The sequence below is a fragment of the Hermetia illucens genome, chromosome 2, assembly GCF_905115235.1.
Source record: "Hermetia illucens chromosome 2, iHerIll2.2.curated.20191125, whole genome shotgun sequence".
Lineage (NCBI taxonomy): Eukaryota > Metazoa > Arthropoda > Insecta > Diptera > Stratiomyidae > Hermetia > Hermetia illucens.
In genome coordinates, this window is record NC_051850.1 from 27,579,646 (window position 1) to 27,723,824 (window position 144,179).

A 144,179-nucleotide genomic window follows, 5' to 3' on the forward strand; every position below is an offset into this window, starting at 1 on the left:
AAATGGGCATATTGGAGCGATGGGTTGAGTACTTTGATGAGCTACTGAACAACCAGAACATCGGCGAGTTGGAGGTCCCGCCAACTGAAGACGACATACAAATACTGCCACCACCAAGTTTAGGAAAAACAGTCCGTGCAATTCATCGGCTAAAAAAACATAAGTCGCCAGGAGCCAATGGAATTACAGACGAATTGGTTAAATATGGAGGCGACCAGTTACACCAAGTGGTTCATCAACTTGTGCTCAAGGTATGGGACAGCGAATCAATACTTGACGATTGGCAACGAGGCATTATCTGTGCCATACATAAAAAGGGAGCTATCACACAGTGCAGCAATTATAGAGGTATCACGTTGCTGAGTACCATCTATAAGATATTTGCCGCTATCTTGCTAGGCCGGATAGCCCCATACGCGCAGAACATCATTGGCCCATACCAAAGAGGCTCCACTCCAGACAAATCAGCAACAGATCAGATTTTCTCTCTGCGGCAAACGATGGAAAAACTGTTGGAATATGGACAATAGTTGCACCATCTATTCATCGAATTTAAAGCCACCTATGATAGCATAGCTAGGGTAAAACTGTACACGGCCATGAGAGAATTCGGTATCCCGACAAAACTAATAAGACTGACTAGGCTGACCCTGACCAATGTGCGAGGCCAGATAAAAGCAGCAGGATCACTGTCAAGACCATTCAACATCAACAACGGTCTACGTCAAGGGGATGCCCTATCATGTGTCCTCTTTAACCTAGCCCTCGAGAAAGTGATTAGTGATGCTGATGTAAATGCAAGAAGTACGATCCTCTTTAAGTCCACCCAACTACTGGCCTATCGACATCATAGGAAGAACCACCCGAGACGTACAAACTGCCTTCATCCAGATCGAGCAGGCGATGATTGGCGCGAGATCTTGGGCTGCACATCAATGAAGGCAAGACAAAATATATGGTGGCAACGTCAACGCCGAAGACGAACCAACCAACAACATCAAACCGCACTGGTCAAACAGGAAGAATGAGGGTAGGAGAATACAACTTTGAGACCGTTGATAATTTCTCCAATCTAGGGTCGAAAATCACAACCGATAACAGGTGCGATGATGAAATCCGCGCACGGTTGTTGTCAGCCAACAGAGCCTATTTCAGCTTACAAAAACTGTTCCGCTCGAAACGTCTCACCATAGGGGCAAAGCTCTTACTGTACAAGACTATGATCTTACTAGTCCTCATGTATTCCTCGGAAACTTGGGTTCTTAGCAAGAAAAATTGCGAACTCTTGGCCGCGTTCGAGAGAAGAATCCTCCGAAGAATTTTTGGTCTCCTACATGAGGATGGACGATACCGTAGCCTACACAATAACGAAATCTATGAGCGATACCATGACCGTCCGGTTGTGGATAAAATCCGGTTCAATAGGTTACGGTGGGTGGGTCACTTAATCCGTATGGATGAGGATGATCCCGCCCGGAAAGTCTATAAGGGCAATATCTATGGTAGAAAAAGAAGGCGAGGCAGACCCTGCCTAAGATGGAGCGATGGCGTAGACCAGGACGCCAGACAGCTTTTAGGGATATCGAATTGGTGGACCTCGGTGCAAAACCGAGATGTTTGGAGTCCTTATTAAGGCAAGCCTAGACCGGATACCGGTTGTTGCGCCGTTGATGATGATGAATGGCGAATGTGGAGAGGGCGGGGGCTATATCTACTAGGAGACGTCTACTTATGGGAGCGGTTTGGCTCTATGGCACGGAGGTATGGACTGATGCCCTCGACCAGAAGGTGCATCGTAAGCGCCTTACTCAAGTGCAGAGACGGGGAGCTTTGCGAGTGGCGTCTGCTTATCACACCGTCTCCGAACCGGCGGGAGTGATCCCCGTTGCCCTCCTTGGCAAGGAGCGCAAAGCTATCTATCCGCCATAAGGGCGGAAATTTAAGAGAGGTGGTTGCCCGTGAAGAACTTCAACGCACTCTAATCGAGTGACAACTTTCTTGGCAAAATGAGCCAAGGAGCAGATGGACTGCGCGGCTCATCGGCAAATTAGATCCGTGGTAGAACCGAACGCACGGTCAGATTGATTACCTCCTTACCCAGGTGCTCAGAGGTGGCGGGGAGGAAGATGGGGCGGCAACCCTGTCGGCTGAACCAAAACCAAGTGGCCGAGGAGAACCCTGTATCGCATTGGCTTGCCGGCCGTGATGTAGTAGGCGAATGCTTCAAGACTTAATTAGGGCGATCAGACCCGAGTCTGCACGGGGACTCATCTGAAGTGGCTTCGCCCACGAAACCTTACCAGGGGTATACTGGTACCATGGGAACCGGGGTCGTATATGAGTACAGCTCGGTTGATTGCGGGAGTGGGAGTTTCATGGGGGCTGTGGTTATGCTCAAGCGAGAAGAGACCTTCGGGCCTCGGCGTGGTGTTGCCTTTTAACACGGGTGCCGTACTCCTTAGTTCGGTAGAGATTTAGGTATGTCTTGCATCGACCAGTATGAATGCTAAGCCATGTACTTGGTATAGACTGGTACCGTTGTTGCTTGTCACAGCGGGGCTCTGATTGTGGTCCCAAAATCAATCCGTGCCTTAAGAAGACCGTAGGATTAAGTCTCCACGACAGGTACCCACGTAAAACACTCAAGGTATTAACTTCCTTACCCAACTTCTAAGCGGGCATGGAGGTTTTCAGTCTTACCTGTACAGGATTGGGAAGGGGTGATCACCTGATTGTGTGTTTTGCAATGGAGTGGCGGACGACGCTGAACACACCTTTTTCTCTTGCGAGAGGTGGGACCGTCAGCAGCTATATGCAGACACAGAGGAGCTTTCTCCAGACAACATTGTCAGAGAGATGCTGAAGAGCGCTAGCAGCTGGAATCGTGTTGCACATTATGTTCGGGCTTTACTTATTGCAAGGACGATTAAACTAGACCGCGGAGGGATCGGATGGTAAAGGATTCCATGAATTAACAACTCCCTTCCTCCCCTCTCCTTCCGTTGGTGAAAGGCATTCCCTGACTTGAAGGCAACCAAAGCCGAGAGAACGGGAGGGCTAGCCCGAAGTAATGTGTCAAACGGTTCCAGGCTAGTTTTCTGATGACCGGGAGGTGTTTAGTTGGTATTCCGACAGCGGGTTGTTGCGGGAGTCCAACACTCTGTGCATAAAACCATTCGCCTACCCTACTCCCAGAAAAAAAGTCGAATTTGATTATTCTGTGGTCCGGCATAGAGGGCTCATCCGACGTCCTCCAATTCTTGACCATGTCGCTCAAATAATGTTAATAATTGGTCTTAGAAGTAATAAAACAGCAACTTTTTGCTTCGAAGAAAAACGGCTTCCTGGGATGCAAGTAGTCTTCAACGTGTTGGTCTTCCTAAGTAAATCTCTTTATTTAAATCATAATACGTGAAGCCTATTTTCGCAGCACCTAACGATCCTAACACAAAATCAACAAAATCGCAATTCGATATTAAAAACGTGTCCCCATGGATGCCAGCAAGCGAGAGTGGGTTACATCTAATCCTTGAGCAGACGTTCTTGTGTCGGTACTCAGGACGAGACGTCACATTTCACTCGTTTTACGTAAATCTTTTGTTTTGATTTTACATGAATGAAAGCCATCAAGCCGAGGCGGTTCTGTTATCGCCCGTCCATTGCCTCCTTTGCCTTTGCCCTGCGTTCGCTCAGTTGTTGACCTTTTACGTCACACCAACATTTACAAACACATCGACAGAGACCTGGCAATGCCTTCCAGGAATCACAACGCGCAATGCAGCATTTTCGTCCGCCTTTTTCTAAGAAACTGATGTACCCAGCCCCCGATCAAAAGCTTCCATTTCGACATACCTTGATTAATTGCGGCTCAGAAGTCCGCTCTCGGACGCTCAGCACAGTTCGGCGGCCACACAAGCACAGAACACGCACCGATTCGGCCTCCAATTGGCAAAATACACACAAACTTACAATCACTTTTTCGCAACACTGTTGGGGCCAACTGCACTGTTTCGAGTCGATCGGGGATTCGGCGAATTCGGTTTTACAGTTTAGCGAACGCGACCTGGTTGGCAGGGTACGCGGATTAGTTCGGTCAAGCGGAAATCCTCGGTTCCGGTCAGATTTTCCTCGGGAAATGGAAAATGCAAATTTTCCCAGAATGCACTGACACTACACTTGTCCTGTTTGTTATTGTTGTTTTGGCATTCAGTCGGTAGGTGGCTGCGTGGCTGTAGAGAGAAAACAATAAACTTAATGGAACTCAGGAAGTGATGTCATCTCTTTCTTTCTTATTGGATTGTTTCGATGTTGCAGAACTGGATAGAAACTAGTTCCAACCAGAGATTGAGCGTCAGAGATGTACTAGAAGCGTTTTCCGATCTGAACGACATCTCTCCGCCGACTTAACAAATGATAAGGTCGAGACCTTTGATAACGGTTAGTGGGAGCGGTTAATAGACTATTGGAATCCATTTAAGGGGATTCCCCGAGAGTTCCAAATTGATTTGAAAATCAGTTTCGATATTATCGGCTTTTTTGAGTGTAATAGGGATCACTATGAGCATCCGTTAAACTGTTACAATAAAACACGTTGCATTATAACAACAATTTTATTTCCTTAACATGATCCCCAGTTCGCTCTGTGTTCTCGAAGCGGGCACGCACCATTAGCAGAAACATCTCGAGGACTGCCAAGCAACTTCACAAGGAAGTATCTTTTCTGGACCGTGGCGCCAATAATAATTGGACACGTCCAACAAGGTTCATTTAAAAAAAAAAAGGAACAATTAAAGTAAACAATTTTCTTTCCATTTCAGAGATGCGTGCAACACGAGATACGGGCTTGGGGACAGAATGTCCGGCAAGAGGTGCAAAATGATACTCCCGGAGGAGTTATCATCAGAAGAGGGAAGAAGCTCTTCAGAACTGCAAGTCGTAAATGCGATCCTCCTCGAAAAGATCGAGGAGTTAAAGCAAGAGAAGGCTGCTATGGCCCAGCGACTGGACTGCCGGCAGAGCATTATAAAGCAGTTGGAGGAGCGCTTGGCATTTCTCGATGGGAGAATGCCGATTGCAACGTCGGAGCACCAGCAACAGCAACAACAGCGTGATCAACAACGAGAACATGAACGTGAGCAGTAACAAGACCAACAACATCAAAATGGAGGAAAGATGTGCCTCGAAGTGATCATCGAAGAAGAGGAAGGTGACGAATTCATTTTCGTGCAGCGGAAAATGAAAAAAAAAATATAAGGTTTGTGTTAATAGAGTAAATGCCCCTCCGGCAAACCCACAGGCACCCTATACCCCCGCTCCCCCTCACCAACCGGCCCAAAAAAGAATAAGATTCGGCCCATCACTGGGTATAACATCAATGTACCTCAATTCTTTAGAATTCTCAAAGCAAAAGGGTTGAAAGCAACTTTAAAGAATACGAGGGCCGACAGGACCCTCATTTTCGCACAAAGCGCACAAAGGTATTCAGAGCCAGCTCGTACCGTTCACCCAGCCTGTAGGATATCGCCACTAAGTAAAAAGCATTAATGGTGGATTGACCTTTAGCTAAAATGACTGTGGTACATCTGAGGCGCAAATCATGCCCCAGAAAACGACAGAACTCCAGTATGGGCAATACCACTACACATTACACGGTGCATATTCGAGAATACTCCCGCCCCGACTCCGCACGGCATTCCTGATCCACCATCAGTGAGGAGTGAACCGCGACGTCCCCTTGCGACAGCCTAATGCTCTAGGACATCCTGATTGACACCGAAAAATTCTTCACTCGACAGCAATGCTTAATTTAAGTAGACGAGGATCTGCTTAACCTCTCCAGCGACGAAGTAGAGGTGGTCACATAAAGTAGATGTCGCACTTTCAAGTCTAAATCATCATCATCAACGGCGCAACAACCGGTATCCTGCCTTAATAAGGAACTGCAGACATCCCGGTTTTGCGCCGAAGTCCACCAATTCGATATCCCTAAAAGCTGACCTACACCATCGCTCCATCCCAGGCAGGGTCTGCCTCGTCTTCTTTTTCTACCATAGATATTGCCCTTATATACTTTCCAGGCTGGAAGTGACCGCAACCGCTTGAGCCGGATTTTATCCACGACCAGACGGTCGTGGTATCGCTCATAGATTTCGTCGTTATGTAAGCTACGGAATCGTCCATCCTGATGTAGGGGCCCAACAATTCTCTCGAACGCGGCCAAGAGTTCACAATTTTCCTTAGTAAAACCCAAGTCTTCGAGGAATACATAAGGACTGGCAAGGTCACTGGTATTGTACAGTAAGGGCTTTAACCCTATGGTGAGACGTTTCGTACGGAACAGTTTTTGTAAGCTGAAATAGGTTCTGTTGGCTGCCAACAACCGTGCGCGGATTTCATCATCGTAACTGTTATCGATTGTGATTTTCGACCCTAGATAGGAGAAATTATTAACGGTCTGAAAGTTGTAGTCTCCTATCCTTATTCTTCCCGTTTGACCAGTGCGGTTTGATGTTGGTTGGTTGGTTTTTGGCGCTGACGTTGCCTCCATGTACTTTGTCTTGCTTTCGTTGAGTTGCAACCCAAGTTCTCGCACCGCCTGCTCGATCTGAATGAAGTTTGTACGTCTCGGGTCGTTCTTCCCATGATGTCGGTATTGTCAGTGTAGGCCAGTAATTGGGTGGACTTAAAGAGGATCGTATCTCATGCATTTACCTCAGCATCACGGATCACTTTCTCCAGGGCCTGGTTAAAGAGGACGCATGATAGGGCATCCCCTTGTTGTAGACCGTTGTTGATGTCGAATGGTTTTGAGAGTGATCCTGCTGCTTTTATCTGGCCTCGCACATTGGTGAGGGTCAGCCTAGTCATCCTTATCAATTTCTTCGGGTTACCGATTTCTCTCATGGCCGTGTACAGCTTTAAAGTCGATGAATAGATCGTGCAACTGGTGTCTATATTCCAACAGTTTTTCCATTGCTTGCCGCAGAGAGAAAATTTGATCTGTTGCTGATTTGCCTGTAGTGAAGCCTCTTTGGTATGGGCCAATGATATTCTGGGCCTATGGGGTTATCCAGCCTAGCAAGATAGCGGAGAATATCTTATAGATGGTACTCAGCAACGTGATACCTCTATAATTGCTGCACTGTGTGATATCTCCCTTTTTATGTATGAGACAGATAATGCCTCGTTGCCAATCGTCAGGCATTGATTCGCTGTCCCATACCTTAAGCACAAGTTGATGAACCACTTGGTGTAACTGGTCGCCTCCATATTTAACCAATTCGGCTGTAATTCCATTGGCTCCTGGCGACTTATGATTTTTTAGCCGATGAATTGCACGGACTGTTTCTCCTAAACTTGGTGATGGCTGTATTTGTCCGTCGTCTTCGGTTGGCGGGACCTCCAATTCGCCGATGTTCTGGTTGTTCAGTAGCTCATCAAAGTACTCAACCCATCGCTCCAATATGCCCATTCTGACGGAAATCAGATTTCCCTCTTTGTCTCGGCAGGATGAGCATGGAGGTGTATAAGGGTTCATCCTGCTGACTTGTTGGTAAAACACCAGGCGCGGAGCCTAGTGTAGTTGCTTCCTATACTTTTCTCCCAGGCTTCCTTTTTCCGTCTGTGAAGTCGCTTCTATGCTCGACGGAGTTGGTGATAAGTCTCTGCGCGTGCCCGTGTTCTTTGTGAATGCAATATTACTCGGTATGCGGCATTCTTCCGTTCCGTTGCCAGCTTACATTCATCATCAAACCAGCCGTTCCAACTTATTTTGTGGCTGGGCCCAAGTATATTTGTGGCTGTATCAATGATAACGTTCTTCAAGTGGTTATGAAGATCATTTATTGATGCTTCATCTCCCGGACATCTGTTAGCTGCTGTTATTGCGGTATTCATTTCGCCGTTATAGGTGTTACGGAGGGCTGTGTTGTGAATGGCTTCAGTATTCACTCTCACGTGATTGTCAGAGGGGATTGTAGGTGTAGGTGGTGTTGTAATTCGATCTCGGAACACTTTGCCAACGAGATAGTGGTCCGAATCTATATTGGCCCCCTATATGTTCTGACATCCATCAAGGCTGAGAGATGGTGGCGTCAAATCAATACGTTGTCAATTTGGTCGAAAGTGGTACTGTCTGGAAAGGCCCACGTATGTTTGTGGACCGTTTTCCGCGCAAACCAGATACTTCTAACAACTATTTCGTGCGATACTGCTAACTGAATAATCCGCAGTACGTTATCATTGGTATCCCTATGTAAGCTATGGGAGCCGACGTATCACCTGAATACGGGCTCCATCCCTACTTGACTGTTGAAATTTCCAAGTATGATGTTGATATCATACTTGAGGCAGGCTTCGAGGGTCCCCTAAAACGCTTCGTAGATGGTATCCGTTGTCGGGTTCGTCGTTGTAAAATCCATCCTGTCCGAGGCTCCTGCCGTGGCTTCGTAACTTTGCTTTTCGGTGTAGGGTTGCCAGCCCTACCCAACCCCCAACCTAGGGGACCAATTGGTACATTTTTCTCCCATTTTTAGGCGCGGGAGACTCGCCTTCATCCTTCTCTGTCTGCAGTTTTTCGTGAAGAAAGAACTACCAGCGATTACCACGTGGAAACTTAGGGTTTGGTAGAAGAGCTGTTGGTGTTGGTTCAGCAGGCGTTTCCCAGGTTTTATGCTCCATCGTGGGTATCAATCCACGTTTCGCCCTGGAGCCTATACTACCCTTTGACTGCGCCTAAGTCTAAAAGAAGACATTAATATAAGAGAGAGGGTGTGGCAGGATGGAGACGGTGAACTTGCTGTCGACTAGCAACCATACGCCGGAAAATCAATCGCAGACTTGAAGTCGATTTTGCGTTCATTTTTTAACAATCAAATAGCAATGTTGAAGATTATCAATATATCGTGCACGTTGCATTGTAGCAAAGGAAGCTGTTTAATCTTCAGACTGTCATCCGAGTTGAAATCTTCCATCTGAGGCAGTATCTGCTCCGCCTTCTCTACCTTAGATATTGCTCCGATAGACTTTCAGGGCTGGATCATCTTCACCAGGATCACTTGATCCGGCCAGTACCTCTTGAGTCGGATTTTATCCACAACCATCCAACGGTCGTGGCATCTCATAAGCTCATCATGCTCATCTTATATAGGAAAAGCTTTGATTCTATGGTGAGAAATTTTGAGCGGAACAGTCTTTGTGAGATAAAATATGCTCCGTTTGTTATCGACAATCGTGCGCGGATTTCATCATCGTAGAAAGAATTATGTTTACCAATAATTATCTTTATGAACCGCCATATCGACGTCCAAGTGTTTTTTTAATTCATTTCAATATAATTTCCCTTCCACCCCCTGGAAAACCCGTTGAAGTTCGTTTATTTTCAAACTGCATCCATTTCACTTTCACTTTTATCGCCAGCGCACAGTCACGCTCCGCCCCTACGTCATCAAAACACTCGCTCGACTCACCCCAACAGATTTTTCTTGAATGGTCGAGCGCAACTGTCACTGGCCGAGTGTCAGTTACGCAGTCACCCGATTCGGACGGTTTCGTAGTGGAGTTGGTTCGTGGAATTCGGCAAGCAAAGGCAGGAAAACGCGATTTCCGGGGGATCCTGTTGCTCTGACGACTTCCCGCATTAGCGTCTGTTGACCCGCGAGCCTCGGATGTTGTTTACATTCCCGGTTTCAGGCAAATTTCCCGTTTTAGTGGCGGTTTAACCGCGAGTCGTTTCGTGGGAGTGTTTATGGTGGGTGCGCGATGGATTCGATAAAATTCTGGATTCAGCAAATACAGACGAACGCCCAGCGAGTGCCCGAGGCCATTCGAAATGCTGAAGTTCAGAAAGTGAAGAATTTGGTCCGCAGCCTTGGCCTAGTCACGGCGTGAGTAGAGAAAGTTTTGTTTTTAGTTTTCAGTTTTCCCTCGTTTCCTTGGGTTCTGGCTAGCCATTGCGGTCAATGGCTTGTTAATGGGGCCACGCGCGTGAGCCAGTATTTGGGTCAACGGCAAATCATTCTGCCCTCGCTTGCGTTTGTTATTATTTTCGCACAACGGATGACGCTTTGTTTGGCTGTGGCTTGAAGGCCCGATAACATATGACTTTCGGAGATGGCACGATATGCTATCTCATTTCTGTGTGTTAGGTTTGAATATTGAGTTAGTGGAAGACGCTTCCTGTTGATTGAAGCGCCATCGGTGAATGGGAATTTTGCATTGTGAGAACGCAGAGGTGGCGTTTGAAAACAAATGTTTTCAAGATGGATAAAATTTATCATTTTCATTGCCTAATTTGTTAATAATTCTATTAGTAGTTAGGCTAACTGACATTCGCAAACGTAGTTACAGTGGTGCTAACAATGATAAGAGAACCCCATGTGTTTCAAGATATCTTGAAATAATAAAACAATTTACGGTTTCTTACCAGGTCAGACGCTGCCTCACCTCTCTCCTGGGAGCAGCGTGACTGAAGCGCCTCGTAGATGTTAAGTGCTCCTCTATATAATTCGCAGAATACAACATGACTACGAATTATATTGAGCGCAAATCCACCTTATTGATCAGAGCTTGGTCAGAGCTGAAAAAGTTTTTTTTTTTTTGAGAATTGAGTGGTCCTTAAGTCCGCATCAACTTAATGCCGGACCGGACCACATGGGGAGCAACTTACTCCTTTTTTTTTTGGTGGAGGTGAGGCAGCGTCTGACGATTTGCCTCTGTTCTGGTAAGAAACCGTAAAGCCGTCATCGCCTGACATTTTTAAAGTTTGGGTGCTACGCCCTAAACGAGTGGTCCGTGGATAAAAAAAAAAGAGGGAGTTAGTTGCTCCCCATTTGGTCCGGTCCGGCATTAATTCTCAGAAAAAAAAATTCCAAGAAGCTGTGCGTGCATCCCAGATAACTGCGCGTAATTGCATTCTCCTGAGTAATTACCTGGGGTTTCCCTGCATAACACATCCAGTAATTAAAGAAAGTTGAATTTCAAGTAGGTAAAAAAGACACCTTATATTTAGGCATTTTAGATTGGAATTCAAGAAATAAAACCCAGTTGTTTTTATGATATTTTAATATTTTATTGAGCCTCCTTTCTTTTTTATAATTTCTACCATTCTTTTAGGAAAACTGTTAAACAATTTTCTTGTATATTTCCTGAAAATTTGGCCCCATGCAGAAATAATAGCGTTTTTTAATTCGTTTACGTCTTCAAATTGCTTTGATTCAGCATAAACGGTTCGGGTCAGCTGCCTTCAACAAGTCTCGACCTCGCTGGAAAATCGGGGACATCAGTGTGTTGCTGCTGGAAATACTGCTTAACGACCTTTGCGTTATGAATCGCAGCATTATCTTGCTGGAAAATGAACGGCTGATCCGCAATTGCTCCCAAATTTTCGCTAAATTCCTCACGTAGCATTTGCACATACCGGGAGTTGACCGCCCATTGTATCCAATAGTAGCCCAAACCATTACGCTTCTGCCACCAAACTATCTTTTGCTCAACACTCTCTCTTCTTTCCTTAAATCATGGAAATAATAGCTAAAACCCTCGGGTCCGTCGAGGTTAAATTTTTTCTTGTCTGTAAAAATTACACGTCGTCATTTTTTCTTCCATCGCAAGTGATTTTCTGCAAAAGCCATTCTGCTTGTGCTTTTCTGTGAGAGGCGGTTTTCTCTGTAATTTGCGGCGCTTAAGATACTTTGCTGCTCGTGCGATAATATTTCGGACATTTCTAATGGCAGTGTCAACGCCTGACTTGCCCGCTATTCGCCGTGCGGTTAGCGTAGAATTTAATGCTAATCTAATAATCCTGTGCTTCGTAATCCGAGCAATTTCTGCTATAGGCTTACCTTCCTCATGTAATGTTTGTATAATCTTTGATTCCGCCGTAGTCAACCGCTTTCCTCTACCCATTATCACGTATTCACTAAACAAAAATTACTAAAAATCACCTTCAAATGTGATAAGCCAATTCTGTTAATACCTTACGTCTTCTTTACTGGTCAAATGTTCACACTCGAATGACTAGAGAATCATTTTTCCTTGGTGTCTTATCTTTTTTATCTACCCGAAATTCGAATTTCTTCAATCATTCAATATGTTTTCGGAGAATCCCCCAGAAGAATGTAATTCAGTACCGTTATCTCGGATGTATACACACCTTCTTGGAATTGTTTTATTATTTTAATATTTCATGGAAAGCATCATCGTCTGCCTGTGCTCTAGCGACTTCCTAGGGATGATTATTGACAGCATGGCGACGGCGCAAGTGCGTGAAAGAGCGTTAGCGACGATGTCCTCCCTCTTGATGAAAAATTGTGTGACTTGGTGTCGCAAAATGAAGTCCAACTGGCGAGCTTGGCGCGGCGAAGCCTTGTCTGAGCGTTGTTGTGCTGCGTATATGAGAGGGCGATGGTCCGTGTACACTGTGAAAGGGCAGCCTTCGATGAAACGGTAAAAATGTTTAATTACAGCGTAAACTGCGTAGCTCGCGGTCGTACGCGCTGCATCGCATCTCGGTGTCTGATAACTTCCTGGAAAAGAAACCTAATGGTTTCCAGGTGCCCGGAGGAAACTCCGTGTTGAAATCCTCTGTCTTCAAAGTCAACGGAGCATCTGGTACGAGGATTGGTAGTGGCGGCTATAGCGAGCGCTGTTTTGCTTCTATGGAATGTTGTTTCTGCCTTCATTGTCCACCTTAAACGAGTCTTTTTATTTCTAACAGCGCGCGTGATCTTTGGTGGTCGAACTCAGACTTGTCCGTGCTGCGTCGGTTTAGCTGGGAGTGCTACGGCGACGTAATGTTGTTCCGTTGCAAGGCGGCAACGTCACTCTAGAAAATTCCACGCGGCGAAAGTGGCGTATGTCATATCCAGTTTGGAGCGTGGCTTAAGTAGTTGCTTGCGCCGCGAGGTGTCGCGTCCGGTTTAGTGCGTGGCTTCAGTAGTTGCTGGCGCCACGACAGTGGCGCGTGTGTCGCATCCACAGAATTACTTTAGTTTGAAAGTTTGTCATGAGCAGTTAAATTTTCAAAATAAAGATGTCGAACTACCCGAAAGAAACTCGTAGTAATATAGCTCGAAAATATGAAAAAAATAAACGATTTCAGGGAAATCAATTCACGAAGGCGAGCGTGGAAGGTTTGGGGCTAAGTACAAGTGGCGGTCAAAGCGCAAGTGGTAAAAAAACCCAAGTATCAATCTACAGAGGATATTCGTACAAATCCTTTGCATGCATATAGAATACTTGAGTTTTTAACAGTTTTTACCCGTGTTTTCAGACCATAAAAACATAGGTAGGTGGCTGCTCCGAGGAGTTCAATTAGCGTTGTGGAGTGCCGTTTTGATGCCACAAACTCCTTAGACCATGACTGCTATTATGAGAGCAGTGAGGTAGAGTCTAACTGGCTCAGATCTTCAGAGCCAATCCGTAGCATTCACAAAGGAAAGTAGCTCTTCCACCCTGCACCTACAAATCTCTCTGAAGTCCCCAAAGACTGGCTTACTCAGTATCCATAGTCTGACTCTAGCTAGAGCTGGGTAATCGCAGAGGAAGTGACTGAGGGTTTCTCTTTTTTCGCCGTAGCTTCGGCCATGCGAATTGTAGGGTATGCCGAGCCTGGCGGCATGGTCCTCCTTGGGCTAGTGCCCCGTGCAGACCATCGTAATCCTGTATGCATTTGCACGCATCTGACACAGGAGTTCACGTGATCAGGCTACACCGGGCCATTGCCACTGCACTGCCTCACCAACCTGAAGGCCTTAATGGCCGCTTGACTGTCGGTCAGAATGGTTGTTACGCTTAGGGTTCGGATTATGCCCCAACCACCGAGAGGCTTCCAGTATCGCCAGTAGTTTTGCTTGGAATACACTGCCGAAACCTGGGAGACCATACGACTCAGATACACAGATTTCCCGAGGTACTTCGTCTAGGATGTTACTATGACCGTGAGGCTTCGCTGTACAGCATCCGGACGCACGCTACAACGTATTTAATGTAGGGGGTTCTCTCTCAGTTCTATGTTCCATCTCCAATTTAGCTTTGGATCCAGGATTACATTCAGACACTTTACATTGGAGGAAATAACCAATCTTTTTTCATTCAGCCTCCGTAGGTGGACTTCAGGTACCCTTGTATTGGTGGTGAATAGCATCAGTTCCGTTTTGGTTGGGTTTATCGTGCTGTTCTTCAATATTGGCAAAATTTCGTCTATCACTATTAACTAGAGCACCGGAGAGATGGCACCATCCTGGGGTGTGCCTATGTTCACAGCTCTGGTCAAGTGGTTGCCTCGCAGATCCGACTGGATTATCTTGGTTCTTACCATGGCTGTAATCTAATGCATAATATACCCCTCTTATTGGTCAAGGCTTCCTTGATGGCGTTGGTACACTGCACGGTTTGGATGGCATCCCCAATCGAGCTTTGAAACTGGCAGTGAAGACTAGGCCCGACCTTTTCGCCAACACCTTCGAGGCGTGCCTAAAAGAAGGAATATTCCCTGCCCAGTGAAAAAAGCAAAAGTTGGTGTTGCTTCCGAAGCCTGGCAAGCAACCTGGAAACCCAGCGTCGTATCGTCCTATCTGCCTGTTGGATACAATGGGGAAGATGATGGAGAGAGTCATCTACAACAGACTCCTGCCCATCGTCGAAGCCAACAATGGTTTGTCGGAACGCCAGTTTGGTTTCCGACGCGCCCACTCTACGGTGGACGCAATTGGCATGGTGGTAAACCTGGCAAAAGGTGCACTGATTTCTGGCGGCTGCTGTGCCGTGGTGGCATTGGATGTCAAAAACGCATTCAACTCGGCCAACTGGAATAGAATTAAAGGGGCGTTGGCTGACATAGGTGTCCCCGGATACTTAGCGAATTTGGTGGAAAACTACCTCTCAGAGAGGACTCTCTGGTACGGGACGGATGAGGGCCCCAAATTATACATTGTCACAGCCGGGGTACCACAGGGATCGGTACTTGGTCCCCTGTTGTGGAATATCATGTATAATGGGGTGCTTGCTCTTCCCGTCCCAGAGGGGACTACGATTGTCGGCTTTGCTGATGACCTAGCTGTGGTTGCTGCAGCAAAACACCCAGAAGATGTGGAGGTTTACGCAACGGAAACAGTGAGAGCGGTAAAGTCCTGGCTAGAAAAGGCCGGGCTGACCTTGGCGGACGCGAAAACGGAAGCGGTCTTGATAACGAAACGCAGGAAAAATAATACTGTAAAAGTGGAGGTCGGTGGACATACGGTCGTATCAAAGCCGGCTATCAAATACCTGGGGGTAATAATTGACACCAAATTGAGTTTTAGGGAGCACCTAGAGTATGCATGCCAAAAGGCAGCCAGTGCCACCACGGCACTTGCAAAAATGTTGCCAAATATTGGTGGGCCGAAACATTGCCGGAGGTTGGTGCTAGCCGGAGTGGTGCGCTCCATCCTGCTCTACTCGTCGCCTGTGTGGGCGGAGGCGCTTGCAAACTCTCAGAGACGGAAGCAGGTGAACTCGGTTTACCGGCGGATGGCTTTGAGGGTTTGCAGTGCTTTTAGAACCACATCAGATGAGGCAGTATTGGTGGTGGCAGGCATGATCCCGGTTGACATTCTGGCCAAAGAAATGAGTGTCCTGTACAATGCAAGACATATGGAGGGGCATGCACAGCGTAGAAATGCGGCAAGGTCAGAGTCGCTTGATCTCTGGCAACGCAGATGGGACGAGTCTGCGAAAGGTCGGTGGACGCACAGGCTGATTCCCAACATTAGGGTGTGGCTTGAGCGAAAACATGGGGATACCAACTACCACATTACCCAGTTCCTCACGGGACACGGTGGTTGCTACAGGGAGTATCTGCACCGCTTTGGGTTGGATGATTCTCCGAACTGTCCCAGATGCGATGGCATACCGGAGGATCCAGAGCATGTGATGTTTCACTGCCCACGATTTGCGATGGAGAGAAGGAGCTTAAACCGGGTGCCGGGCAGGAGCGGGACCCCGGAGAGCTTGGTTACTGAGATGCTGGAGTCCGAGGAGAAGTGGCTTGCGGTTAGCTCCGCAATCATCCAAATGCAGGAGGAGTTGCTGAAAGAACAAAGAAGGGGGAAAGCTGCAAATAGGAGAAGGATGAGTGCCTAAGAGCAAACCTACCTCGCGAAGTAATACCTGAATGGTGGTCCCGCGGGGCTGGGGCTGGAGAGACCGGGGGTGGTTTTTAGTGGGTGTGAATCCTACACGCGCCCGCTGTTGTTCCGCCGTTCGGGCGGCGGAGCTGCGGCGGACGTGTCTTTCTAAGATTTTCCACCTCCGTGTACGCACAAAAAAAAAAAAAAAAAAAAAAACCACTGCACGGTGGCAGTGCCTTCTAGCCTTATTTAGCAGGTCACGAGACTTTAAAGGCAGTATCGAATGGCTTTTCCAGAGCCCTGACCTTTGACTCCAGTTCGTCTGCCGTGCCAATCTTGCTAATTTGCGCACCGGAGAGTTTGTTCTTGATTACTTGACCAAACTTCCTCCAGTCGATCCTGTTGGGGTCTCTGCGCCGAGAGCAAGACTGAAAAGTATCCAACTATGATCTGAGAAGGATCTCTGGTCAGGTACTGTTCAGTTTTCTACCCTAAGAATCCTATTGTCGGTTAATAGAATGATATGAAAGACTTCCTCCCTACCGTCACAGTTCTCCGAGCTGGGGAAATGGAAGCCTACCAACCGGTTGACCTTCTTTGTTGTTATGGAGCTTGTCAAATGTTGTAGTTCTTCTGGCGGAGCGGATTTACCATGAGCAGTGTAAGCCGAGGAAATGTACACGTTCTCTACCCCCGCCTGCTCCAGTTTGGCCACGACTAAGTCGCTGGGACTCAGGTCGGCGCAGACTCTTCCTCGTGAAGTTACATGATCTGACTCTGTCCTGATCACCGTGGAGCTTAATTTGTGATCATAGTAGTGGGAGAGGGTCTGAGCTTCAAATTGGTATATAGGTTGGGGGGGGTCTGCGTGCCTGGAAAGTTGCTGATTTTTGGAGGGATCTTGGGAAGAGCTTTAAACCCTTATATCTTCGTTAATATTGAGAATTTCGCAAAAAGGAAGGAAAAGGCTGTGGAATAAATTATAATATTTGCTTTGGAACCTTTCGATGGTTCGGATTCGTTAACGTATCGCAGGATTTCCGTTAGTGGATGTGATGGATGTGATGTGAGAACATCGGCACCAAAGATCTGATGCCTGATGTGTCCATAAGCGGGGCATTCACATAGGAAATGCTCCGTGGATTCCGCTTCCTCATTACAGGAGGGACACGTGTCATCTTGAGTAATTCCCATATGTTCAGCTAGTGAATTATGGCCTGTCAGAATGCTTTTTGACAGGATAAACTTTGTGGTACGCATGTTCGGTTCTGGCAGGAAAAGTTTGGTGTGTCGAGCAGCATTTAGGCTCTGCCACCTGCCATTGTGGGAAGCTTGTTTCCAGTTTTTGAAAACAGACTTAGCCAATGATACTCCAATTGCTGGTTCCGGTCCCGGCATAGGGCAGATTTCATTTCCCTCTACGCCACAGAGACAAGGTACCCAGAGTAGTTCCACCGTATTGAATCTAGAGATAGAGTTCAAACGGTTTCTGCATTCCTGAACGATTTTCGAGGTGATCAAAGAACTACTCAATGCTCTCACTGCAGATTGCGATGCGCCTGCCCTTCAACCGCTCGTCAATCATCCAGTTTGCCGCCCTTAGGATCGCATAAACTTCGGCTTGAAAAGCCGTTGCATATTGTCCCAAACGAAAAGCCCATTCTCGTTTTTATTCGAGAGGTAGACTCCGGCTCCAGAACCCTCTTCTGTTTTTGAGCTATCGGTGTAGAAGATTCCGTATATCCCGCCACGCATTCCTCTGGCTCTTCCCAGTCCTCCCTACGCTTCAGGGTAACTTCATATCTTCTACCAAACAGATGTATGGGGACACGAGAATCGGAAGGCATTGTAAGAACTGGATTCAGTCCTCCCAATAACTCCAGTCTCCAGGCACTTTCCGTTTATATGGAGCAGAAAAGGTTGGCTGTTTGTCTGGGGTTCATCCTCCTTGATAAGTACCCAGTCGTCCATGGGAATCCTGGGGCTTTGAAGGCGCAGGGATTAGACGAGCTTGCCTTTATCCATGCGGAGCTTTACGCCCTCCCAGGTGTCGATGATCTTAGCGATGCACGAACCGAGAAAGTTCCTGGAGAATCGGTCCTCGCAAGCTATGGCGTGGAATCCACGGACCACCTGAGAGGAATCAAAGCAGGGGATGAATCTCGTGTGTCCGCCTTTAGCGTTCAGGAGATGCTCAATGACCATCTCCGACAGTCTGGCCTCAACATTGGTCCACACCTCGCAGTTCGTGGCTCGTCGGCTGGCTGTTGCTGCTGATTTTTCTGCAGAGGTTACTTAGCTTTTGCCCACTCTGCTCCGCTTGTGTTTTTCTGCGACCTCGTCTTGAGAGCAATTGCGTTTGAGAGCGGTGGGCTTCGCCTTCTGCTTGTTTGCCAGGTGTTTGCTGTTATATTCCTCAACAATCGCCATCATTTCCGCGACGGCACACACTGTCACAGCCGATACTGTTCTATATGCACTTTACGTCCTCAGCGTGATTGGCGGTTCGCCGCGTTGTCTAGCGCTTCCTCCTAGACAGGAGCCGAGTGGATTTCACCAAGCCTGCTATAAGGAGGCAACGACTATTTGGGCCCTCCGACATTAGAAATCATCCTTGTTAGAGATGAACTAGCAAATCTCTTGATTCATACATGTCCATGTCCATAACGCATCCGCCGAGCGTTTTCTTTTCCGCACGAAGGGATGCGCCTGACGGAAGACTTGACCAGCTTTTCTTTGTAAAATATGTTATTTTGTAATCTAGAAGGATAATGATCTTCACATACTTTTTAAGCGCTTTAGTTGGAATTAAAGTTTGCATGTGTTTTTCAGGTGTGGTCTTCTGATGTACGAAAAATATAAAATTAATCAGTTTCTTGGAAGCGTGATTGACACTCGGGTTTTGGAAGTGGATAAAAAACGACCCGACTATATTTACATTAAGTACCACATTTATCGTGAATCGATTAAAAGGCAGCGGGAAAAGGAGCAAGGCACGGTAAGGAATTCAATCTGTTTAAAGGCAAACTCATTTACAAAATAACCTTCACAACGTTTCCTTCTAGTATTGGATTAACATCATCATCCACCCCATTGGAAAGTGGTGGAAGACCTTCAAACATTCAGTAGCCTGGCGTCTTCTCAACATCGCCCAAACAGGCGATAAACACGATCGTTTGAAAGCTGTTCGACAATTGGCACAGATTCGTCATTTGAAAGACTGGGACTTCCAACATTTGGCACAGATTTGTGACGCCAGGACAGCCGTATCATTGGCCCGGTCAAAATGTGATCGACGATGGTTTTTGCCACAATATATGCATGGAGTTATTCGGGATTCGAAATTACTTTTGAATGACTTACAAAAGTTACTGGAAAAACTAAAACCGAATAGCTGTGTGGAAGCGTTTTTGAAAAAGTATTTTAACGCTAAAGTTGGGGTAAGAGGGTTACGGTCTTGAGGGTATGAGAAGAGAGTTAATGTTTTTGTTTTATTTGGGCCGCTTTAGACCTTGGACGTCTCAAATATTAAGGAACACTATCACAAGGGCCATCAATTTGCGAAACAAGACTTGGATTTATTGAAGGAATGTGTTTTGATTTTGAATCATATCACAACCAACCTGCAAGTTTGTGAAAAGGTAAGAAAGTTTTGTTAAAGAGTTCCAGGGTAGCGCTTTTTATGTATATCTTCTATAATCCCTCGATAAGAATTTCCAGTCTCTATAATTTTCCTATTTTATTTCAATGGTTAGATCCTTCAAGATGGTGATTTACTGGTAATAAAAGAATTAGCAAAACATTTCGAGAGAGACAATGAAACTTTAGCAGCTTTGTGTAAAGTAATTGCAAACATATCACTTGTGGAAAAATCTGCAGAACATTTCTATGCTACTGGTAATATGATTGCGAATCCTCTTGGAAGTTTTATTTCTATCTAAAATAACTATTTCCAATAGGATGGCTGGGGATTCTCTCGAATTGGACGCATCATCCAGACTTGCGGCTCCAAGTGATAGCAGCTAAAGCTCTTGAGAATATGGATGAGGATGACCCGTACGCCTTCAAGTATCCGCCCAACGTATACGCGCTTTATCCACGTTGTAGGCAACAACGTAAACCTAAGTTAGATGTAGTATTCATACATGGATTGTTAGGTGAGTGTTGAATGTCCTCTTTTGGTATGAACTATATTTTGATACGAAGTCAATGGTTATTAGGTGGTGTTTTTATCACTTGGCGCCAGAAAGACAGGAAACCAAGCGAATTGGGATTATATGGTAAGAATGCATTTTATACGAGCGAAACAGACGATGTGTTTTTGGTTGGTGAGGCGAAACGTATGAGCAACGGTAATAATAACACAAATGGCAAAGTACAAAAAGGTATGTTGAAGGAAATATCAGAATCATCAGTCCCAATTCGTCATACCTTCTGAAGAAAAAAACCCATTTACGAATCCCAGCAAACCACTTTTCGCCGTTCTCATTGAAACTTTGAAGGAATTCCTTGCAGGTCTCATGAAAATGTCCCGAAGTTCCTAAATCCATTTCCTTTATCCAACCAAAATCCAACTACTACCATTTGATCCTTAGTAACACTCAATTTTTTATATTTTCCCCCGGTTTTAATATTTGGTCGCTACTTTTTCCGCAGAAAGTCTCATCGTACCTGAAGTTCCTATTATAAAGAAACGACGGAAAAATCAGAGTAAATCAAGCGGCATTAGTGATATTGCAACAAAGGTTCGCCGAACAAATATTTTATGGTATCAATTCTCCAATTGATTGTGTTTGCTATTCTAGGAACTTGTTGAAACCTTGGAAACTGCCGGCGAATTGAGCGATGATTGGGAAGTGGTTTTCCCGGACTGTCCTTTGAAGTCAAACGTGGAATGGCGCGGAGAGTTCAGTGTGACTGGGTAAGTTTCTTGGAAATTGTTTAATGTTTTTTATTGTGCAGTTTGTAAATTGGTTCTCAAAAGATATGTTCGTCGTCAAAGCCTTCGGTAAAATGAATCACTTCTGTGTGAAAACTTCGCCTTTTGTTTGTTAACAAGGTTCTTCTTCCAAAGTTTTGTTTGACTCAAACATCATAATTTATGTCGTAGACAGGAATTAGCGAAGCTGTGGAGCTATTCACCAATATGGGTGTTAGCTTTCTAAGTGGCTTAGTTGTATAGTAGCACTTAGGGAGAATTGTAGTGAAAAATTATCAGTTTACAAGATTAAAGATACTGTTGATGCGAATGGCTTTATATTCGATACATTTGCCGGCTGGCAGCATCTTCGGTGTTCTGTATGTTTGATTCGGTTTCTATTTTCAGTTTAACATGGCTGAGCAATGCTTGACACTGGCTTCACAGCTTTGACAATGTCTAGCAATGAGCGCGCCCGTAGGGCATCTGCTGTGAAGCATACACGAGGTGGACGCGTGCCCCATCATCGCGAAAGTTTCGTCCGAGATCGCCGAGAGGGCGGAGAAAACACGTTCGACATCCACGTCAAGAAAAGGGCGGCGCGACGGCATCCACCTCGAATTCCAGTTGGTACCATCGTACGTTTGTAAATAGGGCCACTAAATATACCAGCGCATGTACGTTTCTCCTGACATAAAAAAATAAAGTTCGTTGGGGGACGCGACGATGTTCACCCGCGGCAACATGTCGCCTAACAGGGCACGATCTCCTTGGTAGGCACAATTTTCTGGTGGACACAGATGCGGAAGTCTTGGTCCTCCCCGCCGGCATTAACACTTACGGCTACAGGCAAGTAGACGTGAGTCTTGTCTTACGTAGGACTTTTCCGTGGCGTTTTATTTTAGTTGACATCAGTGTTAGTGGCTCAGATTTTCTATATCATTATGGGGTGCTGGTGGATATATGACATAGTCCATGATAGACCGTACAACCTCTCTTAGGTCATCAGTGGAACATTTCAAACTGTCTAAACAGCAAAACTTTTTGCATTATTATCCGATCCGAGCATTCGCGCACTCATTGACAAATACCGCAACATTACTATCGAATATAGTATCTCTTAACAAGTTAAGCATTGTGTTCACCACCACTACTGGCTCTCCAATCTTTTCGCTGCTGCGCAGAAAGGCTTTAATGAATTAATTGAGTAGGGTATAGACCTTCGAACAGCTGCTGGTCATCACTCCATTCCCCGAATGATGATCTTGCGGAAATTATAGACGCCTGAATGCTCAGAAGATTTCGGACGAGTACCCGATTCCATTCGCCCAAGACGTTACGCATTACTTAGCAAACTGTCGTGTTTTCTCAACTTTGGATCTCGCCAAGGCTTACTATCAAATCCCTGTAGCTCTTGAAGATATTCCAACGACAGCAATTCGCACACTTTTCGGACTCTTCGAGTTCTTCGGATGACTTTTGACCCTTGTAATGCGACGTAAAACTTTCAAAGATTCATTCACTTTGTACTATGGAATTTGGACTTCTGTTTTGTCTATTTGGATGATGTTCTGATCGCTTTTTCCACCAAGTCTGAGCACTTGGCACACCTCGAATACATTTTTCAACTCCTCCTTGGTCGTGTGGCCTTCCGAAACCGTCCAAGCGTTTGAAATCACCAAACAAGATCATCAGATGATGAATCAAAGTTGGTAGCCTTTGAGTTTCTCCTCAGAATAGTTGAATCCCACTCAACGGAGTTAGAGTGCCTACGATCATCAATTACTAGCCGGGCGTCTGGGCATCAAATACCTTCGTTTTTCCCTTGATGGTAGGCCGTCTACCTTGTTCTTTGTCGCTGACGATTTGTCCTTGATTCTGTCCTGCAGTTGAACTTGGAATACAAGCTCAAGGAGTTCACCACCTCTATCTGTTGCGAGGTTTCCGAAAGGCGAATTAGGGTATTTATTATGACGACTTTTCGTAAGGAAGTGTATCGCTCGGTGGATGTCAGGAATGTAAGGTCATTAGGCATGCTAGGCAGGAGGAAGGAGCATTCCCTAAGTTGACAAAGCTCTTCGTTACCATAATCTCGACATCGTAGGTCCTTCGGGAGAAACGCATGGCTATAAGTATTGCCTCACGATCGATGATCGGTTTACACAATATGTCCAAAAGACATTACAGCCCCTCCGTATAGAGTGGGTTCCGCGCTTTGGTGTTCCCGCCATAGTAATCACAGAGTAGAGAGTGCGATTCAAATATGTTCTCTTCTTGAAACTTGGAAAGACCCTAGGGTTTAAACGCCAGCAGACAACTGCCTACTATTCGTAGTCCAATGGGATGTTGGAACGTTGGCATCGGACGCTGAAGGCATGCTGCCGCCCGCGAAGAGCACTCGGCACCAGTTTCACAGCCTTGAGCCCGCCGGCAACTAAGACGATGTGCGGCGTGCCCATCAGACATTTCGACGGAAATAGTGCGCGGGTGGCCACGAGGCCGGTGCAGTCGAGTAGAGTCCCGCAAAGGAGACAGATCAAAAGAAAGTGATCAAACATAAAAAGCAATTGTGAACGAATTTTGAGAAACATTGAACTGTTTCTCCTATACTTGATGGTGGCTGTATTCGTCCGTCGTCTTCAGTTGGCGGGACCTCCAAATCGCCGATATTTTGGTTGTTGAGCAGTTCATCAAAATACTCAACGTATTGCTCCAATATCCCCATTCTATCGGAAATCAGATTTCCCTCTTTATCTCGGCAGGATGAGCATCGAGATGTGTAAGGCTTCATCCTGCTGAGTTGTTGGTTCTCCCAGGCTTCCTTTTTCCGTCTGTGAAGTCGCTTCTCCGCTCGACGGAGTTCGTGATAAATCTCTGCGCGTGCTCGCGTTCTATGAGAATGCAACATTACTCGATGTGCGGCATTCTTTCGTTCCGTAGCTAGCTTACATTCATCGTTACACCAGCCGTTCCGACTTTTCTGGTAGCAGGGGCGAAGTATCTTTGTGGCCGTATCAATGATAACGTTCTTCAGGTGGTTGTGAGAATCATTTGTTGATGCTTCATCTCCAGGATCTCTGTTGACTGAGGTTATTGCGGCATCCATTTTGCACTTATAGGTGTTGTGGAGGGCTGTGTTGTGAATGGCTTCGGTATTTACTCTCACCTGATTGTCGGAGGGGATTGTAGGTGGTGTCGTAATTCGAGCTTGGAGCACTATGCCAACGAGATAGTGGTCCGAGTCTACTCGCTGACTAAGTAGGCCACTCTGAGAACACCGTTCTCTCCTCTTCCTTTTCTGTACAAGGAGCGCACGTTCCATTCCGTGTTTGTCGTTCTAAAATCCATCCAGTTCGAGGCTCATTTCGTGGCTGCCTAACTTCGATTTTCCCCAAGCTTGGAGGACTAGTTCGTACAATTTGGGATTTCTCAATGTGTGGTCGCACGTTCCCGTCGGCTTAGAAGTTATTTCAATCTCATTGGGATTGTCGTCACCTGCCACATGAGGTGCTCGGCATCAAACACTCTATTATATGGCGATGACGCGCTTTTGTACTGTGGGGCACGACTTCGTTCCAAATCATCGGTTGAATCAGTCTTAATTATCTCTAATTGGTAGTTTAAGACTAAATTGACACAATCATAAAAAACCTTTCTTCCTTTTCTAGCTCCAATTGGATAAATGATGACGGCTCAGAGGAATACACAAATTGCTGGCCAATGGAATGGCTCCCAGAGGACTTTTCCAATATAAGGTATACACATCCTTCCTAAATGGTAATTGGAATGCATAACTCCACACGTCTTTTATGCAGAATCCTTGGTATCGACTATATGTCTGCTGTGTCCGAATGGTCTTCGAATTACGCAAAATATTGTCCATGTGAGAAAGGTCATGGGTATTTAGATCTTCGAGCAGGTGTATTACTTGATCGTGTGGTAGCCTCAAGGGTTGGAGAAAACCGTCCAGTTGTATGGATTGGTCATTCAATGGGCGGAATATTGTGTAAACATATGCTGCTTAAGGCTCTGGATAACCCAAATTCGATTGTTCGACGATTAGCGAAAAACACAAAAGGCATCATATTTTTAGGGACTCCACATCGAGGCAGTTCGATAGCTAGATGGAAGCAGCATATGCAGGTCATACTGTCGCCATCGATAGAGGTATGTATGCCGATCAATTCCCAGAGAAAAAAAGGATTTAGTTCGTATTTAACTTCGTTTGTTTCCTGGATTTTTGTAATTACACTAACTCAACATGCATTTATCATTGCAGGTGAAAGAACTCGAAGAGAATTCACCCAAACTCCTCGACTTACACTCCCGCTTCATGACCGCAATCAGAACTTTCTTCAGTGACCTGAAAGTTGTCAGTATTGCCGAGGGTGTGCCAACGATGTTAACAACATTTAAATTTCCTTTGCGCATAGTCACAGAGGAATCGGCACATATCGACTACGGAGATTTCTATGTATTAAAAGACGATCACTTAAGCTTAAGCAAACCAATATTTCGGCAATCGTTCCTTTACCAGCGAATCCTGAAAGTGATCGAGGATTCCATCAACGCCCATATTGAACCGGACGACGCAAATATAGAGGAGTTGAGACTAAAACAAACGAAACGAGTGAATTTCTTCGAATCGATTCTCACAAGATTATCGAGATTTTTAATGCCAGTAGAGACGTGATTTATGTTTATAGATGTTTACAGAAGTTTGCTATGTTTACAGTATTTGAGATTGATTTCTGGTACTGAGTTAAGATAGGATTGTAACCTGAAGACTTTTAGTTTTGTGATGCTGTTAATATTATTATTATTATCGCGGAGGTGAAGGTGTTAGATGTTCCGATACCCATCCGTTATTTTTATTACAAAATGTAATATTGACAAGATTTATCAAAATGTGTTCACACAAACTTGTACAGACATAAAATGCGAATCCATAGGACAAGATATGCACAAATCATCAGTTACCGAAAGTCATCTAAAGACACCAACATCTCATTCCTTGATTTCATGACAAAGATGCTTTGTTAATTTTGGAACAATAAGAATTTATTTATTAAAATGTTGACTCGAAAATAAATATTCTAATATTTTCTTTATTTATATTTGTCTTTCTCGTAATTATTGCTAAAGTTCTAGTAGAGAGGATAAATTCATATAAAAGAATATGTAAGGTAGGGGGCAAGAACAGTAGTAATTTGCTGAGATTTTCTTTAAAGATCTTACAGATCCCCATCTCTTCACTAAAATTTCACTATCCTTGTATTCGTTACGTGAAGTTCTTTGAAAGAAAAGAATCCAGGTCGACTTGGGAATCATGACAATTACAGATTGACTGCAGTTCCATTAAGGCTGGGTTTTTAATGCTTCGGCGGGGGCATCGTGCTTCAAAATAGCGATGCCGCTTAACTCAAACTTGTCCCGATTCGCACAATGCTACGTGCGCACGCAACAAAATCCAACACTTGTGCTTTGCTCTAAGCCGACACGGTGAGCACCATTGTCAGCAGCAAAGGCAAGTCCAAGTGCCGAGAAAGTGTTGCATTAGCTCGAATAGATCACTACTTCGGGCTAGTCCCCGGACTCTCCCGCCTTGCGGAGCCTTTAAATCAGGGAAATCAGGGAGGGGAGAGGAGGAAGGGTACTGTCAGTTCAAGCAACCCCCTGCCAACCCTGTCGAGCTCTATCTTCTTAGCAACGAGAAGGACCCGAACGAAATGGGCAACACGGCTCCACCTTTCAGCACTCCTCAGCATTTCTTCGACAATGTTGTCTGGAGAGAGATCCCCTGTGTTTAAGTAGAGCTGCTTAGGAACTCCATCCCACCTTCCACAAAAAAAGTGTAATGGGCGTCGTCCACAATTCCATTGCAAAACACACAATCCGGAAATCGTGCCTTTCCAATCTTGTGCAGGTAACACTGAAAGCCTCCATGCCCACTTTAAAACTGTATAAGGAAATATTCAGTCTCGTCATGCTTCCGATTCAGCCACGCACCTAAGTTCCCGATGAGCCGCGCAGTCCATCTGCCTCTAGTTTCATTTTGCCAAAAGAGCTGCCATTCGTCTAGAGTGTGTTGCCGTTCTTCACGAGCAAGAATCTCCCTTGTGCTTGTATATGGGCTGACGCTAATTAGCAAGAATGGCAACGGGGATCACTCTCGCGATCACCATCACGACCGATTCAGAGACAGTGCGGTACGCAGACCCTATCCACAAAACTCCTCGTCTCTGTACTTGTGAGACGTTTACGATATACCTGTGCCGTAGAGCAGAACAGACTGCGTTGAACTCATCAGGAGACGTCGCCTGCTAGACGTAGGACCCTCAATGTTTGCCATTAGCCTACTTAATGCCGAAACTCCAGTTGCAGTCTTGTTCGCTGCTGCTTCAATTTGCTCAAAAAAGCTCATCTTTGAGTCAAGTCAGCCCGAGGTACTTTACTGCTGGTTTTGACTCGATTATGGCCGAAAGATATTGGTCGCAGCGTCGGAATTTTCTGTTTAGTCAGGCTCACTACTTCGGTTTTTTCCAGTGCAAGGTTGAAACCATGAGAAGTCATCAATCCGCTTACCTGCCGCATCAATATGCTGAGTCTGCTTTGCGCCTGTTCCGACAGTGCGTCCAGCAACAAGCGCCGCGACCTAGTTCGACTAGGACTCCACCACCCTTCGTTTTACGAATGGTCTAATCCTCCTTCGTCTCCCGACCTTTGCTTTTGGTGCTCCGTCCTTCGTGTCCGCCTTAATTTTAGGCAGATGTTTTTCTGATGGCGCGACGTGTTGTCTCCTGTTCCTCTTCGCCTTCTTCTTTTGAGCTCTGGAGAGTTCCGGAGTGAAACCTCCTTCAGATGTCCCTTCCTCCTTTCGTTTTTTCCCCAGTCCGCTTTGCAATGGGTTGTATGCGATCCGTTTGGTAGTGTTCTCGTCGGGAGGCGCGGTTGTTTCTGCTTCCTGCGGATTTTCTCTTACTCTTCATGCCCGCCTATAATATGCAATCTTGTCCAGGAGCTCCTCCAGTTCCATTAGCCCGTATTTCACCACTTTGCTGACGTTTTTCTGGAGGAACTTCGCAAATCGCATCCGCTCCACAACTGCCGCGCATTTCTTAATAAGCCTTTTCTCTTCAGCTTCCGCTAGAGTAGTCGGCAGCCCTCCCACTCGGCTTATATTCGAAACCGTTTAGTTGGTGTCGGCAGTTTCCACTGTGCCTCTTTCTGCAACTATAGCACTGCGTGGTATGGTCTGGGTTCCTGTCTCCGTTGCAGGTGCCGCATCACTTTGCGAGTCCTTCTTTCCGTCTGCGCATCCCAATGGCTCGTCGGGTATTTCAGCCTTGGTTGCGTCCTTCGCTGGGCGCTGGGGTGAGCGGCGCATTTTCGTGCTGCGAATAAACTCAGTCAGCTCACTTTCTACTTCCACTATCTCCTCGTTTGATTTGTTTTTGTTCGCCATTTAAATTGTTTACTAACGCATCGTGTGCAAGGGAGCGGGTCGCAATAGACAGAAACGGATATACCCTCGGGGAAAAAGCCCCTACCCCAGTTACCTGAGGCCTAAGCTACGATTAACTGATCCTGGAACTCACGGATGGATCAGCGAGAGGTAGGCTCATATCACCCCATCGACGTCGACAAGTAGTTTTCGACGGCTCCGGGAACTCCCAGCGTCTCCCGGCGTGTATCGGTCATTAGCAGTTCGCTCTTCATCGAGAAACTTTCTCGAGGCTACTACCTAGGATGCAGGAATTATGCCAGCTAGGGGGTCAAAACTACTCGCTGGGGCACCTCGGGGACGCCACTCCAATTATCGTAAGCGACTCGTCAAGGATCGTTGAGGGCGGATATCACCGTTGGCATTGATAATGGCGACTAGCAGTCGGGTGATAATGCGGGAGGCCAGTAAACAAACGTCGAGGTTACGCTACACTATTAGTTTCCACCTTTCTGGAAGCTCCTCCTATGGCTTTTGAATGTAGAATTGGAGTGCAGCATACGCCGTGTTATGTTCTTATGACCTGGGCGTACCTTACTCCTAACAACGATATCGTCCAGAAGGTTTTTGTCAATTTGGTGAACCTATCAGCTACTGAGAGTTATACGCAAAAAATTCTCCACCGCCTCATGGACTCATTCGAAAGAAAGCATCCACAATTTATTTACGGAATAAGGGCTTGGCGAAAAGAAATAACCGAAGTTGCACGCGCTTGAAGGGACTGGAATCATCGAAGAGGCGTTATGCTTATAGTGGTTGGATTTGTTTGTCTCAAGCGTAAGTAGATTACTCAAAGTTTTCAAGGCCTACAATCTCGAGGAATAGGCGACTCGTGTAGACCGACTCGCCTTCACGAATCCTTCCGTCTCCTTTCTCGGTGCATGCCAGCCGCTCTACAACCACGTCGTAACGGATGTCTCGCTGACCTTATCGATCAAGTAGCCGATAGAGATCCCGGCCAACGAACATGATTAACAAGGGTGGCCCAAGCCAAGGAGATATAGTCAAAGAAGAAGCCTCTCATCGATGACCAATCTAGACTGGTGTTGGTACCATGAGAATCATGGCTTGTATGCACAGAAGTGTAGAGTGTCATGCCCCTTCAACGACACCCGGGGAACCGGTAAAGCCGCTCAAGTCAAGGTTGCGCAGATCGACCCTAGCGCAGCTTTCAAAGGTTATCATTAAAAAGAAGTAACTCCAGAGCCGGCGTCTCACTCCATCTTGCTAACGCCTCAACAATTTCTTCGTTCAGAATACGTAATGGTGTTAAAATTGGTCTTTCGACGTTTGTAATTCTGGCAGTTCATCTCCCCCAATGTCCCATTAACCATCATCAGTGCAGGCTTCTTATTTAGCTAGCGACCCTTGTCTCATACGGCATTGTCAAAGCTCCACTGGACTGTAGCGTCTCCATCATCTCGGAAGATATCACACACAGAACATCGCTGTCCGGGTTTGCTACAAGAATTAGCAGATATCTGCTCTGCTCACAGTACAGCCGTTTCGCTACTATAATTCAATGTCAATGAATCGAGAGATTCACACACCTTCCACATAGACTTGCCTCAAGGTCGTCAAGGGGTAAATTTAAGACCTACGAAAGTAAGGTATCATTGTCCAGTTAGTGACCCAAACTGTTTGGCTTTGTCTCGAAAGCAGATGGCCATGGCAAATCACTGACCACTGGAATCTGAATATCTGGAAAACTTCGGATATTTACCGGCTGTCCATCAGTTGTCTCAGAAGGTAGAGGAAGGTACTTTCTACAATAGATCTACGGTAAGGCTTTCTACCTCTTTCTTCTGCCGATAGGGGGACAAAAACAACTCGAATATAGTCATTATACACCATTTGGCTTCTTTGCATTCATTCACTTGTTCATAGGTCTCTTCAACGCTTCCCAGTCGCTCCAAAGCACTATGAACTATCGCCAGATGACATTTTCGTGGCATTGGGCAGGAACAAACAACTTCTAATATCTACGGCAGTTTCTCAAGGTTCTGCTTGAGGCAAAGCCGAGCACGAATAAATGTATCTTCGGCAGGAGCGAGGTAGAAAACCTCGGTTACATGGGGAACTTTCCCAAGCTTGTGACGCCTGTCGACTTCCACCGATGGGAATACTCAACTCTTAAAGGGCTGCTGATATATTGCCTGGACTTTTCAATGATCTGCTTGCCAAGGTCTAAAAGTTTCCATGGCCCCGCCATTTGAAGACTGTAACTTCGTTCCTGAAGCCATACGCCACGTTAACCTTGAGAACAGACGCCTTTAACATCACTGTTCGTTAGCGGGAATTACCCTGACTTGCCTGTCATCTCCACATTGGGATTCTTTTCTAAATAATTCTTGGAAAGGGAAAAAAGTTGCAGTCCTTGCAATTTGCTGTTTTTGTTTAGCTATGGTTCTGTCTGGAAGGTTGTTCTTTCATGATTTTTACCAAATTTCGACACCTCGTCTATACAGACAAAGCTATTTGACGTAGTCCTTGTATGTAGAGGGATTGGATTATGGGGTAGGAACAGATAACGGGACGGAAAACTCTCCCTTCTCTGATTTTCATTATCAATCAGTCACTGAAGTTGAGACAAGCATTTGCTTGAAACCTCAAAGGTGATGCTTGATCGGATAGATTTTAACGACTACTCTATTCTACGAGATGCATGCGGACTCTAGGGCCAGCAACATTACACAAGACAGCTCCCGAGGCACTTCATAACTTGGTTTATTCTAGCATTAAATCCTGAGTGCGGTTGCTAATTTAGGAGTATGTATATCTGGTCGGACATGGGGAAAGACGTCGCGTCACAGGCACAGTATCCAAACAGTTTTCCAAGAAACAACTTTACAACCGCAGTGTTTCCGATGCTCTATTTGACTACCTGTGTACACATGGACCTGACAGAACTGCCATCAACCGGTTTTCCCGTTGGTCACTAACTGCCTGATCACCTAGATTCGACTGTCGCCAATGTGGACAACTTTTAAAGAAAACCTCTATGCCCCTCCGACTGAGGGTCCCAGGCGATTCCTTTAATCTATCGGACGTCAAAGGCTATAATCCTTTATGGAAACATTATGTCAAGCATGCCATTAGATAGAATCCATGTATTCAACCGTTTTGAATTAATTCCCACAAGATTATTCGCTTTTTTAAAGTTTTCACTTTTGCCATGGACGCCAATGGTCATCCAAAAACATCTTCTACCAACGCCTTGAAACTGAGGTACCTTGACAAAACAGACCTTCCAAAGTCGATTTCTAGCAGAGAATCCGCCATGGGTTTCGCCACCATTGAACTCCCTACGAAAGGGTCTACAATTCATAAAATAAACATTTCATCCATCAATTAACACTTCATCATTTTGGACTCCATCCTCATATCTCGACCTCGCTAGGGTTACATCTTGTTACCGATATTATTTCTTTTTGTTATCGGTGACATTCTGCATGCTGTCTTGCCCGGAAGACCTGGAGGTGTTTAATGAATTATTATAGTTTTCCTCAAATACCTCGATTAAGTTGATGACATCTTCTTGCTCTCTCATCGGGTCATGGATCTTGGGCGAATAGCTCTGGATTTGGAAAGAGAGGCGGAAACTAGAGTTGGACTGAAGATAATCATCAACAAAATTAAGGTTCTTTGTGTGACGGCTCATCGCAGTCTCTTCATGTGTATTGATTTGCGAAACGTCGATCATAGGAAGCGTGATATCTGCCGATAGTGGCCTCAAACTGAATGTCCCATTAGCAGCGCTATATTCGCTTCCGCTGTCTTGTCCAAAATGGAAATGCAGTTATCCTAGTACCAAGATCAAGTTGAGACTGTTCTGCGCTAGTGTTCTTTCTGTGCTATACCACCATTGTCGTTAGTTCGTGGTTGAGTCATATAATCGGAGTACGCTGTTCTGATACTATTTGAAAAAAAATTAATCGGCGCACAGGTCTGTCCCTTATAGGACGGCGGAATTGGCAGTGGAATCCACTTTTTCAAGATGGCCGATGAGTGGGCCGCCCCAGGAGCAATTGGCGTAGAACAATAGAGGAGGAGGGGGGATCTCGGGAAGTCCTGAAGCGCATTTCAAGTAAGCGCGTAGGTGTGGTTGACGCGTTATACCCCACCTAGAGGTGAATGGCAATTATATATCACTTCGGATCATTTTGTGCGGAATTTAGACCACCGTTCCACGACTTATCGATTTCGCGGAAAATTTCGACAGAAGAAGGTGGCGGAGAAACTAATAGCTATTATCAGAGCTTATATGAAAAAATCACAAACTGATTCCGCATCAACTCAAACTAGCGGCGGCAAATTCTTCAACCGTATATACTTACAGCTACAGGCAAGTGGACGTAAGTGTGGGACTTCGACGAACGTTCTCATGGCGTTTCATAGTAGTGGGCATCAGTAGTTCCATATTAGGCGCAGACTTTTTAAGCTACTATGGGCTGCTAGTGGATCTGCAGAATAGATAGATAGATCCTGTAACTTCGCTCAGGTCTGCAGGAAAACTTACCACCTGCTCTACTGTCAGTCTTTCGATCACTTTTGAAGAGGTAGCCGACCCTCGCATTTGTGTACTTCTTCAAAAATACAGCGACATAACTACCGAAAGTAGTTTCTCGCATGATGTACAGCACCACATCCGCACTACTGGCTCTCATATTTTCTCGAAGGTATGTCCATTGCCACCCCAGAAACTCGCTGTTGCTAAGAAAGAATTTGACAGACTTTTAAAGCAGGGTATTTACAGACCATCAAATAGCTGCTGGTCTTCTCCACTACACATGGTTCCAAAGTCCAACGGTGATTGGAGACCATGTGGCGAGTACAGACGTCTGAACGCTCAGACCATTCCAGACCGCTATCCTATACCACTAATCCTCGACTTTGCGCATAACCTCGCTAACTGCTGTGTTTTCACAACCTTGGACTTAGCCAAGTGGTATCATCAAATCCCTGTAGTTCCAGAAGATATTCTGAAAATGGCAATATACACACCCTTCGGACTGTTCGAGTTCACACGGGTGCCTTTTGGTCTGCGCAATGCGACGCAAACTTTTCTAAGGTTCATCCTTCTGTCCTTAGAAATCTTAACTTTTGTTTCGTGTACTTAGATGATGCTTTGGTCACCTCTTATTCTGAGTCTGAGCATTTGTAACATCTCGAATGCATTTTTCAATGTCTCCTAGAGGTCCGTCTTGTACTTAAGGTTGAAAAGTGCAAATTCATTTTCCTTGAGGGAATCCACTAGGATCCAAATAAGGTTCAGACCATTATAGATTTCTCACAACCTAAGATGGTTAAGGATCTGTGAAGGTTTTTGGGCATGTTAAACTTCTATCGTCGTTTCTTGCCCAAAGCCGCACAATATCATGCGATCCTCAGTGCCTACTTGTCTAGGCCTCACGCGTGATTGCGTGGTTTACAGAGGCCGTCTAGGTTTTTGAGCTAGCCAAATCATAGCTGGCTGACGCTACACTGCTGTCATTTCCTCAAACAGATGCACCCCTAGCCGTATTCGTCGATGCCTTAGACACCGCAGTAGCCCTTCGCCAAAACATGATCCAAATCTGGCAACCGTTGGGCTTGTTTTCTAAAAAAAATCAATACAACTCAACAGAACTTTACCAGCTATAATCGTGAGCTATTAGCCGCGTACATGGCAATAAAGTAATTCCGATACTTCCTAGAAGGCAGGCCGTTCACAGTGTTCACGGACCACAAGCCTCTTACTTTCGCGTTTAAGCAGAAGTCTGACAATACGTCCCCTCGCCACCTCCGGCACCTGAGTTTCATAAGCCAGTTTACTTTGAACATCCAAATACAAATTCGAGAGTTTCCCCTTTTCGGCTCAACCTCCGAAATAGTCTGAGTGCTCTGAAAAGGTATCTAGGCTATATATTCCGGCCGCTTTGCGCAAGGAAGTATTCCATGCAATACACGATCTTGCGCATCCAGTTATTCGGACAATGTATCGGCTTGTCACTAGTGGATATTTCTATGATAGCTATTAATGAATAACGATGTTTACTCCTAGGCCAGAGAGTGCATCGCGTGCCAGAAGTGTCACCAAGTAAACACACGATCCACTTCGATATTATTGGCCCCTTGCGAGATTTGCATGGCTCACAATCATCGACAGGTTCACGCGGTGGCGTATAGCAATACCACTGGCCGACATTTCCGCACAGTCGTACGCCGAGGCCCTCTGTCGTGAATGGATCCCACGCTTTAGAGTTCCGGCCGAAGTCATTACTGACCAGTTTAGAGTCTACCCTGTTCTCGGAGTTGGGCAAACTCCTGGGTTTCAAACGCCACGGGGCGACTATGTTCCACCCGTAATTCAATGGGATGCTGGAACGCTGGCATAGGACACTGAAGGTCGCTATAATGGCACACGATGACTCCTTGCGGTCACAAGTTCAGTCTTTCGTTTTATTTGGCGTACATACAGCCCATCGGCGAGTTTGCCGCCAGTCCCGCCGAGTTGGCACACGTGTTTGATGCTAGGTCGGTCCTTTCTACCACTGGGTTTATGCGTTTGCTCCGGGGCACCGTTGTAAGATGACACCCCCAGAGACCTGGATGTCTGTACACATGGCTTGGTTCGCGTGGATGCTTCCCGGAAGCCCATGAGGGCCCATATGAAGTGCTGAACAGAGGGGAGCACTTCTTTAGGCTTGACGTCGGCGGCAGGCCCAAGAACGTCTCCTTGTCCAGGTTAAAGCCTTTTGTTTCCGGAGCTGAGGTTTCGGGGAGAAGGGGTGCACGGCGCGTGAGATTTGATCTGCGCCCTTAAATTTGCCGGACCTGGAGTCGGGTTTGTCGTTGAAGCACGGTATCAGCTGGGGGTGGGGTAGTGTGGAAGCGCAGGCTAATTAACACGGATTTGTTCGGACTCCGCACGGGAACGATGTAATTCACCACAAAGTGAAACTCACCGGCTTGAGTGACTCGCCTACCTGTGGGTAGCAAGGTGAGAGTCACGAGGCTGGCGGAGCAATCGGGAAGTAAAAAGTCAGTGAGAAGTAATGCAGTCAATTTTTTTCTCTTCTGTACTTGCTAACCTATCCGCAGTTTATATATTAATTAGAGATCTATATAATCAAAATGTCATTGTTTTATAATTATGTTTTATAAATAATAAATGATTTTAATTACTGGACAAAAGTAGCCAAAAATTATTTGTGACATTGACATGTGACATTCAAATAAAGGCATAATAAGGGGGTCCACATAATTCTCTTTTCGGGCCGGTATTTTGTTTGTCTGGCCCTGGCGGTCAGTTTGTTTTCTGCACAAGGGGTGATCAGTTTTCCCCAAATGGTGGTTGGTTTTCTCCTATAATAGCAAACTCAAGTGACTTTTTCATTTGGCATTTTGTTAATGCCCTGTTGCATGCCGAAATGTGGATATGCAATGCCTTGGTAACCGTAAGGCTTTTTCGTCCCGTTTTAATGGAAAAAAAATTTTAATTTAAATTTAATGACAATTTTATTACTTAGGAACCAAAAAGCAGAAATGAAATGCTAAATGGAATTTTGCTTTCGAGGTGCGTCGTTTTCTCGGGAGTTGTGGTGTCTGATGGAATTTGTAGAGAGATTTTCGCGAGTACTTCGGAAGTGAGTAAAAAAAGGATAAGTACATACTCGTATGCAAACCTTGCGTTAACTTTTATATATATATACAAATATGGATTATGTCGTCTTATCTCTTAAATTAAATGAATCCTACGGGGATGTGTATTGAAATTTTTAGAACAAGATGGGATAAATCAGAAAGATGGATTTACTTTACATGACGACGGGTTATCGACGACCTGGAGATTTAACGTGAGTACCTGCTGTGTAGGCATAAACCCATGGCCTTGATTGATTTGGGGATTACAATTAGAGTTCCTGGTTTATACTGAGTGCAGACTTAACATTCATACAAGCGGATGCAGATGCCCACCATAAAATTTATGATACATTCTTGAAACTTACACAAACCGGTGATTTCCATTGACGTTTCGATTGATCTACAAATGTTGCTGCAACAAGTATCTAATAATGGTGAATTGTCACCTTACGCAGAATATAAACACCAGCTGTTCACATTCATATTCAAACAAATATGGTTGCTAAGGCATTTTCAAATAATATCGCCCCCATTCGAAAACTCACCCCAATTGTATTGACACTATTTTTACGTGCTTATTCCGGAAAGTTCTACCCCCTTTCGAGTAAACACTAAACACCCAAAAGCTTGAAGCTTCTGTTAAATTTTCATGGAAAATGGCAAAGCTTGCTTGGTTCATACCATTTTCTAGTATTGACGGAATATTGAAGCTTTTCACCGACCCCGAAGCGAAGCAATCCCCCCAGCTTGATTTATATATTCACTGAGTGAATTTGGGGGGCAGCATTCAGTGTGGCGCTGCTACAGACTGTGGCCTATGTAGACGCGCGCAAATTTCCGAACAAAGACATCTCCCTCGAAAAGTATCTTTAAGCAAGCTGTTGTCATCTAGGGCTTGTGCGTGTGAACGGAATTTGCCATCCCACGGAATTTTGTAGTTATTGCAGAAAGTGAGTTGATATCTTGCATTTTCTAGAAGTGAAGTTGTTGATCGGGCATTCGAAGGTGGCCAGATGGATAATTTTGGAAAAGACAACCAACTTGTTTTGCGCTAATCGCCAAAAGATACTTTCAGTAGATTGTCACTATCAACGGCAATCTTTAGGCTAACTATTTGCGGTTGTCTATATGTGTCGCGGGCGATAGTTGCTAGCCCAGTTCCCTGTTGATTCGGAATCCGACTCACTTAGAACTAGCGTGCGGGACGCGGTTTTTGTGATCAATTTCGTTGTTTTCCCGCGTTAGAGTGCATAGTGTCGCTGAGTGGTGGTATCTAGCCTAGCGGAAAGTGGTAAACGATACTGAGATCAACTTGAATTCTATGCTGGGCGCGAATTGCTGTAAGTATCGACCTTGCTAGCTAGCGTAACTGGTTGTTGCGTAACTCTCTTCAAGCGGCTTTTAGTATTCCAATATCGATAACTACCTGTCTGGGAACTCGAAAGCGTCCAAGAAAGCTATCAACCGATTTCAGAGGTTTCGTAACGCATTTTGTGTATTAATTTTGTCTTAAATGGAAACGAATTTGAGTGACTCTGGGCCTGCTCAATATTTATAGATTGAAGCCGTTGGAAGCTAGTCGGCCTTTTGATTACGATTGTTTGCACAATTGCTTACATATTCTGTAGGTCACTTCCGTTGCTCCCTGCTAGATCGACCACTTGTAGGTGAATTAACGTTTGTATCCCTGCAAGGTCAAGGTACTGTCCCTCCTGTGTGCCCGGCCATTTCACCTGTAATTAGGCATATATACTGCGATTAGTCATAATTGTGGTCAAAACAATGACTTTCCACTATTGTTGCTGGGGGTGGGAGACTATAATTTAATATAGAACGAGCAAGTGCGTTCATTGGATTGAGAGACGGAACCTTTGTTGGGATTCATGGCGAAATTTGTTCTAGTCATTGCCTGTATCGTCCGAATTTGCATGTTATTATAGTAATTATCAATCTTTGTATGTTCGAATTATCGCAGCCACGCCATGTTGTCGTGGTTTTGAAGCCTTCAGTATATTTGACACGATATCTGTTAAATTCAGACAAAATGAATAGTTATTATCCTGTCTAGATTGGCGGTGTGACATATTAATTGTGGCAACTTTTGCTATAACTTATTTTCCTTTGAGTACCCTATTTGCTGGGATATCTATTAATAACTACGGGGAAAAGCTGTTGGGCCGCGTATCCACTACCTGAATGGGGAGGTGAGAGTCACTCTTCTTCAACCCCAATGGGAACTCATGGCGGTTATTATTATTATTCTGTTAAGGGAAAGTCCCGCCGCGTCCTTAAAGAACTATTGTGGTCCTTTTGCTGGTTATAGTGTACCTATTGATCATAGTATCTCAAGCAGGACTATAACCGTCAGGAACTTTAGTATGTTCCCTACTTCCAGATCTTTCAGCTGGTGGTTACCGTCTTGGAAAGTGTTTTGAAGGTTTTGTGTGAAACAAAACCTTATTAGAATCGAGACGGTATCTGTCTGTCCGTCTGTCTGTCTGTGAGTCTTTTTTTATACGTTGGAAGGTGGAAAGGTTCAAAACCTACTGCTGGCTCCTGCCATACCGTTATGTGAGACTTTTACTTACTAAAACCACTTCCTTCTCCTTCGCTTACCCCGCGGGATTGCCAGTTCGGTATTACATCGCGGGGCAGGATCAGTTATGAACTGCGGCTTCTGTCGTTATTTGTAACTTTCCTCCGAAGCTCCTCCCTCTTCAGCAGATTGGGGGTCGCCTTCATTAATTTTTCCACTGCCCTCCAAGATGTTTCAGAGGCTAGCATGTGGTCCACGATATTTTTGGGTGTAAACCGTGCCTCGGCGTCAATTTTCGCCTCCGCTCTGTGTGCGGCGAACCGCGGGCAGTTAAAAACAACATGCTCTGCATCTTCCGGAATCATCACGTATGTGGGGCAATACGGGGAGTCGTCACGCCTGAAGTGATAAAGGTATGCACGGTACCCTCCGTGCCCGCTTAGGAATTGAGTTAGCTGGTAACTAACCTCAAACTAACCTCACCGTGCCTTCGCTTGCTCCATTTAGAGACATCTGGAATAATCCCGTGTGTCCAGCGTCCTTTAGGTGAATCATCCCATCTTTTTTGCCATTCCAAGATAGATTCACTTCACACAATATACTCTCCCGAAGAAATTCCATGACTATGTGCACCAGATATTTAGGAGCACCCAATTTGGCTCAAGACGCAATTATTTTGCTCCATTTTGTCATATTAAAGGCATTCAACACGTCGAGAGTAACTACCGCGCAAGATTTATTGGCCTCCATTGCTTTTTCCGCAATTTCCATCACCGTGCTGATGGCATTGACAGTAGATCTTGCCTTTCGGAATCCGAACTGCCTGTCTGAGAGACCACCATTCTTTGCTGTGACTGGTACAAGCCAATTGAAGATAATCTGTTTGAAAAGTTTTTCGATGCGGTTTAGCAGGCATATAGGTCTATAAGACGACGGATCACCCAAAGGTTTATTTGGCTTCGGGATTAGCACAAGCTTCTGTTTCCTCCACTCTTCCGGGAAAACCCCATCTATGACGCACGTCGTAAATGTGTCAGTGAACTTCCTTGGAACTGTTTCGACGGCCACTGTCAGTGCTTTATTCAGAATGCTGTCTAAACCTTGGGCTTTATTTTCGGCAATCTTCTTCGCGATTTCCACGACTTCTTCGTGGTTACCTGGGAATTTCTCCAGGATCTAGCTGGACAGTGGGTAGGTTCGACTCACTTGAAACTTGTGGGAAGAGAGTTCTAATGATTTCCCGCAGTAAATCAGGGTTGGTAATCGGCGGTGAGCGCTTTCCCTTGATTGTTGCCATAACTACCTTGTATGCACCTCCCCATGGGTCGAAGTCCGCTTCCTTGCATAACCTCTTGAAGCGTTCAGTTTTACTTCTAGAGATGCTGCTTGCAATTCTTTCCTCGCCTTCTTATATTGATTGTGCAACTCTTCAGACTCAGACAGGTTTCTGCTACGTTTCTGCTACGTCTGTCTGTCGGTCTGTCTGTCACACCTGATTTATTCGGAAACGGCTTGACCGATTGTCATGAAAATTGGTAAGAATGTGTCACCTGCTGTTCCCTTTACATGCAGTGACGCCATTTTGTGTTGAGTTTAAGGTAGGAGGAGTAGGGTGGATTTGTAGCTATATACGGATAGAAAAATGTGCGTTGAAGTTTCTTACATAAGACGAACACAAAACCTTTATACCCGAAGCGCGATCTTCCGGTATTCCGACTTGTTTTATATCATCATGGTAAATCTACAGCTATCCACTCCGGCGAGGGGAGTAGGATCGGCAAATTAAAATTTACCTTGATACTATTAAAATGATCGTCCATATTTTAGGCGCCATACGTTTTCAACGGGAGGGCTATTTGGGATTTTGAATGAACCTCGACACAAAGTATTGTCCGCTCCTCCCCTCATACTCTCGCCATTTCTTCTGGGGTTGATCTATTATTTGCAGGGAAAGAAGGATGCATGAAAGTATCTTTATTACCACTGTTCTTTGAGAATTGACATTTCTACATTCTATGGTTGGGAGATTTCAAGTTAAAGTAGGCATTTCCCGCACGACTGAGACGCTATTTTCCCTCTTGAGCTGAAAGTTACTCGGTGAGTCATTTTTTTCGATTATATATGTATTTGTACAATGGGGTTCATTTCGCCAAACGTACGTCCTTTTGACATATCCTGTGTATATTTTTTCTGCTTCAGCCTCCCTTTTCTGCACGCAGATTTCCTTCCTTTCCCAACACCTTCTTTCACCCTTCCTTTTCTTATACACTTCCATGAACACTGGTGCCGTCCCATAGTTCACCATTTAAATTGCGTTCTTATTTATCTCCTCTCCAACTTCCCGTACGTTGCTCCTAACGCATACCATTTTTCTCCCGTAGATCACCCGACTCTACTCCCTTGTCGTGCAAGCCTGCCATGTTAAACTTTCGTAAGGCGAATTTGGATACCCCCTGGACCTCCTTTTCTCTTCATTAATTTGAAGATCATATCAGATTGCCTTCCTTGTTACGCCGCCTCCTCGCACCATTACCCAGTCTGGTTTACCATTGAAGTCCGAAAAAAGTTTGTCAAAAACTTGTTGCTCGGAAAAAATTCCTGTCTTCTGAAAACTATGTTGACTTAGTTTCTTTCAATATTCTACGTTCCTCGGTCAAATCTCCAATATTTAACTTAAGAAAGGAATATATGCTCAGTGTTGAAATCTTACTGAAGTGCGGAAACCTCGAACCATTCGGGTTTCACATTTTCAACTCCCGCAATCTCCTCCATCTATCTTCATTTTTCATTAAATTCTCTGCTAGCTCCCCTATCTTGTAGTTGACTCTACCGCTATTTTCCGCCAGTCCATCTTCCTTCTCCTCCCTCTTGTTTTCTCCTATGAGTGAATGCAGCCGGCCCCGTATCTTCTGCCATTCTCCTCTGTATCCTTTTCCTTGTTGAGTACCTAATTGGCAACCTTGACACCAATGTTGCCCTGGTTATGACGTCCTCTTTTTGATTAAAACTGGTTAGCCCATTTCTTTTCTCTCTACATTATTTACAACAAGAGCCTCGAAGCGATCCATTTCCCTTCTTTGTGGAAAGAGGCCATAAAAGTGGTGATCGCGCTGTTGCTGAGAATTATCGTTCTATAATACTTCGTTCCTCTTCTACTACCAAAATGTTGAAAAGATATGTCAGCGACAGTTATCCGCTCACTTTGGTCACCTCTTAGTGAAAGTACAATATGGCTTTGTTAAATGTAGGTTCCCTGTCTCTAACCTGCTTGATCTCACAACTTTGTTGCCAGTTGTTTAGATTCACGACAGGAAGTGCATACTTTTTTTTATGGGTTGATGTGGAAATCTTAAAAGACGCTGCTGCGCCACGTTGTAGCAAAGTATGGGATTCTCACCCACTAAAACTACCCTCACTTCTCTGTCCATATCCTCGTGGGACGACCGTGAAATATTACTTCGCGAGGGGTCTCTGGTTTCAGCATTTTCTCTACGAAATTATGGGGTCCGATAACTGCGTTGAGGGCATCGTTTAACCTGTTTCTTTCATTCGCGAATCCCGGACAGTGAAACATAACATTGTGGCGCAGCGGGGTTAACAACATTCGAAATTTATTCCTCCCCGCCAGATTCCCGCGATGATACACACTGCCTCACCTGATACCATTCTTTATGCACTGCATACCCTCAGCGCGATTTGCCACTTGCCCTTCTCTGGTTCGCTGTGTTATCCAGTGCGCACGTCCAGACAGGAGCCTCGTATAGCAGGATGGATTTCACCACACCTGTGATAAGCAGCCAGCGACTAGATTTTGGCCCTTCAATATTTGGCATCAATTTTGCCTCTAGCAATGAACTAGCCTTTGCTGCCTTTTCGCGAGCATGGTCCTAGTGGTTAGAGCGCTGGGATGTCGTAGTGGAAAGTCGCGGTTCAAATCTCACTGGTATCAGAGGGATTTGTTAACTGTGAATGAGTACCTGAGTCAAGTCAAGGTAATAATCTCAGGCGAGCGCAATGCTGACCACATTGCCTCCTACAGTGCACTGTAATGTACCGTTACGGTCTTAAATGAAGTGCTCTCACATACTTCAAGGCCCTGATCCAATATGGATTGTTGTGCCATCGATTATTATTATAATCCAGGTACTCCTTGAAGGTCAACTTGGTATCGATCATTACCCCCAGGTATCTTGAAACGACCTCGTGATTACCAACGCGGATTTTAACAGTGTTGTTTTTCCTGCGATTAGTAATAAGTACCGTTTCCGTCTTATCTTCCGCGAGGTCCAATTTCACCATTTGGAGTCAGCATGATTGATAGCATGAATGGTTTCACTTGCATACAGTTCCACTTCCTGGTGGTCTTTCGCAACTACAACCACTGCCAGGTCGTCTGCAAAACCAATCAATGTTGCCTCCTCTCGCACGCGAAGGCCGAGCACTTCGTCATACATTATGTTCCACAGCAGGGACTCCAGTATGGAGCCTTTGGGAACACCTGCTGGTACAATATATTCCTTCGGTCCATCGTCTGTCTCATACCAAAGAAGGTAACTCTCGATTATCCGAGCTAAGTAACCAGGGACACCCAGTTTAGCCAGGGTGCCCTTAATCCAACCTCACCAAGCTTTTACCAGGTGATACGGCCAAGCTAAATGCATCCGGATAGCTGGTTAGAGCCCAAGGCTATCATACGAAGGTCGCGGTTGACATCTCACTCGTGGCAGTGGGATTTCTATCATGATTTGACGTCGGATACTAGTCGATTTAGCTGTGAATGAGTACCTGAGTCAAATCAGGGTAATAATCTTGGGCGAGCCTAATGCTGACCACATGGCCTCCTATAGGGTACTATAATCTTGTAGTGTATCGTTATGGTTTTGAATGAAGTGCTCTAATACACTTCAAGGCCCCCCAACGATCCAAGGCGATCATTTTTTGAAATAAAGCAGTTGAGTGGCGACAAAGTCCCCGTCGAGTTGCTACAGTCTTTGTGGCTGCAGAAACTTCCGGAGTGCAGAGTCCAAGACAGAAATCTTGGACTGTGCAGATTCGGAGTCTTTGGACACGTTGATCAGCACTGTTGACAAAATTTACGAGGTTCACGATGTGAAACAACAACCCGGGTGGCCAAGCTACAATAGGGGTCGGCAGCGATCACTACTTGCTGATATAGACGATAAAGCATCAGTTCTTCCTGCATCTCGGATTCATCGCCTTACACGTTAATACGCACATATGGCAACAGACAGGTAGACATCAGTCTAGGACTTCGATGGACATTTTTTTGATGCGTCCTTATAAAAGATATCAACACTTCGATCTTAGATGTAGACTTCCTGTGCCACTATGGATTACTAGTTGATCTCTACAACAGATCTCTTATTAAAACCACAATCTCCCTTAGGTCATCACGTCGAATCTCAACCTACACGGGCAACACTCTTTTCAACGTTTTTAAAGAGGTTACCAATCTACGTATTTGCGCAGTTCCTCATAAATACCCCAAAATTACTACTGAGCGTAGTCTCTCTGAACTTGTTAAGCATGATATTAACTACCATATCCACATTACTGGCTGTCTATTTTTTCTAAGGTGCGTCCTTCACCATTGCAAAGACTTGCTGTTGCGCGGAAGTATATATATATTTGTATATGTGGTTGCCATTCATCCTTTTGAGGGTATAGCGCGAGCATCACACCTACGCGGAATAGTTCGCGGTAACTTGAAATGTGCTTCAGCTCTCCTCAGGACGTCTGGTGACTACAGACGTCTAAATGCCTAGATGATTTCAGACCGATATCCAATTCCACTCATTCACGACTACCCGCACTCTTTCGTAGACTTTTTTTCTCGATTTCGGACTTAGCCAAGGCATATCACCGAATCTCAAAAACATCTCGAAAACGGCAAAGGGCTTACTTTTTGGCTCTGCACTAGGGAGCAAACCTTTCAGATATTCATCCATTCTGTACTATGCAACCTCTACTTTGTTTGTTTCGTTTATTTGGTTAAGTAAGTTCTGGTCGCGTCTTCCTCCTTGAGGCCCTTCCAATACCTAGCCTGAGAAGTGTAAATTCTTACAACCGCAGGTGGGGTTTCTTCTTTGAGGGTAGGGGCGTGAATAATTGCACCTCGTCAGAGCTAATACTGGCCGATCGGTGTTCGGATTTTTGACATTTGTTGTCAAGTGCCATGAATGGTGTTTGTCATTTCACCATAAACAGATTTCCGATCTGAGTGTAATTACGTGGTATTTCTACCGATTAATTGTTTGAAGTTTCTACCGATTAATTTTTTGAAATAATAAATGTTTAATGTCCGTTCTATATGCTTGGACAGATTTGAGAAGGTGACACTTGGTCTTTTTATTGTGGTAGAAGTCGATTGTTGAGTGTACAGTGTAGTGAGATTACTACGTTCTATCCTTCGTGCGTGTCTCCTGATCATCGTATCTATGGTGGTGCTGGTGTACCCGTTCTTCCTTGCAGTGTCCATAATGTAGAGTTTTTCGCTATGGTAGTTTTCCTCTGTGAGTGGGATTGTTAGAAGACGGTGAATCGTACCATAAGCTGCCACTTTATGGTGGTAACTATGAAACGGAGTGACCGGGAATGTCCGCTGGGTACCGGTGGGCTTCCTGTAAATAGAAAAAGAAAATTATCCGTTTTGACGTTTGATTAATATATCTAAGAAAGGCAATTGGTTATTAACTTCAATCTCATAAGTGAAGGTTATTTTAGGGTGTAGCGTGTTGATGTTATCCAACATATTGTTGATACTTGTTTCCGGGATCACTGCCAAAATGTCATCCACGTACCTCAGCCATATATTTGGCAATAATCCACCCTGCTCCATTTTCTCTTCCAGTGATGCCATAAAGATTTCACTTAGGAGTGGGGAGAGAGGATTCCCCATTGCTACACCTGAATTTGACTTGAAGTATTTTTTTCCCTGAATATGAAAATTATTTTCATTCATGCAGAAAATTATTTTCATTCAAGCCTTGCATATTGTTTTGCCTTTCTCCTCCATTCTGGTGTCGAACTAAACCGTAATAGCCACTTTTGCAGGTGTGTATGTGTGTGTGTGTATGGTGGGGGAGAAGCTACTGCTTCTGAGCACTCAGGCCGTGTTGGCCCATTGTACTCGCCTCCCCCGTCTAACGGAATATTCCGGATTCGTTAACGTATCGCAGGATTTCCGTTAGTGGATGCGATGCTACCCGTCGCAATTGGAGAACATCGGCACTAAAGATCTGATGAGTGATGCGTCCATAGGCGGGGCATTCACGTAGGAAATGCTCCGTGGATTCCGCTTCCTCATTATAGGAGGGACACGTATCATCTTCGGTAATTCCTATTCTGAACATATGCCCAGCTAGTGAATTATGGCCTGTCAGAATGCCCACAATACACCTGCAAGTCCTCCTGCTTTTCGACAGGATAAACTTTGCGGTACGTATGTTTAGTTCTGGCAGGAAAAGTTTGGTGTGTCGAGTAGCATTTAGGCTCTGTCACCTGTCATTATGGGAAACTTGTTCCCAGTTTTTGAAAACAGATTTAGCCAATGCTACTGATACTCCAATTGCTGGCTCCGGGCCCGGCATAGGGGAGATTGACTCCTCTTTCGCTAAAGCGTCCGAGATTTCATTTCCCTCTATGCCACAGTGACCAGGTACCCAGAGTAGTTCCACCGTATTGAATCTAGACATAGAGTTCAAACTGTTTCTGCATTCCTGAACGATTTTCGAGGTGATCAAAGGACTGCTCAATGCCCTCAGCGCAACAGGTGTACTGGGAAATAAAGCTTTGACATCAAATGACACCAGGCGTTCATTATTCCCCAAAGTCCCCACTACATTCAATCTTTCAATCAATTCTTTCGAATTTTTGACAGATTGTTTTCCGTCGGTAGACCCCAATTTTTGGTATTCCTCAACCAACCACTTCGCAATGTTGTAAGAAGGGGAGTTAGAATCGGCAGTAATCTCCCTCGTCTCATTGCCTGACTTGTGTATTTTTGGTTGGCATCGGATTCTGGGTAAAGAGGGGTTTGGCATCCGGAGTCGGGCTGGGTTATCAACCACTCCTTTAGGGTCTTCTCTACTCGTTTTATGGATTCTGGTAGCGGATCATTCTTTAATTTAAAGTAGTTTCCTCCTGTCCACTTTTCAATTACTAGGTTTTCGTAATGTTGTTTATCCATAATTACAATCGTATTACCTTTGTCTGCTTTTAGGTAGTATACCGGCTTCTTCTGCAGCTCTGGAACGATATTGGTTTCCCGCCGGTTGGTAGACTTTTCAATCTTAGTTTTTTAAGCGATGGCTTTGGATAGTTCGTGCCGGACTTCCTCCTTCGCTTCGTTGCCCATGAATTTTATGGCTCTTTCCACATCTGTGTTCAACTAACAGGTCGGTCAAGGGCTGGAACTACGCCGTAAAGAAGTTTTATTGTAACTTAAATTTAACTTTCTCTGTAGAATATGCTCGTCACGATGTTTTTCCTGGGTTCGCTATTTGGCATGTTGTCGATAAATTGGAAAGTGATCTTACTTTCCGCGACAGCCATGATGATGGATACCTGGCGTATTTTCTGTTTGGTTATTGGCCAGCACTTATATAAGATGGAATTGGCTCTGAAACTCTAGCTGGAATTGATTGAGCTCTTGAAGAGACGGGAGTTGACCTCGATTTTCATTGCGAAATAATTTTTAGGACGAGGTTCAGTTTTGGGTGAATTAAACCGTAAAGTGGTTCATCAGTACTATTCTATCCATACAAAGTATCTGGTTGGTGCGGTTTATAGGACGGTGAGATCATCGGCCTGTCGTATGGGTAACGACGAGTGCTATCATGATGTGGTGACTGAGTTTCGCTTTTTCTCAGATCGATGACCCACGTATTAAGTTTGGTAGAGAATACTGCTTTATTTCAATATGGAGTCTTATTGCTTGGGAAACCTCATACGTGGACTGCATTTTCAACCCGGTTAGTTCTTGATTTTGAATGATATCGAGGATTCCTTTACCTTTAGAACACGCTGGAAAGATGTCCCTGAAGAACGAACACTTTCTGTTAAGAGTATACAAGTTTGGAGTTGGCATGGGCTATGCCACGTCTTCCTTCTACATGCTTTACCGAAGTTGATAAGGGTCATGTATTTTCTTTTACTTGGAAAAGCAGAAGCTTGTGTTATTAAACGAGTTAATGGAGAAATCCTTGATTATATGTACATACTTCCCTCCGTCTCAAAAGCTTAAATATTGATTTTCATTCAAGTACAAGTTGTGGGAGCTATAATTGTTTGCTTATATTTTTTCTTATTGCTACACATGTGTGGCATGCGTTGATAAGAAACTCATTATTCTGGTCAGGTCTTGAGTAAGAATTTGCTGATAACCCAGAGTGGATCTGTCCTGCGTAATTACAACCACCCAATCTGAGACAAAAGTTCTGCTTCGCTGACTTGTGACCGTTTCCTCAAAGAATGTTCCAATTAACAATCAACTTAGGAATGTGACAAGACAATCCCAATCGCAAATTGGAATAGTAATTGGCCTTGATCAAGGTGTTCTCATATTCACGGGGGTATCGTTTTACTGACCCCGGGCGTAATGAATCGCAAACTTGAAACCACAGTCGAGTCTATTCAAAACTCAGTTTTATGGTCATCTCCACTCGTTTATCGTGAAGCTACTTTGTCTCGTGGTTTCAGGGTACGAGTAATTACATGTTTTCATTACAAACTTGCATAGGAGCCGTCGAGATGTAAAACCAAGTAATCCCACACCCCCCGACCATATGGAAATCTAGTCGCGAAATGGGAGATAAGAAAACCAGATTTCGAGGGGATTAGTTGCACTAGAACTTACATATCTTCTGAATACTCCGGGCTCGTTAGCATGCAAATGTTTACGAATGGATAAATGTTACTGAAAAATGGAGGCACGAGTGATATTACAATATTATCACATATCACTTCTGGCAAGTAGACATGTTGGGCTTCTGACAAAGCATTTCAAGTGGGACAATGACTTCAGCTGGTTTTTATCTAAGTTCTATACGCGATAAGTCGCTATCAGCCTAACAACAGCTGGGTAGCTCTATATTGTGTACAAAAGATTTTCCTCGTGTTACGCCAGACATCTAGCCGAACTAATGAGAGCTTGAGATTTGATTAAATTTGTAAGATTTGAGCTTGTTGAATACAAATTTAGACCAGATCCATGTGACTGTTCCATGCTCTTCACGACAGCTCACTTTAAAAATTCATCAAACTGCATTTCCTGGTATTGTTCGATTTCTCGAGTGACTGACAGTATCTCGAGCATAAATGCACTTTGCAATATTTACATTTCTGGGCAATCTTATCACCAACTCAAGATAGATTTGCGCATTTTCATTTGGCTTGGATTGCGAATGTTTTCTGCAAATAGTGAGTGCATTATGGAAATGAAAAGAGCTTTTTCAGCTATCGAAAGTGAGGGCAAGGTTCATTTTGCTGATTAATAAATTTTATTCAGTTTTTATTGTTGAGAATTGAATTCATGAGACTCATTAAAATTGCGAAGCTTTTTTAATAAATTGGCTTACATTTAGCAATGTGGCGGAGAATCTTTTATCTGTCATGGGTGACCTTTTATATTCCATTTTGGTTCTTGAATTTTATGAGTATTGTGTGGGCAAGAATTATGTACAACATCAACATTTTTTGTTGATTTTAACATTATTGGGCTGGTTTATCCGGTCGCTTGATCCTCAGATATTTTCAAAAAGAGGCCTATCACGAGAAATCTGTTGTTATATTTAGTTTCAAATATTATCTTGAATATCCAGAATTGGTGATAATGAACCGCGATCGTAAGGAAGAGCGGTTTGCTTAATACAGACAAGTTTTGGAACATAAAATATATATTAATGTTATTATGGGGCTCTATCAAATGTAAACGGGGCTAGTTTTTCCAGTAGTTTCATTTTTATTAAGGTTTTGTTTGCAAAACCCTATTAAAATCGGTTCAATGTCTGTCTGTCAGTCCGTCTGTCTGTCACACGCACTTTGCTCAGAAGCGGCTATGTCGATTGACACGAAATTTGGTGAAAAGAGAGAACTGTGAACGCTCAGACATCCATTGAGCTACATCTTTCAGCGTTACTATTAAGGGGGGGGGGGGGGGAGAGGGTTCACTTACAAGCAAAAGGGGGTGTGAAACTTTTCCTCACCGGATACAGTCATGTTGGATATCAAATGAAACGTCTTGATTAGTGCTTTTCGATGTCGGTCTTAGTTTTGACACTTGTTAGAAAGGCGGGGGGAGGGGGGGTGGGAGTAGTCGAAAGTGATGATTTCTATAAGGAAACCATTCTCAGAAATTGCAGAACCAAAAAATCGAAAAAAAAAAATAATGAAGTTGCCTCTGTACGGTGTCCAGGCCCACTCCCCATATCGATATCTATTCAAACTAAGTTAATAATATTATACTACCATATTTGTGGGGAAATTGAGTAGAAACCCCCCTTAAGTTTATCCTATAGTTATAAAAATTATAGTAATATAGATTATATATATATTTTTTTTTACACACGGAGGTGTTAAAAAATCTTAGAAAAACACATCCATTTCAGCTCTGTGAGCGTCAAAGTTGGCATGGATTTAGTGTGGGATTCGCACTCACTAAAAACGCACCCTCACCTCTCTCATACCCTTGCCCCACGGGACCACCATTTGGGCATTACTTCGCGGGGCGGGCTTGCCTTCCGTATTCCTTCAAGTTTCCAACTCTGCAGTCTTCCGCTTCTTTGCTTCCTTCACCAGGTCCATTCTGTCTTTAGGGTACTGCCTCTCCATTTCTTTGGGCTCTTCTTGCGCGTGCTTCTCCCAGGAGCTGGGTTTGTATCCACACAGTTTGCCTCCGACTTTAGCATTTCTCGGTTTGAGTTCGGGGTCTCACGCCGACTCCCAGGGCCTCGCTCAGGCTTCTTCTCCCGGAATCTCGGGCACTCAAACAGCATATGCTCCAGGTCCTCTGGGATCCCGCGACATCTGTAACAGTTCGGGGAATCATCACACCGATACGATGCAGATACATTCGGTAGCAACTACCGTGTCCACTGAGAAACTGCGTGAGGGGATAGTTCACCTCTCCGTGTCGTCGGTCAAGCCACTCCCTAATATCATAAATAAGCTTGTATGTCCATCGACGCTTTGACGACTCATCCCATCGTCGTTGCCAGAGTCTATGCGACTCCTCCCTTACCATTCGCTGGTGATCTGCTTCCATTCCTGATGGACCCGCCTGCCTCCGTCCATACAGGCATCGCATCTCTCTCGCTAATAGGTCAATCGGGACCATCCCTGCGATCATAAACACCACATCATCCGAACTAGTTCGAAATGCACTGCATACCCTCAGTGGAATAAGACGATAGGCAGAATTTAGTAGTAGTTCGGTACGTTATCCAAAGCCTCCGCCCACACAGGCGACGCGTACAACAATAGTAGTTATATAGAGCGAGCTTTCCGGAACCCATATTGTTCATCCGCAAGACCATTCCCGCCTTCTACGATAGGGAACAATCTATTATTGATGATGCGCTCGAACATCTTCCCCATAGTGTCCAACAAACAGATAGGTCGATAAGATGCAGGGTCCCTCGGTGGCTTGCCGGGTTTGGGCAACAACACCAGTTTTTGCCTTTTCCATTGTGGAGGAAATACGCCTTCCGCCATGTACGCCTCGAAGGTATTTATGAACCAATCAGGTGTGATCCCCACCGCCAGCTTCAGTGCTTTATTAGGGATGCTATCCAAACCCGGAGCTTTGCCATAGCCGATCCTTCCGTAGACTTCCGGAAGTTCTTCCTCTGTAACGCGAGGTATTACCTCCACCTCGAATTGGGCCTCCGTATGATACCTGCTCGCCGTATGGTGAGGAAAGAGCGTGGTTACAATTTTTTGAAGAAGCCGTGGACAGGTCACCTAAGGCGACCTTTGCCGATGCAACTTCTTCATAACCAGCTTGTAGGCCATGCGCCAGGGGTTTATGTTCGCATCCACATACAGTCGCCTAAAGCAATCTTTTTTGCTCCTATGGATGTCCTCTTTTATTCTGCCACGCAACGTCCTATGATCCCGTTCGCGTTCCTTGTGATCGGGTCTTCCCCTGGATCGCTGGAACTGTCTTCTTGCTCGATGGCATGCCGATTTTAGTTCCGCGATTTCGCTATTCCACCAATAGTTTGGTTGTTTGCTTGCAAACTCTCGCCTTCGGGGCATAGCAGCCTCGTATGCCTCGGTTACCGATCGCATGGTTCTCGATGCAATTTCGGTCGTTCAGGTCGTTATAACCCGCCAGAGCTTCAAAGAACGTAGCTTGCTCGAACGCCCTCGTCGTTCAGCCCGGCATCCTTACTCGCTTTCTACGAGCATTCAACCCGCCACTTGGCCTAACAGCGACTTTAATAAAGATGTGGGTGTAATGCTCACTGACATACCACATAGTTCTCCTTGCCAATGCGGTGCTCATGTACGTGAGGTCGATGATAGAGCTCAGGCCTCGCCCTCTGAACGTAAATGAGTTCGAAACATTGGCAAATAGAACATTCTACTCGGCAAATGCCTCGAGCAGGATACGTCCTCTCTCGTTTGTCATCGGCTATCCCACTCACAGGCCCAGGCATTGAAGTTACCCTCTATGATTTTCGGGGTATGACTCCTTGCGTCCAGCACCAAATGGTGCAGCATTTTCTCGTACTGCGCACGTGTTGCCCTAGGAGGAGCGTAGCAGCTGTAAACATGAATCCCGTTCTTCTGTACTCTTACGAAACCAGTTTCCGGACGTTCCATAACTTCCTGAATGGCCTGGCCGCCGCACGTCCATATCGCTGCTTTACCGGTCTGGTCCCTGGTTCAGACACCATCAGCGTAGTTGCGATAGGGTTCACAAATAATGGCAACGTCGCTCCTCTTCTCTCGGATGGTCTGTGAGAGGAGGTCTTGGGCCACCTCACAGTTGTTGAGATTTATTTAAATCAATCTCATTTGGGCCTTGTATTTAGCGCTCTCCTAAACACTGAACTTCGGTTACTGCCAGTAATATGTCATTTGTCGATGTCCTCCTTTCCTTCGCACAGCATGTATTTTGGGGTCAGCTGTGCACTCCTTGCCGGTATGTCCATCTCCTCCGCACTTTCTGCACCGCTTTGATCTAGTAGCCTATTCCTATCCGTTATTATGATCCTAGTTGGAAATTTCGTGTTTCTGGCTTTTGTAAATCTCCATACTTTTGGCCAGTTCTAATTTTCTCGTATCCTTTATGTGCTTGATTAATCCTACTTCCTCCTTAGAAATGGTATGGTTCGGTAGGACAATGTGCTCCGCTTCTTTCGAACTGAAGTCGGTCCAACCGTTTTTTAGGCTGGTCGTATCCAAAATATGTTTGGCTTCATCCAACACGGCCTTCGCGAATATGAGGAGAGTTACCATACGATGGATCATGTGATTAAAAGAGTCGATTTTTTGTTAATGACCGTGGGCCGAATTGTTGGGGATGACTCGTTAGGTATCCGTCGGTTTTGCTGTTTCCTCTTCAATAACTGATTTTCCTTTCTTCTCCATCTTCAGGGTGAATTTGACATGTGCACTGCATATTGAGAGACTTAAATATAATTTCGCTTTAGTCTTTTCCAATCTATTTTAAGAGGTGGACATTTTTAAAAGACACAGAATTCAAGTGACCTGAGAGTATGGGATTGTTCCCACTAAAACCACCTCTCACCAAGCTAGGAATGAGATTTCCCTTCGAGCAGTTTCCTTTGCATATTTGAGTTTCGCATTTGTAGGGGTGAGACGCTGCGGTCCATTTCAACACCTTCTTTGGCTACGATGTGGAAGTGGGAGTTTTGCACAAGCGGTTGTAGGTTAGTCATTCGGTTCCATTCTTTTTAATTGTCTCGTCATTCTTGCGATATCTGACAATTTCTGAATTTCGTTATTCTCATTATAATCAACGGCGCAACACCTGGTCTATTCCCGCCTTAGTAAGGAACTTCAGACACCCCGGTTTTACGCCGAAGTCCACCAATTCTATAACTCCAAAAAGGTGTCTGGCGTCCTGATCTATGCCTCATCTTCTTTTTTTTACCATAGATATTGCCCTTATTGACTTTCCGGGCTGGATCATCCTCACCTATACGAATTAGGTGACTCGTCGACCGCAATCTGTTGCGCCGAATTTGATCCCCAACCAGACAGTCGTGGTATCGCTCTAAGATTTCATCGTTATAGGGGCTACGGAATCGTTCATCCTCAAGTCGGGGGTAAAAAATTCTCCGTAGGATTCTTCTCGCGAACGTGGCCAAGAGTTCCCAATTTTTCTTGCTAAGAACCCAGGTGTCCGAGGAGTATATAAGGACTGTGAAGATCATAGTTTTGTACAGTAAGAGCTTTGACTAGTTAGCTATGGTGAGACGTTTAGAGCGAAACAGTTTTTGTAAGCTGAAATAGGCTCTGTTGGCAGCCAAGAACCTTGCGAGGATTTGATCGTCATAGCTGTTATCGGTTGTGATTTCCGACCCTAGATAGGAGAAATTTCCAGCGTGGTTGGATGGATTTGAATGGTACCTTTTGCATTCACATCTGCATCGCGGATCATTTTCTCCAGGGCCAGGTTAAAGAGGACGCATGATTGGGCATCCTCTTGTTTTAGACCGTTGTTGATGTTGAATGCTCTCGAGAGTGGTCCTACTGCTCTATCTGGCCTCGCAAATTGGTCAGGGTTAGCCGAGTTAGTTTTATCAATTTCTCTGAATATGGGCTTTGTTCCTATTTGACTGTTGGGTACCAATCTATGTCTCGCCCTGGGACCTTTACTACCCTTCGGCCGCCGACAGGTTGTACTCATCTGAAGATAAAACCGCGCTATATCCTGTAATTGACGCAGAGGTACTATTAACTGATGTGAATGCTAAGTCCGCCTTCAATCCAGATCAGTGCTGCTAGGGCTATTATTGTGTGGGGTATGTCATTATGCTTATCTGTCACTTATTTACGTACGTACGTAATGAGTCTGACTTGATTTGTAGCGAACATAGCTACAACTTAGAAAAACTACAAAGTCGGATTCGGTTAAAAAAATTATAGAAATCTAGAAACCTGGCTCAGGCTTAATTAATTGTTGTATTAATTGAAGGTTCTAAAGTTCAGATTCTCGATTAGAGGTTGAAGGTCGTGATTAGATCAAATTGTATAAGTTCAGATTGGGGTCACCACTTTAGAACTGAAATATTCATTCAAGGTTGAATGGTCTTCTTAAATGCAGTGTCCTGGGGTGTCCATCTAGGACTATTGAGCAAAAAACAACTCCAAGTGCTGGGGGATCATTTTTTTAAGAGAAACTAAGGGGAATGACCTGAATGAAAACTTTTAAGTCACTAAGTGAGTTCAATACTTCATTGACCTACTTTCGAATTTTCCATTATAGTATCAATGAGCATAGATATGCAATTCAAACTACGCTGACCCAACGAAGAAAATACCGCTTATGAAGCATTTTCACATTGATTACTGGATTCAATCAGGGCGACCTTCACGTAATCACGATTTGAATTGAGAATAAAATTTTATGCATACATAATGAAGTATTTAGTTTTCTTTTGTCTAAATGATAATTAGTTGATAGATTCTGATTTTAATTAGAGATTTTTATGTAACTGAATGTTGCCACTGAGTCCATTGATTGCCGTAGACCTTGCTCTGTTAATGAGTTGTAATGAGGTATCAAGATTGGTGTGATTCTTGCTAGTAGAAGGAGATCTCATTTGAATACGTATAACTGCTTGTTTCAGTGATTAATTGAAAAAAGGTTCCATAGTTCATTCCAGGATGGATGTTTGCAGTTTTGGAAGGAGATAACGACTTTCCAATATGTGTAGGATTTTTTAAGGGAGTTTAATGTTTATTGTTTATTGTTGTTTTTTATTTCCAAATTTATTGTTCAGAACACTACGCTCCGGTTTCAATATCATTACACTCAACGCTGTACAGGTAATAAGCCTACAGTAGTTGGATTGACTTAACCATAAACACAGACATCCATGACTCAATCGGGATTTGAACCTGGGGTTCGAGACCGACAAAGAAGTCTATAATATCGTCATTAAATGCAGGGATAAACTTTAAGTTCTGAATGCACCCTTGCGGTATTGCACTTGTCTTGCTGGTTAGATAATGAATTGAAAACTAGTCGGGAAACCGGAAGCTTTTCGGGTAGGTAGTTTCTGAGAATGGGTCCGTTAAAGAAATCATCACTTTCCACCCCTCCCACTCCTCGCCTTTTTAACAAATCTCAAAACAAAGACTGGCTTCGAAAAGTACTAATCGATACTTTTCATTTAATGTCCCACATGACTACATTCGGCGAAAAAAAATTTTACACCCCGCTTTTACATGTATGGGGACCCCCCCTAAATCTCAACGTAGAAGGATACCACTCACTGCATTTCTGGGCATTCACAGTTCCCACCTTCTCATCAAATTTTATGTCAATCGGTAAAGCCGTTTCTGAGAAAAGTGCGTGTGGCAGACAGACAGACAGACATACAAATAGACAGGCAGAGGTGCTCCAGGAATAAGAACGGGATCCATTCAAAAGAAGCTCGTCAACTTTGAGATCTCCACCAATGCCAAAGACGATGAAGGATAACGTACACACAAGGTCAATAAACGCGAAAAGTGACGGACCGTATAAAAGGTGTAACCCTGCCGGGGCTTATAGGGAGCAGAGTCCCGATGCGGAGGAATTACCCTTCACCCAGCTTGGGGCAAAAATAGCTGAGGTCTCTGAGTTTATCAAGAACAAGCACAACGTGCACCAACCCATAAAGAATATGGTTAGGGCTATTAGAATCCACTATAATAGATCGCAGATGGAGGAGAAAAATAATAAGGATACGCCGAATTCCGCTGTGCCAACAGTATCACAAGCGACTCAAGTGACGCCTAACCGTACTACCATTGAATCCCGGCGAAATAAACGAGTATGTGAAAAAGAGGGGGATGCTCTAAACAATCAGCAGGCGCCTAAGAGAAAAAAAGGCGGACAGGACATTCTGAAAATCAGCACCAACAGTTCAGAAGAATGAAAGCCTACAGCGAATGTAGGGAACTCGATCAGCGTTGCGAAGTCCAAGACGATCGAAAAGGATGGATGGATTAAAGTCACCAACAACAAAGCGAAACGAAAAGCAAAAGTGCGAACTCGTCCAGATGCGATTGTTATCTCCAGTAAGGGCAATCTGTCCTACGCGGAGATACTCAAAAAGCCAAAGCTGTTCCCGACCTAAAAGATCTGAGCAGAAATGTGAACAGAATCCGAAGAACCCAGAAAGGATGGCAGGGGAGTTGAAAAGATCCAGCGTGGGTAAAACTGATGACTTTCACATTCAAGTCAAAAAATCACTTCGGGAGAATGCCGCAATGCGTGCCGAAAAGCATCTATAGATATATATACAATGTAAGGATCTCGATGAAGTGATATCGAAAGGAGACATTTGTACTGCCCTGAAGGAGCAATTCAAGTTGAAAGAACTTACCGAGGACTCTGTTGTGGGTTTACGAAATGCCTATGGTGGAACTCAAACGGACACAATACGAGTACCAGCGGAGGCAGCGCAGATGTTGTTAGCTGCCGGAAGGGTTCGGATTTGATTAGTTGTCAGCCGTTGAAGGGAACAAACTTCACTAAAGGGGTGCTTTAAATGGCTCATGTTTGACCACTTCGCGAAGGCATGCACCAGCAGCATTGATCGATCCGATCGATGCAGAAGGTAGGGACCCCAAATACCTATTGTGCGAAGTAAAAGAGGGACAGGACAGGACAGGAATTTAGGAAGGCCGCTCACTGTAATGAGAAAATGAGGTTTATTCAAATAAACCTGAATCATTGCAGGGTCGCTCAGGATTTACTTGAGCAGACCACGTTCGAATCTGAGATGAAAGTCGCCATCATAAGTGAACTGTATAGAAACCGTCACGGTGGCATATGGGTCACATATTCGACTGATGGAGCGGCGATATGGGCTTGCGGTCCACAGGCCATACAATGTACTGCAAGTCAGCAGCCAGTGGCTTTGTGTGGGCGAAAATAAGTGGTGTATATGTATACAGCTGCTACGCCCCGCTAAGTTTGACACTGTCTAACTCCGAGCAAATGCTTGATAATCTTGTTCTCCAAAGTCCAAAGGTGATTGCTGGTGATTTCAACGCTTGGGCCTTAGAGTGGGGTAGCAGAGAATCAAATGCAAGGGGGCGCAGTTTATTAGAAGCTTTTGCCCAGATGGACATAGTTTTGGCTGATAAAGCAGGCGCCTCTACGGAAAGAGCCGTCCATCTGGCTCAATGCATCGCCAAAGCATGTGATGCGTCCATGCCTAGGAGGTGCTCATTACCCAGTAGAAGACCAAAGTACTGGAGGAATGATGAACTTACCGGTCTTCGATCAGTCTGTCACCGAGCCAGAAGAGCGGCTCAGAGGGCGGTTGGTAGAGTCGATCAGGGGCGGAAAGAGTGCCCTATAAGGCAGCCCGCAAAACCTTCAAGCTTGCCATCCAGCGAAGCAAGAGGAAATGCTTTAAGGAGCTCTGCTCAGAAGCGGACGTAAGCCCGTGGGAGAGTGTTTATAGAATCGTGATGGGACGATTCAGAGGCCGTTCAGCTCCGCACATCACGTGTCCCACCCTCTTGCTGAAAATTATTCAGGGGTTATTTCCCCAGCAAGAGGAGGTAACCGACACATTCCAACCACCTCTGAATGTGACGGCAATTCCACGAGTCACCAGAGACGAGCTGCTGGAGATCTGCAGTACCGAATAAGGTCTTTAAGCTTGCCGTGAAATCCAGGCCGGACATGTTCGCTGAGTTGTTCGAAGCGTGCATGCCCGAAGGAATATTTCCAGCGGCATGGAAGCGGCAGAAGTTGGTACTTCTGCCTAAGCCTGGTAAACCTCCAGGTGAACCATCCTCATACCGACACATATGTCTTTTGGACACTGTGGGGAAAATGTTATAATAGGTTACTCCCGGTTGTTGAGAGCTAAGGCGGCCTTTCAGATCGGCAGTATGGGTTCCGGAAAGCCAGATCAACCATTGATGTCATCAAATTGGTTACTGGCTTGGCCGAAGATGTAATCCACGGAAATATTGCGTGGCAGTAACCCTGGACGTGAAAAATGCATTCAATTCGGCCGATTGGAATCTAATACGCAAATCCCTAGCGAAGGTTGATATTCCCGCCTATCACGCTGCTATCGTCGATAGTTATTTAACTGAAAGGAGGCTCTGGTATGATACTGATGACGGACCTTAGGAGAACGTTGTTTCGGCGTGTGTCCCGCATGACTCCGTATTGGGCCCCCTTAATCTCCCCCTTCCGGAGGAAGCCACAGTGGTGGGTTACGCTGATGACATAGCGCTGGTTGTTATCGCAAAGCATCTCAAAGATGCTGAGTTATACTCATGCGAGGCAATCAGTGCTGTTAAAAGTTGGTTAGAGAGATCTGGTCTGACACTTGCGGGGAAAAAAGCAGAAGCAGTCCTCATCACTAAGCACCGGAAAAATTATTATGGAGATCTCACCCGACTGTCCAAATTGCGATGGAGTCCCAGAGGACCCAGAGCAGGTGCTGGTAACAGAAAATCTGGTGTCGAAAAGGGTAGCACATCAAGAAAATTGGAATGCGGTCAACTCCATGATTGGGTCTATCCAAACCAAACTGCGAAAGGCAGAGGAGAGGAGAAAAGCGCGGTCACATGCGCCGCGTATAGAAGACAGGTGTCTAAGCTATAATAGAATTCGCTGGCTCCACCACGTGATGTAATACCTCTTGGTGGTTTCGCGGGACAGGGAGGGAGTCGGAGGTAGTTTTAGTGGGTAAAAATCCCATATGCTGGTGTGTCCAGACCAGTGTGTTTTGAAGATTTCGACCTCCTGAAAAAAAAGACAGACAGACAGGCAGACGGGCAGACAGACAGACAGACATTGAACCGATTTTAATAAGGTTTCGTTTTGCAAATAAATCCTTAAAAAACCATGGTCTCTTCTGATCAATCGTATCTCTGGAGAACGTGAGAATCAGATGTAACCACATTCTAACATCTTCCCATCACATGAATCCATTATTTATATACCCAATCAATGTATCAATTCATCTTTTAATTGAAGCCATACTTTCCCCTGTTCCCTGGCGAAATTGAATTGATCTTAAAAAAGAAATTGGTAGCCGGGTCTGTACAGAGTTGCTATTTTTTCTCTCCTTAGTCCGTGATTGTCTCGATTAGCACTTGTTAAGTCCAATGAATAAACAATTGACTTATTTACTCCAGTACGTGACTGAATTGAGTCTGACTGGCTCGGCCCAGGCTCTAAGGCTGACCACATTCATTCAGTGCCCACAAGAATATCTGAGATGGGAAAGCTTCACATGTTCCTAAGTGTGCTCCATGCAGAATTGAAATTGAGCTCGATTATGCTCTCTGCCATTCTGTATCATGCACATGTTGCTGTTCTTAATTGATCTAAGAAGAAAAGGCGAACCAACACTGTTCGCCTCCTTCAAAGTGCACTCGCTATTATTTGCCCGTCTTTCATCTATCTAAATTGTTCTGCTCTAATTGGACTAGGTTGAACTTTTGATTATATAAAAGAGCGATTTACGTAAAAAATGAATAGTTGGAACGGGTTGGGGTAGTTCGCACGAGTTTCAAAACTATTTCGAAATTGCTGCAAAGTGTTCTATCAGCATAATTTGTAGATGCACGAGCACTCATTAAAATTCATGACTTTGCAGCTGGTTAAGCTAATTAGGGACTTAGTGCTTTCTTGCTTTCTTGAATTTTTCCTTAAGGTGATATCTTTCTGCAAATAACCAGAAATGTTGCAGTCAATATGTACATGTTGGTCACAAATTAAAGATGAATGCAAATGCAAGGATTGGCAGGTATGTGACCGTACATAATTGGATCTAGAAACGACGCTGTTACCCAAGACAAACCTTCATTTGCATATGCCGTAATAGGTTTAGTGACAACGCAAGAAACTTCTTACGAAGGTGGAAAAAATGATATAATATCTGCTAATCGATTGGGATTCTTACGAGTACTAGTGCTAATGCATTCCACACCCTTTTTCACTATAAATGCGGCGTAAATGTTATTCATAAAATATTTATATCTAGAACGTATGATGGATGTTGATAGTGTCAATTGCTTTGAATTCCGTGCTCATAGTGGAATATACTTATCTCAGACGAATATCTACAATGTATTGCTTGAATCGTATTTGGAAGGAGTACGGTTGATAGAATTGCGATGCATGAAAAGGTGCATGAATTAGAGATTGCTAATGCTTGCTAAAGAGTATTCCGGCATTCCCATCATATAGGAAGTTACTTTTCGCTTTATAGAGCTAACTCAAAGAAAATCTGACAGCGTACTTGTAATACGTTTTCCTAAAACACACCTCTAATCATTGTATCTTACATGTCTTGCCGCCCAAGTCTCAACTTTTTATGGTTTCGTGTAAAACAAAACCTTATTAAAATCGGTTCACTGTCTGTCCGTCTGTCTTTTTTTATGCGTTGGAAGGTGGAAAGGTTCAAAACCTACCGCTGGCTCCTGCCATACGGTTATGTGAGATTTTTACTCACTAAAACCACCTCCTTCTCCTTCGTTATTACGTCGCGGGGCAGGATCAGTTACGAATTGCGGCTCGTGTCGTTATTTGCAACTTTCCTCCGAAGCTCTCTTTTCCTCAGCAGATTGTGAATTGGCTTCAATAATTTTCCCACCGCCCTCCAAGATGTTTCAGAGACTAGAATGTGTTCCACGATATTCTCGGGTGTTAACCGTGCCTCGGCGTCAATTTCCGCATCCACTCTGAGTGCAACATGAACCGCATCCTCCAGAATCATCCTGAATGTCGGATAATACGGGGAGATGTTACGCCCGGAGCGAACCCGCTGTATCCGCTTAGCAATGAGTTACGTGGTAACTAGCCTAATCCTGTGTGTCCAGCCTCCCCTTTAGGTGAATCATCTCTCTTTTTGCCATTCCAAACCATGACTCCTAGGTAGGAGGCTGCGACTGTATGATGTGTTTACCAGTCCTGACCTTTATCGACGTTTGCTTCCTTCGGTTGGTGAACAAAACTACCTCGGTTTTATACTCTGCGAGCGTTAGACCAGCTTCTCTAGCCAAGACCTGATATCAAAAATTGCCTCATTTGTGAGTACCTCGATCTCATCAATATCTTGTGTCACGATAGTTACTCTGATGTCGTCTGCGAAACCAATGATTGTCACTCCTTCGGGCAGTTGCAACTTTAAAATTCCGTCATACATTCCCCGCTGTACAAGGTTATAGGAACTAAAGAAAACTTTATTCAAAATGCTAGCCCTTGCGAGGGAGTGGCCCATCGATGAAAACAGATGATAGTCAGTTGGGGCCAGATCTGGTGAATAAGCGGGGTGGGGTAGTATCTCCCACTTGAGCGTTTCTAAGTAGTTTCGAACTTTTCTCGATGTGTGCGACGGAGCATTCTCATGGAGGAAAATCACCTTTTCATGTCTTTGCTGATATTCCGGCCGTTTTTCATTCAGAGCACGATGTAATTTGATGATTTGTTGGTGATAACGGTGGGCATCGACATTTTCACCAGGTTTCAACAGTTCATAGTAGACAATACGCCGCTGATCTCACCAAACGCACAGCATCGTCTTCCGTCCGAAGCGATTTGGTCCTGCACAAGATGTCGCTAGTTGGTCGGCATGAGCCCACGATTTTTTTCGTTTAGGATTCTAAAATAAATCCATTTTTTGTCACCAGTTACAATCCGATGCAAAAACATCTTTTTTTTTGCGGCTTCATCTTTTAATGTTCAATTCATGCAGCACCCATTTTCCGATCTTTTGAACCTCACCCATTGCACGTAGACGCATGGAAACAGCTTGTTGAGAGACACCTAATTGCTTGACGAGCATTTTCTGCGTTTGAGTATCGTCCTCATCCAAAAGAGCCTTCAATTCGTGGTCCTTAACTTTCCCGGGGGCGATTTTTACGCTCTTTGTCGCTCAGATCGAAATCGCTATTTTTGAACTGACGGAACTAGTCTCGGCACGTTGTTTCCAATAGAGCAGTGTCGCCGTAGGTCTCCACAAGCAGTCGATGCAATTCAGCGGCCGATTTCTACAAATTTAAGAAAAAAGCAGAGCCTCCCGCAAACGCTTCTTTCTGGGAACAAAACTGGACATGATTATTGAAGAGAAAAAAAATGTTTTTGTATGAAATTGCTGATGATATGCACTGACAATTGTTGACATAAGTATGTCGAACTAAAAAAAATATGGCGTGTTCATAGCAGCTTAACACGGTCACTGACTCATCTGTGAGCAAACAGCGAATTTAAGCTTGTGCACCTGGTATTATCCAGACGAGAGGACCGAGGACTGATTCTTGTGGAACCCTGCAAGTTGTTCTATACGTCTTAGGCCTATCGTCTGAATCGTAACATAATATCATCTCCCGGAGAAATTCCATGACTATGTGCACTAGGTATTTGGGAGCACCCAATTTGGCTGAAGCCGCATTTATTTTGCTCCATTATGCCGTGTTAAAGGCATTCTTCACGTCGAGAGTAACTACCGCGCAAGATTTGTTGGCTTCTATTCCATGGTTGTAGCGATTTATACCAAATTTGGTGGAAAGTTCGGAACTTTGAACGCTCACGCATACAGTGAGTGACATAATTCTACATCGAATTTAATGGGGGGGGGGATGGGGTTCCCTATATATACAAAAGAGGTGTGTAAATTTTTTTTTATCAAATATATTCATGTGGGGAATTAAATCAAAGGTCTTGATTAGTTCTTTCCGAAGCCAGTATTAGTTTTGACATTTATTGGAAAGGTGGAAAATGCGGTGGGTCGAAAGTGATTATTTCTTTAACGGGCCCATTCTTAGAAACTGCCCAACCCAAAAATCTGAAAAAAAAATCAAAAGGCTGCCACTATATGGTGTCTAGGCTCCGAAATACCCTCCATACCAGTATCTGTCCGAATAAACTTAATAATATAATAGTATATTACTATAATTTTTGGTAATTGGCTGCAGAACCCCCCTAAAGTTCTTTCTAGAACCAGCAATGCAACAATGTACGGTATAACATAGAGAATGATCCTACTAAGTTTGGTAGAAATCGTGCCATTACTAACAAAGTTATAATACGTCAAAGTTGTTGCTTCCTTGCAAATTTAAGACTGAAAGTGGATATTTTCACAAAATATATGCATATAAGCAGCGGTGCTTCTTTATAAAAGAAATACACAAAACCTTTCATACCTGAAGCGTCCAGCTTCCGGTTTCCCGAATTGTTTTCTATGCTTGCCTCTCCCAATTTTTGAAGAATTATTCGATAATTTGTCTGAACTTTGATCGTGGAATTAAACTACCACACCTGCCAATGTTCCTAGCTTTCCAATCTCTCTCATTCTTCTCTACGACTCTCTTCTTTCATGAATCCTTGTTTTGCCCTCCAATTCAACTCCGCGAAAAATTCTTTGGACCACACTCTCGACCTCTTCTTTTGCAACCTTCCTCATTGTTACCTTTTGATATTTACGTGTACCTCCCCTCGTTAAAGTAAACGCTTGGTATCTAGCTCTTGAATTCGAAGTTGAGCTCTGTTGGCCCGAATTTAACGCTGCGCGAACATCAGGTAAGTTCAAATTTCATAAACCCAGCTGGGATCGCAATTATCTAACTTAATTTACGATAGAGCTCTTACCGTCCTTTACAACATCCTTTCTGATATTTTGTACTGTTTTTCCATATAGCTATGCTCTTATTCAATTTCATTTATCATCGGGGCACCCAAAAAATTCATTTGAAACACGTACAAAGGAGAAGGCTTCCAAATATGCTACGGAGCACTTCCTTATTTCGAGGCTGTGCTTCTCCGTGAAATCACTGATTAAAACACAGCATAAGCGACGCTTGATGGACGTTGACATCGTCATAGCACACTGCGATTTCGAGCTCGTTTTAATCCCACACTCGCAACCCCCGTAACCTTACTAATTTTCTGTCCACTTTCATCAATTTTGCGGAGTCTGTTGTTAATCATATGATTTACTCTGTTCTTACTGCTCCTGCGTGTTTATCTCCTCTTTCATCCACGCCTCTTATAAATAGTTTAAAGTCACTTGCTGTTTTGCTTCCTTAACCCCGGCCTTGATTGGATTTCTAATTGATAAACTTGGCAAAAATATCGGACCTAGTTCTAACGGGTTTCCCAACTTCATCTTAGTTGACAATAAACAATAATTACCTTCCCCCATAATTTTCAATAAAACTTTCGAAGGACATGACTTTTCTCACCTTTGGGAAGGGAGCTTTATTACCCTTATTCCGGAAATTGATAACTCTACTCTAGTTATGAACTACCGCTCTAACTCACTCTTCTCCTCTTGTTCTATCATAAAATGTTCGTAAGGTACGTCAAGCACTGGTTTACTGTGCATTTCGGCTACCTCATAGCGAAAGGCTTTATGACGCATTGATTTGCAGCTTCTCACCTTCATTCACGGCATTTATACCCATCTCTCTAAACCCTTTGGTTCCGCCAACAACAAAGTACTGCACCCGAGAAAAGAACATTTTTTATGACAGCTCAATGTTCATCGATATTCTTAGGCAGTTTACTCGTCCGATCAGGAGATAGCTTTCTCACTGTCGAGCGACAGCTAGGTCGTAAAAGTGGTCTGTCAGAAATCGACTCCCAGATCAAGAGTGCGCGCATGACGGTCGCCTTCAGATACAACTCGACAACGGATCTGTGTCTGCTACTACTCGGCTTTCCACAGTATAAATCACTGGAATTCTCTCTCGTTACCATTATCGAAGAGCGTACGCACATCTCAGAAACCAATTATAATCCGTTTTCGATTGCCAAAGATCTTCGTGTGAGATCAGTCCTTATCCGAGGTGTTGCTGAGTTTTCGGTAACAATAAAATTTCAACAATTTGTTACTAGCTCACAAATTTCTATCCTTTTTAGTCACCTCTGACAAAGGGAAGATTTTGACTGTATTTTTACGCTCCAAAGGCAATTTCCATAGATCTCGAGAAATACTCAGTCTTTCCGTTTAGAGTTGAAAATGTTTATCCCAATGCCATTTGGGGCGTATAGGCCAATGCAGCTCGAACTTTCCAGGGATTAATCGACATGTGACATATTACTCACTCCATTGTCAGTCTAGGAGCACGCCTACCAGTTCAACCAGTCGATTCCAACGATTGAAACAATATGGAGTAGCTGCGAATTCGAATAAGTGCATTTTTGGCCAGCAAGAGATCAGGTTCTGAAGATGCCTGGTCTCAAGGGAGGGAGTGTATCCCTCGCCAGCTAATGTCAAAGTGATCTATTTGCACCCGCAGCCAATCAACACGAAACAGCTGAGAGAATTCTCAGGTTTCTTATTTTTTTATAGGACAACACCAGGAGTACAGGCACTACTCAATTAACTAGATCTACGAAAACCGGTACAACTTTTGAACCTCCAAAAGGTACGTACCTTTGGTCGCCCTCTGCGATGAATCTGACTTTACGATTGGAATAGCCCTCCGATAATGATTCACTTATAGGTGGGGTCATTAGGTTTCTGGTCGAGGAGGCTCGGCCAAGCGCAAACATTTTTGTCTAAGGGTTGAAGCAAAAGAGTTCACCATTTTTATAGATCACACGCCACCAGCTTTCGCTTTCCCTATAGGGAACGAATGCTCACCACGTCAACTTCGTCATTGAGATTTTATCGCGCAACTCCAAATTCCGGACGCCAGTTGCCAGGTGTGGGATAATGTATCTACTAGTACAACCTAGCTTTATAACATATCATTCATCCATTCGAAAAAAACCGTTTCCAACAGCCTCTGAAGGCCTAATGATAAAAAGCCATATTTTCGTCCAAAACGATAGTTTATAGAAGCCGCGCTAACTGGCGTACCAGGGTCCATATGACTGAGCAGTAGAACATACAAGTTTTTTAAAGTTGCAGTCGCCAGACGTGACATCACAGTATCCATTGATCAACACAAATTTATTTATACAATGGCCGATGCCGTCGAACCCGCAACAGGACATCATGGTGATGTCGGTCGCTTTCGGGAAGGACATCCCAGAAATTGTTTAGACACCCATTTAATGACCTGTAGTGCCAAACTAGATAGGTAGGTGGGTTAGATTTCCTCGCTTATCACCAGTTTAAAAGCAAAAACCACCAAAAATCTATAGATAGCGTCACGACGAGGTCACGTGGATCATCATTATTTCCAGGAGGCATGTCTTGCATGGCTTGCGTGCATATTTATCTGAAATAGGAAAATCACGAGCTGCCTTGATTACTTTAATTACCTTTCTTTCCTGCAGAATCCCTTTAATAGTTACTCAATTGTTAGAAGGACGGTCCTAGGAAAGAAAAACCGGTCCCGGGGTGAAAATTAGCTTCTACGAGCTGGTACTACTTTTCCAGGGTTCAAAGGTTGGCTATTCGCTATAATAAATAAATCGTAGTTATTTGACGATTTATTTATCACACTTTCATCTATTATCAACAGTAAGAGTTTTTTGGGGAATTATTGTAGATTAACAGATAAAATCTACGCTGAGTCATGCTCGTTGATCGTGACGGTGAAAATAGAAGGAGCATATATTTCTGTCATTATTGTTATCAAGAAAATGGTATGCCACCTTTTATTACTTGCCCCGACAAATTATTTTCTTGAAATATAGTTCTCCCATTGTAATGTCAATTCGTTAGTTCATAGTGGAGTCCTAATCTGACGGCTATATGACGTTTCCAGATTTCGAATAAGGCTCACCCTCAAGTGATAGGACAAAAGAGAGCTTGGTACCAAATGCAAATTTTTTGTATGCAGTACAGTGAATGAAAATCCCTAAAGCTTCAGTGTTTATCTGGGCAGTCTACCGTGACGATAAGATTAATTTATCAACCATTTGACCGCAGCGTGGTCTACCACCACTTTGAAAGTTATATCTCTAATGTATGCTCGGAATCCCCGGACTGCCTCCATGGCTTATAAATATTCTTGTTCGATGACAGTGTAGTTTTCCTGAGTCTGCGTTTGTTTCTTCCCCGTGTATGTTCTGGTAACATGATCCCTCTTCTCTGTCTTTTTCAAACCGCCACCTCGGAGGAAACTTACTTTCGATTCCCGGTAGAGTAGGTATTTCGATGGTCCAGTCAAGGACCCAAGACAAGGTGGCTCTAACCTTACCTCAGTGGTCTCTCCTTCCTTAGTCGACACATAATAGGTGCGTTTCACTCTCACTCTGTCACCACCTGCTTTAGTACCATTTTCGCCGATGCGCTAATAGTTGCTGTATGTGTCCCGCCGTAAGTTTTACGTGATGTTTTTATCGCTTAACTCTCCTCTCTGGTCAACCCGAATACCATTTACAGGACTTGATGAACTTTTCGATTCATAATGATAGACGGCCTTGCATCCGATGATTACCTCCTAGGTGTTATGTCCTCCCTTTGCCTTATGGACTTTTCTCTTTGGCTTTAGAAATTGTCAGCGGTTATATTCTTGAATTTCTTAAGTTTTACTAAGACATTATTTTTCTGAGAACTTATGGACACCGTTACACGGGATATCCCTATACACTGCTTTATGCAGATGATGTTTTCCTAGCATCTGATAGCAAAAATGATCTTGACCAACTTCTTCAAAAATGGAATGATCGCCTCATGCAACACGGTCTCAAAACTGAATTTTTGACGACCGATCCCCATGAAACAGGCACAATCATTGTCAGTGGCAGTGATCTGCCCAGAACTGAGCGATTTAAATACCTCGGGTCAACGCTATCAGCCAATGGAGAACTGCGTTATGAAATTGCTTCACGCATCAACGCAACCTGGATGAAGTGGCGTTCCACAACTGATGTTCTTTGTGATCGACGTATCAACGAACGTCTCAAATCTAAAATTTACCGGAATGTCGTCCGTCCAGTCGCTCTCTATAGTTCTGAGTAGTCGGCCAGACTATAAAAGACAATGAACGGCGTCTTGCGGTAATGGAGACGAATATGTTACGTTGGACTAGTGGCGTCACACGTTTAGATCACATCCGAAATGAGGATATCCGCGATCGTTATGGGGTTGCACCGATCGTGGAAAAGTTGCGAGAGAGGCGTCTTCGATGGTATGGTCACGCAATTCGTGCCAACGAGAATTCACTTGCCAAGATTGGTCTGAACATCGAAGTCGATGGTAAACGAGCAAAAGGCAGACCTAAACAACGGCGGCTTGATACGTTGGATGGGGATTTGAAAGTCTCAAGATTGCACCCAGATCAGGCATTCGATAGAGCCAAATGGCGAAGCCGATCACGACGAGCCGACCCCGCTTATGAACGGGACAAAGGCTGAAGAAAAAGAAGACTATTTTTCTGAGAACTATGAATAACCTCCTTTTCATGGCCGCCTTAATCTTTTGGAAAATGTCCGTATATGTTATCATATCTATGCTGGATAACGTTCACTTGCGGTCTCCCTTCAGGAGCTATTTTTCTCATGACTTTCATGTCCTCTCTTAGATGTTCACGTCTTTTTACAGGCTTTTCGTCTCTGCGAAAAACTTCAGGCGCTTTTTAACTTTCCTATTTTCTTCTCTGCTCTTTTTGGGAGTTTGTTGCCTGCTGCTTTGTTTCACAGTTTCTGAAGTTTTTCAAGGTTCCTCTGGTCACATGACAACACTTAAAGATGTCTTAGTTTTCGGTCATCAAATGATGTTTTTCATAGGTTTCCTTGCAGCCCACGTTTGAGATGAATTTTGCATTTATGAGACGACTGAAACTCTCAAAAATAAGTGATAACGTTGGTCCTTTTAGAGCAAGATAACATGAGAACATTTTCCTAGATTTTCCCACTGAGGACACCATTGAAGACCAGATGCTTTATGCTATTTCAATAACTCCGGGTCAGCAATTTATCAATTTTGGTATAGGGGGAGGGGAGAAACATTGCAAAGTATGTGTGCCTATAGGACCGGCAGGTGTACTGAGGCTTGTGCATCTAAGCCGTCAGCTTTAAAAGATGGGAACTGTTCAGTAACATCTGGTTTTTTTCTCTGATATGTCGCCGACTGGTGTTGATTCTTGATTTTTATTAAGAACCATCGAATAGAAGTGTCAAAAGATTTTACCCAAAATGAGATTCTCGTCCAAAGCTAGGACCGATGCGGACTTGTTTTTATATTCTTGTCTGTTATAGCCTTTTCTTGCGGTCAAATATCCAGAATTCTTATGGAAGTGCCCCAATGGTATTGAAGAATTTGAGAGTAGCTCCCGTTTTTTTAAGGTCCTTGCCAAGATTATCTCTTATTTCAGCATTTTTCCGTAGTTATTAAAGCGGATTTATATGTTCGTAAATAAGGTATAATGGTTTGCAAAATGATCTCAAACTAAATACATAGTGTCACATGATGATGCTAGGATTATGTAGACGAGAATTTTCAGAGAGATAACAAGCAGTTGACCCTAACCGCACGATTCTCAGTGTAAATGTACTTGGCGGAGCCAGGTGTTAACGAACATTTGAAGTTTTTGACAGTCGTGGTCAAGTTCCATGTGCTGCTTCCATATAACAGCCCAGGTAGAACATTGATGTGGAAAAATCTCGTCAAGATTTTGGTGTTAAGTTAAGGATTGAGCATTGGTAATGGGTCGGACATCGAGTTTGGTGCTACTGTCGTCAGAAACAACGCTACTAACCTAGACAAATTATCGTCACCCCCGATTTCCTACCTGTTAATGCAGATTGGAAACATGCGGTGTCCAGTCAGATTGACAACCTTCGTTTTTTGAGTTGAGGAGTGCCGTTCCCATGTACTAGAGGAGGGCGGTCAGACACAAGTCTCCAAAGAACTCATCTAAAGTGGTTGTTGCCACAAAGTCTCACCGGGGGTTATCTGGTACCATTTAAATCGGGATGGCTTTCTGAAAGTATATGCTTTAGGAGAATTCCTGGGGGATGCGCTCTCGGCCTGATTATTTGCGTCTGGCTCCCTTATGGGAGTTTCATGCTCGTTTTGGCAGATATTCACGTTAAACCATCAGGACCTTTAGTTCAACTCTGTTTCTCTCTGTTTCCAAATCCAGAACCCTTTTCATAACTCTGCGAGCAAACAAAATCAGCGTGCCCAGGTACAGAAAATGGGATTTCACTAGATGTTATAAGATTGAGAAACGTGATGAAATGTTCTCTTCATCCTTAAGCCGTCCGTCTTCGTAGAGGCGATCGTTAACGTCCCCCATAGGGCTATCAAAACATTGACAATCACTAGTAAGTTTTTTCGTCATGGGGTATATGGTATTGGAATGGTTATTATTTCTGTCAGTTTCTGCTCCCCTAACTAGCGCAATAACAAATTCCCCTTTGCCACGGCAAACACTCCACTGCACTGCTTCAGATTCGCCGCAGTTGCGGAAAGTCGCGAATCTTTCGGCATTGTCTTTGCGTGTTTCCCTGATACTTGTGCGAGTAAAGTTCCTAGGACCTAGCGGATGTGGTAAGCATTAATCTCATCGTCAGATAACTTCCGTAAGGCTTACGAGAATATAATAGCAGTGCCACAAGTGGGAGGGGAGTGTTCTCAGAGTCCTATCATCTTACCTACTTTAATTCAGTCTGCATCACGGATAGTTACGTTTAACTTCGACCAAGTGAGCCCCGATACCGTCGTCGATAAGTGTTCGCCAATGTTAGGCTCCAATCATAAACAGTTGACGTAACTGAAAGATTAATCGGATTCCGAGTCGTGGTAATAGTTTCCGACGCATAAAGAGGTCGAGAATTTCTGGTCTCCAGGCCTCTACCTCTTTTAGTCGTCTTGTGAGTGAAGTAGGGATAGTTTGAGTGAATTTCAAACCCCCCCAGTACAAACAGGGGTGTCGACTTCTCATATTAATAATAAATCCCATTAGCGAGGATGAAGTTTATTCCACCCCTCCTCTTTCGATAGGGCTTGAGACTACCTATGGCCTGGGACTATGAGTCTGTGAATCTGGAGCGTCAGTCTGTAACAGTTTCGTTGATGTAACTGCTATTTAAAGTCGCATGGAATGTGAAGGCACCACTATGTTTAGTGGAATGCGTAATTCTATAGTGGCTTGTTTCCCTGGTAGGTTTAACATCACAAGGAGATACTCTTTCGGCAACTTAAGTTTTGGGATGCCTCTTTGTCATCCCTGTTTGGAGACAAACAAGTGAACACAGAGCCTAGTCTGGGATGAAATGTTGAAAGACTAATATCATATTTATCCTGTAGTCCAAAGAGGTTTGGTTCCGTCCATGCTTTCCGGATTCCATATTAGTCCCCATTTTTAGTGAGTCTAATAATGCATAGATTCTGTCAAGGGAAGCTACACTGGATTCTAAAAGAGTTATTGTGCCCTTACATCTGTTTTCGGCGGCATGGCCTTGACCAAATAGCATAGCTAACGAGTGATTTCCTTGCCCTTAGCTTTTTCCCTAATCTACTTGGGATTTCATCCTTCTTGAGCTCGGGTTTTGGGGCAGTCTCCCCCTCCCCCTCCGCTTTTTTGGCTCCGATGTCGAAGGCTGAGGTCTGCCTTGAGCTCTTTTAAGGGTTTCTTCTGGTTTCAGTCCTTCCTTCAGACAGCGCAGATACGACTTAGCACTGTTAGTGACCCCTGACTGAAGCTATCCAATGAGCACCGTTTGCATGACAACCTGAATTGGGGAGGGTGTTTTTCGACTCCTTAGTTTGGATCTGCAGCGTTTTGTTGATAGTAGGATCACCTCGTACAGGGTGTGGCTATTACCAATCACTAACGTTCCAACGTGCAGAACTATTTCTTACGGATATTGAGGGACTATCTGAGGAACCGCTCCCTGCTCTATGAAATACTAGAGGGTCAAAGAAGGATGGAGGTCACGTCGGGGGTAGCACAGGGATCCATCCTAGGGCCGGACCTCTGGAACCTATGACAGTCTACTTAAACTCGACATGCCAGAAGAGTCGCCCCTGGTCCCGCCCCTGATGTCGGAGCGCTTGTTGCTGGACATACTGTCGAACAGGCGCAAAGCAAACTCGGCATATTGATGCGACGTGTAAGCGGATGGATGACTACTCGTGGTTTCAATCTTGCGCTGGAAAAAAACCGAAGTAATCATCCTGACTAAAAAAAAAGAATTCCGACCCTGCGTCCCATATCGTTCGGCGAGTCGATAACCGAGACAAAATCAGCGGTAAAGTACCTCGGGTTGACTCTTGACTCGAAAGATGGGTTTTTTTGAGCAAATCAAAGCAGCAGCGAACAAGGCTGCAGTTGGAGTTTCGGCGTTAAGTAGACTAATGGCAAATATTGGGGGGGAGGGTCCTACGTCTAGCAGGCGACGTCTTCTGGTGAGTTCGACGCAGTCTGTCCTGCTCTACGGCGCAGAGGTATGGGCTGACGCTCTTAGCAAGGAGGTATATCGTAAACGTCTCGCGCAAGTACAAAGACGAGGAGCTATGCGGGTGGCGTCTGCGTATCGCACTGTTTCTGAACCGGCCGTGATGGTGATCGCGGGAATGATCTCTGTTGCCCTTCTTGCTAAGGAGCGTCAAACGCAAGGGAGATGAGCCAAGGGAGGTGGTTGCTCGCGAAGAACGGCAACGCACTCTAGACGAGTGGCAGCTCTCGTGGCAAAATGAAACTAGATGCAGATGGACTGCGCGGTTTACCGGCAACTTAGGTGCGTGGCTGAATAGAAAGCATGGTGAGACTGACTATTTCCTTGCTCAATTTTTTAGTCTGACCTGCACAAGGTTGGAAAGCCGCGATCTCCGGACTGTGGGACGATGCCCATCACACTTTTTTTTTCTTGTAAAAGGTGAGATGGGGTTCGTCAGCAGCTCTTTTTAAACACAGGGGATCTCTCTCCAAACAAGGTACCCTAAAAAAAGGCAAAAGGAACTATGCGGGGTATCAATGAAGCAAAAAGGTTGTTTTTTATTAGGGGAAACTTTTTTGTATTTATTTGCAGGTATCGATGTTTCGGCAGCCAGTTGCACTCTTCCTCAATGCATACAATCAACACCAACTGGCTCGACGCTATAAACGATATAGATGGGGTAGTTATGCAAATCTTTTGGTGGGTAGCGATGAGAGGAGATATTAAAATGCTTCATCTGGTTCGAAAATATCTTTAAATAACGCTTTTAAGCAGGATATTTAATTCGGGTTTGGATTTGGAGAAGACACAGACTGCTTGCCTGATTATATGCTAATTTTCTAATGAAATGAAAGTTGGCTGACTGCCGAGTCAATGCACCATCCCTATTAGTGGATAGATTGCTGAAGATATTTACGGTACGTTATCGATCGCCCTAGAACTATGTGATACCAAAAAATTGCATCTTGAAAAGTTTTAAAGAGAGCTAGATGGAGCGCAGACGTATCCGATGCGCTATACATCAACTAGGGAGCAATATATTGCGAAATAAGCTTTTGGCATGCATCTATGTTAGTATAACAAATTCTAAAGTGTAGGATATATAATGGGATCCGGTTTTGGGGTTTGGGGGATGTATCTTCCCAAAGTAGGTCACTAATGATTGTAGCTGATGCATTTTGGTACTCTCGGCAGGTTATCCGATATTGTGAACTGGGCATTGATGGGGTGAATTTTACATGCAATAAGGAAGATACAAAGGTTACCAATGGAGGCAGTAGCAGTACATGTATATGTGTGGAAGTAATTAGGCCAATTAAGCAATTCAATGGAAGAATTTCAGTTAACTTGAATAGGAGCGAGCATCATATAGAACTTGCCTCTTACAGCTGGTAGCACTTCGATGAAGGAATATCATAATTCCGCTATTGCAATCGATAACATACGAGTATTCCCTGTAACTTTCTAGAAACGAAATGTTTGGTCTTCTCCCTCCCATTCTCAGCTGATTAGGTAAATATATACTCGTAATATATGCAATTGCGACGCATTGCATTGCATTTATTCAAGTTTAACTTTGCTCATTAGAAATGTGAGAATTCTAGTGGAAGACATATAGCGCCAATGCGAACATATGCTCGTTTGTTATCAAATATAAATAGACTCTCATGTGTAGATAACTACATACTATACGAGTATGTAAGTTATCAATAAACTCGTACTTAGTCACTGCATGCGCATAATAAGGTTTCCTCTTCTTAAAGAACTGAATGCAAACATGCAGTATCTCATGTTTGCAAATTCTTAGCAACTTGCAGCGAGTGCATATGCATATTGCAACTGCAATTCATCACGAAAGCTCCACCGAGTTAATTGGGAAAACATCGCTGAGAAAAATACGGGCAGCTTGTGATTTCCATTTTATTTATTTATTTTCTCAACTATTTGTTTTTCTCTGTGATGTCAATTTGTTGGATATTATTTTATCGAGTTTTTGCGTCTTTCTGAGCTTGAGTTCAAACCGAGTCCATTGATCGTTTTGAGAAGTCATTATTCAGTGAGAGCTCCGACAGTGCAAACATTGAAAAAAGTTCGTTATCTGAATCGTTGAGGAGTGATTAGACTATTTTGTATCTGATATTGAAATTCGGTTGACGGAGTGTTTAGTTAAGAGTTCGAAAACTAGATGCATCGATGAATAATACGAGTATTTACTATATTGCATGCGTATCTTAAAGAAAGTTCATTGAGGCCTGTGGTAGATACGTGTATGTACTATAATTAATTTCTCAATTCAGCTCCGACTTGTTTACGTTTGGTGTAAATTTTCATTGTGGTTTTCACATGAACTCGTATTATCAACTTTTAAACTGATAGCTGAGTAAAGATTTAAGCGTTTTCAAAACGACCTCGAGGTTGAAAGAAGTGAATGTGGTTTAAATACCTTTCGTAATATAGATAGAATCCAAACAGGTGTTTCAAAAGTGTGGTTAGATAGTACCTAGCCAGTGTCTTGCATACATATATGTGCATGCTGTGAATAGTTCTGCTGTACAACATTGTAAACACATTGGGGGTAAATCAATTAAAATTGATTTTCTAAAAGGTAATTTTCAGTAAACACATTTCGTGGTTGATATTTTATACCCTTGCACTTATTGCTTTTAATTACAAGGAAATTTCCTCTTTTCTTCGTCTCACAAACAATAAAAATTGCAGTTTTGCAAAATTATTATGGCTCAGTTTTTGTTAAGCCAGAGTAATGTGTTTATTGCCCCTAACGAACTTACAACATCGATTATTATCTATAAATTGCTTGGTTTGTTACATGAAAGGGAAGTATGTAGTCATAGTGGTGTTGAAGTGACGAGCATTTGAGTATGCTCCAGTTCATTAGAATTTGAGTCATACTTCATAGGAATCAACTAATTGATATATTTTTGCATAAGAAAGTGAAGCAATACGCTCATTTTCCTGTGGGGAGTTCCTTACATTGCATTGTGTCTGGTAAATTTTCTGGCCTACTTCACAGCTGCATGCCCTAGGGAATTTACAAAAACGATTGATATATGTCAATTGCGATAGGCGTTCAGTGGTAATCCAGTTGAAGTCAGAAGTCCTTATTATTAGGAAAATCCGAACCAGTTATTTTAACCAATATCACACTAAGAACTCTTCCGGATCAGTATAAATCCTTACTCCTTCTATTTTTAAGGTTTTGTGTAAAACAAAACCTTTTTAAAAATTGGTTTACTGCCCGTCTGTCTGTCTGTCCGTCACACACTTGGTAGAAAGGTAAGAACTGTGAGCACTCACGTACACAGTGAGTTACATAAGTCTACATCGAATTTCAGGAGGGGGTTGTAATTTTTTTTTCATCAAATATAGTCATGTGGGGTATCAAATGGAAGGTCTCGATTAGTACTTTCTGAAGTCGGTGTAAGTTTTGGCATTTGTTGGAAAGGTGGGGGGAGTGCGGGGGTCCAAAGTGATCATTTTTTTTAACGGACCCATTCTCAGAAATTACTCAACCGAAAAACCTCAAAAAAATCAGGAGTCAGTCACTATATAGTGCCTAGACTCCGAAATACCCTCCATACCGATATCTGTTTAGAGTATAATCCTGCCAAGCTTGGTGGAAATAACACTATTACTAAGAAAGTTATAACAGGTCAAATTTGCCATTTCTCTGTGAATTAAAAACTTTGAATGTCAACATCACGCGAAAGTGGATATTCTCACATAATATATGCATATATTACATGCTAGGTTCTAATGTGACAAATGCACACTTAAATGGCTTTATAAAAGAAATATACAAAACCTTTCATACTTGACATAATGGTTCAATTTTGCTAATTTGCGCAGGAAATTGTGTTATAAAACGCCATATACAGGGTGCGGCAGCATAACTTCCTTTTTTCAAAACTCAATAAAAACTATTGCATGCATCGGAAAATATTTATTTATTTTTTATAATGTAGGTACATGTCTAAAGTTTTTATTTACATTGTTTTGAAGATCAAATCTGTTAGGTGACGTCCCCCATTCTCCATACATTGCGTAAACCGATTTATGGCGTTTGTCATGACTCTTGTTAGCATAGCAGGTGTTATGTTGGCAATTTCTTCTTGGATGTTGCTCTTCAAATCTTGTAGGGTTCCTGGACGGTTCACATAAACATGGGATTTCAAAAAACCCCATAGAAAAAAATCACAAGGGGACAGATCGGGAGAGCGTGCCGGCCATTCCAAATCGCCTCTAATTGAGATAAGGCGCTCTGGAAAGTGTTCCCTCAAAACAGCCATCGATGCTCTTGAAGTGTGTGCTGTTGCACCGTCTTGTTGGAACCAAGTGTCCCCCAAATCCAAATTTTCTAGCCGTGGGAAAAAAAATTCTGTAGCATGTTTACATACCGGTCCGAATTCACTATCACTGTAACCTCATTTTCCTCAAAAAACCAGGAACCAATAATTCCAGCTGAGGAAATTGCACACCACACTGTGACTTTGGGTGAATGCAAAGGCTTTTGATGCAATTCTCGAGGGTTGGTGTCAGCCCAGTAGCGCATGTTTTGTTTGTTAACCGACCCACACAAATGAAAATGGGCTTCATCGCTAAAAAAACAATAGCACCCTCGGGAACGACATCAAGAAGAAGCTCACACGCGTTCATCCGAGAATTGAAGTCACGTTTTGAAAGTTCCTGCACTATCGCCATCTTATAGGGATGAAAATGAAGATCATCACGAAGAATTCTTCTCACAGAACGATCGGATAGTCCAAGGGCAGATGCGTGTTTGCGCGCAGAACGCCGCGGCGATCGCAACATTGACGCTCTCACTGCATCAATGTTCTCAGGTGATCTAACGGGCCGAGGGACTCCAGTTCTTCCTTTTGTCGCACTTGCAGTTTGTCTGAATGTAGTGACCCATGTAACAATTGATTTGCGGTCTGGGACGGGAGCCAACGGGGCTAAATTAAAGCGATTCCGAAACGCACGCTGTGTTGCAATAACCGAAGATCCGCTTGAAAAGTAAACCTCAACGGCAAAGGCACGCTCCTCACTATTCCCACGCATGATGGCGACTGAACCGTGTCGGGACAAAACTTTACAGTATCCCCTCTTGAACGAGACCACTAGCGCTCCGCTATGACATCAACTAATTGAGTGGCGCACATTTTAAAAAAGGAAGTTATGCTGCCGCACCCTGTACTATTTCGAGCTGTTTACAATAAAATATTGCATCAATAGCCTCGCGGTTTGGAATCAGCTCAAAGTGGAAAACATTTTCATAACTTTCATATCCTATAGAGGATTATGTGAGTTGTAGCTTACATTCAAAGTCTTCCCTGCTTGTCCTAAAAGACGACTTGAAGGAGTAGTATATTTTGCATCGGACAACATGTTGCTTAGATATCTGCTAGGGAAAACACGGCTTTGACAACCGTAACGATAATGATGGCAGGTCTATGGACTTCTGCAGCTTTTACGGCCCCGAAATTAGTGGCGCACAGAGCTTTCCATAAGGTCAGTTCGGTTTCAACTGAGTGGCACCGTACCAGTAATCAGATTCGCTGCGGTCAGCAGTAGATTTCGTAGTTATTTTTTCGACGTGCCTAATAACAGGAAAGCTGCGACCTCCAAGTTCAACATCGATGTCTTTAGTAACGCGCCTGAGAAAATCGATGAGCATTGGGCAGTTATCAAAAATTCTCTTTTCCCGGGTGCTGCTCAGGTTGCCACTCATGTCGTGAATGAGTATCACAATATTTGGCTGACTCGACTGACAGAAAGAAATCATCTTGGTTATTAATGGTCATGTGGGTGAAAAGGCAGACGGTAACAGGTGCCATGGGGGAAAGGGGTTTGGAGCGCGCAATGGGGGTGGCGAGCGTATAATTGATTTTGCGGACACTCATGACCTTGTACTTATGAATACATGGTTCACCAAACGATTGTCTCATCTTCCTAAACTTTATAGTGGGAACAGTAAAACGCAAATTGACTATATTCTCATAAGACGTCGATATTTTCCCATTGTCACTGATTGCAAAGCCGTTCCTTATGAGACCATCGCACCTCAACATCGGTCATTGGTAAGAAGAAAGAAGAAACGATCTCATTAGAATCGTTGAACCAAATGAAAGACACAATCCACAAAGTGGCTTCTGCAACCCTCGGGGTCACCAAACCGGGTAAGCGGTACATCAACCGAGATACTTGGCTTTGGAATGATGAAGGTCGGTGAAAAGAAACGTTTCTACTACAAATTTCTCGACAACTAAAGGCTTGCTAATTGGCAAATTTATAAAAATGCCAATCGGAAGTAAAGAAGTCGCTGTCACCCGAGCGGACCATTACAAAAATCGTTATGATAAACTGGACACTCGAGATGGCGAGAGAGATCTGTATCGACTTGCTAAAAGTCGTAACGAACGTATACAGGATATCGAACACTTCTGTTGCGTTAATGACAAGAACGGTACTTTGCTTACCAACCGTCGAGCTACAACGGATAGATGGCGGGAATACTTCGAACAGATTTCAACTGAAAAATTCGCTCCTCCTCCACTTCCACAATCATTGCCGATATTTGGGCCAGTTCCACTAGTCAGCGCAACTGAACTCAAGGAGGCAATAAAACCAATGAAATCGGGGAAAGCCACAGGACCTGACGACATCGCATCTGAGTTCTGCAAAGCGAAGAGCTGGGACCCAACACTGTGGCTCAGTGAATTATTTAATCGGGTTATTCAGGAAGGAAGAACACCTTCTGACTGGCAAGAAAGTACCACAGTTTCAATATGGGAAAAGAAAGGCAGTCCACCAGAATGTTCAAACCCATGAAGATTTTTGAACGCATTCTTGGCAACCATATTCCCGAGATCGTTGAAATAATCGTGAGTCAACCTGGATTTGTCAAAAACTTCGGAACTACTGACGCAATACGCGCTGCGCGGTTACTCATGGAGAAACACCGTGAGAAGCGTTACCCTCTTTACATTGCATTTCTGGACCTAGAGAAAGCGTTTGACCATGTACCACATGAACTCATCTGATATGCTTTACGACAACACTTAGTGCCAGAAGAACTAGTGCGCTGGGTTCAATTGCTCTACCATGATCCGAAAAATAAAGTTCGAAGTATGGCGTGTGTATCAAAACCGCTTCGTGTCTCTGCTGGTGCTCATCAAGGAATCGCCCTCTCACCACCCCTCTTTGTTCTTTTTATGGACACTGTCGCACGGGATATCCAACGTCCGCCCCTACACACTGCTTTATGCAGATGATGTTTTCCTGGCATCTGACAGCAAAAATGATCTCGAGCAACTTGTCAAAAAATGGAATTATCACACGCATGCAACACGATCTCAGATTGAATCTGAACAAAACTGAATTTTTGACGACCGATCCCCATGAAACAGGTACAATCACTGTCAGCGGCAGTGATCTGCCGAGAACTGAGCGATTTAAACACCTCGGGTCAACGCTATCAGCCAATGGAGAACTGCATTATGAAATCGCATGGATTAACGCAACCTGGATGAAGTGGCGTTCCACAACTGGTGTTCTTTATCATCGATGTATCAACGAACGTCTTAAATCTAAAATTTACCGCAATGTTGTCCGTCTTGTCGCTCTCTATGGTTCTGAGTATTGGCCAACTATAAAAGACAATGAACGGCGTCTTGCAGTAATGGAGACGAAGATGTTGCATTGGACTAGTGGCGTGACACGTTTTGATCATATCTGAAGTGAGGATATCCGTGATCGTTATGGAGTTGCATCGATCGTGGAAAAATTGCGAGAGAGGCGTCTTTGATGGTATAGTCACGCAATTCGTCTTAACGAGAATTTACTTGCCAAGATTGGTCTGAACATCGAAGTCGATGGTAAATGACCAAAAGGTAGGCCGAAACAACGGTGGTTTGTTGTGGTTGTTGTTGTTGGATGGGGATTTAAAAGCCTCGGGATTGCACCCAGATCAGGCATTCGATAGGGCCAAATGGCGAAACCGATCACGACGAGCCGACCCCGCTTATGAATGGGACAAAGGCTGAAGAAAAAGAAGATTAATGAACTCAAACGGAGGAAAGCTAGCGGGATTGACAGTCTCCCTACACAGCTATCCATTGCTGCTCCAGCCGATTTGCTATTTCTATTTGTACAAAAATCCGAATTCTGGAGAAACGAATAGTTATTATCAGAGTGACGTATCACGTGCTGCACATAGATAGGATTTTGAGTCCAAAGTGGACTCTGCCAGGCTTGCATCTTGTCACCGATATTATTTTTCCTTGTTATCGGGGACGTTTTTCATGCTACGGGGACTACGACATCTTTTCTCAAATACCTCATCATCATCGCCGTTCTGTAGACTACAGAATCGTCCATTCTCATGTGAGGGGCTAACAATTTTTCGGAGAATTCTTCTCTTAAACTTGGCTAACAGTTCGCAATTTTTTTTGCCAACAACTCAGGTCTCCGAGGAATACATGAGAATTGGCAAGATCATTGTCTTGTACAGTAAGAGCTTTGACTCTATGGTAAGACGTTTCGATTGGAACAGTTTTTGTAAGCTGAAATAGGATCTGTTGGCTGCCAACAATCGTGCGCGGTTTTCATAGTCATAGCTATTATCGGTTGTGGTCTCAAATTGTAGTCTCATATTGTTGTTGATTCTTTGGTTTTTGGTGAATACGTTGCCACCATGTACTTCGTCTTACTCTCATGAATATGCACCCGAAGATCTGTACATCTCTAGTTGTCTTTCCCATGGTGTCGATATCGTTAGCATAGCCCAGTAGGTGAACTTGAAGAGGATGGTGCCTTTTGCATTAGCATCTCCATCGCGGATCACTTCTTCCAAGTTACTGATAGTTACTTCCAGTTTACTTTTTACTTTAGGTTAATCTCGCAGTTGCCTTCCTTTATCTTGTGTATGCTTCTCTGTGTCTTCTGCTGACGCAAGAACTAAGGAATCTGATAAGGAATCTCATGAGGAATACATGATCAGGTGGTCTGAACTCTTAATAAATTCTGATAGGAACGCTCAACATATCCTTTGGGGAAATAGAAAATACAATCCTAGCGGAGACAAGTTATTTGATTTCGTCGGTTCAGCTAGTTTTAATGTTCCAACGTTCATCACGCCATTGACCTTACAATTTGTATTTCAAAAATGATAGAGTCGGTTAGACGCTGGTGGGTGCTAGACGAAGTCTTACCGTCATACCGCTATACCATCATTACTTGGAATTTAATTTCGGAAACATACGGCAATACAAAGACGGAATCTAAGGGCGATAGGCGATAGAAGCACAGTTGGAATTTCTAAATCGCACATTTGCTTTGAAAAGGTTTGCTCCATTATCCGATGGAGTGCATGCAGTACAAGAGCTTCCTGCTAGGACCGAAAACTGCTAAAGCGAAGGAAACCAACTAGACCACTTTCTAATAACGCTTGTAAAGATCTAAACTCCCCCACTGTTCGAAAATCATCCGTAGGCGTCCAGAGCGGAAACAGGACTGTTCTGTGTCAATCAAGCTTTCGAGATTTTCTTTGATGCGATCCAGAATTATTTTGGCTTTTATCTTTGGGACGATAGGAAGCACGCAGATACCCCTGCAATTGTCGCACTCAAGACGACTCCCCTTCTGCAATCTCAACGATCATTGTCTTTTTTTCCACTTTGTGGGTATTCCCATGATGGAAGTAGCAGATCTGCAGAAGCTGCAGGTGCAGCGATAGATAACTCTATGGAGAGACCGTTTGAGTACATTCATGGTTGAAGTGATTTTCCTTCTATTTGGAGTAACAGTCCGTACTCGCGTGTTACAGTGATTAGTCTTTTCATCGATAATAGACGGAACCTCACCAGATATGGTACGGTTAAGAACTGTGGTGAAGTTTTCTTTCTGTCATCGTGGATGAGGATTAGCTGTTAGCGTCCCTCACAGGACCATCAAAAAATTTTTCGGATACTTCAAAAGGCGAAAGAGCATGTAAAATCAAAGAGCCCAATACCAGGGTGTCGAACTTCAGAGACAGCCCGACCTGGAGAAATCATCCTTGTTTGTCTTGGGGCAAAAATTGTTCACATATACGAGATAAAAAAAAAACACAATGCGCATGAAGATTCAAAATACATGATGAGAGGCATTAGGGTCCTTTATAATAGGATGCAGAAGGGAGAAAAAGATGTCAAGAAAAACGGGAAACCTGGTGATCCAACAGTGTTATAGGCGGCAGGTGAAAAAATGCTGTAAAAACAGGGGGACCATCTAAGGAACCAGCAGGCGCATTAAGGGCATATCGACCATTTTCAGGAACGGAAGAAATAAAAATTTGCAATCAGAAAGTCAGTACGAATGCTAGTAAGCCAGATAAGATATAAGCTTACCAACAAAAAGACGAAGAAAAAAGCAAAGGCAAGAATTCGTCCAAAAGGGATTTTTATCTCCAGTGCCAAAGATGATCCCGACCCTAAAGACTTGGGCAACAATGTGGTTTATTGTTTAGAGAGCGTCGTTTCATGTTTAGAGCACTAGACATTTACAATGGAAGGTTGCACCTCAGACTTCGAGGTAGGTCTCTGAATAACACAAGAATTCCAGCAGTAGCCATAGACAAACTAGAGAAAATCTGCAATTGAAGAGGATGTAACAAAGTCCGGGTTTATAAAATATGTGGAATAAGACCTTAAATTCTTGTGAAATCCAGACTGGACATGCTTGTTTCAGAGAGGTATTTTCTTCATCAGGGAACCAAGTAAGACATCCTGCTATACATCCATAAGTATTTTGGACAGTATCGGAGAAATGTGCGGGCTGGTAATTTACAATGGATTGCTTTCAGTTATTGTGGGCTTAGAAGGCCTACCAGATTAGCACCATGGATTCCGCAAAACTGGAGCAGCAAATGATGTCAGCAGCTATTTGAAACCAGTTTTTTACCTATTTCTTGATTGGTGTCGCCCTTCGGTCTATATTTCAACTCTCACTAGGACTTCTCAATTGATCCTCTCCGCAGAATAGAGCTTCCGATTAATTATCAATTATCATTACAATGAGAAATGACAGTTTTGAACAAATTTTCATATTTTGGGATAAATATTTTTTGCATAATGTATCTGGTCTTTGTTCCTAGATATTTCGGTTCATGGTGTCTTTTGGTGCACCTTTGTATAGAGGTATTTTTAGCGACTTCGTAGTCATTCTTTTGCCTTAAACTTATATGAAATGTAAAAAGGTTTCATTCAGAAAAACTATCTTGTAAATATTTAATAAAGTTGCAAGATTTAATTCAACTTTTCTCCTACGATCAAAGCATGGTTTTTGCTAAAATTAGTCAAATCTTTTTATTGTCTATTTATAATATGCGATTATTACACATTAGAGAAATAGTTTCAATGTATACAAATTTTCTTGAGAAAACTACTTTTACCGCAGTTTTTCATCCGCTCGTGTTTATTTTTTTCTGGCACATCCCCAACAAACTTTCAAGGGAAGCTCATCAAGGAAAAGATAGATTAGTGAAAGTTCTAGGTGAATCACAAACTATAATTCAGTTGGTGAAAGTTTGTCGGAACGTGAACACAATAAATATCTACTAAAGTGTTAAGTAATTATTTTGTTTTGTTTTCCTGATAAGAATAACATCCAGATTGTGGCAGTGTTATTGTTTTTAGTGAAGCGCCAAATATGCGTGACGGTAACTATTGCGAAAGTGTTTTCAATTAAAATTTCGTATTTGCCGGTTTTAGAATAGTTTGTTGTTTCGTAAATATTATTATTACGTTGAAAGTAATTATCGTAAGTGCGAACTAGAATGCAGACTGTAGATTTTTGCATTCCTCATAGTCGATAGTATCTCACTGAGCCCGTTTTCTCTCATCCTAATGCATTCCAGTCGATGCACCGCACACCCACTACTTTGGTGGAGAATAATAGATACATCTGAAATAGAAGCCAATAGACGCACATATCAAGTCATGAATTGCTTCAATCCTTAGCGAATATGTGGCAGCGCAGTGACAACCTGTAAACCTCGGATTAGGAGTCACATGGGTACCCATTTTTCAATAAGTCTACGTTTCAGTTCCATCATCATCACAGATCACACTGGTAACCCTACCGTAGCAGGGTAGCTCAAAGATGAACGCAAACATCCATGACGATTGAGATTCGGATCAGTAGTTTTATGTAGTTGGCAGTTAAGTCGAGGCCAGACATATTAGTAAAATCGTTTGAAGCAGACTTGATGGATGGGATCTTTCTCGAGACATGGAGAAGACAAAGGCTAGTATTGTTGCCTAAACCAGATAAGTCTCATAGTGAACCATGTTCAAATCTATATTTCGTATTGGACACTATGGGGCAAAATGCTTGAGTGAATAATCTATAATAGATAACTTCCGGTTGTAGAGGATTTGGGGAGCTTATCAGACCGACAATTAGTTTCAGTACAGTCAAATCACTGGTCACTGGCTTAGCTGAAAATACGATGCACCGAGAGGGTGGCACCAGCAAGTATTACATAGTGATTACACGCTGCGCGGTTACTCATGGAGAAACACCGTGAGAAGCATTGCCCTCTTTACATTGCCTTTCTGGATCTAGAGAAAGCGTTTGACCGTGTGCCACACGAACTCATCTGGTATGCTTTACGACAACACTTCGTACCAGAAGAACTCGTGCGTTGGGTTTAATTGCTCTACCACGATCCGAAAAGTAAAGTTCGAAGTATGGCGGGTATATCAAAACCGCTTCGTGTCTCTGTTGGTGTTGATCAAGGAAGCGCCCTTTCTCCACTCCTATTTGTCCTTGTTATGGACACCGTCACACGGGATATCCAACGTCCAGCGCCCTACACACTGCTTTATGCAGATGATGTTTTCCTAGCATCTGATAGCAAAAATGATCTCGAGCAACTTGTTCAAAAATGGAATGATCGCCTCATGCAACACGGTCTCAGATTGAATTTAAACAAAACTGAATTTTTGAAGACCGATCCCCATGAAACAGGTACAATCACTGTCAGCGGCAGTGATCTGCCCAGAACTGAGCGATTTAAATACCTCGGGTCAACGCTATCAGCCAATGGAGAACTGCGTTATGAAATTGCTTCACGCATTAACGCAACCTGGATGATTCCACAACTGGTATTCTTTGTGATCGACGTATCAACGAACGTCTCAAATCTAAAATTTACCGTAATGTCGTCCGTCCAGTCGCTCTCTATGGTTCTGAGTGTTGGCCGACCATAAAAGACAATGAACGGCGTCTTACGGTAATGGAGACGAAGATGCTACGTTGGACTAGTGGCGTCACGCGTTTAGATCACATCCGAAATGAGGATATCCGCGATCGTTATGGGGTTGCACCGATCGTGGAAAAGTTGCGAGAGAGGCGTTTTCGATGGTATGGTCACGCAATTCGTGCAAACGAGAATTCACTTGCCAAGATTGGTCTGAACATTGAAATCGATGGTAAACGACCAAAAGGCAGACCTAAGCAACGGTGGCTTGATACGCTGGATGGTGATTTGAAAGCCTCGAGATTGCACCCAGATCAGGCATTCGATAGAGCCAAATGGCGAAGCCGATCACAACGAGCCGACCCCGCTTATGAACGGGACAAAGGCTGAAGAAAAAGAAGAAGATTACCCTTGACGTGGAAAATGCATTCAATTCGATCAGGTGGAACCTCATAAGGAGGGCTTTAATGGCGATTGGTGTACCCAGTTACTTAAGTGTGCTTGTCGACAGCTATTTAAGACGTAGAGAGCTCTGGTACGGCACGGATAATGGGGCCGACTCAATGCAGGTTGATATAGGCAGAGGGAGGTTGCGAATGCAATCGCTGAGCGAAAGGAGATACTAGAGCTATGTCCAGCGTGCGATATAATACTTTGCGGTGGTTCCGCGGGGATGAAGGCAGGAAATTAAGCAGTCGTTTTAATGGGTAAAAATCCAACATGCTGGTAGATGTGAACCAGTATCTCTTGACGATTTTCACCTCTGGAAACAAAAAAAAAACGAACAGACTGACAGACGGAGGGACAGACAGTGAATGGATTTTAATAAGGTTTAAGTTTTCACTAACCTATGACTAAAGGCTAGTGAAAGGCTCACCCCAGCCATTCTGCGAAAAAGGTTAGGATTCTGTTTCAAGGATTTACCATCCATTGTGCTATTAGTGTCTGATTTTCAGGGTTTCACCCGTGTTACGTGCACTCGAAATGATTGTTGGAGATAATAGATTTTATCTCATGTCAAACATGGAGGTCTAGCGGTGACACTTTGTTTCATTCTAAGAAGTTTGCTGTTCGTTATTTTAAGTTTTAAGCGAGCAATTACTTACTATTTCAGAATGAGGAATTTTATTGTCCTTCATCCCCACAGATGAAATCTTTGATTGCTTTCATAAGCTGCTCTTCTGAGTTATTTAGATTTCGTTGATGGGGTTGCCAGGAATTTGCTCTACTAAAAAGGTACGTCTTTTAGAAAACGTTCGTTTTAGGTCCCTATACAGAAAAAACGGTTGACACGGCCCGTCGTTTGCGTGAAGGAAAATGATAGAAAAGTGTATAATGTGCAAACCTCGAAATGGTAGATAAGGTCAAACGGCCTGTGAGTTCGTAAAACGTCTAGGAAGTCTAGCTGTGGTTTGCCCGGCTGTACCATTATGCATGTCTATAGGAACCGTGGTGCACATTAACTACTTTCATTTGTTTCATGTTCGTGTTATTGTGATATCCTAGCTACTGTATTTTGAGTAGAGTAGTTAACAAAGGATCACTGGTCGATTTGGAAGCAGTATCCTTGATGATTCTTCAAAGATCATGTGGCTAAAAGAGTACTCTCTGTGGTGGCACTAGTCGTCTGGGTATGGGTACATTGGCAATCTTCGCAGGACATCTTGTAGATGCCGCTTTTTTCCTCTTGCTTCTTCAGGTCTTTTTCATTGACTAATTATGCTTTGAGCCTGTAAATCCTACTTGATCGTATTACTTAATGCCTTCTTTGGGGAAGATTCGTCGCAATGCTGGGAGCATTTCAGTTGAGCATGTTTTGAGTGGCTTTATCCAGAATGTATGAATTTTCTTTTTCAACCCTTTCTTTGGAAAGAGGTATAGACAAAAGTCTGTCCACCATGGATCGGTAAGCGGCCTCTTAATGTTGGTGTGAGTGATTAAACGTTCTGACAATGATACGTTGTGTACTCGAAGGCTTCCTAGAAAGAAGGTTTGAAAAAGAAAAGGCGTACATTGTGGATGCAGCCACTAAAAATGGATTTCGGCCAACCCTAGTTAATAAGAAAGATGCAAGATACGAAGGAACGAAATCGCCTAACAACTTTGTTTGAACAAGAGAGGATGGAGGATAGCCAGCATAGTACAGGGTAGCGGTGCTGAAAAAGGTCAAGCGCAAGAAATTGGACCCTTACTGTCTCAGGAGCACCGGTTGAATACAGATATGTGTAACGGGCACTTGTACCTGTATTCACTGATACCATAAAGGGGATGTACTAATTAAGATTTAAAAAAAGGCCTGGTCATTAAGATATTTAGATTAAAACAGTTAGTATCTATTTAGGTTAATGAAATTTCTGGGCTTATTCCGCTGAAGAAGGCAGAAAATGGCTGCCGAAATACGTATTCGGAGAGTTAAAGGAACATCATTGACATAGAAGGAAATTAGAATTTGTTTATTTATTTGTTCGGACATGAATAAATATTATCTTTATCTAGGGGTCTAAGTTGAGATTTCGAGCTGAGATAGGTTTGACCCCACGTTGGTCCCAATTCATGATAAGTTATTTGGCCCATTTACGAGAGGAATGTGAATCTCTTCTTTGTTTCGTGCTTAATGAAAATTATCTATGGGTTGCCTGCTCTCACTTCTGCCATATGCTGGCTCAATGGAGGTAATCGGTTCGGCACAAAACTGCTTTGATGTTCGTGGCTAATTTTTTGCTGATTTTTAGAATGACCAGAATTACGCACGAGTAGATTGCCGTCGTAAGTCCGTCCGTCTTGTACCGCACCACCGGTTGAATGGTAACTATATATCGTATATATCTGCAAATGTGTGAATTTGCATTCACCTTACCACCCCTTGAGTAAACACAAGTCTTGAGATCTTCATCTTGTCTAGCCGCTGGAAGCCTTCTCGATGTGTGCACTACTTTGTCTGCAGCTCGAATGGAAGAACTGGTTGGTAGGTGTGGATAATGTGCTATACCCCACCAAGGAAGAAAAGGCAAATATATATATATTAATGCGCCTTTTGGTTAATTCCAGTAGGGGGAGTGGTTTGGTCTTAGATGGAAGAAGCTATAATCTAAAAAGTGTATCTTTAATACGTCGAACAATTACGAGCTTTCGTGTAAAGAGAGCTAGTGCACTGTATTGACTTGTTAAGGAGTTGAAGAGAACAGGTTCAGAAAGTTTTTTGATCACTTCAGAGGTGCAAGCAGATGCTGTCTCACCTCCGTCGATTTCAAATGGATTTCGACGGAGGCCCTCCCCAATCGCTTTAATTTGTGTCAAACTTTTTATAGAAGCTTGGGATGGTTAATTTTTGGGGACGAAAGTCAATAGTAAGGATCGAAATTCTCTAGAGTACGAAGTGCTCGATACAATGGAACAAACGGAGCTACGTGAGAGGCGGTTTCCAATGAAATGCAGACCAGCCGTAGGTGGGTAGCGAACAAAGTACAATGAAAATTGCAGAAGAACTAAGAAATGAGTAGTCTTCTGTTGCCCCTAAGATTGCTATAAAGTCATTTGCGACAGTTTTTAGAAGACTGTCCAGAAAGGAAGGCGGAGCAAGTTTTATCGCGAGGAAGTAGCTTTAAAAGTGATTTTCAAATGTTTGAAGTTGCTGAAGTTGGTTCAAAATGCAATTATTTCCCGTATGGGAGGCCGAGGTGTCGCTGAAGTTTGATAGGACCAGAGTTACTCAGTTCATTCTGCTCTTTGATCTCTTGTTTGTGCAGGAGTATTGGCCAAGAGCGGAAATAAGAGGAGCGTATAGAATTTCATGAAAGGCTCTTTGGCTGAGATGCTGGCTAAATCAATGCATTAGAAAGTTGGGTTAATTTAAATTTAATGTGATTTTTGAGGGATCTATTCATTACGGAATATATTTTCATAAATTTGGTTTAGCAATTGAGGGAGTCCTAAGTCTGTCATCCATTTGATGGCGGACTGGAGCAAATACTAGCTTCTAGGCACTTCGGTTACATTGCTCCCGGGGCAGAGATGAGGCAGCATCGGATGAGCTCTAACCTGGACGAAACCGCAAGTCCATATCTTCATAAATTCGGTTGAGATTTTTTCTTTTTTTTCAACGGCTTTCAGAGCTTAATTCTTCACGGAATTGAAGTCCCGATTTTTTTGATTATGTGTTTCATCACTAGGGTTTGGGAGTGTATTGACTTTTTGCTTGAGTGACCTCGTTGTTGTGAAAGCAGAAGCAACCATATTCAGGTAGTCAACTGTTCGAAATATTTTTTTTAACGCACAGGCTGCTGCAAGTCAGTTTGATTTTAATTGATGGCGTACGGCAAATTAAATTGCAGTAAGAGGGGCGTTGAGATTAGCCTTGGGAAAGGTCACTCCATGATGGCTGCTTTCCTTTGCTTGCGTCTTGTTTTTGTGCCTTTGCCCAGGTAAGCTCTCAAAGTTCACCACGGACTGGTTTCCAGTCACGCCGTTGGAGAGTGCCGTCTCCACGTACTTGAGGAAGGCCATCACACCTGAGTCTGCAAGGATTTCATTTAAAGTAGCTCTTGCGATGAAGCCTAACCGTGGATTATCTGGGGGGAATCTGAATTGGAATGAGAGCATATGATTTCGCCAATTCCTGGGGGAAATGTTCTCGGGATGGTTATTTACGTTCTTTGGTGGGAGTCTCATGGTGGTTGTGTCGGGTAGAGCTCCTTAGGGGCTCAGGCGTGCAGTTGCCCTGTCGAGCTCGAGTGCCGTACCCCTTAGTTGCAGCAGATGTGTTATATAGACCTCGTATCCACTATGCTAAAACTGCATTCAAACGAAACCGGCGCCGCTGTGCGGATCACGGTGGGACTCTGATTGCAACCTTCAAATGAATCCTTGTCCAAAGAAGACGATGGGATTATGCCTATACGTCTGTTACACACACTAAATCCCAGGACCTTCAACACGAACTGTTTCCTGTGGCCTTTCGATGGTGGAAGGATTGTCTTTTTGATCAGACGAAACACATTACACATAGTGGAAATTGTCATCAAAAATGTCAAGTGGGGTTTCAAAAGTCGTCACCTATATCCCGCCGGGGTTGCAAAAAACCTAGTTGACTGAGAAAAAGTAGAAAGTGACCGTAGAGCGTAAGGAACTGAAAATTCTAGTGATCGCTGCGAGTGGTGGCGAACGTGACAAGCTCTAGTTTTAATATAGTGGCAGATCCTGCGAAGTGCAACATAGTGTGTGCCGTAATAAAAAGGAAATTTACTCGACGGCGCATTAAAATAAAACCCTCGGGGGGATTAGAAGTCCAAGGTGGAGTTAAGCTCTCTACCTTCGGTGACCGAGACGATATTCACACTGCCTTGGCTGGAAGACGTAGAGGATTTTAGTAGACCGTAATCTTTTTTCGAAGAAGTCGTTACACACTGTAGATAAATACCAATAAAGTCAAGGCTCTCTTTCGGGCTATTACATTTTTCCAATCTGCTACTAGGAACAGAACATTAAAAGGGTGTTAAACTATTTGTTTTCATAGTTAGCGTTGTTTTCGACGACGGCGGTGATGAACTCTATTTGGCTCGCTACGTTACCTTCTAGAAATGCGATAACTCAACACCCATATCAAAGTAAGGTTATTCCATGTTAATGTTCTCTTTACCATCAGGGTTACTCGAAAGCTTTAACCTTAAGCAACGCCCATTTCGACTATATCATGGGAGTATCCATGAGTACGTTGATTAACCTTTCGCTGGTAACATGACTTTTGTAACTGGGGTAGGTAACAGGGAGTTATTAAGTAAATAAAATGTTCTTTCTTTTTTTGTTTATGCGTTTATTTACAGTTGAATCATCATTTAAATTATGAAAATATGATTAATACGTGTTGTTTAAGTAAAACTCTTGATTGCTGAACCAGTTTGTGCACACCTCTTTGCGATGATCACTGCACGTAGGTTTCCCGCATTTGGTGCAGGCAGTTTTGATTTTTCTATCTTGATTTCAGGGACTAATGTGGCATCTGGACTGTTTTCGCAATTTCCAAGGGAAGTTCTGCGATTCTGCTTTTTCTAGTGGCCGTTTCTTCCCGAGATACTCCCCGAGATACAGTGAGTTTACCTGGCAAGTTCTTGCTGAGACGTCGTTCAACATGAGGTTTGAAAAGCTCCTGAGCTAGACTTTTCAAAAAATTCTTCCTTGTAATTTTTACCCCAGGATTCGCAAGCTTGTACAGTGTTAACGCATTTATGCCTGCTGATCAAAAATACCGTACAACATGCGAAGTGCCTAGTACATCGTGAAACACTATATGCATGAACCATTTCCTCGAAAGTATCTACACCACCTTTGGTAGAATTGTAAAAGTTAATTATCTCTGGCTTCTTGGTAACTTCATTTACATCTTTCTGGCCATGCATTGTAGAGATCAAAACAACAGATTCGTTCTTCTTTGGGGTGAAAGTGACAATGGTAGTCTTCCCATCAAAAGCGAACTGAGATGACAGGACTGGTTTATTTTTGTTCGGAAGAAAAGAAGGTGGAATTTCTCGCTTATTTTTGCGCAGTGTTCCAACAAGAGTCAGACCAAATTTTTTTAGCATTTCTTCTGCCAACAGAAACGAAGTAAATCACTTCTCACAGTTCCAGGCAGAGTTCCTGGTAGGGTTTTTACATCCGTTGTGCTGCGATTCTCCTAAGCAATGTATGGAATGGCATCAATCATGTAAAACGTTCTAGGGTCGCACATTGTTACAATTTTGAGGTCGTATTTGTCAGGTTTAGAGTCTATATACCTGAGAGAACATTGTTCGTCAATCGTCAAATACATGTGAGGGGTGTAGTTTTTGCGGTGCAAACTTGTCAGACCTGTCACGTGTATTTCTGTCAACCAAAAATTTGAATCGCTCATAACAAGTCTATATTCAGAGGATCCTGACCGCATTTCTTCAGCACTCAGATGACCATCTTTCCTCATTCCAACTAAGTAGAATATTCCAATAAGTGCCTTTATTTTAATTTCATCTGTTTCATGAACGAATCGTTGGCCAGAATACTTTGCAGCCCGAATACATATTTCAATGTTTGTGTACTGAACAATTATTTCAATTATGGTTTGCTCAATAAGCAAGCTTAGAACACTGAGTTTGGAAGAAACATTCAAAGTCGTTTTGGCTTTTGATATTTTTACAAGGTTGCGAGGCTGTGTTCTGGATCGTTCAGGTGGTAATAGTGACCATTTATGGCTATTCTTACCTTTCACGACATTCGAAGCATATTCCGCTTCATCCTCATAATCAGAAGAGTCCCCTTCAATTTCGTCCGAAGCTTCCCTATCTGTCATCAGTATATCCTCTTCATCACTTGACGAATGTTCATTAGAGGGTTCATTTTTATCATCGTCAAAACAACTTCTCACATAATCCGCGAATTCTGGGTCATCTACATTGAAAGAATACATCGTCAACAAAAGAAATCAGGCAAACGTCAATAGTAACAGGAGTGATGCGCCAGCCCAAAGAGTATAATTCGCAGGACTGGGACGCATCACCCCAGTTATCAGCGGAAAGTGTGGCATTGGAAAGATCACACTTTGAGGAAGAACGAAAACTCCATTACGGGATGTGCTATATTTTGGAATCCATTGCCCAAGGATTCTATTCGTTTTCTTGCTTGAGAAACAATTTATTCGAAGGATAACATAAAATTAATATATATTATTCAAAGTACTGTCTATTGTAAGCCACCACTATCTCCCATTTTTCTTGCATTTTATCGATTCCTTCGCTGAAGAAGCTTTCATCTTTTGAGACCATGAATGAATTGAGCCGAATGATGAGTCAGAAATTCCCATCCGCTATTCTCTAAATAGACTTTACTCCGAACAGCAACATGGTGAAATATTATGGAGTCATGCCTGGTCGCATATTCTGGACGTTTTTTGTCTACAGCTTTCTTTAAACGGATTATTTGTTGTCTATAGAAGTCTCTCATGCGAGTTTGACCAAGCTTTACAAGTTTATAGTATTATAGATTGCAGCCTTTTGATCCTACCAAATACAGAGCATTACCTTGATACCACGAATATTCGGTTTCGGAGTGGATGTTCCTGATTGGCGAGACTTTACAAACCACTTTTTGTCTCCGGTTTTGATTCGATGCAGAAATGACTTCCAGCAAAATTTCAGACATACAAAACCGTCGTTCAAAATTTCGCGGTTTCAGATTGTATGGGACCCAATGTTTTGGCTTTTGGATGTATTACGGCATTAACTCGTTTCAAATTAGCTTGTTGAGTAACTTCCAAGTTTTTGTGAGCTCTTTTTAGGTTTGATACGTATCTAAGTCGAGTAATGTTTCTAATTCTTCATCTTCAAATTTTTTAGGTTAACCTGCACGCTCCTTGTTTTCAACAATGAAAGTACCACAAACCATTTTCTGCAAGATTTATTTGATAGTGCGAATTCACCATAAACTTCCATGAGTATTGTGCTTCAGCTGCATTTTTCTTTTAATTGAAACAGAAAATCAAAACTTCTCGCAAATGGTGTTTATTTGGAACGATATTCTACATAATTTCAACGCAATAAAAATTCAACATGTTGTGCAAAACTCAAAGGTTTCTTAACAATATTTTGTTGACAGACGTTGACACTTCACTATCCGCTAAAAGTCAGCTGTCTCCGTCAACTATTTAGAGCATCTAGAGCCATCTTTTGAAAACATACCGAATAAAGTTGTGCATCCAATACGGGGATCAGAACAGTGGAGAAGGAGTGAATGTTTTTCGGGAAGTCCTAGGGGGAACCGAAACACATTGCTAAGACCTGGCTATTATAGCGTATAGCCGTAGTTGATGCACTATACGTGCCGATAGGCAGGGAATTCACCACTGTAGGTAATGCTGATTTTTTTCAAAGGCTTACCAGTCTTCATACCATTTTTTGGGTGATTTTATTGTTGACCCACGTATCTGGAGACATGGGCCCATGCTAGTATGGAAACTATATACTATCGCAAATGACGGTCTCTAGTGTAGGATTTTAAGTTTTGGTTTTTTCCGATGCTGGCGGTTTTAAAATATCTGAACCTAAGTCTGAGCAAGTCCCTGAGGAATCTGTTCTATTATTTCATAATCAATTTTATATTGTTCTGAAAGTAATCCGTAAATATATTTTGATACTTTAATCAAGACACTTCATAAACACAAAATGTCTTATTGACAAGTATTTTTAACAAAAATCGTATTAAATTTCAGGAAGACGAAGATGGTGAAATAGGCGCATAGTTTCCCAAAAATAACCGAGAATACTCTTGACACGATATAAACGCAAATACCAAGTGATAAAGATGATTAAAAAAGAACTTGATTTACTTACTAACATAATGGACACCTCAAGTTGTTCAATGGGAAGGAGCGAAGGAGACGAGGAAGATGAGGAGGCGTTCTTTTCGTCTGAAGATTTTGAAGTTGTGGACGCAAGTGACTGTGATATAGACATACCAGAAACCAAAGACAACAATTTCGAAAGAATGGAAATATCTGAAGGGACGATGGAAGCGCAACAAGAACAAACTGAGGAGAATCGAGAGATTGCTTTATGTGATGGGAGTCAGTTGGCAATGAGGTAAGAAGGATTGAATTAAGTTAGATTAAGATTCAGATACTTCAAAGAGATAAGGTGAAGTCAAAGCTAAGACTTCTCTTTGTCGGTGTCTCCAATTTAAATAAATCATTGAATTACTTTTGGACCCTTAATTAAGGGCCAAGTTTACTCCAATTTTCGCATGCATTCCTTAGTCTCTATTACTGTTAATGGTTGCGAAAAAGAAGGCCGTTACGACAAATCTCAATCGAAATCAATTTATCTAAATATACATTCATATCTCAATTGATTTTGAAAAATGATCACCACAACATACCATCAATTGACGCAAAAAGACGCACACTATGTGATCTTGCTAAGGAAACGATTGGGTTTCGTTATGCCTACATGTTGCGTGCAGTTTCAAATTGTTGTTGGTAAATTGTTTAAATTATGTGAAATGAACATGATAAATTGTATTGTACATATGGAACGAATAACGATCAAATGACAATAAAATCGCAATTGATTGCAACGCGAGGGTCATTTTGTCCGGCACCGTGGGATGAGCCCTCAATTATGTCGTTACAATTATTGGGAAACGAAGTATTGAAGTTATCGATTTTGAATAGAAATATCAAGAAATTAGTTTGGAAAATCGGCTTAGCATAAGATACATTTGGTGATGTGTTTGAATAATATTTAATTCTTATTTTGTTTTCAGTTCTCAGCAAAACAGGATGCGCGTAGCCTTGGGGGTGCTAATCAGATTGGTTGTTCCTCTTTGCAATGGATTTGTTCGCGGTTGGCGTGGAATACGTGGCGTTCGGCTCCTAAAAGCTTTAAGAAATATCCGAGCAAGTAGGCAGACTTTGACGAATATGCTCGCTTTTGCGGCGAACACAATATCCATGAGCCTGTCGTCCGTACAAGGTAGGTATTTTTCATATTGTTTTCAATGACCAAACTCCTTAAACCCCATTTCATTGCAGTGGTTCATAGAATCGACCCTATATTAAAAATCATTAAATTGAGAAAAGGACCAGCTATCGCGTCTGGAGACGGAGCGACAGAGGGATCATCCCGGCTAGTTATTCATCGTGCTATTAAGTTAGAGCCAGAGGAACCAGAGAAATGTGTAACATTAAATGTTTTGGCTGAACCACCACCCGGAACTCCTATACGGGCTGATATTGTCTTCATTCACGGTCTACATGGATCGCTTGTGAACACTTGGAAGCAAGGACTGTGGAAGTCTGAGGGACGACGTGTGAAATTTGAAAGACCACCGCGACCACCGATTCGCCCACCGAAACGACCGCGACATTCGCGTTCTACTCTGATTCGGCCACCGCATTTAAGAAAACGTGCTAGATACTGTGGATCCAGTGATAATTCCGGCTATAGCTCTGATGATGAGTATGTATTAGATGAGCAGCAAAAAACTCATACAAGGTAAGTTGTGCATATTAAGACAGAATTTTAATTGATTCCCTGATCAACATTTCTAGAAGCTACACCTTCGAAGCTGGCAAACCAAATTCAATTGAGTTCTGCGATGACGTTGAATATAGTTTCCCTACGTTCCGCCTCAGAGAAGAGGATCGACGTGACAGGTCGCCATCTCCTGGTTTCATCCATTCCACAAATGATAAACATAAACATACTGAACCGTCCGAGGATCAAGAGAAATGGTCACCATGTTGGCCAGGTGATTGGTTACCTTTAGATTGTCCTGGAGTACGAGTCATTGCAGTGAACTATACCACGGACCCATACCTTTGGCGACCGGTGTGGGTGAAGAAGCGCAATCGTTCATCACTGTCAGAACGTGCCAGGGAGATGACCGATCTACTCATAGAAAAGCGGGTTGGTTATGGACATCCGATTGTTTGGGTTGGCCATTCCAAAGGTGGAATCTTCATAAAGCAAATCCTGATTGATGCATGGGAAAGTGGTAGACCAGCGGCTGCACCCCTATGGCGGTTCTCACGCGGTGTATTCTTCTATTCTGTGCCGCATCGAGGTTCGCCACTAGCAGACTTCAATTTGCCATTGCTGAGGCAATCTATTGAACTCACCGAAATACAAAAGGGTAAGCATTAAAAGTGGGGTCCGAATGTATCTTTTACTAAATATATTCCTTTTGCAGAATGTCCGGGAATCTTAGAGTTGCATAAACGATTTTTGTCACTCTATCAAAGTGGCCATTTGAAGATTGATGTATTCAGTTTTGTTGAAACAGCTTTAACACTGATGTCGGTCTTGTATTTGCGAATAGTTGGTATCGATTCAGCAGGTAAATATTAGAGCGAACTCTGACTACTTCCAAATTGAAGTCTTTCTAGTAACATGAAGTATACCAAGTGAATTTACTAACCCTTGGCTCTTACAATTTCAGACCCCGGTATTGGCGAAGTTTGTGGCGTCCATTTAGATCATCGAGAAATATGTAAACCTCGCAGCCGAAAGTGCATCCTTTATACAGCGCTCACACGAATGATCAATAAAGTTAGTTAACGAATAAAACACGCTGACGACCTTGTTGCACGATTTTTCAAAATATCTCTTACGAATCGAACGACCTTTTATATCCAAACATTTTATCTCTCCTACTTTCGGAATAATTCATTGAAAATCAATTTAATATTAAACGGTATTAATAAAACTTGTTCCAAGAAAGATATCTTAACAGTATCGACAATACATGATTAGGTTTCCAATCTCAGTAACAACAAAGCTAAGATATATATCCGATATCCTTTCATACTTGCGTGTATGCGTGCATACACTTTATATTATTATTTTTTTGTGTTCACTTGTTAATAAAACATAAGCCACTTTTGTTAACTTTAATTAGATTAAGTTCAGATAGTTGTAAATAGATAGGAGATATCGTAGAGGCACTCAAATGCAATATGGATGATTACAGGATGTTAGGAGAAACAATAAAACAAATGTGATAGTAGTTTTTGATGATTAGCGTACGCAATTACAAATTAGGAGCAGACAATCAAATTTTCAGTTCAAGTTTTATATGAAGAATGCAGAGAATGTATTTAATGTAAATAGATATTTCAGAAAGTTATATGTAGTTGAAAGATGGAGAAAATTTATAAAATAAATTCCTTGAAATTCATATGACACAATGTGTTCCCTATTATACTCTTCATCATCAACAGTAACGGCGCAATAACCGATATCCGGTCAAGGGCTGCCTTAATAAGGAACCCCAGGCATCCCGGTTTTGCACCGAGGTACTTAAAACCTGTCTGGCGTCCTGACCTACGCCATCGCTCCATCTCAGGCAGGCTCCCACGTACTCGAGGAGGGCGATCAGACCCGAGTTTGGAAGGGACTTATCTGAAGTGGCTTCGGCCACGCACCTCACCGGAGGTTATCTGGTACCATGGGAACCGGGACGGCCCTCTGAGAGCATATGCTCCAGGAGAATTCCTGGAGGATGTGTTCTCGGCCCGGTTATTTGCGGTTGGCCCCCTAGTGGGAGTTTCATGGTGGTTGTGGTTATGCCTACATCGCGGGCAGAGCCCTTCGGAGCTCTAGCGTGGAGTTGCGCTGTACAACTCGGGCGCCGTACCCCTTAGTTGCGGCAAAGGTGGTAGATAGGCCTCGCATCCACTGGTATGAATGCTGAGCCTGCACTCAGTATAAACCAGGACCGCTGAGCTTGCATGGCGGGGCTCTGATTGAGGTCCCAAAATCAATCCGTGTCCGAAGAGGACCGTGGGATTATGCCTACATGGCAGGTACTCACGTTAAACCCCCAGGACTTTCATCTCAGGCAGGCTTATAGAATTTCCGGACTGGATCATCTTCATCCATACGGACCCACCTACCGTAACCTATTGAGCCGGATTCTATCCACAATCTGACGGTCGTGGTATCGCTCATAGATTTCGTTGTTATGTAGGCTACGGAATCGTCCATCCTCATGTAGCGGACCAAACATTCTTCAGAGGATTCTTCTCTCGAACGCGGCTAAGAGTTCGCAATTTTTCTTGCTAAGAACCCAAGTCCGCGAGGAATACATGAGGAATGGCAAGATCATTGTCTTGCACAGTAAGAGCTTTGATCCTATGGTGAGACGTTTCGAGCGGAACAGTTTTTGTAAGCTGAAATAGGCTCTGTTGGCTGCCAACAACCGTATCTTGCCTTCATTGATGTGCAGCCTGAGATTTCGCGCCAATCACCGCTTGCTCAATCTGGATGAAGGCAGTTGATACGTCTCCGGTGGTTCTTCCCATGACGTCGATATCGTCAGCATAGGCCAGTAGTTGGGTGGACTTAAGGGGGTCATCCCGTGTGAAGGCCGTGTTTTTTGGCCTTTTTAGAAATTTTTTGTGAACAACAGGATAAAGATAGAAATATGAATTTTTCACCATAGATTTATTAATATCTTGAGCGTTAATAGTAATTTTTCCAGCCCGATCGCATAGTTCGTTATTGAAATACAGAGCAATTTATACATCCATCTCCAAAAAAGGTGTTTTCATGCTGCTACACTAGAGGGCGCTGTGATCATCTGAAAGAAAAAATTAAACGGCATTTTAACGTGCAGATTTAACTACAGTTCGCAAACCAGGATTATTAAGAAATATTAAAAGCTAAATTTTTGGTGCCTTGTTACACTTTTTTTTGTGAATTTTGGTGTTTTTTAAAGCCTTCTTTAATCAATAAAAAAAAAACTACTGAATGAATTGCAATTATCCTAGTTTGCAGACCGTAGAAATATGTTCTGAATAAGTCGTGAAAATTTCAAAAAAATTCGTTGGGTAGATTTTGGGCTATGGTGGCAGCCGATTTTCAAGATGCAGTTTCGAGAAAAACGCGTTTAGAAAGTAGAATGTGATTTTTAGCCATAAAACCTTAACTGACCATTAAACTGCTATACCTAATCCATAAACCTTAGGTTTTTTCAAGAAACACATGTACAGTCTTGGCTTCAATTCTTGCCCTTTTAGCGAAGTCATTTGAACGACATTCGGACTGATAAATACCAGCTTTATTACGGCGATCGACATAAACCTGGCATGTGACTTATCACGTGTTTAACTCTATAATTTCTGAACGACTCCTAATATCAAAAAATCACTTTGCCCATATATTCTACACTATATCTAGATACAATTGATGCTGAAAAAAAATTCGATTCCGCGGGTCCGACACACGGAATGATCCCCTTAACCCATATTTTGGCCGAGCCTTATGACAACTTTTGGGAAACTAAGCTTCGCTGTCTTTGAAGTATCTTTTCTTCTTTCTAGAGTTATATATTTATTGCTTTTTAATTCTATTCCAGTTGGCCGAGTTGAATGCATTTTTGACATCCAACGCCCCCACGGCACAGCAGCCGCCAGAAATCACTGCACCTTTTGCCACGTTTACCACCATGCCAATTGCGTCCACTGTAGAGTGGGCGCGTTGGAAACTAAACTGGCGTTCCGACAAACCATTGCTGGCTTCGACGATGGGCAGGAGTCTGTTGTAGATGACTCTCTCCATCATCTTCCCCATTGTATCCAACAAGCAGATGGGACGATACGACGCTTTGTTTCCAGGTGGTTTGCCAGGCTTCGGAAGCAACACCAGCTTCTGCTTTTTCCACTGGGCAGGGAATATTCCTTCTTTTAGGCACGCCTCGAAGGTGTTGGCGAAAAGGTCCGGCCTAGTCTTCACTGCCAGTTTCAAAGCTCGGTTGGGGATGCCATCCAAACCTGGGGCCTTGTTGTCACCGAACCTACCACATATTTCCCGCAGCTCCCCCACAGTTACAGGCGGTATTATGCCGTCATTTAGCTGGACAAAAATTTGCCTTCCCTTATTTTCGTGGTGAGGGAACAGAGTGGTAACAATCTGTTTCAGGAGGCGCGGACAGGTCACCTGGGGGGATTTCCGCAGCCTTTTCATCACCACTCTGTAAGCGTCGCCCCAAGGGTTTATGTCGGCATGGTCGCACAGCTGTTTGAAGCAGTTCTTTTTGTTCCTCCGAATGGCTTCCTTTAGGCGGCCACGCAATTGCTTGTGTGCCTCCTCTCGACCGTCGCCACCGGGTTTTCCCCTGAGCCTCTGGCAAAGCCTCCTTGCCCGAAAACATGCGGCTCGCAAACTTGCGATTTCGTTGTTCCACCAGTAATTGGGTTGCCTACTGGTGAGCAATCGCCTTCTGGGCATAGTAGCATCGCATGCTTCCGTCACCTATCGAGTGACCTGGGTGGCTTTCTCTCCAGCCGTACCATTTAGGGATATGTCGGATTTGAGCACCGCGGAAAACGTGTCCCCCTCGAAAGCTTTCACTGTCCAGCCAAGCATACCACCCGGCATTCTGCGAAAACTCTTTTTCGAGCTCGATCCGCCCTTGATCTCTATGCAGATTGCCTGGTGGTCGCTGTGAGTATAGTCCTCACTGACATGCCAGGCGATTCTATTGGCTAAAGTGGCACTCACGTATGTCAGGTCCACTATAGACCCCAGGCCCCTTCCCCGGAAAATGTACGAAGACTCAACATTCGCCAGTACCACGTCCAGCTCCGCGAATGCTCGACGAGTGGAACATAGCAGCTGTAGATGTGAATGCCCTTCACCTTCGCTCTGATGAAGCTCTCCTCCGGGTGCTCCATTATTTCCTGGAAGGCGTGCTCTCCACAAGTCCACAGCGCTGCTTGGCCCGTTTGGTCTTTGACCCAAACGCTACCACCGCGGTTTCGGTATGGTTCACTTAGTATGGCCCCATCGATGTTTTTCTCGCGGATTGTTTGCGCGAGTAGATCCTGCGCCGCCTCGCAGTGGTTGAGGTTGATTTGTATCAACCTCATCTGCGACTTGTGCTAAGGGCTCTCCTGTATTCCGGGCACCTGCTGCTGCCCGCAATGTGCTCTGCTTTCCTTTGCACAGTAGACAATTTGGGTCAGCTCTGCAGTCCTTGCTGATATGGCCTTCCACTCCGCATCTCCTGCATTGCTTTGACCTGTCATTTGGGTTAGTGCATGCCTTCGCAATGTGACCAAAACCAAGGCATCTAAAGCACCGTTTTAACGCCACCTATTCCCTAAGGCGACACATAACCCAGCCTATTCTCACTCTCCCTGCTGCTAACAGTTTGAGTGCGTTCTCCACTGGTAGGTTGATGATGGCGGTTTGTGTTCCCCCATAGGCTTTCCTTAGCGTTTTCACCACTGACTCTTGTAGTCCGGCAAGATCGAACTGTTTCTCTAACGCTTCGCGAACCTCCTCCTTCGTCGTGATTTCATCTATATCTTTGCAGATTATAGTGATCTCCGGCCTGCTAGCTCTTATGTCGGCTTCCTGCCCTAAAGTCTTCCCGATTTGGCTTAAGAATTTGTCCGCGGTTACATCCTTGGATTTCTTAAGTTTCAACATAAGATCTCCCTTCTGGGACCGTTTAATGCGGCTGACATTGTCTCCCAAATTGGTGAGTTCGGGGTCTGCCTTCACTTTCCTGAGAATGTCGGCGTATGACCCTTCGCCCCGTTTGGAAATGAAAATCACCTCCGGTCTAATCTTCCTCCGATAATTTCTTTTCCGCGGTTCTACCTTCCTCCAAGCTTCCGCATCCGCCTTTGAAGCGTTGGCTGACATAGGTGTCCCCGGATACTTAGCGAATTTGGTGGAAAACTGCCTCTCAGAGAGGACTCTCTGGTACGGGACGGATGAGGGCCCCAAAGAGTACATTGTCACAGCCGGGGTACCACAGGGATCGGTACTTGGTCCCCTGTTGTGGAATATCATGTATAATGGGGTGCTTGCTCTTCCCGTCCCAAAGGGGACTACGATTGTCGGCTTTGCTGATGACCTAGCTGTGGTTGTTGCAGCAAAACACCCAGAAGATTGGAGGTTTAAGCAAAGCAAACAGTGAGAGCGGTAAAGTCCTGGCTAGAAAAGGCCGGGCTGACCTTGGCGGACGCGAAAACGTAAGCGGTCTTAATAACGAAACGCAGGAAAAATAACACTGTAAAAGTGGAGGTCGGTGGACATACGGTCGTATCAAAGCCGGCTATCAAATACCTGGGGGTAATAATTGACACGAAATTGAGTTTTAGGGAACACCTAGAGTATGCTTGCCAAAAGGCAGCCAGGGCCACCACGGCACTTGCAAAAATGTTGCTAAATATTGGTGGACCGAAACATTGCCGGAGGTTGGTGCTAGTCGGAGGGGTGCGCTCCATCCTGCTCTACTCGTCGCCTGTGTGGGCAGAGGCGCTTGCAAACTCTCAGAGACGGAAGCAGGTGAACTCGATTTACCGGCGGATGGCTTTGAGGGTTTGCAGTGCTTTTAGAACCACATCAGATGAGGCAGTATTGGTGGTGGCAGGCATGATCCCGGTTGACATTCTGGCCAAAGAAATGAGTGTCCTGTACAATGCAAGACATATGGAGGGGCATGCACAGCGTAGAAATGCGGCAAGGTCAGAGTCGCTTGATCTTTGGCAACGCAGATGGGACGAGTCTACGAAAGGTCGGTGGACGCACAGGCTCATTCACATTAGGGTGTGGCTTGAGCGAAAAAATGGGGAGACCAACTACCGCATTACCCAGTTCCTCACCGGACGTTGCTACAGGCAGTATCTGCACCGCTTTGGGTTGGACGATTCTCCGAACTGTCCCAGATGCAATGGCATACCGGAGGATCCAGAGCATGTGATGTTTCACTGCCTACGATTTGCGATGGAGAGAAGGAGCTTAAACCAGGTGCTGGGCAGGAGCGGGACCCCGGAGAGCTTGGTTACTGAGATGGTAGAGTCCGAGGAGAAGTGGCTTGCGGTTGGCTCCGCAATCATCCAAATGCAGGAGGAGTTGCTGAAGGAACAAAGGAGGAAAGCTGAAAATAGGAGAAGGATGAGTGCCTAAGAGCAAACCTACCCCGCGAAGTAATACCTCAATGGTGGTCCCGCGGGGGTGGGGCTGTAGAGACCGGGGGTGGTTTTTAGTGGGTGTGAATCCCACACGCGCCCGCTGTAGTTCCGCCGTTCGGGCGGCGGAGCTGTGGCGGACGTGTCTTTCTATGATTTTCCATCTCCGTGTACGCACAACAACAAAAAAAAAAATATATATATATTTATTGCTACTCCCAATGTGACCATTCGGATATCATATACTTTTCTAATCACTGAGAACCTAATTCGTGTTCATGATGAACTCGTAAAAGTTCGAGTAATTTCTGAAGCCAACGTGAACGGATAATGCTATTTAAACTCATTTTTTGCATAATATATCTCCTTCAGATATATTACTTTGAATTCTATTATGTTAGTTTTAGAAAGTAATTTTCTCTGGATTTGTGGAAAGCTGATTAGAGATAATCGTATTGTGCAAAATGACGGAGAGGGCTTTTGTGCATGAAGGCCCTGCGGGTTTAACGTGAGTACCTATCGTGTAGGCATAATCGCACGGTTTTCTTCGGATACGAATTGATTTGGAGACCACAATCAGAGCCCCGCCATGATTGCTGCAGCGGCATGGTCCCCTGTAGGGCATTCCTCCCCGCAGACCGTCGTAATTTTGTACGCTTTTGTGGACGTTTTTGCCCAAAATTTATCGTGATCTGATTTCGTCGTAGAAGGCCCTCCACTTAACGCAAGTAGTGGACCTTCGCCAATTGGAGTTAATGGACAATGATAAGTAGTGTAAGTAGATTCTACTTTTCAAAATCGCCGGCGGGAAGCAAATAGCGCCTATGCAGGATTTGTCAACAGTGGATACCCTTTTGCCCAGTTCACCGGTCTGTTAAACCTCCATATGTTTCTATGGATGGGCATGTAAATGAAGATTACTTAGAGCGGGCCGCCCAGACTTCCTAGTGCGACTCTGCACTGCCCCACCAGCTTCAATGTCGCCACTGAAAATAAACTAGAGTGTGTACATTTATAATTTTGCATATTTTTTATTGGCCATTTACGACGACCAAAGAATTCTTTTTTTTTAATTGGCAATTCTCAGCTAACGAGGATTGCCACGGTCTTAGCAGTTTGAATGCTATATTGAAGTTAAGTTACCATCGGCCGTACTATCTGGATTTTTATCAAGGGGCTGCACCATGTAACTCCAAACATCCCAGTTTTGCGTCGAGGTCTACCAATACATTTTTACCCTATACGAATTAGATGACTCGCTCACCGTAAGTTATTGCGTCAGATTTTACCAACAAACCTGCGCGCAAATTGTTGTCATAGTAAGCTTTCAAAGTATGTTCAATTATTTCGAAAAGCACTAAAAAGATACAAATGTTGCAAACATGCATATTATATGTTCCCATCCCCTTTGCTGTGGAAGAATCATGGAACCAAATGAAGGACACGATCTACAAAGCGACCTCTGCAACCCTCGGGGTCACCAAGCCGGGTAAACGGTATATCAACCAAGATACTTGGCTTTGGAATGATAATGTTGAAATGAAGGTCCGTGAAACGAAACGCCTCTACCATAAATTTCTCGACGATAAAACGCCTGCTAGTTGGCAAATTTATAAGAAAGCAACCGGGAAGCAAAGAAAGCGGTCGCTGTTACTCGAGCGAACAATTACAAAAATCTTTACGATAAACTGGACACTTGGTATGGCGAGAGAGATCTGTATCGATTTGCTAAAAGCCGTAATGAACGCACACGGGATATCGAACACTTCTGGTGCGTTAATGACAAGAACGGTACTTTGCTTACCAACCATCGAGCTGCAACGGATAGATGGCGAGAATACTTCGAACATCATGTCATCATTTGGACCAGTTCCACCTGTCAGCGCAACAAAGCTCCTCAGAGCTCAAGCGTGGAGCTGCGTTGTACAACTCGAGTGCCGTACCCCTTAGTTGCGGCAGAGGTGTTAGATAGGCCTCGCATCCACTGGTATGGATACTGAGCCTGCACTCAGTATAAACCAGGACCGCTGTGCTTGCATGGCGGGGCTCTGATTGTGGTCCCAAAATCAATCCGTGTCCGAAGAGGACCGTGGGATTATGCCTTCACGGCAGGTACTCACGTTAAACCCCCCAGGACTTTCATGTCAGCGCAACTGGGGCTCAGAGGTGGCGGTGAGGAAGACGGGGCGGCAACCCTGTCGGCCAAACCAAAACCAAGTGGCCGAGGAGAACCTCCATAGTGGTGGCACCGGGAGAAGCTGTACTCACTTTGGTTTGCCGGCCGTGATGCAGTAGGCGAATGCTCCAAAGGCCTAATTAGGGCGATCAGACCCGAGTCTGCACGGGGACTTATCTGAAGTGGCAAATTGGTCACGAAACCTTACCAGGGATATATTGGTACCATGGGAACCGGGATAGCCCCTGGACTCTCATACTTCGGATGAACTCCCGTTGTATGTGAGTACAGCTTGGTTGTTTCCGGTTGGCCGCCCTAGTGGGAGTTTCATGGTGGTTGTGCTCAAGCGAGAAGAGACCTTCGGGCCTCGACGTGGTGTTGCGTTTCAACACGGGTGCCGTACTCCTTAGTTCGGTAGAAATTTAGGTAATTCTTGCATCCACCAGTATGAATGCTAAGCCATGTACTTGGTATAGACTGGCACCGTTTTTGCTTGTCTCAGCGGGGCTCTGATTGTGGTCACAAAATCAATCCGTGTCTGAAGAGGACCGTAGGATTAAGTCTCCACGACAGGTACCTATGTTAAATACTCAAGGGCCTAACTGTCAGCGCAACTGAATTCGAGGAGGTATTAAAACGAATGAAATCGGGGAAAGCCACAGGACCTGATGACATCGCATCTGAGGTCTGGAAAGCGAAGAGCTAGGACCCAACATTGTGGCTCAGTGAATTCTTTAATCGGGTTATTCAGAAAGGAAGAACATCGTCTGACTGCCAAAAATTATCACTGTTCTAATATGGAAAAAGAAAGGTAGTGCAGTAGAATGTTGAAATTACCGTCCGATCCGGCTACTTTCCCATACCATGAAGATTTTTGAACGGATTCTTGACAACCGTATTCGCGAAATCGTTGAAATAACCGTGAATCAATTCGCTCTTCGCTCAACTTCTTTGAGATTTGAATGCACTACACTATTTCTCACTTTGAGTCTCGGCGTTGCTAATAACACGGTTTAGGAAGTTTCCGCTTGTCTAGCCGCTTGTCGTCATCATTACTATGCAGTAATGTATGATATTTCTTGTTACACGTACGGCATCGGTTTTTCGATGGACAAATTTTGACATTATGACCCTTCTTCATGCAGTTATAACACTTTGCTTCCGAATTAGATTCTTTCGTTGGGGAATACTCAAAACCATAAGCATCCTGCACTGATTGCTCAAGTGGTCCTTTAGACAAAAAACACAAGCGATTGCTCCATTCGCTATGAGCGCGTCTATTTTGCTTGCCTTTTTGGTGTGTCCAGTGCCTCCAACGCTCGGAAACGATTAGTTAGAAAATCCATGAACGTTTCTAATTTTGGTATCCCGGAACCTGATCCCAGCGAAGTTTCCCATAGCTTTCGCGATTGAATATCTAGTTTTTGGCTGATCATATAGATGATGATTGCATCCCAGTTGTCGACGTTGATGCCGATGGTTTTCATATTAGCAAGAAATTAAGCGGTTTCATCCAACAAGTTCTTTATCGTTGAATCTCGTTCTTCTTTGGCTGCTGCGAGGATGGGGCACAGAATGGGGAAGTTTACTGATGAATGAAAGAGGCCTTTGTCTATTGAAAGCCTTCGGGCAGATAGACATCACATTGACTAACGATCTAAAGAACTAATTCTTACCGGAAAGGAAGATCGGGTTCGATTGTGAACCTAACTTTTGTTAGTTCTTCATTAGTTCAAGAACATATCGCGTCAGTTGACAACAGCCACCATGATCACGTGACAATCGTCTCTAACCTGAAAAGTAAGTAAACGGTTGGCGACTTGACTCTCTGAGCAGACGCAGTATGCCAGAGCTCCTTAACTCTGTTCTGATGTCACAGAATAGAGTCAGCGGGAAGGCGATTTCTCCCCGTACACCATCTCCGCGGGGCTGGGCATGAACTCCTCTCGGTGGGCTGTGCGGAGGCCGAGGAGGATGAAAGGCAAGAACCGCGGCCACGACGGATCGTCGTGTGCCATTAACGCGGCCTTCAGCGTCCAGTACCAATGGTCCAGCATACCATTGGACTGTGGATGGTATACAGTAGTCTTATGCCATTTGAAGCCAAGGAGTTTGCCTAACTCCGCGAAAAGAGTAGACTCGAATTGCATTCCCTGGTCCGTCATGATTACGGCTGGAACACTAAAGCGCGGATCCACACTCGACAAAGGGCCTCGGCACATGATTACGCCGTAATGTCCTTCAGAGATATTGCCTCAGGCCACCATGTAAACCTGTCGATGATTGTGAGGCAATACTTGTAACCGTGCGAGTCTCGTAAAGGCTAATAATGTTGAGTTGGATGATGTGAAAGCGCTTAGTCGACCTAGGAAATACGCCTCCTTCCTTTCATGCGTGCTTGTTGGCCTTGCACTTCTAGCACGCGATACACTTTCTAGCCAAACAGTTTACGTTTTTTTTTCATGGGCGGCCGGAAGTACTTCCCAGTGACCAACTTGTTCGTCATCTTGATGCCAAGATAGGAGATCATCCATATAAACGAAACAAAAGTTCAAGTTTCGCAAGACAGATTGGATGAATCTCTGGAACGTCTGCGTAGCATTGCACAAGTCGAAAGTCATCCTGGTGAACTTGAATAGTCGGAAAGGTATGCAGTAGCCGAGAGCTAGCCTTGGCTAGGTCCAAGGTTGTAAAAATTCAGCAGCTCGTGATTGAGTGCGCAAAATCATGGATGAGTGGAATGGGGTATCGGTCTGGAACTGTCTGAGCATTCAGACTTCAATAATCTCCACGTGGCCGCCGTTTGACTTAGGGACCAAATGAAGTGGAGAGGACCAACAGGTATTGGAAGGTCTGCAGATACCCTGCTTCATCAAATCATTAAATTCTTTCTTTGCAACAGGTCGCTTCTGGGGTGTCAGTGGAAGCAGCTTTGAAAAAAATTGTGGAGCCGGTAGTGTAGATGTGGTGCTGCACATTGTGCTTAACCGGCTGAGAGAAACTACTTTCAGTAGTAATATTGGTGTACTTTCTGAGGAGTGCGTGAATGAGGTGGTCCGCAACGTCCTCGAAAGTAATAGAGACAGTGTCGTTTTAATAGGTCAAAAATTTCCCTGATGTGCGTAAAGAAGTTATGGGGTCTATCAAGGCATTCTTCTGCAGGTCCACTAATAGCCTATAGTGACAAAGGAAGTGTGTGCGTAAAATGGGTTGCTAATGTCCGTCAGAACGAATCGCCACGAAAACGTTCGGCGCAGTCCGAGATTCATCTTCACCTGCCTATGGCCAGAGGTGTGGATGGGAGAGAAGTTCGCGGCAGCCTATCTTCGGTTTTGCGGGATTAAAGTGTTTGGACGGGGCACAGGGGGACAGCTCAGTGACCATGTCGACCAGGAAGCTACGTCTGCTCAGGGGATCGCAAATTGGAAGGCGACGTGGTATTGCGTTTCGGGTAGCGTCGCCGACGCACCCAACCAGCCTAGTTGTTTGTTGTGTTAAAAGTGCATCCGATCGCTTGAGCTTCGCATTTACGATAATATCAGCAAACCGTCGAGGCCGATGAGGGTCCCGGCGTGAAACTACCCAAACGCCGGGAAGCAGACCTTGACCGTGATTGCGATCGAGATCTACTCCTCGAATGCAAAGTACCGACCGTCGCGCTAATGAGCCCGATGCCTCCTCCGAGGTCTCTTTCTTTGGCTTTTCCTTGTGCACATGCACGGGTATGTTGCCAAATCGGTAGTTGATATGACAACTCCGATGTTTAATTGCCTCTAGGGATCAGTCATCTACCCCGATCGTGAGGAGTTTACCCTTTCCCTCCACCTTGCTTCTGAAGACTCTCCATAGTCGAGTATGGAGATCTTCATTCTGAGTAATTAGGAGTCTCATAAGGCCTTCTGTGTCTATTGCCGCGGCCTTTGGCAGAAAAACTGTCACCATGTGGGCTCCTGGTATATCATCTCCAGCACATGTTGACAGTTCCACCCCTTCCCAGCCTGGCAATCTAGGAATTATGGTTTTAACCCATTCTGCGGTGCCTTCCGTCGCGCAGTCCACCAGTATAAGGCCTGGTCGAAAGCGTATCCCGGTGAACACCAGTTTCGACGTCCAACCCTTTATCATCTGCTTGACGACAAGTTCCTCGAAGATTTCCTGTTCCTCCCGAGTGAGTATTTGCTCGGGAAACCTTTTTGGCAGTATGGCCAGTCGAATGCCCTTGACCGCACTAGCATAGCTAATGCCGGGCTTCCTGGGTCCTGCCTTCACTCCTTTACACGCTACTTTCGACACCAATTGCTTTTTTGATATGTCTGTCTGCGGTGGCGGAGAGCAACGTTGGCCTTTCAGATCGACAGTATGCATACTGCGAAACCAGTCAGAAAGTCTAGTACCGGCTAATAGTGGTTGGTTCTGACCCTGGGTACGAGGACTGTATTCAATTCGGCTATTTGGGGCCTTATACGGGAGTCACTGGCTACAATTGGTGTTTCCTCCTATCGCCCTGCTCCTGTGTGGAGCTGTCAAATCCCGTCTGATGGGAGACGGGTCCATTTGTGCGGATAAGGGAACATCAGTAGGGGAGGTTTTACCGGGTAAAAATTCCACACTTGCATGTCCAGACCAGCAACTTAAAAAACATATAGACAAACAGATACACAATGAACCAATTTTAAAAATCAGAATCGCATCACATAGGTCTATTGTGGCATTCAAGACGATATTGTCCCTTGTTTGACAATACAGCGAATAATTTGGATTTGTGTACTTGATAAAATCTAATAGCGACCCCCAATAGCGCTAATGAAACAAATATTAATCAAAACCGTCAAAGTAAATTTAGATGAGAATATGTCAAAAATTCACGTGTCTGATATCTTAAGTTTCAGATTGACGACAATAGTTGCGATTATGCTGTAAGATTATAGTTTCAAAAAGTATGTCGAAATATGCTACTCATTTGATAGTACATATTCGAGTTATTTTTACGCCCAATATCTTTGTTTAAATCTTGCAAAATAGTGGTTGAAATTGATAACAATAGATAAGAGAATCTATTGTAAGAGTATTTATGTATAATACTAAATATTGACTTATTTTTAGGGTTAAATCTGCGTAAATAATCGCTTACGTTAGGGAATACAGTTTGTAATTAAGAAAGCTTCGCTACACATAGGTTCATTAAGATGAGACCCGAGGGTCAGATTATAAGGCGCGGTTTACTTTTTTTTTTCATTTTATGTTCATAAAGATTATCTTGAATTTCACCTGCATTCGAAGCAATTTATGTGGGGCTTTTGAACTCCGCTCATACATGGCAATCTTTTAATATAAATTATTCACAAACGAACTTTAGATTCATATCTGCTGAACATATTTCTGTAGATTCGAAATGAAAAACATTCATTGGATTGTTTTCGTGTGAAAATCTTAATCCACATATTATCACAAAGTGACTGATTAATTCGTAATTTCGTAAATAAGTTTTGCATTTTCCTTTTCAATGATGACTTGATAAATTTTTTTTTTTATATAAAACATAATTTCAAAACCACAGCAGTTGGGATCGTGAAATTAATTGCATAAGACCCCGCGAATAGTGTCTACATTTTTACCATACCTTTCGCGATTGTTGAAGCTTGGCAAGCTGTGAGTATCAGCATTAATTACGACGCTAGGTATCGACTGCTGATTCTCGGGCGATTATGAGCTTACCTTGTTTAACACCTCAAAGCAACCGAGGAAACAGCTAGTATTAATATATCTAATCTGAACAAAGAATAACCTGAAGAGATGACGATGAAAAGTTCGCTTAAGTTTGCTTAGATACTTTGAGGCAGTCAAGATGTGCAGCATTAGTTTAGCTTGTGTTTTAGTTCTGGTGCTTTCCTGTGGACAGGCACGTGACGTGGCTCAACGGGAGGAAGCAGAACTAGTGTTCGCAGAGGAAGTTGATATATACGTGGAACAGTTGAAGGATGAAGATCTGGAAGCGAAATTGTTCAAGGAGTCAGTACCTGTATGGGATCCACAAAAGGCGGTCCCACAAGATGTTGATCCTTCCTTCATTCCAATCAGTGGAGGCCGAAGTGGAAGTAATTTTGTCATTTATTCCTTCATATCCTTTTACACTAAAACCCAATTGTTCCTTTAATAGCATGTGCTATTGGCACTAGAAACGGCGACTTGGCGATGGACCAACCACTTCTGGTTTCCCCAACAACTCAACAAATAATGCAACCCTCGAAAGATGCCTTCATTACACTTGACTCTGGAGATTCCATTTACATGTATTGCACCGGATCCTTCTTAGCACCTCTCAGAGGTAAAAAAATCACGGCAACTTGTGTTGAGGAAAACATCTTCTCAATAGAAGGATTCGACGTCAGCTTACCTATGAATGAGATCCGGTGTACAGCAATGGTTGCACACTTGCTGAGGAAAACATCAAGAACTTGCTACAATGGGGCGGTGATAATCGAAATAGGATTCGAAGTCGTCGATAACTTTTTCCCTTTAATGGAAATTTGTCATAACATGGATCAACAAGTTACTCATTACAATCACTATACAATGGGTCCTTACAATGCAGCGTATCAGCGATCGATTCCAAGACCTCAGTTTATGCCTGGTGGATTTTTCAATGGAGATGACGTGAATGCACGTTACTCGCAAGCCCAGCAGAAAAGAACTGTGGACAGTATCCTTGGACTTGACTCGTCGTCGTACTTTGATGTTCCAAAGAACGTTTACATGGCCCGCGGGCATATGGCAGCAAAGGTGGATTTCGTTTATGCCCCTGCCCAATGGGCAACATTCTATTACGTCAACACGGCCCCACAATGGCAAACTTTCAATGGAGGCAATTGGGAGAGAGTTGAAGATGGGGTCCGAAATTTCGTTGGTGATCGTGGACTTGATTTAGATGTCTATACAGGAACTTGGGGAGTAATGACCCTGCCTGATGTTGAGGGGGTACAGAAAGAGCTTTACCTTGCCTTCGATGAGAATGGGAATGGGCTGATTCCGGTCCCTAAAATATACTACAGAGTTATTATTGACAAAGCTTCGAAGCTTGGACTAGTTGTGGTTGGGGTTAATAACATCCATGCCACGCAGGAGCAGCTTGAGGAAGAATACATCCTTTGTGAAGATGTAAGTGACATGATTCAGTGGATTGGCTGGGAGAAGAGAAACACTACAAGAGGTTATATGTATGCATGTGAAGTGACTGAGTTTGCGGAAAGAATGGGTGAACTGCCACCTTTGGAAGTTAGTGGCTTATTATACTGATAAATTTTAGGTGACTTTACAAGCTGATGCAATTATTTTTGTATATTTATTTATATATATTCACTATTTTTACTGCGAATAAAAACACGTGTCATTATGTCGTTAGGTTAGTTTTGGAAGTTAGAGGTTAGGTTGAGGGAATTGATGGAGGGGGAGGGGCCGTTCGAAGCGTTGGAGCAAGCCCCATATAGTAAGCTTCCTACATGTATCGCTCCAAGGCTTTTGTCAAACCTGAAGAGGTCCCTCGTTGCAGAAGACCTTTTTGAGCTATTTTTTCTAGTCTCTGAGGCAGTTGTTTAATGCCATATGGACTTCCACTTTCTTATATAGATAGCTGGATCCACTAATCCTTCTCTCATTCTCCTCTTATGATTCGTTCGATTAGCCTTTTAAATCCTTTTGTGAGAGATATAATTTAAGCTGATTTGCCACAAGCTTTTGGCATCCGTGTGTGGGGGTTTCCAGTTTTGAGAATAAATATACACTTCAGCTTCGGCCAGATTAAAGTAAAATGTATCCACAAGGAACCCATTGTTAAGAATTGTGTATATTTTTGATGACAAAATCGTCGGTGATGATCACATCGCTTGTCAAAAGTGATTAAGTGCGCGTCGCATAATTAATCTGCAGGTTTACGGTGTTTACTTCTCAGTATGTACTATTAAAGTGCAAGTGACACATTGTGAGTGAGGATTTACTATCCACTGGCTATAGTTCCGTCGTCATACTTACAATACCATCGGAAAACGAGGACGGGTCAGCAAAGGCGTTGGCCGCGTCTAACATAGGTCACGACTCCGTTGGGAGAACGAGCATGTAAGTGAAAAAATTGTTTTTTTAAGGAAACAGAAAGAGAGCTTTCCTAACAGACTAGAAGCTCTAAGTTAGAGCAAATCCTTCAAGGACTTAATCTGTAGCTTCCAGGCGACCTTTAAAACTACATACAGCGGATCCTGCTCCGAACCGATCAACTGTCCGATACCAGCGCCGCAGAAGCAGATACCTTGTATCACTGTCGCATCCACCCATCTAAGCTGCAATAAAAACGAACACAGGCACCTCGAAAGAAACATGTAACCACCAGAACTCCTCCAATTATTGTTGTTGAATCGGCTTGGAATTTTGGAGCTACGCAAAACATTATTCAATTACTTGATACTTCTTTAGTATAAAGAAGACTGAAGAACTTTTCCGTGAGGAACCAGACGAAGTGCTTCATCTATACTCTCTCTTCGAAGGAAATCGCGTCCCTTATCAGCCGTTACCTAGACCACACTCACTCTGAACAGGGGATCGCTGAGGATTAATTCATCCAATCCAACCAAGATCCAAGACATATCCAGCGTACTTTCCGTGAAGCCCTTCATCACAATGAAGGCGAAGGAAGAGGTCCGTAGGATGAGCCTGTGGTTAGTCATTTATGACATGTCTTTCGCGATCAGTGATCTCACCCCAATAAAGGCGATAAACTACACTTTAATGAGATCACAGATCACAGATCATGAAGAACCAAATTCTGTAGCGTAAAAATTGGTGAGAAGTCGATCATGTGACACGGAGCTGTCATCTTCAAATCGGCAGAGTGCCATCATCGTCCTTGGCTGATGCGTTGGCAACTCAATCCATTTGACTCCACAAGCAAGACCGAACAAAGTTACCCCGGATCTCCGAAGAATCCAAGGAATTTATGATGGTCAACCTCCTTGCCGTGTCTGGATAGCTGAGTGGTTAGAGCGCAAGGCTGTTGTACGGAATGTCGCGGTTCAAATCTCACTGATGGCAGTGGGATTTGTATCGTGATTTGACGTCGGATGCCAGTTGACTCAGCTGTGAATGAGTACTTGAGTCAAATCAGGGTAATAATCTCGGTCGAGCGCAATGCTGACCACATTGTTTCCTACAGGGTTCTGTAATCCTGTAGTGTACCGTTACGGTCTTGAATGAGGTGCTCTAACACACTTCAAGGCCCTGGTCCAATATAGATTGTTGCGCCAGCGATTATTATTATTATAACCTTCTTGAAATCAACCAAGGATGTTAGGATCATTGAGTTGAACATCCACTCTTGCGCCATCTTCAAATAGGGCTTCTGTGTCAAACCATGCTGCATTACCGTCCTATACCCTCATTTCTCGATTTGATTCTCAGCCTTCGATAAAATTTTCGAGCCGGCAATCCCGCGTTAAAGTTCGGTAACAGTTCAACCTATATCAGCCCTGTGGAAATCCCACAAGGATTTTATTCTTTCCGCATCCCTTCTCTCTTTTTTAACAGGGAACTTCGGGGCGGAGCTCGCTCCTTACCAATATCCTATCAAGATCCTTCAATACGCGGATGACCTCATAACTTACACCTTGACGAAGGACATAGTATGTGAACTTATATTTGGGCGGCAAGTTATTTTACAAAGTGGAATTAATCTTCATTCCTCAAGAGTGTCAAACAATTGTCTTCCGCGGGAATGGACTACTTCGAAAATGTCCTCTGACGTCAAGAACCTATCCTTCAACATTAATTCCCATTCATTAACAAGGTGTACAAACAGCGACTTCACATTACTATATCCTATCCTTCGGTTTGAGAAACCCATAAAAGGCCAATATTTTCTATCTTTGATTATTTTTGGATCCACCTAGACGGATATCTCTCTTATATATAGGAATAGAAGGGTTTCGCTTCAAGGATGGGGAACTTCACCGCCACTATGCCGGTATGTTTAGAAACGAAGAAGTACATACGCGTAGTGCATACATATCTAATCAGATTTTCCACCACGCTTTTCAGATGCTCCAGGGTATCGACGTGGCAGACCGGGCAGCAACTCTGTCGTCTGATTCAAAACCAAGTGGCCGAGGAGGACCTCTACGTGGTGGTACTGAGAAATGCTGTATTCACATTGTCTTGCTGTTCGTGAAGCAAAAAGCGAATGCCCCAAGGCTTAGTTGGGGCGATTAAACTGAAGCTTGCATGGGGAGGAGGAGACTAACTATATTTTGGGCAAGATTGTGACAAATATGGAGGTCGGTGCTGGAATACCAGCGGAAAGTGAAACTTACCGCCTTCAAGTGTAATCTATCTCAGTATGAGGTAGAGGGGAAAACAAGAGGAGCAGAGTTTGCATGGTTTGGAGCAGCGAAACAACAATGATTGGCAGACGGAACATGCACTACGAAACCCTTCAGTGGATGGTAATTCCGCAGTTAGAAAATTAAAGGTGAGGAGCTTTGAGGTTAGGCTATGCACGATGGTCATAGAGCACCTTCTTGAACAGAGGGATGCATCCCCTGTTCAAATTTTCAGGAAGCCGGTTGCTCTTATATGGATGAAGAAGACCTGTATGGATAAGGACGAGCTTGTCCAATCCTAATCTTAAAACCGCAAGATCCCCATGTACGAGGAGAGCATAAATAGAGCACCTCGGGGCAATGAAAAAGGAAGACTACAAAATGCGATTTGGAGTCAGGAACATAAAGGTGTTCTACTCCGTGATACTGAACGATAAATTGAACTCAATCGACGTTAGCGAAGACTCAGGGAGTGTATGAACCCGGGGGCTGACAATCACCTCAAGCAAGCAGATCAATGCCAGGGTAGTACAGATAAATTTGCAACATTCGAAGTGCGCCTCAAGTGATCTGCTGGTCTCCTCTGAGAGGAAGACATCGAGATAGTATTGGAGCTGTGGATTAGAGGAGGCCGGCCGATCAAAGCATTCCAAAACAAATACTCCACAATACAAAAAAAAAAACTGATTGGTATAAATGTATCTACGCGGAAAAGACTGCACACCTTTCTTTGCCCGGCCCTCATCTCCAGTGACCTAACCATGGACAAACTGGAGCAGGCGGGAGAGAAGAATGTATATAGCTCTTCGACATACATGACCCAAAGCTGATCAACCCTACCAGTAGAACTGTATCTGATGTCCATCAGGAAGTTCAAATTGCTAAGTAAGATTCTGGCTAAAGAATATAGTAGCCCATCCTTTTTTCGAAAGCCGGAAAGTTCATGGACGAAACTTTTGGCAAGAACATGAAGGTGCTAGTCCAGATGCACTTTTCACTTGGAGGTTATGCAGCACCAGTCGTGTAAGATTATAAAACCAGCAATCATTTAGGATGAACTCAGCTGGGCTATAAAAAGCTTCTCCCCATATATATGACATAATACCAGTTATATTCGGAAAACAGCAAGAAAAGGTAATGCTAGTTTGGAATCGGATATGATATATACCACAATCTTGGAGTGGCACGCGGGTCTTTTGAATGACCCCATGGAGCGCTTTTGGGCAATCAGCCTTACTTCTTATAAAGCGCGGCTTGGGCATCCACTCAAAAAGATCATGCAAACATCGCTCTTATCCAAATCTCAGCACGCCTGCCTTAAAGACAAATTCACAGAAACTACTTTCACGAGGTAATTACCACGGCTGAGCAGTCTCTACTTTGGCTACTTTCCTGAATATATTATAGAATGAGCATTTAGCAATTTTAATACCAATGTCATGAAGGTGGCCTTAGCCATAAGAACCAGGATAACAGAATCTTATTTGGAGGGTCGCTCATGACTAGAGCTGTGAGGAGTTGAATTCACCAGAGTGGCGCCTATCCTCTGGATGAGAATGAAAGATACTACCGATACTGCACAGGACTAGGGTGAAATTGGTGGGGTATGCCGACGATTTGATGAAATTGGTGTCAACGATGTTTCCCTCGGTTATGCGTGAAATCATAAATCATCTGTGAGTAGGCGAAACGCCAAGATAAGGGTACCCGAATTCCACCTCCCTAGGCTAGGTTGACACTTTCCTCTAAATTATCTGGGTGTGATCCTGGATCCTTGTTAAATTGGAGATTAGACATAAAACTGCCACTGGCATAAAAATGCCCTCAATGTACTCCTTTTATAATATTCTAGGCGGAATGCTTCAGGAACTTTGTTGTTTGTTGTGAGATTATGATACATTATTCTTTACTAACCAATCGTAGATGGTGTATGGAGCCGATGCGAGAGTTTTCTCGAACACGCAGAAGTCGTATGGTCTTCTTGCATTTGCGAGTTTGTTCCTGGTAGAGTTTTTGTCGATACTAGATGCTGGCCGATTTCTGAAGCATAATCCGAGCTTCCGACAGTCAGGATGTCAATGGGACCTTGTATTCAATAACAACATCCTTCAGGCTGACTCAACAGTATAGGAATGCACTGAATAGTCCTGTGGAGTGATACCCAAATGTTGGCTGTGTACGGGCGGGGCCGGAATTTTTCACAGTCCCCTTTTAACTCCAACGATCACATGCAAGCTAGAGTGGACACTTGGGTTTTTTGTCGGAGAATCTATAGTATATCCTAACGGCATAGATAGATTGCTCGCTGTTGGGACTTGACTGGGTCTTGTGGAACCTCGATAACGGTTTGCTCATCTATTCATTCCGATGCCTTCCATATTTTTTAGCATGCAGATTCCCAACGGATTGAGTAGTTTCCTAGATTGAAGACGATTGCCTGATGATAATATGATGTCTGTAAATATAGATTCATCCAAAGTTCCAAGTAAGTGCGAGCTATTAAAGGGCTAATGAAAATTAGATCATAACAGAACATGACTTTCCTTCCTAGTAGTATTTTCGGGAAAAATTCCATCCTTTCGTCGTTGGCGATTACCTGAAATGCCCTTCAGCTCCCCCACGACTTCCTTAGGTGCTTGCACTCCTTCTCTACTAGTCTGCAAGCGCTCTTGGGGCGACCTACTCGTCGGTTATTTTAGGAGATTGGATTTCACTGCATGGCATAGCCCGCAGTGTAGTTATAGCTCCTACCTGATGTGTGACCCATCCGCTATCACTTCTGTCTTCCGATGAGCGTATGAATGCCTGTGCGCCGACCAAGTTCTTATTGACGAAAGCTTGGAGCTTTTGGATAGCAATAGAGTTCATTTTCTTTGTGCTACTCCCATATTGCAACACCGAAAGACAACTAGCACAGAACGGCCTTAGCTTGATCTTGGTATTGATATAACTGCATTACCAGATTTTAGGCAACAATAACAACGCTATGTTGCATTGGGCAACACCCATTTTTGTGCCACCGTCGGTAGAAGTCACGCTTCGTAGATATGCAAATTTATCGACACTTTTGATGTTCTGCCCATTCATGCAGATAGAGAGAGCTTGGTGACCTGTCAAACTGAGAACTTTGGTTTTGCTGGTGTTTATTTTCAGACCAATTCTATTTGCCTCTCTTTTTAAATCCAGCGTAATTTGGCCAAAATCCACGGCCTGATGAGAGAGCAAACAAACGTAATCAGCGTAGTCGGAGTGTTTGAGGAAAGATGTCATCGCCCATTGAATTCCTTCACGTCCTTCGGACCAGCTGGAATGAAGAATGTCACCGATAATATGAAGAAATAATATCGGCGACAGGTTGCGACCTTGGCGGATTCCACTCAAAATCCACTAAGATTTTACCTCGGTACAGCACGTGCCATTTTGCGCCATCAAATGTCTATTAGTTTCTCCGGAATACTCCTCCTACGTAGAGCATCCCAGATATACGCTCTCGAAAAATCGATGAAGAGCATGTGCAGCGAAGATCTTAACTCCGCGTAGTGTTCCAAAATGGTCTGCAGGGTGTTGATGTGGTCAATGCAGGAGGATCCGGAGCAGAAACAAGCCTACTCACTGTCGAATTAGCTTTCGAGATGTTTTTTGATGGGTTCCATAATTATTTAGCTTTTATCTTTGCGACGGCTGGGAGCGTGTGCGTGTGTGGTTGACGTTGTTAAGAGGCAAAGCCTCTGAGCACTCAGCCCTTAGTGTTTGTTTGACTGTATTAGCCAATGCTGCTGATACCCCGATTGCAGGTTCCGGTCCGGGATTCGGGAAGCTGAACTCTCTTTTGATGTTTAGCAAAATTTTATTTTCCTCTACATCATAATGACCAGGTATCCAGAGTAGTTCCTCCGTAATGAATCTAGAAACATAGTCGATTTCTACATTCCTAAACGATTTTCGAAGTGATGCTCGACGTTCTCAATCCAGTTTGACCAATTGTTACAGATTGCGATGCGTCTGCCCTTCGACCGCTCGTCAACCATCCAGGTTACCGCCATTAGGATCGCATATACCTCAGCTTGAAAGACGGTTGTAAATTGCCCCAAGGGAAATGTCCACTTCTTGTTTTTATTTGAGAGGTAGACTCTTGCACCAGAACCCTTTTCTGTTTTTGGGCCATCGGTGTAGAAGACGTCAGTATACCCTGGCACGCATTCTTCTCAGGGCAGAGGTGAGGCAGCGTCTGACGAGTTGCCTCTGCCCTGGACGAAACCGTTTGTCCTATATTTTTTTTCTTTCAATGTTCTGTGTCCCTTGCGTTCATTTTTTTCCCATAGATCTAATATCTATACGCTGTTCTCATTGCAGTGCTATGAATAAACAAATTCAAGGGCTGAAAAATTAGTAATGCATTTAGATCTGTACCGTTGATACCCAGACCCAGCCAGTTCTTTGCGGTGTGGCTAGTCTACAGTGAAAATTCTTTTCCTTCACGTTAACCAACCACCCCAGGGATGCATTGGCGAACATCGGCCTAATGTTAGCCACATACATCCACGTTGCTACGGCAGGGAGCACGCAGATACTCTTCCAATTGCCAAACTCAAAACAGAATCTTAACGATTATTCCTTCCTTCCATTTTTTGGGAAACGTCTCGGATTCCCAAGCACGAGTGGAAGTAGCGGACCTGCAGTACCTGCAGGTGTACCGATAAATAATTCTGCGGATAAACCGTCAAGCTCGGCGACTTTATTTAGTTTGAGTGCATTTGTTACCGAAATGATTTCTTTTCTACTTGGACAAATAGTCCGTGACTAGCCATTTCATCCACCACAGGAGGATCCTGATCGGATGAGGTGAAGCGTTGGTAGGCCGGATAGCCCCATATGCCCAGAACATCATTGGCCCATACCAAAGAGGCTTCACTCCAGGCAAATCAGCAACAGATCAGATTTTCTCTCTGTGGCAAGCGATGGAAAAACTGTTGGAATAAGGACATCAGTTGCACCATTTTTTCATCGACTTTAAAGCCGCTTATGATAGCATAGTCAGGGTAAAACTGTACATGGCCATGAGAGAATTCTTTATCCCGGCGAAACTGATAAGACTGACTAGGCTGACCCTGACCAACGGGCGAGGCCAGATAAAAGCAGCAGGATCACTCTCAAGACCATTCGACATCAACAACGACCTGCGACAAGGGGATGACCTATCATGCGTCCTCTTTAACCTGGGCCTAGAAAAAGTGATCCGTGATGCTTAGGTAAATGTGAGAGGTACAATCCCCTTTAAGTCCACCCAGTCCCACTGGTCTATGCTGACGATATCAACATCATGAGAAGAGCCACCCGAGAAGTACAAGCTATCTTCATCCAGATCGAGCAGGCAGTGATTGGCGCGAGATCTTGGGCTGCACATCAATGAAGGCAAGACAAAGTATATGGTGGGAACGTCAACACCGAAAACCAACCAATCAAGAACATCAAACCGCACTGGTCAAACGGGAAAAATAAAGATAAGAGGCTATAACTTTGCGACCGTTGATAATTTCTCCTATCTAGGGTCGAAAATCACAACCGATAATAGCTACGATGATGAAATCTGCCCACGGTTGTTGTCAGCCAACAGAGCCTATTTTAGCTTACAAAAATTGTTCCGCTCGAAACGTCTCACCATAGGGTCAAAGCTCTTACTGTACAAGACTATGATCTTGTTAGTCCTCATGTATTCCTCGGAGACTTGGGTTCTTAGCAAGAAGAATTGCGAACCCTTCGCTACGTTCGAGAGAAGAATCCTTCGAAGTATTTTTGGCCACCTACACGATTCCGCAGCCTACATAATGACGAAATCTATGAGCGATACCATGGCCGTCAGGTTGTGGATGAAATCCGGCTCAATAGGTTACGGTGAGCGGGTCACTTAATCCGAATGGATGAGGATGATTCAGCCCGGAAAGTCTGTAAGGGCAATATTTATGGTAGAAAAAGAAGACGAACTAGACCTTGCCTAAGATGGAGCGATGGCGTAGGTCAGGATGCCAAACAGCTTTTAGGGATATCGAATTGGTGGACCTCGGCCCAAAACCGGGATGTTTGGAGTTTCTTATTAAGGCGGTTGTTGCGTCGTTGATGATGATGATGACATGCAAGCTCTCCATCACTAGCAACCACCGATAGAGCCTCCAATCCCTTTTGTTCACCGATCCGCTTATCGATTTCATAGTCACCGAGATCTTATGACCGCTCTTTGCGACGTTGCCGTCGACCTGCGGAGCATCTGAGAAAAGAGCACTTTGGATGGCAGCATTCGGGTGATTTCCTCAGTATATATGCCATCCGATCAGGAAGATAGCTCTCCCACTGTTGAGCAACAGCTGAAACATAAAAACGGTTGATGTTGAACTTGGAGGGTCGTAGCTCTCCAATTCCGCGTGAAGTGTCGGGTGCAATATGCAAGCGAACGTAAGTTACCATCAGATGGTAATCCCTTTCCAGGCCGATGTTCACGCCTTTCTTGTGACGGACATCCAGGAATCAGCTCCTAAATCTATTACTGATTGCCAAGTGGTCGATCTGATTAATCATACGGTGTCGGTCAGTTTAAACCCAAGTGACCTTATGGCAGATTCCGTGTTTGAACATATGCCACCAATGACGAGACAGCGAAGTTGCAGAAATTTTCAAAGCTCGCACCATTGTCGTTACGGTGGCCAAAACATTATTTCTCCATCGCATATCCTACCTTGTCAGATCCCACCTTTGTATGCAGAAGCCTCCTCTGCGGGTAGAAAGTATCCTTCTCCACTATATCGGAAGTCTCCGTTGGTGGATAGCACTGTACAGTTGTGGTGATCCTTAACCTGGACCGGAATCTTGCCATCAGAAGTCTGTAAAAAACCGGCTCCCAGATCATCAGAGCGCGTCTTTTGGTAGCCGTCAGAAATAACCCGAATTCGGATTCGCGTCTGCTACTACTTGGCTTTCCAGGTACATTGCTGTAAGAGTGAGAGGAGTACTCTTTAGAGTCCCACCATCTTACATCGCTTATGCCCAGAATGTCCAGTTTACGAGCATATCGTTGGAGTTCTTGCTTGAGTTGGAAAAAGCGAGCATTCCGAGGATCCTCGTTACTGTTGTCGTATAGCATGAGCACATTCCAGAAACCAATCACAGTGCTTTTTCTATAGCCAAGGTCGCAGTCGTGAGCTGGATCCCTTTTCGCGGCGTCGTTGACGTTTTGTGTCAAAATTTGTAGTTTGTTGGCCCACAAATTTCTATCCCTTTTACGACAAACAGAGAAGCCCCAACTTACAGGGCGCAGTCGTCACAAAACAAGGTGAAAATTTTGTAAAATTCTGGGCGAGCCAGTTTGCAAATAAAGCCCCATTTAAGCTTTTTGTGCAACTGAATTTGCGCGAAAACCGCTGTAAAGAAATATGGCATTGTTTGAAGCAATTTCCACATTCTTACTTTTTTCCACAAATTATCTGAAAAGATACTTCCGCAGTAGCCATTCCAATTGGCATCTAAATTGTTATTTTCATTATTTCCTTATCTGACCCCCTGCGATTTATAGAAGTATGGTCAATTTCAGCAGGTTCAGCAGTTGTTTGCAACACATGCGCACATTGCATTTATCTGTATCTGCAGGTGTTGAAATCTCCACATAAATCTAAAACAAAAATAATTATATTTTTTCTGAACGCTATCGAAATCGAACAATATATTGGGAGATAATAAGACAGATATATCCATCCATTGTCATATCTATTTGTGTTCTGTCAGGAATCCTCTTCCCAATGATTATCTTATCTTCTGATTCGAGATTACAGTCCAAGTATTTAAGGAGATGAACAGGTATTTCAGCGAATTTAGTGAATTTCACTGAACCAAACACGTTCCGATGGCAGTAAAGTGGAGTATCCTATTACTTGCAACATTCCTTGTTGCCCAAGCGTACTCGGCGCCGGAGATCAATCTCAATCAACTCCTGGCTGAGGAAGCTCTCAAGTATCCTGAAGCTTTAGAAGAGCCAGATGTGGACTACCAGGAACGAACTGCCGTTGGCAGTGGACCAGAAGAAGTTATTATTAATCAATTGCTCGCTGAAGAAGCCCTGAAATACCCTGAAGCTCTCGAAGAACCTGACGTAGTTGAGCCCATGAGCCGTGCTGGAGGTAGCTATCGCAATTAAAACTAAACCAAATAACTGTGGTCTTAAAGTTCTGGATGTTTTCTAGCCTGCACAATTGGAACCAACAACGGTGACTTAGCGGCAAATCAGCCAGTCCTTCTTGAGGCTGGCAAGACGACTTTTGTATTACCAGACACCAGCGGAATAATTAACGTTGCCAATGGAAAAACGATTGATATGTACTGCACAGGTGCTTTCGCTTCACCACTTTCCGGAAAGAAAATTTCTGCTAAATGTGACGGCGGAGACGTCTTCGAAGCTAATGGCCATAAGTTGAGCATCAAAAATATCGTATGTACTGGACCTGTTGCTCACACCACACGAAAAACCTCAAAGAGTTGCTATGGCGGTGCCACGGTTTTGGAAATTGGACTTAGCTTGGAAGTTGGATTCATCACCACCATTGAAGTTTGTCACGATCTCAGCAAGCAAGTCACCTATTATTCCCACTATGGCTTGTCTCCCGCTAACGTAGCTTTCGAAAAGTCAGTTTCCCGTCCAACCTTCATTACTGGAGGCTACTATGACGGAGAGGATGTCAACAAGCTCTACACTCAAGTTAGTCAAATGGAAACCATTGCAAAAATCCTCGGCCCTGGCTCATCCAAATATTTTGACTTGAACAAAAACGTTTATTTGGCTCGTGGACATCTGGCAGCCAAGGCTGACTTCATCTATGCTGCTGAACAATTGGCCACTTTCTACTTCATCAACGCTGCTCCTCAATGGCAGACTTTCAATGCTGGTAACTGGGAACGTGTTGAAGACGGTGTCAAGAAGTTCGCTGCATCACGTAATGCCAATTTCGACATCTATACTGGTACATGGGGCGTTTCTACCTTAGCTAATGATAGTGGCGTACAAAAAGCGTTGTATCTGAAGATCAACTCTGCCGGTCAGGGCTTGATTCCAGTACCAAAATTGTACTACCGTGTTGTTATCGACAAGGCCTCGAAATTGGGTATTGTGTTGATTGGTGTCAACAATATCCACGCTACTTTGGATGAGATCAAGAAGGACTACATTATTTGCACTGATGTCAGCTCTAAGGTCAATTGGATCAGTTGGGATAAGACCAATATTCAAAAGGGATATTCGTACGCTTGCGAAGTTAATGAATTCGCTAAGAAGATTGGTCAGTTGCCATCTTTGTCTGTTAGTGGTCTTTTGTACTAGGTCGAATCAATGCGAAAACTGTTGGAAAATGGAATCAATAAAGAGTTCGTTTTGGAAATCTAATATCGCTAATTATTTTGTTTCCACTTGCTTATTGTTGGATTTTTTTTTTCAGATTTCCCAGATTCAGATTTGCAGTTTTCTCATTAGGTTGGATGAATCCTTGCATGTCACCACACCCTGCGTCAAATGGTTTGAAACTGAAAACTGGTTCTGAACTTCTGATAATGGAGCGAGACCTTTGTCCAGTTGATATGCTAGTCTCTTCAGTACCAATCATGCTCGAGGAGTCTGACACCAGCATCAGAGAAGTATTGCTTCGTCGACTTTGCTTACGTAGCATTTGTCGGCAATTCATACCAACCGACTTGATATGGAGTTATACAATGCTGATAACATTGTCTAACTGTCGGAAAAGACTCGAATGATGCGATTTCATTAGCTTTGCTGAAATGGCGTATACCCCATAACTGAAATGTGGTCATAATTTTTGTGAGGGATTGGACAGCACAATATTCTGGTCTGCTGTTTGCCTCATGTCTGACATGTCGGTGAGAATCACTAGGTCCGCAATCTCAAAGGACCCATAGTTTTTGGCGCTCATTCTTAGGATGGTTATGTCAAATCATGTCTTCTCAAAGCCAAATTATGGAAACATGTGGTCAGTATGCACAGCTTTATGTAATACCTTGTAATGACGTAATTTTGACAGTAAACAGGGGTTTCTTTGTAAGTTGTTTATACCATTTACTATGGTAGCCTGGAAGGTTAGTGCTCGTACAAGAATTATTCATTGCGTTCAATAGCCTTGCCTGGTGAAACCTTTTTTGTTCTCGATCGTGTTGATTAATTAGGTTCGTCAAAAGACTCCTGCCACTATGGTTTGCTCTTGATTGCAGATGTCTCAGAACTTAACAATGCACGGTTTGTCTGGAGACCATTGCCTCGAAGACGTTTTGGCCCAGAGGGAACTGCTTACAGGTGGGTGAGACTTTAGTCGCAGCCAGGAATATAAATTGCCTGCTAGTTTTGCTTTTTCTGGCGATGACTCGGATTAACACCATGACTGGTATCAGTTCCGGGTTGAATTCGCTGAAAATCTAAGTCCAAGCTCAAGCGGGCCTGAACTCAGATTCTTGATCGGTCAGTACAGTTTTGCTCTTTCATTCAGATGTAATCGTTAATACTCGTTTTTTGATTTGTTAAGATCGCATGATTACGAGTCGATCTTGGTAGAGCCCCTTTTACAGAGTCAAGGCCAGCTAAACTTGCGCAGGAAGGAGGGGGTTGTGGTACCCAGAGTAGACAGTTCATGGTAATAACTTAACATGCCTACGCTGTGCATTTAGCTCTCGGTGTGATAGTCACACCTTTGATTGGATTTTAATTGCAGGTTTCCCTCTAATTTCCCGGAAGATTTTCTTTACCGAGCTTTTGACCATGGCAAGGTAGGCAAAAGTTGGGGATATGACAAACCAAGCCAAACAGTTCGACTCAGCTTCAATATAAACGATTGAAAATGAGTGCAGAGTAACGGATAGTTGATGAGAGTAGAGCAGGGGATTCGGAACCTTGCAGTCTGCTAATCTGATAATTGGAAGTGTCATGAAGAATCCAATGAGTGGAAACAGATATTTAACGATAGGCACTGAAAAATGGTGAAATCTCTTAGTGGATGAATTGGGGTGTCTTAATGGACAGCGTAACATAATAAATGGTTGTGAGGCCCTTAGGCGACCACTTTAGAAGCTATAGCTAGCTACGAGTGAAACATATTAATGACACCAACCTCTTACTTGTCAATTCTTCCTTTAAATCGTTTTTCGAAGGGGTAGGTAGGTAGGTATCAGTGGCCGCTCCGTGGAGCCCAATTAGCGCTATGGTGCGCCGTTTTGATGCCACAAACTCCTAAGACCGTGACTGTTGTTATGGAAAAAGGGAAGCAGAGTCCAGCTGGCTCGGATCTTCAGAGCCAGCCCGTAGCATTCACGAAGGAAAGCAGTTCTCCGACCCTGCAGTTAGAAATCTCGCTGAGGTCTCCAAAGAATGGTTTACCCAGTGTCCGCAGCCTGACTCGAGCCAGAGCCGGGCAATCGCAGAGAAAGTGCATGAGGGTTTTCCTTCCTTCTCCGCAGCTTCGACAATGCGAGTTGTAAGGTAAGCGGAGCCTAGCGGCATGGTCCCCTATGGGCCAGTGTCCCGCGCAGACCGCCGTAATCTTGAATGCATTTGCACGCGTCTGGCACAGGAGCTCTCGTGATCGGGCTATGTTATAAGCGGGCCAAATTCTCCTTGACTTGGCACAGCTTGTAAACCTTCGCCATCTCAGGCCCGCCGCTGCTAGGTAGTGCGAGTAGACTCGGCCCCCGACAGCCGCCAGCGGAACACCGACTGTATTCGCCGAGGGACTGCCAAGGGCAAAGCCTTGCCTGGCCAATCCGTCAGCCCGCTCATTCCCCTCTATGTTCCTACGCCCGGGAACCTAGAGGAGAGTGACCTTGAGCGTGCCGCCCAGATGGTTGGGCGCGTCTCTGCACTGCCCCACCAGCCGGGAAGATGTCGTCGTTGAGTACAAGGCCTTGATGGCCGCTTGGCTGTCGGTCAGAATGGCTATGTTACGCTTGGGGCTCGAATCACGCTCCAGCCGTCGACAGACTTCCAATATCGCCAGTACTTCCGCCTGGAATACACTGGAGAAACCTGGGAGACCATACGACTTGGATACACCGTGTGTATTCGAGAAAACGCCCGCGCCGACTCCATAGGGCATCTTTGATCCGTCCGTAAAGAATACCGTGTCATAGTCTTGCAACACCCCGCCGGTCTTCCACTTTGCCCTGGTTGGAAGGTCCGCAGCAAAGGTTCTCGTGAAGTTCAGCTTGCGTGCTGCCCAACATCCGGACTCACGTTGTCTGACGGCACTGCACGCTGCAACATGATGTGGAGGTCTAGGGGGAGGAGATGCAGGAGTACATTGAGAGCATCTGCCGGGCAGGACTGCAGAGCCCTCGTAGCACCTGCACACGCGGTTCTTTGAATCCTACTAAGCTTCGTTCTATTGTATTTCTTCTTCAAAGCCTGCCACCATACAATAGAGCCGTACGTCAGGATCGGACGCACCACAGCGGTGTACATCCAGAGAACCATCCTCGGTCGGAGACCCCATTTCTTTGCAAAGGTTCTCTTACAGGCATAGAAGGCTATACAGGCCTTCTTAACCCTCAGTTCTATGTTCAACCTCCAATTTAGCTTAGGATCCAGGATTACACCCAGATACTTTACATTAGAGGAAAGAACCAATCTTTGTTCATTCAGCCGTGGTAGATGGAATTCAGGTATCCTTGACTTGGTGGTGAATAGCATCAGTTGCGTTTTGGTTGGGTTTATGCTGAGTCCGCATCTTGCGGCCCACAGGCACACCTTTCGCAACGCTCCTTCCATGATGTCGCTCATAATGGACAGAAACATCCTTGATACTAATATCACCAAGTCGTCGGCATACGCCACCACCCTTCACCCCGCTACTGTCCAATGTACGTAAAATTTTGTCCATTACTATTAACCGGAGCACCGGTGAGATGGCACCACCCTGGGGCGTGCCTCTATTCACAGCTCTGGTCAAGTGGCCTCCCTGATCGGACTGGATCATCCTGGTACTCAGCATGGATATAATCCAATGCGTGAGATACCCCTCCAATCCAATACCGGTCAAGGCTTCCTTGATGGCGTTGGTACTGACGTTGTTGAAAGCTCCTTCTATATCCAAGAAGGCAGCAAGGGTATACTGCTTGTACTGCAGCGACCGCTCAACCGTGCCAATTACCTCGTGGAGGGCGGTTTCTATGGATTTTCCTTTGAGGTAGGCATGCTGGGACTTAGAGAAAGGCGTTCTCTCCATAATCGTCCTTAAGTGAATGTCCAGGACGGGTTCTAGGGTCTTCAGCACGAAAGAGGTCAGGCTGATTGGCCGAAAGTCCGCGCCTGCCCGCTTTCGGTATGAACACCACCCGTGTGCGCCTCCAGGACTGCGGTACGTATCCTAAAGTGATGCAGCTCCTGTAAATCTCCACAAGCCACAGCGCAACCCTTTCCTGCTGCTTCTGTAGCATGCTGGCATTATGCCATCTGGGCCTGGAGATTTGTATGCGGAGAAGCTGTTTATAGCCCAGCCGATCCTATCCCCGGTAATTACCGATTTGATAGTCTCGCACAGCTGGAGTTGCCGCAAACCTTCCAAGCGAGGTTCTGACTCACAGTCCTCCTCGCTGGAGGGAAAGTGCGTTTGCACCAGCAGCTCCAAGGTTTCGCTAGAAGATTCCGCTCAGGAGCCTTCCGACTTTTTAAGGAAGGATGGACTCTTATGTTCCTTGGACAGAATCTTGCTGAGCCCCGCGGATTCACTAGTGCTTTCAATGTTCTGACAATAGTCTAGCCAAGACCCCCTCTTGGCGGTCCTGATGGCCGACTTGTACTTCTTCAGGCAGTCCTTGTATGGCTGCCAGTATTTTTGCCTGTAGCAGATGTTGAAGATTTCTCTGGTCAGCTTCCTGAGACTAGAGAGATCTTCGTTCCACTACGGTGGCAGAGTCTTTTTGCTGTATTTAGCAGGGCACGAGACTTTAAAGGCGGTATCAAATGCCTTCTCCAGACCCCGACCTTTGACTCCAGTTCGTCTGTCGTGCCAATCTTACCAATTTGCGCACCGGAGAGTTTGTTCTTAATTACCTGACCAAACTTTCTCCAGTCGATCCTTCTGGGGTCTCTAAAGGGCTTGGAGACGTCTGCGGCGAGATCTAGACTGAAGAGTATCTAACTGTGGTCAGAGAAGGATCTCTGGTCAGACACTCTCCAATCCTCCACCCTAAGAATCCCGTTGTCGGTTATTAGGGTGATATCAAGGACCTCCTCCCAACCGTCACAGTTCTCCGAGCAGGGGAAATGAAAGGTTGGTGTACCGCCCCTGTTACACACTGGTAGATTTGAAATAATAATAAAATCAAAGAATGACTCACCTCTTTCGTTGATTTCGGAGCAGCCCCAAAGCGTATGCCTTGCATTCGCATCGCAGCCTATCAATAGGTTGGCTTTCTTTGCTGTTACGGTGTTCGTCAGATGTTGTAGTTCTTCTGGCGGAGCTGATCGGTCGTGAGCCATGTAAGCCGAGGAAATATACACGTTCTCTGCCCCCACCTGCTCCAGCTTGACCACAACTAGGTCACTGAAACTCAGGTCCGGGCACAGGAAAGCGTGCAGACTCTTCCTCGCAAGAATACATGCTCTAGGTTTAGCCTGATCAGCGTCTCTTGTGCTGTGGAATAAATTAAAATATTTGCTTTGGAGCCCTTTGGTGGTTCGGTCGCTTCCGACCCAGGGCTCCTGTATTAATGCGATGTCGATGTCTTCTTCTAAGAGGAAGACGAGCAGATTAGCCGAGGCGCACTTCGAGTGCTGCAGATTTATCTGCGTTACCCTCAGCATGATCTGCTTGCGTGGGGGGTTCGTCAGTCCCCGTCGTATCGTCGATCGTCATCTCCTCCAACAGCTCATTGGCGGCGTCGATTGGGTCAAGGTTGTCGTCCAGTTTGGCAGAGCGGAACATTTTTACTTTGGCATTCCTGAATCCGAACCACACTTTATAATCGGCGTTTTTCAGTGCTTTTCAGTGTTTTTCAGTAGTTGTTTGGTCACTCCTAAACATTATCTTCATTGGGATTATAAACTAAGGAACTCCACTCTAGATCTTTGGGGACTTATGCCCAGTAGTTAATCTTAATATTTGCGTTTTACTGCAAGAAAACAATGTTGAAATCTCACCATATAAATTTATAAATAAAAAAGCCTGTGTGATATTATTGAGATGGATTTCATAAACCATATGGGTCTTCAGCAATTGTGAGAGCCCTTCCTAATTGGTGAGATACATTAACTGACTTACCAGAATAGGAGAGCCCTGTAGATTCGTAAGGTAGTAGCCTTATGCGAGGATTCACTCAAGCTTTTACCGATCAGATGAGGGTTGCAACAAAGTAATTTAGTTCCTAGAGGATATATTGAGTTAAATTTAGAGCCTATGTGCCATGTGTTGTTATTGAAAGGCTTTTATACCCATCTCGGGAGCGTAAACCTATATCTACTCAAGATGAAGGTTATATGGTTGGTTCGAGAGGCTGTGAAGAGCAATTTATAATTAAGCCAGTATTTTCAGGACGGATGATTACCTCGTAGATCAGGGGAGCGTCTGGTACATGCTTGGCTAATCAACATTTTATGTTCCCGGCCAAAAGATGCGCTGCACATCGGGATCTTCTACATATCTACGATCCAGCTTGACACATTTCCAGTACCGTTTATAGAAAAAGCCTTTATGTTAGGATCCACCAACATATTCCTAATGGGGGATTTGGGTACGCATATCCGCGGCACATGTGCAAATATAGACCACAGAACGGTCAACCACCATACTAGTTTTTTCGGTATTCTACTAGTCGACATTAGTCGCATATTGCTTCAGCAAGGAGGGGTATGTAGTTAGGTATCAGTGGCGGCTCCGAGGAGCTCAATTGGCGCTGTGGTGCTCCGTTTGGATGCCATAAACTTCTAAGAGCGTGATTGCTGTCATGAGAGCGGGGGGGGGGCAGAGTCCAGCCGCCTCAAATCTGCAGAGCCAGCCCGTAGTATTCGTGAAGGAAAGCAGCTCTCCCACCATGCAGCTAGAAATCTGTCTGAGGTCCCCAAATAATAGTTTACCAAGTGTCCGTAGCCTGACTCTAGCTCGAGCTGGGCTATCGCAGAGGAAGCGCCTGAGGGTTTCCCTTCTCCTTCTTGGCGGCATGGTCCCCTATGGGCCAGTGCCCCGTAATCCACGATGCTAAGGTAAATGCAAGAGGTACGATCCTCTTTAAGCCCCCCCAACTACTGGCCTATGCTGACGATATTCACTTCATGGGAACAACGACCCGAGACGTACAAACTGCCTTCATCCAGATCGAGCAGGCAGTGATTGGCGCGAGATCTTGGGCTGCACAAGACAAAGTAAGATAAAGTACATCAAACCGCACTGGTCAAACCAGAAGAATAAAGATAGGAGACTACAACTTTGTGACCGTTGATAATTTCTCCTATCTAGGATCGAAAATTACAGCTACGATGATGAAATCCGCGCACAGTTATTGGCAGCCAACAGAGCCTATTTCAGCTCACAAAAACTGTTTCGCTCGAAATGTCTCACCATAGGGTCAAAGCTCTTACTGTACAAGATAATGATCTTGCCAGTCCTCATGTATTCCTCGGAGACTTGGGTTCTTAGCAAGAAAAATTGCAAACCCTTGGTCGCATTCGAGAGAAGAATCCTCCGAAGAATTGTTGGCCTCCTATATGAGGATGGACGATTTTGTAGCCAGCATAACGACGAAATCTATGAGTGATACCATGACCTTCAAATTGTGGATAAAATCCGGCTCAATAGGTTACGGTGGACGGGTCACTTAATCCATATGGATGAGGATGATTCAGCCCGGAAAATCTATAAGGGCAATATCTATGGTGGAACAAGAAGACGAGGCTTACCCTGCCTGAGATGGAGCGATGGCCTAGATCAGGACGCCAGACAGCTTTTAGGGTTATCGAATTGGTGGATCTCGGCGCAAAAACGGGATGTCTGGAATTCCTTATTGAGGCAGGCCAAGACTGGATACCGGTTATTGCGCCGTTGATGTTGATGATGGGACCAAGTATATTTGTGGCCGTAGCAATGATAACGTTCTTCAGGTTGTTGTGAAGATCATTTGTTGACGCTTTATCTTCAGGATCTCTATTGACTGCGGTTATTGCGGCATCCATTTCGTCCTTATAGGTGTTGCGGAGGGTTGTGTTGTTAACGGCTTCGGTATTCACTTTGACTTGATTGTCAGAGGGAATTGTAGGTGGTGTCGTAATTCGAGCTCGGAGCACCATGCCAACGAGATAGTGACCCGAGTCTATATTGGCCCCCTTATATGTTCTTACACTTATTAAGGCTGAGAGGTGGCGGCGTTCAATCAGCATGTGGTCAATTTGTTTGAAAGTGGTCCGGTTTGGGGAAGCCCACGTATGCTTGTGAACCGTTTTCCGTGCAAACCAGGTACTTCCAACAACCATTTCGCGCGATACTGCTAACTGGTATCCCTGTGTAAGCCATGGGAGCCAACGTAGCGCCTGAATACGGGCTCCGTTCCTACTTGACTTTCGAAATCTCCAAGTGTGATTTTGATATTATACTTGGGATAGGCTTCGAGGGTCTGCTCAATTGCCTCATAGAAGGTATCCTTCTCCGACTCTGCAATTTATTCTGTAGGGGCCTGATCGTTTATGGGGCTTATATTTTTAAGCTTGCCTCGCAAACGCAGAGTGCATAGCTGTTTGCCTATGTTTTCAAAGCCGATAACAGCAGGTTCCATTTTTTGGCTGACTAAGAAACCTACTCCGAGCGCATGGTTTACTGGATGGCCGCTGTAATATATAGTGACTCTTCTCCAGGAAACCGGTCCCTGTCCATCGCATCTCTTGCAATGCTGTTACATCTGCCTTACATTGAGACAGGGTTTCGCGAGCTGCTTGGCAGCTTCATCTCTGTACAGCTAGCGCACATTCCATGAGTAAATGAGCAAATCGTTAATCCGTTGTTTTTGTCGGGTTCGTCGTTGTAAAATCCATCCGGTCCGAGGCTCCTTTTGTGGCTTCGTGACATTGGTTTTCCGTGTAAGGTTGTCAGCCCTACCCAACCCCCAAACTTGAAGACCAGTTGGTTCAGTTTATCTCGTTTTTAGGCGCGGCAGACTCGCCTTCATCCTTCTCCGTCTGCAGCTTTTCGTTATGAAAGAGCTCCCAGCGGTCACCACGTGGAGGTGGAGATGGGGTTTGGTAGTAGAGCTGTTGGTGTTGGTTCAGCAGCGTTTCCCAGGTTTTATGCTTCATCGTGGGGGGACCTATACTACCTACGTTTTATGCTCCATTGGGGGTACTACGACCTAATCAAAAATGTTTTTCCGGAGCTTCGAAAGTCAACTCCAAACAACCTTGAATTTTACGCTCTCTCAAGCATCGTTGATTGTCGATAGTACAACCAACATCCACCAACGCTACATGTAAGTGAAGTTTTGCCACCTTGTAAACGCCCTTCGACAAAAGTGTGCTATTGAGCATCCGTTGTCAATCTATTTTCTATTGAGGCTATACTCTTGCAAACTATTCTCCTTTTTCTTGTTCAACCGACTTTCTCGTAAGATGGATTATGCGTGACTGTGGCAGGCTGTCTCTTCTACCAGTTCTCTAGGCGTTTGTTTTTGTATTCATTAACAGTCACCAGGTGATTAACTTCGTCCGTTTTGCCCCGTTTATCAAACGTAATCCCCTCCCTAAGTCTTTGTAATCTTATTAGGAATATGAACGGCTTCCTGGTGTTGACCATTGCGAATTCGGTCGCGGAGTAGTCTTTTGATTTTGGGGTTTACGGCTTCCCATGCTTAATTTTACGACAGTGATGTTGGGCCTAGAAACTGACAGTCTGTCTTTCTGTTTCATTTTCAGTGGTCATTGCTATCATGGTTTGATGGAAAGGATGCTGCGGCTGGTATTCGTTGCGCTGGTCATCGACACTACTGTTGATCGGAGGGGAGAAGCTGATCGCCCGATTATACTTCTGACTTCACTCTTTCTCCTCATAATGTCCTTTTGGTTTTAAAAACTATTCCATTATTTATCCTCCGAGTTCTTTTGGGAAAGAAGTCTATCGTAAATCGGTCGGTTATTAGGGCAAAAGTCTTAATTGAAACCGAATGTCCTTCAGGTTTCCGCAGTTCGGAAGCTGGGGACCAATCTTCTCTCTGAACACTTAGCTTTCGTTGTTGGCTTGGGGTGCCATCTTTTATGGAACATATAGAACAATCCTTGAAGTACTGCTTTAGTTCATCCATTCCTTTGTACCTGATCAACAGACGGCCGGTCTGTCACAGATAAGGCTTTGCGCTTTTTAGAGAAATCAAAAATGCTCCACTCCTGAAGATGAAGTTTTGTGGCAGAAGGCTCCCAAGAAGTGCACTTTTCTGAGGCAAACCCAGATTTACCAAACGGAGTGGGCTTTTTCCAACTACTTTATGTTCTTTAAAATGCGCCCTCATTTCTGTACCTAGCCAAGTTGTATGGGACTTTTTTGAGGGATGTCCGACAGCTTGAGTATTGGCTGAGATCAAAATGCTTTTAGTGCATTGAATTCGGTGTGCTAAAGCCCTCTGTCCTAGCGAATAGACATAAACATAACATGCTAACGGAGGTAAGTGATCAATGGTGATTTCTTTATTGGTTAATGTCGATACACATTTTATCAAACGCATCTAGAAGAGAACCTCCACCTCTTTCTCTTCGTGATATGATCGTGTTATACGCTCCCTTTTATAATTCGCAAAACATGGCAAGAATGCGAATTATATTCAACGTAAATTCGCTCACAGTTTGGATCAAAGCTTGGCGTGAACCAGGCAATTTTTGTTTAGGGATTGGGACTCCTAAGTCGGCACTTGATGGCGAACCGGGCCAAATGGGGAGCAACTGACTCCCGCTCTTTATGGTCCACAAGAGGAGTCTCTTTTTGGGTTTCACACCCAAGGTTCAACAATTAAAAATCTCAGCCACTGAGTTAGAAAAATGGAAAAGCAACATTGGGGCGATGAAACCAGCAGTAGTTTGAACGTCACCAAAACCATGTCTCTCAATAATAGGCATGAATAAGTGGTTGTCAGAGCTTATCTTGGGCTTGAAATCCTGCATCATGAATACAAAACCTCCTTCAGTCTCTTTTGAATGAAATGCAGCTGCTCAAAGAATCTATAGTCCCATTCTCCCATTTCGGTGGCATGCTCTCTCACACGCTGACGAAATCAAACATTTCGAAAGTCTGGAAAGATTGTGGTGTCACTTTCGACCCATGGAATGCCTCACCGACTCAAAATTTTTGTAAGGTTCAGCACAGACCTTGGCATTCAAAATCAATGGCGCACTATAGGAATGGAATCCAGCGAGTATTTCGCACCACGCTGATCTGCCATTTGTCTAGTGAGGTGGTGACTGTGTGACTGTGTTAAGTGGTCTATTTTGCTTCAACAAAGTGTTGCTAAGGCCACAAAAGTGCCATGGCCTGAAGAATGTGGCAGTTCTCCTTATATGATTTTGATCCCTAGACCCTAGAAAAAGTGCGGATCCGTTTCCGCTGGTATAAATTTATCCGTATACCATGACTGACTGTAGGTTTCGCTAGTGTTCAAGGATGGTTGATATACTTGGGTCTTCCGTGAACCAGATTTTGGCATTTTGGTACCACCCTTATGCTACAGTGACTAGCTTCTCCTCTTTTTTTGCGAAGGAGATGTGCTCCTATTGCTGGTCGCCGTTTCGTTGTCTGAATTAGGGGCATATCTGGAGTCGCAAAGAATTGAAGCTTTTGGAGCTTGTAGGTCTTGAAGTTAAGTCTCTTTTCAGTCATTTGTCGCATTGATGGAGATACTTTTTTGCCTAATTATTCTACTGGGTCGTTCTTGGCAAAAAACTTAATTGTAATGCAAACAGAACATGTTTTCTGTCAAATCCTTCTAATTTACTTTTGTAGCCTCGTACCCTATTCTTAAGTTGTTAAGTTACAAGGTCTTCCTCATTATAATTCATAAAACTTTTTTTCTTTTTTAAAAATAGTTTTCACTCCCCAACGGGATAGCATACAAACGCTACAAGCAATTTACGCGAGTAATTAAAATCATATCTGTGGAACGAAAACCTCCAATTAAGGCGGACATGCTACTTCATCAACCCTTACTAGAGAATTCTGCTATCACGCTCGTTATCTTATCGTGAAATCATTACTGTTGGTATAAAAGGAAGTGCCATGGTCTCTATTGCTAAGATTGTTGGTAGTTCTTTGACTTAGAGAACTAATACAGCGCCATGAGAGGGTTCCAAGTTCTGTGTGTTGTTGCATCCCTAGCAGCGGTATGCTTTGCTAGAATTGCTCCAGCTATTGATGCTGGAGAAATTGTTAATCCAGGCTTGGTTGCAAAACCCCAAACTGTTGAGATTAACATCAATGAATTGCTTGCTGAGGAAGCACTGAAGTATCCAGGAGCAATTGCATCTCCAAAAGCTCGCAGCGAAGGTAGGCTTATATCCAGATATTTTTATATTATTTGCGATAACATTTTTTCCCTGCTTTTCTAGGTTGCAAGATTGGCATGAACAATGGGGACCTCTCTACCAAACAACCCCTCATCCTTGAACCAGGAACTGATCGCATCGCAATACCATCAAAATCGGGTGAACTCAGCGTTAAGTCAGATGACAAGTTGGACATGTACTGTACCTCTAAATTCGCTTCACCTCTTTCTGGGTCGAAGATCTCAGCGAAATGTGTAGGAGGGGATATTTTCGAGGTTGATGGCGAACACCACAGTATCCGCGACATTGTTTGCACTTCTGATGTCAAATACACCGCCAGAAAGACATCGGCTTCTTGTCACGATGGGGCCGTCATTATTGAGATCGGATTCGAAGTTGAAGGTCGATTCATTCCATTCATTGAAGTTTGCCATAACATGGAGAAGGAGGTCAGCCATTACTCTCACTATAGCTTGTACCAGTCTAGTGTGGCCTACCAAAAGTCCGTAGCTAGGGTAAGCTTCACTCCAGGAAGTTTCTATGATGGAAGGGATGTGAACAAACTCTATACACAAAATGTCCAAATGGAAACCATCGGAAAAATCCTCGGCGGAGACTATGAAAAGTACTTTGATATTAAGAAGAATGTCTTCTTGGCTAGAGGTCACTTGGCCGCTAAGGCTGATTTCATCTACGGTCCTGAACAGCTTGCTACCTTCACTTTCATCAATGTAGCTCCACAATGGCAAGTTTTCAATGGTGGCAACTGGGAAAGGGTTGAAAGTGGTGTGAAGAGCTTTGCTGCAGATCACGATATGGAATTGGACATCTATACTGGAACTTGGGGTATCATGAGCTTGCCAGATAAGGAAGGGAAACAAAAAGATTTGTACCTTGCCTTCAACAGCGAAGGAGAAGGTCTGATTCCTGTCCCGAAATTGTACTACAGAGTCGTGATTGATAAGGCTTCAAAATTGGGTGTTGTATTGATTGGCGTCAATAATCCTCATGCTACTTTGGAAGAAATCAAGAAAGATTACATCCTTTGTGATGACATCAGTGATAAGATCAACTGGATTCCTTGGGACAAACACAACATCAAGGCCGGATATTCATATGCTTGCGAAGTTGAAGAATTCGCCCGGAAAATCGGACAATTGCCTAGTTTATCTGTTCGTGGACTTTTGTATTAGGTATAGAACTATCGGGTAATGGCTCTCTTTGTAAACTGTTAAATATACGATCTTGATTATCTGGAGTTATGCCCTTTTGTTGTTTGTTTACATGATCGCCGTACATATATACTGTGGTGTAATAGCGTCTAATAGAGGTATCACGTTGCTGAGTACCATCTATGAGATATTCTCCGCTATCTTGCTAGGCCGGATAGCCCCATACGCCCAGAAGATCATTGGCTCATACCAAAGAGGCTTCACTCCAGGCAAATCAGCAACAGATCAGATTTTCTCTCTGCGGCAAGCGATGGAAAAACTGTTGGAATATGGACAACAGTTGCACCATCTGTTCATCGACTTTAAAGCCGCCTATGATAACATAGCCAGGGTAAAACTGTACACGGCCATGAGAGAATTCGGTATCCCGGCGAAACTGATAAGACTGATAGAAGCAGCAGGATCACTCTCAAAACCATTCGACATCAACAACGGTCTATGACAAGGGGATGCCCTATCATGCGTCCTCTTTAACGTGGCCCTGGAGAAAGTAATCCGTGATGCTGAGGTAAATGCAAGAGGTACGATCCTCTTCAAGTCCACCCAACTACTGGCCTATGCTAACGATATCGACATCATGTGAAGAACCACCCGAGACGTACAAACTGTCTTCATCCAGATCGAGCAGGCATTGATTGGCGCGAGATCCTGGGCTGCACATCAATGAAGGCAAGATAAAATATATGGTGGCAACGTCAGCACCGAAGACGAATCAACCAACAACATCAAACTGCACTGGTCAAACACGAAGAAGAATAAGGATAGGAGAATACAACTTTGAGACCGTTGACAATTTCTCCTATCTAGGGTCGAAAATCACAACCGATAGCAGCTACGATGATGAAATCCGCGCACGGTTGTTGTCAGCCAACAGAGCCTATTTCAGCTTACAAAGACTCTTCCGCTCGAAACATCTCACCATGGGGTCAAAGCTCTTACTGTACAAGACTATGATCTTGCCAGTCCTCATGTATTCCTCCGAAACTTGGGTTCTTAACAAGAAAAATTGCGAACTCTTGGCCGCGTTCGAGAGAAGAATCCTCCGAAGAATTTTTGGCCCCCTACATGAGGATGGACGATTCCGTAGCCTACACAATGACGAAATCTATGAGCGATACCATGACCGTTCGGTTGTGGATAAAATCCGACTCAATAGGTTACGGTGGGCGGGTCACTTAATCCGTATGGATGAGGATGATCCCACCCGGAAAGTCAATAAGGGCAATATCTATGGTAGGAAAAGAAGACGAGGCAGACCCTGCCTAAGATGGAGCGATGGCGTAGGTCAGAACGCCAGACAGCTTTTAGGGATATCGAATTGGTGGACCTCGGCGCAAAACCGGAATGTCTGGAGTTCCTTATTAAGGCAGGCTTAGACCAGATACCGGTTGTTGCGCCGTTGATGATGATGAATAGCGTCTAATGAGAGGCACAGGCAGGGTAGGGGAGAGGGATTTCCCCCGGGCCTGAAGTTTCCTCGTGGCCCCGGAATATTTTACCCTAGACCTGTATAATTTTCACCCCGGTCCCCAATCTTTCTTTACTGTGTTGGCTTCATGCCTACAATGATCCAGGGTAGCATTTGCTTGACTGCAAGGAGCTTCGATTAATAGTTCCAGAGAGGGGGAAAAAAATAGAACGGTTCTATTTAGATGACATCCTCACCTGGAAGGGGAAGTCGGAAATGTGACCAATCCTTAAATTTAGAACAGAAAAAGGAATTTAAGGGATCGAAGCGTGAAACGTTACAACGTCACGCTAACTCTTTTTCGGAATCGGGAAGTGAAAATAGCTTTTCGGTTGACATTGGTTTCCGTGCGGGAAGTAGTGTCCTTAGAGTCAGAGCAGCCCATCAGGCTATTGGAAACTCAGCAAATTAGGCATAGCGAAAGACAATTTAAGGATACCAGCATACAGCAAACATGGGCCGGTGATGCAGATATAAGTTTGCTGATGGAAAACAAAAATAATAGAGGTCTCACAATCGAGCCTTGTGGTACCAGATGAAGGGGTAGGAACGGGGTATAGGTAGGCTACAAGATATTCGGCTCATCTCGAAGGTGGGAGTCGAACGTTATAACAATTGGTGGGGAAACCTGTAAGAAGTGAGTTTAGATGAAAGAAATCAAAGGTCTTGGAAAAATTGTATGGACCTAGACATATTGCTATAGAGTTGGCGAATACAAGTAGGTTGGCACTACCTAGTAGACTGACAAAATGGTGTTCATCTGAATCCAGAGAAGTATTTAGTAGAATTTTGAGAATGTTATCGAGGGCGGAACGTCATGATTGTGAATGCGGAAATTAGGAAGCTAAGGTGGGGAGAGTATTATAGAAAATGTGGAAGAGCTAAAAAGATAATACGAAGAAATAATATCCGTGACAGGATGTAGTCCTAGCGGACTCAGCTTTCGGACTAAAAATTTTTCGAGATTTTCTCTCAGTGCAGCACGTGGCATTTCGCGCCATCATATTTCGCTCTCATAACAGCTATTAGTTTCTCCGGAATGCCCCTCCTACGAAGATAGATAAATATAATCCCTGTTCACGTTATCGAAACCTTTCTCGAAATCGATGAAATTCCGCGCACTGTTCGAAAATGATGTGGTCGCTGCAGGAGGATCCGAAGCGGACACCAGTCTGCTCCCTGTCGACTAAGCTTTCGAGATGTTTTTGATGCGTTCAAGGAGTATTTTAGCTATTGTTTTTGTAATGACAGGAAGCGCGCAGCTACCTCACCAATTGTCACATTCAAAACAGGTGTCCTTTTTTGGAATTTCAGCGATAATCGCCTTCTTTCACTCTCTGGAAAAGGTGAGTGGAACCAGCAGACCTGCAGTAACCGAAGGTACACCAATAAATAACGCTGCAGGGAGATCGTCTAGACCAGCGGTTTTACTCCGTTTGATTGCATTGATAGCCGGAATTATTTTTCCTCTATCAGGAGGAACAGCCCGTATCCGCAAGTTACGGTGACTAGCCATTTCATCCACAAGAGGAGGAACCTCACCAGATGTAATACAGTTAAAGACCCTCGTGAAGTGTTCTTTCCATCTCTTCAGTTGTTCATCATTGTAGATGAGAAATTGATCGTTGGCGTCCTTCACAGGACTATTGAAAGATTTTCAACTGTATGCAAGCTCTTTGGTGATGTGGTATACAGTCCTGAAATCATTGCGACCTGCGGCATCTTTCCTCACTTTACCTGCGCAATAGCAAGGTTTTTCTTGCCACGGCGTACACTACGCTGAACTTCTCGGGTTTTCGATTGGTATCGGAGTTCAAGCCATCGCCATCACTCGCAGCGGTCAGAAGAGCCTTTAACCTCTTCCGTTCATCGGTCTGCTTTTACAATTCCGTCAGTCAGCCAGATTGTAAGACACCCTTTCAGGACAGGAGCGGCACACGAGAAAAAAAATATATTTTTAATGGGGCCCAGTACTCGTAGACATTTTCAGGAGCGTTACTCAGTAGATCCGCCTCTCAATCAGTAAGATAGCTCTCCCACTGTCAAGCATCCGCTGGGTCGTTCAAGCGGTCGATGTTCAACTTAAGGGGTCGTAATTCCTCAACCCTGCGAGAAGTGACGAAGGCAACACGCATGCAAACGTAAGCGACTATTAGATAGTGATCCCTTTAAAGGCCGATGTCGGCGCCTCTCTTGTTAAGCACATCCAGAAGACAACTCCTAAATCTACTGCTGATAGCAAGTGGTCAATCTGGTTGCTTGTAACGCGTCGGTCAGTTGAAACCCAACTGACTTTATGGCAGACTCTGTGCTCGAACAGTAGACCACCAGTGACGAGGCGGTGGAAGTTGTGAAAAACCTCAAACCTCCCACCATTGCTGTGTTCCTCCACCACATGTCCGAGCGAGGTGTTGTTTGTCAGATCTCACCTTGGCATTTAGATCACAGACCATAATCATAATATCACCTCTAGGAAGCTCCGC

The 144,179-nt window shown here is 44.1% G+C and overlaps 3 protein-coding genes across 6 annotated transcripts; all 3 read left to right on the forward strand.

The window, feature by feature from the left end:
* The first annotated feature begins 9,507 nt into the window (after window positions 1-9,507).
* Window positions 9,508-26,139, forward strand: LOC119649534 (protein SERAC1). The gene is made up of 12 exons (XM_038051721.1): window positions 9,508-9,884; window positions 18,939-19,104; window positions 19,172-19,546; window positions 19,616-19,747; window positions 19,862-20,003; window positions 20,066-20,263; window positions 20,327-20,491; window positions 20,763-20,851; window positions 20,912-21,027; window positions 24,693-24,779; window positions 24,840-25,191; window positions 25,304-26,139. The coding sequence occupies exons 1-12, from the start codon at window positions 9,760-9,762 to the stop codon at window positions 25,715-25,717; spliced, it is 2,361 nt and encodes a 786-aa protein (XP_037907649.1). The 5' UTR covers window positions 9,508-9,759; the 3' UTR covers window positions 25,718-26,139.
* Window positions 26,140-36,931: 10,792 nt separating this feature from the next.
* Window positions 36,932-98,729, forward strand: LOC119648101. Of its 4 annotated transcripts, none has more exons than XM_038049605.1 (7): window positions 36,932-37,494; window positions 95,718-96,087; window positions 96,770-96,978; window positions 97,038-97,500; window positions 97,557-98,140; window positions 98,198-98,344; window positions 98,447-98,729. In XM_038049605.1, the coding sequence occupies exons 2-7, from the start codon at window positions 95,810-95,812 to the stop codon at window positions 98,563-98,565; spliced, it is 1,800 nt and encodes a 599-aa protein (XP_037905533.1). In that variant the 5' UTR covers window positions 36,932-37,494; window positions 95,718-95,809; the 3' UTR covers window positions 98,566-98,729. The 4 variants fall into 4 exon arrangements, with proteins under 4 accessions (XP_037905533.1, XP_037905536.1, XP_037905535.1 ...); XM_038049608.1 differs by having other exon boundaries at window positions 36,932-37,104; XM_038049607.1 differs by lacking the exon at window positions 36,932-37,494 and adding an exon at window positions 75,089-75,832.
* A 14,210-nt stretch (window positions 98,730-112,939) lies between these two features.
* LOC119647739 lies at window positions 112,940-140,254 on the forward strand. The gene is made up of 7 exons (XM_038048848.1): window positions 112,940-113,204; window positions 113,267-114,399; window positions 125,347-125,629; window positions 125,693-126,820; window positions 138,541-138,591; window positions 138,779-138,997; window positions 139,060-140,254. Exons 1-7 carry the CDS (start codon window positions 112,955-112,957, stop codon window positions 140,187-140,189), a joined length of 4,194 nt encoding a protein of 1,397 aa, XP_037904776.1. The 5' UTR covers window positions 112,940-112,954; the 3' UTR covers window positions 140,190-140,254.
* Window positions 140,255-144,179: the final 3,925 nt, after the last annotated feature.

Bases quoted from the DNA above. Each gene is read 5' to 3' on its own strand.
- LOC119649534 (XM_038051721.1), top strand. From the start codon at position 9,760: ATGGATTCGATAAAATTCTGGATTCAGCAAATACAGACGAACGCCCAG. The intron at 20,852-20,911 runs GTTCGCCGAACA...TTGCTATTCTAG, and splicing joins TTAGTGATATTGCAACAAAG to GAACTTGTTGAAACCTTGGA. The intron at 25,192-25,303 runs GTATGTATGCCG...TTATCATTGCAG, and splicing joins TACTGTCGCCATCGATAGAG to GTGAAAGAACTCGAAGAGAA.
- LOC119648101 (XM_038049605.1), top strand. From the start codon at position 95,810: ATGATTAAAAAAGAACTTGATTTACTTACTAACATAATGGACACCTCA. The intron at 97,501-97,556 runs GTAAGTTGTGCA...CAACATTTCTAG, and splicing joins CAGCAAAAAACTCATACAAG to AAGCTACACCTTCGAAGCTG. The intron at 98,141-98,197 runs GTAAGCATTAAA...TTCCTTTTGCAG, and splicing joins ACTCACCGAAATACAAAAGG to AATGTCCGGGAATCTTAGAG.
- LOC119647739 (XM_038048848.1), top strand. From the start codon at position 112,955: ATGTGCAGCATTAGTTTAGCTTGTGTTTTAGTTCTGGTGCTTTCCTGT. The intron at 114,400-125,346 runs TGATAAATTTTA...CACTGAACCAAA, and splicing joins AAGTTAGTGGCTTATTATAC to CACGTTCCGATGGCAGTAAA. The intron at 138,592-138,778 runs GTAATTAAAATC...ACTTAGAGAACT, and splicing joins GCTACAAGCAATTTACGCGA to AATACAGCGCCATGAGAGGG.